Source organism: Pleurodeles waltl, chromosome 7 (assembly GCF_031143425.1).
Source record: "Pleurodeles waltl isolate 20211129_DDA chromosome 7, aPleWal1.hap1.20221129, whole genome shotgun sequence".
Taxonomy (NCBI): Eukaryota; Metazoa; Chordata; class Amphibia; order Caudata; family Salamandridae; genus Pleurodeles; species Pleurodeles waltl.
The window spans coordinates 698956875-699101053 of NC_090446.1; the positions used below are offsets into that span (position 1 = coordinate 698956875).

Consider the following 144179-nt stretch of genomic DNA (forward strand, 5'->3'; position numbering starts at 1 on the left):
GGCGTAGGACCCAATGGACATCGGACAATGGCAGTGGAACAGAGTAAGTCACAGAAACACATTATACCACAGCCATAGGTGTCCTCCTGCACTACACGACACACCACATACACACTATTGGCCATTGCCAGTCTACCATAACATGTACATGCCGAAAACACATATTACCATACATCCATGACACAGCACACACATTATCGACACTACACCCACACATGACAACAACCAACACACCTACACACTCATCTACACACAAATGTCCCAACTACACACATCTTGACAACGACCAGCACACAACAACCACACTCACCTGAATGTCACACACAGCAACACAACCAAATATACACCACAACAGCAGACCGATATATAAGTGGCTGACAATCACATCACCCACTACACCTCCATCCATCTCACCCAGCCAATCCAATCACACACACACACAGACGTATTGACACACATACACAAAAGGCAGCACAAATTTACAGGTACAAGTCATCTTACAATGTGCACACATGGACATAGGTGTTATCATAACATCATTGTGCTTCCAACATTTATTTGGCAATGAATACTGGCACCATAATGACAGTTGTATATATGTGCGATAGGTGTATTTTACCAGTCTCTCTATCCATTTCTAACACAATTGTCTCCCTGACATATGCATGTCACAGTAATTTAAAAAAAGATTACTGTGATATGTATTTGACTGCAGTGACCCCACAACATATACAGCCATTCTGGGTTCCCTACCTTTGAGCCCGGCGATGGGGGTCGGGGGATGTTTTTCCCCAGAACCAGCGGCAGCAGTGACAGAAGGCGTTGTCCAGTCGAAAACAGAAGTTGAATCGTGGAAAAAAGGCAAGTTTTTACCTCATTCTGCTGCCCCCACCCCCAATCCACCAACTCAGATGTGGGAGTCAGACCGTCAAAGTTGGCCTGGCAGTAAGGTATATCTAAATCTGCATGGTGATGATGGTGGCTGGAGTCCTGCTACCACCGGCTACTTTCAGTGGTGCAGTCAAGGCAGATGAGGATTCCTGGCAGAGACGGCGGGACATAGGCAGTGAATAGCCTATGGGACCGCCACCATCTAAATCAGACAGGTGGACCGCCAAGCCAGCAGACAGGTTTTCTGTAGAAAAAGTGGCGGTGGACCTGTTACTGCCAAGATCTAAATCAGGCCCTAAAACGGTTTTATGAATTTTTTTGGAGGGGAAAATACGTATTGCTCTCCCTCGTTGGAGACAGTATACAAATATATTGTTGCCGGCATTCTGCTGAATCCTAGATCAAGTTTTGAATATCCTCATGAAAGCATGAGAGGAAGTAGATCATAAATATTTCAATAGCTGCAGATGTCTACATATTAAAGGCTGGTTTTCATACAGTTGGGTGGATGCTAAATGTAGGAGCCAAAACATGTTTGGAGTCTTATTGAATCCGCATGGACCCAGTGATGCGGTCCTCTTTTCATAATCAAAAGAGCACATACTTTATTAATGATCTGTGGTTCAGACGTTCGCATACATGGCATATCCTAACGTCTCTGGTTCTGCCTTAGTGCCCTCGCACCCTGAGGTCCAAATATGATAGATATATCAGCTTTTATATAGCGTAATTTTGCGACTGGAATTGCTTCCTAGCACTTTTGGTAGTCCGATTACTCTTCACCTTTTTCTGGGGCTTTCATGTTAAGAGATTCTGATCCAGCATATAATGGTACATCTTGTAATATTCCTTAAGTAGCCACTTCTCACTTATTGAGCAATGGGTGTAGGAATTTTATGTCTAGGTTTTGAGACTGACTCATCAGCTTAGGTGTATGAAAGCTATGACAATGCATCCTCATTGCATGGCAAACGGGAGGCGGTGGGAGCAGGGAGTGGTGGTGTGTTTTTGCAACACTATGTTTCATACAATTATCAATCGTTGTTGAAGGTCAAAGCATTATATGTTAACAGTTCAATGAAAAGATTCATTGGTATGTACGTTCAAGGCTATCGCAGTTCCACTGAATCTCTACACACTGAGGGTAAAAAAAAAAAAAACCCGAGTGATAGTATTTATTAAGTACACGAAATCTGAAAATCCCTGAACTAAGTGGGTTTTCTGTTCAAATTCACCAGATTCACTTGTTATAACATCTGACAAAGGAAAGATAGGCATTGCGTCAGTACATTTGTGTGGAAAACGATACATCGATCTCTACTTTTTTTACACAGACATAAATTACTCCAGGTCTCCAATTGTCTACCCTATTTTTTTTATGACAGACTGGGCAAAGAGATGCAGCCCTGGTTGATGACACCACTTTTTTAACTCCAAAAACCACCTGGAAAGAATAAATGGCACGATGGATCAGCGACTTAAGTGCTCTCTGCTGACCTATTTTTGTGACCTGAATGTTACTAGCTTCAATTCAGACGTGCATCTTTCCGTGAATGATAAAATGAATGAGTATTATTTAATTCGGTAATAGTAAAGCTTGTTATTTCTAAACACATGAAACGATAAAATATTGCCTTTTATTGTTATGATGAAATTATGCACACATTCATAACAATGCAATTGTATTCAGTTTCCTAAAAAACACACAGGGGACCATCTCTGGTGGAGACGTAACCTACTGTTCTCAAAAATGTATGCCACTTTCTCATTTTCTGCTGCATTGCTGAGCAACAAAAATGAAGACCACAGAGTCATCTGAAGGAGAAAGTACCGAGATGCAAAAATCATCACAGAACAAATATGAGGTGAAAAATAACTGTTCAGGCAAAGATGGCTGTGTCAACTTTATTAGTTTCGACCATTAATAATGCTAATATGCGAAATAGAAAAATAACAATATGATAGATCTAGTGTTCCTTATGCACACCTCTTAACAATGTTAAATCTTGCTTCACAACAGTTCTTGCCACGTTTAGCCGTCCTACAACCATAGACACATATGCCAATTGATAAATAGCTGTGCAGTACCAAGGTGCTCAAGCGAGCTTTAATATTGAAACCACACTTTTATCAATGTCGAGATTTTAATTCATTAAGCTATTCATCCTTATTTGACAACAACAGATTAATTTACTTCACTCTTGAGATCACTCGTCTTTAAATCCTTATTTGACATCAAAAAATTCATGTAATTCAATCTTGAAATTTCAGTTCAGTCAAAATCAATCTATTATAACAATAGCCATGATTATTTCGTCACTTCAATTTGTTGTATGGGTGAACCATCTGATTTGATTGACTGCCATCCAGGGAGAAAATGTCTGATCCTGCCTCCCCACAAGGTGTTTGTGTTCGACTAAAGGCACACTAAAGTATCTTGTGGGTGGGGGGGATAGGGGTAATGCCGCAGGGGCACAGAACTGAGACGGTAACATTTGTGGGACTACGGGACAGGCACATAAAAGTATGCATCCTGTAGGTCAAAGGCTACCATCCTGTCATCTGGATCCAGGGCAGACAGAACTCCAGTCAAGTGAGCATTTTGAATTTGACCTTCGTTAAGAAGCCATTTAGTGGGCAAAGACCTAAAATAGGGCAATGGCCTCTGTCCTCCTTCGACAAAAGGAAATACCGGGAGCACCAAAACATCCATACTACTGAGGCTGCCACCCTCTCAAAGGCTTGCACCTCTTGCAGAAATATAGATACTTTTCTGAAAGCTGCTCTGATTTTTGAGGAAGGTGTGAGGGGGTGATAAAGAGATATGCCGACATAACTCTGTGGGACGATCTGAAGGACCCTCTGTCAGAGCTGATGTACTGACACCCTGGGAGAGAATGTTGGATCCGGCCTCCCAAAGGATAGTTACTGCTGCTAAGTGAAACCAATGTGGCTTTGGGGCTAATTCTGCAGGGGTGGGAGATTGAGAAGAATGTTGTCCCTGGTCACCTACGTGATGGCTACTTGATCCCAGACCATGAAAGGACTGGGGGGGGAGGGGACTGCTGCAATGGCAGTGGCCTGGCGGGGTCTACGTGCCAATTGTAGGAAGCTAGTTTCTTGCTGTAGACCTCTGGCAGGCCCTTCAGCCCAAAAACATGGTGCATGTCCTTAAGTGTGACGTACCCTTGCATGAGCAGGGGGCCCCAACAACCCTCAAGACTCCATTCTCTGGGCTTTGTAGGAAGGGTTGAAACTGATGAGGAAACTGTCTGTCAGAGGTGGAAAGGCCCAAGGAACACATTGTGAACCTACCTTCCATAAAGTGTCTCAAGGAAGATGAAATAGTTACTTAAAAGCTAGTTATTATAGCTACCTGCTGATTCCTCACCTTTTGAATATCCCAGGTGTCGGACTGAATCCGTAAAACTTTCAATAGCTTTCTGTGGCAGTAGGGGTCACTGGTTCTGTTTTAGCATTCTGGTGACATCACTGGAGCCACAAAGCGTCCACATATGTGCCCTGACATCAGTTTCCATTCATATTCTTTACAGGCTTTTGAGAAAAACAGATAAGAACAACATCCGATGAACCAGGTGCAATACAATTTACAGACTTGTAACCTTATTTACAAGCTGTACATAGCCACCAACCACGAAACGGGGAGAAGGGTGAGTCAGTGAGACATCTGAAGGTAGGTAGCGTAACGACCAGAAAGATTGTTACCAAAGGCAAGTCACTTTTTCTTCGCATGGCTACTTCTATCTGGAGATTTCTCATATTTGAAAAGATTATTCAAGCACTCCCTGGCCAGGAGGTGGGTGCAAAACTTAGAAATCCTGGAGAACTGAACGTGCAAAGTGACCTTCCCTTCTCACTTCTGATGTTTTGTAAAAGTATCAAGGGAAGCCCAAGTTGAAACCTTGAAGATTTCTGCAAACCACCACCCCTCTGCCAGAGCAGAGGTAAAACACTTTTTCCTAGCAGAATGAACCCTGATGCCTTTTTGCTGTTCTTTGTGGGCCAAGCCACTGCACATTTTGATGTACTTAGTGTTCCAACGGAATAACATCTAGCTGTGTACTGCCTTGTCCATCATATTGCCTACATATCTAATTAACAGATGGTTATCAACTCTGAATTCTTTAGTTCTGTCAACATAAAATGTGACTGGTCTTTTAGGGTCCAGTCTGAGGAGCCTCGCCTCCTCTTTTTTGGAATGAGGCAGGGGAAGGAAGGGTAAAATAATTATGAACTTGCCTAGATGAAGAGGTGCAACCATCTTGGACAGGAAAGCTGCTCTGGTTCTGAGAATCAGGTTGTGAAGAAAGAAGTTCACTTACAAGCCTTGCTGTGTACTGGCAATAAGAAATACGGTCTCAAAAGTAACACGTTGCAATGAGCAACTATGCAAAGGCTCAAGCAGAGCACACATTAAAACAATAGAACAAGATTTGGGACCCACTGTGGCATTATGAATGGTGATGGAGGAAAGTTATTCATGAGATCTTTCAGAGACATGAGAACTATGGTGGATTTGAAGAAGGATGATTGATCCAGGAGACCGAGAAAAGCTGAGAAATAGCTTTTAACTTTGCCTACTGCGCACCCTTGCTAAGCAGTAAGAGGGCAAAGCGTAAGGTGTCTAATAATCAGGCCTGAAACGGGTATATCAAATTGTCTACACTCTACTTGATGAACCTACTCCATCTCCCAAAATAAACTATATTAGTGGAATTCCTGCAGACACAGAGAATGACATCCACCACTTCAGGAGGTAAGGAAAAGGAATTTAGGTTACCCCGCTCAATCTCCAGGCATGAAGGTGGAGGCTCTCGAGGATGGGGTGCAGAACCTGCCCCTGCAACTGAGAGAGACAATCTACTCTGTGAGGGAGGCAGAGGATGAGGTGCATCATTCCACACCCTCGAGGCCAGTCCAGAGCTATCATAGTGACTTGGGCCTGGGAGATGCAGATCTTCCTAAAAACCTGATACATCATGGGATTAGGAGGAAACGCGTAGTGAATTAGAAAGTTCCACTCCAAGCGAAATGCACCCACAATGCTTTCCTCCTTTGGATACTGGAGGGTGCATAATTTAAGGCAGTGAACATTGTTGAGTGTGACAAAGATCCACCAGAGGAGTGCCCCATAAGCTAAATATGTGTTGGACCACCTGTGGATGACAATGTCACTTTGTTATCAGCTAGACGGCACAGACAGGACTAGCTGTTCACATATTCAGTACATTGGCCAGGTGGTTGGCTATCAACCAAATCTGATGGTGCTGCACCTAGAACAAGAGTCGCAGAGCTTTCCAGCAGAGAAGGTGCAACCTTACTCTACAGTGTTTGTTTATATACCACCTAGTGGTCATATTGTCTGTCAAGATGTGGACAGACTAGCCACAAGGAGAAAACACAAAGGCCTTGAGCACCAGCCTGATAGCCTATAACACCAGCAGATTGATGTGCAGACGTCTGATCTCAAGTTCTCCAGGTGAGCACCCCAGCCTAGGAAGGAAGCATCCATGATGACTTTTGCCACTAACTGTGGGGGCTGGAGCAGCTTCCCTTGATTCATATTGCCTTCTACCACTCTAAATTTGGCACAATGTCCATGGAGATCGTGATGGATTTCTGCCATGTTGAAGCTTCTGTCCACAGAGACACCACAGGAGGGTATTCAGTTGTAGTATGTGCGAGTGAGCAACAGAATGCAGGAAGCTAGCAGGCATAAGACCATCAGGAGAGGCACTTGCACTCCATTCTAAAAGTTCAGAATCATAGCCTGGTTGTCTTGAATCTTCTGTAGAGGGGAAGGGCTCAACTCAAAAGAGAGATCCATAAGTGTGGACTAGACTTTCTGGGAACTGCCTAAACGTTTTAAGACATGCATTGCGGCAAAGGGACAAAAATGTTTTTGTGAGTTTAGCCACTAAACCCAGAGTTTTGCCTGGACTGGATGACCTTGTTTGCTGCAGCTTGGGCATCTTGTACCACCTATTAGAAATAGGGCTGGAGGTGGTACAGCAAGTTAGATACGTCTAGCTGGGTCATGTCGCAGAATGCAGGTATGCAACATCCCATGAGGCAGGTGGCATTTATGGATTTGAGAACTGCGCTGCCTTTTTTTACTTTCTCAGACGGAATTGTAGGGAAAGGGTTCAGCGAGAGCATGAACTAGTAGGATGCCTGGACTACAAGGCTCTCTTGGGACAGGTGTGCTGGACTGAATTGCCCTGGGTGAGCCTGTATCTTTATGCAATTACTTAGTGCACAGTAGTGAAAGATGTTGGTTTCTCCCACACTGCCAAAATGGCCTCAGTAATGGCTTCATAAAAGGAACTAAGGGAGTCAACAGAATGGGATGTAGTATGACGCATTTGAGTCAAAATGTTTGCCTTGGTTTCCATGGAGGGAAGCTGAAGTTCCAATGTTTATGGCACCTTTTTAATAATGGTGTGATAAGATGTTACCTCAACTGTAAGCAATCCAGGAGGAGAATATAGTTCCCATTCAGACAAGGTGTCTAGCCCACTAGTATCCTTCAGTCCTGCATAGTCTCGATCCAAGGTCGAAGACAGGCAGTCTCCGTATCTAGACAGTTATCTTCGATAGGGTCAGAGTTCCCAAAAAATAATCTTTCCACTATGAGGCGCTGAGCCTCACTACTTGATTGTTGTCAAGGAGGAAACCCTATTAAAGGCAATTGTCAGGTCTCTGGGTTGCAGGAGTCTGCTACAGAGTCTTCTGTGCTGTTTGTGGAGCTGGTGGTGTCATGTGCTGTACCGGAGAAGTCCATGTCAACAGCTCGTCTGGTGGTGAAGAGACCAACAGTATGCTAGGAGCCGGCGGCATTAAGCCTGTGGCATAGACTGGCACCGTAGCTGTCGTCAGGGCCAATGTGGTCTGTGGTAATAACAAGAATGTAGTAAAAGCAGACACAAAGTACGGCGGTAGGATGGGTCCAAACTCATTCCATGGAGCCTGAAGGCACTGCAGGGGGGACAGTGACGGGGGAGACTATGGCTTGTTGTAAAATGCCAACCAATGCATTAAGGAACAGAGCTGGATCAATTCTGGGGTCAGGAACCTGTGGAAAGGCTAACCTGGCTGGGGCCTTGTTGCTGGCACCACAATCGGTCGGACATTTGGGATATTTAAAAGATAAAACCATCCCTCACAATCACCCTTTTCCTTGAGGAATACCTGCACGTCTCCAGAAAAGCGTGTTTCTATCTACATGAGACAACGAAGCACCACATTAGTGCCGACTGCTCAAACGTTCAGTAGTGTCCTGACCAGCACAAATTACCAATTTGGCTGCATCCTGGCCATATTGAATGGTTTGCGCCAAGAAGGTCCTGAACTCTTTAGGGACCACCGGAAAGATCTCACTGGTCATAATACACAAGGTGTATGCATAATGGCATAAAATGCACACTGCATTATCTGCCTTCAGTGCCAAACAGGCCAAAATAGAACATTTGCTTTTTGCAGACCTCAATCCTTTTTTACTTCCTGTTTAGAGTACTGGGGAACGCATTGAGATTCACTTTGCTGGTGGAAGCCTGGACCACTAAACTTGTAGGTTGTTGCATTACAAAATCAGTTGTCGGTCTGTTGAGTATGTTCACCTGCCTGCTCATCAGTGGGCAACAGCAAGGCTTGGCCAAGTATAAGGTAAATGCAAGGGCTCAGATGACGCTGACCCAGGGTGCAAAGCCTCAGAAAATTTACCTGTTTTGACTTCAACAGAAGGCAGCTGTATGTCCATGACAGTAACTGCTTGTCTGATCACTACGGAAAATGAAGCTTTCTCCTCCGTTGGTGAGGGTGGGGGGGGGGGGGGGCGCGAAGGGAAGTATCAAAGGGAACTATCAAGCTCATTGGCCTCCCACAACTTCAACTACATAAACTATCATTGTAATTTGGGGGTAAATTATCCTCATTGTCGTTATCAAGTGGTGGCAAACTATGGTAGAATTTAAGCCTAAAAGATGATAGGGTGTCTGAGGAGGGCTCAGTGGAAAAGGAAGTGTTTTGCCTCAAACAGATCATGTGGGAACTGGGTGCGCTTGAGTGGAGTTAATGCATCACTTCACTTATGGTCAAGACGGATTCTACTCGGGGTCAGACACCAAGGTCAGAAGGGAATCTACCTCTGGCACCAGAAACATGAGTCTTTGAGCCCAAATAGCAGTCAGCACTAGAGTTGGTGCTTAACCAGAAATAAGTTCCAGGGGCTCAGGCCCCCAACATAGATCCTCCGATTGTACCCATACTGGAGGTCATGCGTACCATTGGGGCCCAAAGACGGTTCCTTAAAGGAATCAACTTTCTGCTGTTGCACCGTTGGTCCAAGGAATTCTGGACACTGCAGGATGAGTTGTGGAATCAACTTCTCAATCAAAGATCGAGAGAGGGATCTATTTGTACCTTACCACCCTTCCAGCTTCTTTTTGGACAAAGTGGCAGGATGAGGTAGAGTACTGCTGAGACTTATTATGCTTCTTCGCCTTGGACGACGACCTAGCGGATGACTTGCACCAAGTAGAAGACGGCAGGAAAGCAGCTTTTTGGCATGGTTAGCCCCCACTTTTTGCCAGGTATCTGGTGTGATTTCGACTGAAAGTGCACTGGGTTGCTGCTAATCAGGTCGTCAGTGTCAGAGCTCCATCCCAAAACTACAGTTGCTTCCCCAATTGGTAAACTTTTTAGCACCCTTGGTGTGTCCGTAGTAAATGGTACCCCTGGTACCTAAGGGCCTGGGGTATTAAAGGGGGTCCCCTAAGGGGTGCAGCACGGATTGTGGCAACCTAAGTGACCCCTCACCAAACACGTGACAGGCTGCCATTGTAGGCTGAGTGTCTTGGTGCAGACAAAAGTGAAAAAACACGACATGGCACATGGCCTCTAACACTGCATGCCATATACGTAAGTCATGCCTCTAAGAGGCTTTACAACCCTTAGGTAGGGTGCATTATGATACAAGTGAGGGCATATCTGCATGAGCAGATATGCCCCGGCTGTGACTTTCTCAATTCTCAGACAGAGACCAGGGAAGCCATTTCAAATGCATTTACTGGACATTGGTCAATACAAGTTCCCCAGCTACATGATGGCTTCACTGAAGATAGGGATGTTTGGTATCAAGCATCTCATATTAATGAACCCACACTGATGCCAGTTTTGGATTTACCAATACATGCACCCAGAAGGCGCCTTATAGGTGGCCCCTGAAAACCTACCAACTACTAGTGTGTTGACTAAATATTCATGACCAGTTCAGCCGCTCTAGACAAGGCTCTTGGAGGCTGGAGGCAGAAGCCTGCACTGGGCGGGGGTGTGAAGCTTCAAAGGCCAATCTGCCTTTGTAATGCAACCCAGGTCTCTCCAGATGGCGGAGATGATGAACCCCCCTGTCCTGACCCCACTTCTTGGATGCAAGGCACGCAGGAAAATTTGTTAGATTAGGAAGTATAGGTAGTAAAGTTCTACACTTGAATTAAGTCTTGGTTTTCATAGTAGTCTGTCACTTTGCTTAAACCGTCAATACAAGTTAGTTGTTCTTGTCTTGCTAATATTAAGCAGTGCTTTCAGGTCTAAAAATATTAAGCAGTACTTTCAGGTCTAACGGTTGAGACTTACCCAAGTGAATTCAGATCAGCAGTTCCAGCACTGAAGAGCTAGATCCAACTGCCAGTACTGGCCAGTTTTTAAGAACAAGAAAGTGAATAGAATTCCTCCTACTAATTGAATTAACGCCAAGGAGGTCTTTTATGCCTTCCCAGAATTTCTTTATCAATCTTTAGTATTACTTTGAGGCAGCTTGTATCTGTAGCTCTGGGATCAATTGGGATAGACAATGTCTCTATTGGAAGTGGCTGCCCTTCCTTCAAGAAGGTAAAGGAATGATTTCCACCTCGGGATCTTGTTATGCAAAGCTCTGCATGGTTAAAGTCATCTGTTCTACACGTTGAAACAAAGTGTCTGAAGCAAAAGGGCAAGGCCACTATAATCTATGGTAATCCACAGGCAGGACTGAAGCTGACCCTCGTACACTCAACATCCTTCTGCAAGCTTTTAATTGGCATCACACTTCCTACTACTACTATAGGGATGTGATACCACACTACCATCAGTCCACCCAAGTATCTAGCAGGAATGTGCGGTTGCCAGGGATTGGTATATTTACTTCAAACTCTTGAGGCCCAATAATCAACTGCCAAACTTCCTCATTAGAGCTCCATCACCTCCTTTGAGTAACATTTCAAGCCTGCTAGCATGGACTCAGTCATTAATTAAATCAAAACCAGTTGGAGGCTTTAATTTACTGTCAGATGTCCAGCCTTGCAAATAAATACTTGAAATGCCCTAAAGGTAGGGGATTAAATAGTTGCATCCCACACGTACGTCATGTAATACTGGGCCACAAGGCTTGGTACTATTAAGTGTTGGTGATAAGAAATAATCATACCTTTCTGATGCAAATTCTTATTAAATCTCCACAAAAGGGAACCTAACCCCCAAAGGTTTCATTTGGTTGAAGCCCTTTGGACTCAAGATTGGTTTTGATGCCTTGGGGTGGGAAACCTACCCCTGAAATTTCTTCCTTGCTTGGAGCACTATACTTTTTAAGGAGGGAAGGTGTAGTCAATGAGACACAGACATTATATCCCAGATTCAAACTATACACTCATATTACATGTCATGTGAGTGGCAGGTTTTGATTAGTTATGGTGCACGTGATGCATTGCAGAGTGTACATACAAAAAGAGTGCCTTGAAAATTATGTCGTCAGAAAGATAATAGCCACAGAATTGTTCTGTGTGTCAGTCATCACACAGCTTCATGGAGGACAAGGGAAATTTATTCTTCTGTACGTTTATTACAAAATGTTAGGTAACGCACCTCAAAACACATTGCAGACCGTAATGCGCAAGGCTTGACACCATCCTCACTCTCACTCCACTCCACTCCACTCACCCACCCCACCCCACTCTACTCTTCTTCATGGACCTTCAGAGATCATGCCAGTACAGTGAAGTACAAGCTGGCCAACAAAGTGGCATAACAAGTCCAACTCTGTGTCTCTTTGAAGAGAAAGCAGATATAACAATTAATAAAGTGGCTACTGAAGGTCTCCCATAAAGGTAATGAAAAGATTGAGAACATATGCCCAAAGATTTTTTATTAAAAAAATAAACAAACGCAGTGTTTTAAATAAAATATTTTATTTATTTGCTTTTACCATGAACTTAAAATTATATTTATTAATTTTACACAGCCAGCCGATAGTGCAACATTTTTAGGGTTAACCTCAGAAAGTATGCGAAAAGTACAAACTTTAGTTACTTAACTCACTTGACGCGAAGTGCTCCTCAAACAAACTGCAAATAAATGTAACCACCAGAGCTGAGTGGACCAAAAGAAACAAAACGAGTCTCTATACTTCCTTCCCTGTACCATAATTAAGTTGACATTTTAAGGTGAATGAACATTTTTCAGGTTATCGCATAAATGCAAAGCACTTACCGATCTGACAATTCACCATTATTTATTTGTGCTGCTTTTTTTTTTTTTTTTAAACCAAAGAAATGTAAAATAGTGTGGGTTGCACCGTGCAGTCCAACCACATCAATAAAAAATGATGTGTGGATAAACAGATTGTTGTCTGCAAGCAACTTACTAGTTTATGTTCAATGTTTTGTTTGATTTAAGATGAAGGTCTTAACCAGTACTACATTTAAAATGCTTTAAATGATATATCTAAACAGGGTGCTTTTGTAACAGCAGAGATAAACATAGCACTATCTAACATACTTAGGTTTTGATTTACAAATGGCTAAAGCGCCTACAGGGAATAACTTTGCATCCTCCCCGGCCGTGCTGCTCTGGGAACTATGGTACATTTATGTAGTCTGGGCACAGTACTGTGAACGGGTCGGTAACATTAGAAAACTGAAAAAAATACAGATTTGGTATTATAGACGTGCTCGATAAAAAAAAAAAGATCTTTGTGACACAAAAAGCTTACTGGCAGTTTGTGGGGGGAGGTTCCCACTACTCTTCTAAATGTAACCAATCTACCAAAGCATTACCGATGCAGGTACATAACCTTAATAAAATCTTGATGGATGAAAAATATAGGCCCTTATTATGACAAACTGGTAACACAGGTACACATTTAACAGGACCTTGCACCTCACTCCCCTACCACTTTCATCTACATATTATTGAGATTTACTCCTAAAAGCACAACAGACTGGCTCCGTATCATCACCTCTGAAGTATATAGATGACAAAGAATGACCTGTGCGCCAGCCTCACCTTCCATTCTCAGAGGAAAAGCCTATTTGTTAGTGGGATGATTAAAATGTACAAATAAACAAAGGAAAGCCAGCATTCCTAAAGTAACATTTATTTGTGCAAGAGGTACACGTCCAGAAAGATTCAAAAAGATTTGGTGAGGTTTATATAAGAAAGCAATAGCATTTTAAACCACTGCTCTCTGCATTCCAAGACGGTTTTTTCATGAAAATAAAGTTAGGTAATCACCATAAAACAGACTGGGTTTAAAAATAACACCACAAAATCATGTTTGACTTGATATGTTAACATTTGTTTGTGACTCTAAGGCTGTTACATTATGGGTGCAAGTATGAATGCTCAACAAAACAGTCAAAATTGTTTGCATGTGTAACATAAGTCTTTCTACTTCTGCTATTAATACCCTTTTGCTGTCCCCAAGAAGGATAATAAACTGCATTTTTTTAGAACACTTGTATTACCTAAGGAAGGTTTATAATCATTTAAGGGGTCACTTTTGGTATAATTTTGCAGATCATCAGCCTGCCTCTTATATCAAGTAAAATGAATGGGTGCCACGCCATAAGTCAGGGCAGCCTTCAAGAGCAAGCATTAAGAAATTTAAAAGCGATGTTTCATCAGCACTGAGAAGTCATGGAGCAGATAAAGTGAAAGACACACCAGACAAGACAAAATATTCCGACTAGGGATCTTTTTTAAACTGAAGACTGTGTCTTTTTAGTGAAAACTCGCTAGGAATAATAGAACTACTTTCTGAATTATACAAACGTATCTGTAAAGGAAGGATAAAGTTGGTCTAAGATGGGACATCTACAGGTCAGACCAAAACGACGCATTTCAATCTGTTTGCGCCATGAATGAGATTAACATATGCAGCCCTTTGGTAATTTTGTTTTCGGAAGGGAACAACTCAGGGCTTCAATAACCAAGGGTCTGTTTTTTCCCTAGCTGCATTTCCTTGATTTTATTATTTTTTAGCCATTTATTACTCACCATAGCCATCACAATGGGTGAGGTAGGTCCAGTGATATAACACTTTCACTGGAACAGCTTATCTTATAAATAACCACTCCCTTCATTTTTATTTTTTATTTTTACAAAAAAATACACCACATTTCTCTATTTGAATGTTTTGGCGTGCTTAAAAAGTTTTCAGATATTTACCAGAAGAATCATTCATGTTCTTTAGCAGAAGACAACAGCATGATCAACTGAGGTTTATGGTAAAGTTTCCTCAAATGAGAAAAGCTTTAGCAACATGCACAATTTCACACTTTTCGTTGGGAAAAAATAGCTTCACTGCCACGAAGTTGTGCATGTTTGCTTTAGAACTGAATTTCATCTTACTTGAAATCTTGTTACACAGAGACCATAATAAAAAAAAAAACAGAAAAATAATAATGATGACCTTAATCACATGGTATGCAGCAATAGATGTGATTACCTGATGACACACAGTTAATGTTTCTAATTTTCAAGGAGTCCTACTGAGCCCCAGCACTGCCCCAAACATTTCTAAGGAAACATAAACCATAAAAAGTGACTCTAGTCCTTAATGTGGAAATGCCTGTTCCATTAACAATGAACATCTGGATTGGGAGAAGCGTGGTCACCACTGCAGCTTTCACAAATCATAAGTACAATTTACACTGATGGGCCATGCCAGACGAAAAAGTATTGTGGTTTCCACCTATGATCTCAGCTATTTTCAATGAAAGGGATCAATTTCATGTGGGAAATTCCAGCAGGAGGTCGATGGGGAAGTGGGACTTTGGACTACAAATTTTTGTCCTGGATTTCCCAAAATAAATTTTTTCCCAAAGAATTTTAGAAGGAGCCACCTGACATAGAGCTCATTTAAGCACAGACATAGGCCATCTCAGGGTTTAAACAGCATTTGGGAAGCTTTAGGTTTCAGCTAAGCAATGGCCAAATCATCTCTAAACATATCATGATGGCAAACTATTGGCTAATTATACAACTGTAAAATGCAAACCCAGAACTACGACGGTTTCAAAAGTGCAGATTTAATTGTTTATGTACGTTTTAGGACATTCATTTTAAAAATAAATAAGAATTTTACTCAAAATATGTTAAAGACATATATTTTGGTTTTGCTTTTAATATGTGTCAGAACATTCATGGTGCTCCAAATTCACAACCAAGGGTATTCACGTCAAAAACAGGCAGGTTTTGGAAGAGTGATGCAAAGAGACTCTGCCAATTTCTAAAAAAGGGAGAAACAGGGCACGGAGCACTCTGCACTGTGTTTATAGCAAAACCCTGGTATTCAGTAAAGTCATCGACGATCCACTCCCAAAGTTTAAAACCTCTAGGAGCAATATTTTCAAGAAACAAAATGTTGAGGACATCATTTCAAAAGTTCATATAACGGAAAGTGGGAGGTTGTGCTTATAAATCAGTCACTGGGGCATTTTTGTGCTCCGCCTGTATGATAATAAAAAATAAAAAAACTTAAATGGTGCCTCACAAATTGAGACTCTGGCATAATCTACGATAAAGAGGTGATGATCTTATGGTCATAATATGTATCATAAAAATAAAGGCCTTTTTGAAAAATTTCTATGCTAGAGACATTACATATATACGCTCTTGAAGATAGAAGGATTAAAGGCTGAAGTGGCTTGTTGGTTGGTATTGCAGTTTGTGAACCTAAAAAGTAGAGCCATTTTGCAAATATTTTTTCAATAGAAGATCTCTTACCCATAACGTCATAAATAGGCCACACAATAATATTGAAATCCTAGCTTTCATCGTAGGAAATCAGCTCTAATAAACACATCATCCAAAATGATTCTATTTCACTAATGAAAATTACCATTGATAAACGGATTTCCGCAGCTTACTTTTGTGTGCAATAAAACTTACAGGAGTAAGTAAAAAAGAAAGAACATTTAACCAAGCAATGGTTGTCTCATAAAGAAAACATTCACACAGACAACCAGATGTTCTGCTGGCACGTAGACCTAGTGGGTATTCAGCTCAAGTTATTACTTGTTAGTACTTTACAGGAGCCTGTATTGATGCTGAACTCCACATTCTCTCAATAAATAACTATGAAGTCCTTTCTGGTTGGCGCAGGAGCTTCCAAAACTTTGAAGACCAATGGCACAGTTTAGTGTGATTTCACAGCAGACCATTCAAAAGAAAAAAAGGATCTTTTCAATCAGATTTTTAGTACATATAGGAAGGAGAACAGCATGCTCAGAAGATTCAGGAAAACTTTTAACTGTACCCACATTTTGTTATGTGCCTTCTGAATGGTCGTGGATTTTCTTATGCATTTTGGAATATGTGTGTTGGTGATTCTTAACTACGTTCAGATTGTGTCAATTACACCATAGTGCAGTTTAACAGCACCACTGTGTGTGTTTACATGGCATGCAAATCTAATGTTCGCAAGCTGAGCCGATCTGAGAGGGCTGGAAAATGGAACCCTTTCAGACGCCACTCAATGGAGGCAGCAGACATGCACGTTTGCTCAAACTACTTTCTTTGTGTGCCTTATTCCATTCTCTAGAGGGTTCCGTAGTTTTGATACTACTTCAAACCTCAGATCCTGCACTGAGGCTGGAAGTGAAGAGAGGGCGGCAGGGCAGCTGAGAGTGAGTCACAGTGGGGATGAGTCGCAATGACACTGACCCCCTGCAATGACTCCGAATGAAATAGACTCAACGAAACAATTACGTTGCCTAGTCCAGATCTCAAGCAAAATATATTTGCATTTTCTACAATTTTTTCATTTTTGTAGTAGAACAAAACTGTGGTTTAGTAGCCAGTTTCAGCACGTTTCTCTAAAAATTACAGTACCATATTATTATTGTGTAGCAAAGAAATATTTTTGGTGCTTTATGCCACGTGTCTGCCTGGCAGAATATATATATACTGTACCCAGAATCACCTATTCAGTAACACATTTCAACCTCAAACAATCCATAACATGAATTATAATACCTGCTATTCCTTTTTTCCTAATTCTAGTATTATGTGCCTTCAGTTGCCAACTTACATAAAAAGTGAAGAGTTTAACAAGTTCTTTCATTGATTTAGGAATATTGACATGCCTGGCTTCCTGCAGCCATAATAACTGCTGTTTAAGCATTTTGCATGATTAAAGTGCGATAACAGGAAAATCATTGAGCTGCATCTGTCATTCGTGCGCTCCTCCTTTTTATGGTTTCAAAAACCTTTGTTAAATGTCATCAATGGCGTCCCAAATGTCATCATCCCGTTCCAAGGCAAGAAACAACCTGAAGAAAATTCAGAATTTTTTTCTGGTTAGCAAGTTCTCTTTAAATATCAACAGTTTACAAATAAAATTAAAGGAATTAAAACACAATACGTACATTAAATATTGAAAGGGTTATTAACATTGTTTGGTGGACATCAACAGCTTAAAGAAGTGGATTAAAATAAAAGAAGGAATAAACAGAGCCTCGCAAGGTTGACGCTGAAAAGAGTGCCTGGGGCCAGTGGTCAAGATAACAGACACTTCTGAAATATGTTTGTATGTGCAATTCTTCCTTCTAGGGCGACCCTGCACCACAGTCTGACCAATTTAGGAATAACTGGGCATAAGTTATTTGAAAAGGGGACAGTCATCTGTCTCTTAGACTTTAACTCCTAGTGACACAATATAAAACAAATAGTTATGGCAATCTGCTACTAAATTAGTCTATATCACGAACTAAATACTGTAAACTGAAAACTAGTGTTTCAAGCAAAATAATAGCAAACAATCATTAGAAATATTACTTACCTGTAATTAAAGATTTTCAGGGTTGGCATCATTCATAGATTCACATGCTTGAATTATTACCCATCATGTTTTAGCACAGAGGTAAAAGTATTAACATGTCCTAGGGAAAAGAATCATGGTTTCTTAGTAGTACATTCAAATTATTGGAATCTGACAAATTTCAGCCAGTGAGACTTTTCACACACACCCTACGGGCCGACTCACCTCAGATTTCATAGCACAACAGTAAAGGGTGAGATGAACAAAGTGAGCCTCTGACCGGGGAATCTGAGATATACCAACGCAGGAGAACTGCAGTTACATGTAGGTAACTTACTTCTTTCCAAGCATTGGATGTTTCATAAATCCACGTTTGATTCAGAAAAGGAAGCATTACGTATATCAATGCATTTAAAAGTGAGAAGCAGGCTCACCTGAGATAGAGATTGTACAGTACTCCTTGATCCATCAACAAACCAGCCCCTGGCCCAGGAAGTAAAGTTTGGTGAAGCATGTTTGTTCTTCAATGTGGAGGTTTATCAGACACATAAGAGAACTATGTACAATGTCACTATTAAAGACATACTTCGTCTGGAACAAAGCAGTCACTTTTGCTGCAAGAAGACAGCCTTATTGTGGTGACAGGTGCTAGACAGCAGAAATCCACATCACTGGACAGTTTTGTAATTGGATGACCTCTTCCATTTATCTGAAGAAGGAAAAGAGCTGGTCCGTGGTTCGGATTTCTAGTCACTGTATATGGGAGAATTAACCTTGGCTAGGAGGACCAGGTAGGGTACCATCGGGTAAGACAGTTCAGTTAGTAGGTGCACTCTGTAATGGACAAAACAAATGCAGTAAGCCAGAAGCCAGGCAGTGATTTTGAAGAATTTTAACTTGGCGTGCAAAAGATGACTTTTTTTTTTTTATAGATCAGCCAGGTTTATCATTAGGACGGCAACTACAGCAGCTTTGTGAAATAGTATTGCGATGGTTATCCACAGGCTGTTCAAATCAGAGTACAATGTTCTCTCTTGGGGTAGCCGATGGGGGACTAAGGAAAAGTGCATTCAAAGTTCTTGTGCCAGGAAAAACGCTTCTCCACTGGCACCTGGCTGTCAGTGCCTACTGGCAAAGAACTCGTTTTTCTTGTTCAAATGAGCAGCAACATTATCCAGTTGAGGATGAACCCAGTATCACTTTCTTTGGTCCAGAAGCAGTTCCCGTTCATGCCAGCCTGGTAGACAGTAGTCTAGGACAACTGCATTGTCAGTGCTGAGGACCAGAAAATGTTCTATTGAGAGAGATACCTCATTGATGGTTGCCCAATGCCTGAGTTCTTGTGCCTTCTCATACAGGAAGTGTAACCTTGTCCTTCATTTATTGACATGAAATATGGAAGTTTTGCTGCCTGTCCTTCTCAATACTGCCCTCATACCTTCTGTAGTAAAGCTTGGAGTCTATGTCCTTCTCTGTCCAACAGCCTTTCATGGGTAAGTCCGGCATTTAAGCCCCCAGCGTTCCACCTATGCATCTATTGTTGGGACATTTCAAGGCTTTGGAAATTTTAAAGGGCAGCCCCATTGACGACGTCTAAGACATTTCCCACTAAAGGAGAGACTGCTGGAGGCCACAGATTATTGCATAACATTATTCCATGATCCAAAGGCCTGTTGCCATTGTTGTCCCAGTTCCTGTTGAAATGGATGCATTCAAAGCCAGGAGAAAGAAATCAATGCTATCCAGGAGGAAACAAGGACTAAGAGGGACTTGTAGGTTTGTGCAAACCTACAAAGAGTAGCTTGGTCCATGCAAAAATCTCTTGCCAGAGACAACAGTTTGGACATGTATTCCAGGGACAAAGGTGCCTTGCCCTGAATCACGTCCAATATCATGACTAGGAACTGGATTTTTCTGGCTAGCTACAGATTTGACTTGCACATATTCAGACTGAGTGGTGAAAGAGTGTGAGACTTAAATTTGTAGATAAAACTGCATGTGGCATCCCTTGAGCCTTTAGTAAACTTCCATAGGGAAAAATACGAAGCCCCTACCTCACTCAGGTGAGCTACGACTGGGGCCAGGCGCTTAATGACATTACTTGTGGAAGACTTTAGGCCGAAGTGAAGTGCCTTGAATTGGTAAAGCTGACTGGGAACCCAGACCCTGAGTCACTGTTGGTGCTTGGGATGAATGAGTATGTGGAGTCATGAATTCTCCCTTTTCTAGCACTGCGATGACCACCTGCAAAGTGACAATCACGAAGGATGTCTTGATTTTCAGCTTCCTAAGGTGTACGTGCATATGGTTCTTTGATTCAGTTTAGGGCACCGTCGACAAGCATTCCAAATAGAGTCTTGCTGTCATAGGACACATATGTCAGGATGAAATACTGAGCTCTGCAGCCAAGCACTGCACTTGGTCGGCTCTGTGTCAAAGTTGTCAGAGCCCAGGTTTGAATGGAAATTGCCACAATGTCTTGGACCGAAGATGTTGAGGTTAATGCCAAAGACAATGTCTTGGTAGATTTCAGTGCCGAGCCAGAAGGCAGGGCATCCGAGACTGTTTTACAGAGCCGCTCATGGCCTGGTGGCAGTGGTGGTCCGGCGACCTTGGTAATGGGCCTTGTAGAAGTCTTAGAAGGGGCAGGAGGGAGCAAGATACTCAAGGGTGGCGCCAATGTCACCTCGTGGCTTTTGATGTCCGACTGGACGTCAGAATTGGAGACTTGGATGGGAAAAGCCTCATGTTGTGCGTGCTCCTCCCTGAAGATGTCCAGATTGTCTTCCGGAGTCTGGTGCACTATCTCCAGTCGTCTAGCTCTTTGGTCTCAAAGTCTTTTTTGACCGGAAGAATCTGCAGGTGTTGAAGGAGGATTCTTGATGGTCGGGGGAGAGAAACTGGTAACACACCAGATGTTTGTCAGTCTGTGGGAAATTAAAGTGGCACCAAGGACAGAAGCGAAACGGCATCCGTTCCATTAGCAAAGCATATTGGTTGGTGCCACGTGTTGAAGTAGACCTGAACAGCTAAGGATGCCCTGAAGGGCCTTTGATCCGTACCCCGAAAGATGGAGTGAGATGAGCGTGAGAATGTGAGAAAAAGCGATAGAGAACAAAGCCATAGATGGATAAAAGACGAAAAAAGAATGTTTTGAATCTGGAGCAAGTGGGAGACGGAGCAAAGAGACACACGTCCGAACCCAATTGCGGAGAGTAAAGAATCTAACAAAGGTCTTGATGCCCATGCGCAGTATCACCGAGAAGGAGGAGTCACTCGATCATATGACTCAAAAATGCTTCTTTGAAGAAAAACAACTTGCAACACTCTGAAACAAACACTAGATGGGAGGAGCATGTGAAGCATGTGTATCTACAGCCACACATGCCTGTGAACACTCTTTTCTTCTGTTGCAGCCAATTTTTGGTCATTGGCTACCTTGCCAGTTGTAAGGAAATGCCTTCTTGGCATGGTTACCCCCTAACTTTTTGCCTTTGCTGATGCTAAGTTATGATTTGAAAGTGTGCTGGGACCCTGGTAACCAGGCCCCAGCACCAGTGTTTTTTCTCTAAACTGTACCTTTGTCCCCACAATTTGCACAACCCTGGCACTCTTGTAGCTGGTACCCCTGGTACCAAGGGCCCTGATGCTTGGGAAGGTCTCTAAGGGCTGCAACATGTCTTATGCCACCCTGGGGACCCCTCACTCAGCACATGCACACTGCCTCACAGCTTGTGTGTGCCAGTGGGGAGAAAATGACTAAGTGGACATGGCACTCCCCTCAGAGTGCCATGCCAACCTCACACTGCCTGTGGCATAGGTAAGTCACCCCTCGAGCTGGCCTTACAGCCCTAAGGCATGGTGCACTATACCACAATTGAGGGCATATGGGCTTGATCACTATGCCCCTACAGTGTCTAAGCAAAACCTTAGAAATTGTAAGTGCAGGGTAGCCATAAGAGTATATGTTCTGGGAGTTTATCAAACACAAACTCCACAGTTCCATAATGGCTATACTGAAATCTGTGAAGTTTGGTATCAAACGTCTCAGCACAATAAATGCACACTGATGCCAGTGTGCAATTTATTGTAACATACACCCAGAGGGCATCTTAGAGATGCTCCCTGAATACCAATCCAACTTCTAGTATAGGCTGACCAGTTTCTGCCAGCCTGCCACACACCAGAACTGTTGCTGGACACATGGGGAGAGTGCCTTTGTCACTCTGTGGCCAGGAACAAAGCTTGTACTGGGTGGAGGTGCTTCTCACCTCCCCCTGCAGGAACGGTAACACCTGGCGATGGGCCTCAAAGGCTCACCCCTTTTGTTACAGTGCCCCAGGGCATCCCAGATAGTGGAGATGCCCGCCCCTCCGGCCACTGCCCCCACTTTTGGAGGCAAGGCTCCTAAGGTCTCCTGAGCTGAGGTGACCCCTGCCTGGAAAAATCCTCCATCTTGAGTTTTGAGGATTCCCCCAATAGGATTAGGGATGTGCCCCCTCACCCACAGGGAGGAGGCACAAAGAGGGTGTAGCCACCCTCAAGGACAGTAGCCATTGGCTATTGCCCTCCCAGACCTAAACACACCCCTAAATTCAGTATTTAGGGGCTCCCCAGATCCCAGGAAATCATATTCCTGCAACCTGAAGAAACAAGGACTGCTGACCTACAAGCCTGCAGAGAAGGAGGAAGACGACAACTGCTTTGGCCCCACCCCTACCGGCCTGTCTGCAACTTCGAAAACCTGCTCCAGCAACGCATCCGACAGGGACCAGCGACCTCTGAAGCATTAGAGGACTGCCCTGGACTAAAGGACCAAGAAACTCCTGTGAACAGTGGCCCTGTTCAAAACCAGCTACTTATTTGCAACAAAGAAGCAACTTTCAAAGACTTCAAGTTTCCCGCCGGAAGCGTGAGACTTCCCACTCTGCACCCGACGCCCCCGGCTCGAGATCCAGAGAACAAACACTTCAGGGAGGACTCCCCGGCAACTACGAGCCCAGGGTAACCAGAGCCGACCCCCCCCGAGATCCCACAGCGATGCTTACAGAGAGAATCCAGAGGCGCCCCCCCGCCCCCGACTGCCTGTAACAAGGGACCAGACGCCTGGAACCAACACTGCACCCGCAGCCCCCAGGACCTGAAGGAACCTAACCTCAGCGCAGGAGTGACCCCCAGGCGACCCTCTGCCTTGCCCAGGTGGTGGCTGTCCTGAGAAGCCCTCCCCGTGCCTGCCTGCACTGCTGGAGTGACCCCTGGGTTCCTCCATTGATTCCTACCTGAAACCAGACGCCTGCTTTGCACAGTGCACCCAGCCACCCCTGTGCCGCTGAGGGTGTATTTTGTGTGCCTACTTGTGTCCCCCCCCCAGTGCTCTACAAAAAACCCCAGGTCTGCCCCCCGAGGACGCAGGTACTTACCTGCTGGGAGACTGGAACCGGAGCACCCCTGTTCTCCATAGGTGCCTATGTGTTTTGGGCACCTCTTTGACCTCTGCACCTGACCGCCCGAGCTGCTGGTGTGGTAACTTTGGGGTTGTCTTGAACCCCCAACGGTGGGCTGCCTATGCCCCAGAACTGAGACTTGTAAGTGTTTTACTTACCTCCTAATCTAACCTTTACTTACCTCCCCCCAGGAACTGTTGATTTTTGCAGTGTCCACTTTGAAAATAGCTTCTTGACATTTTTTTTTGTTTTATTTACAAAGACTGTATATGATATTGCTTTTATACATAGTTCCTAAAGTATCTAAGTGAAGTAACTTACAGTTAAAGTGTTTAATGTAAATTTTTAACCTGTGGTTCTTAAAATAAACTAAGAAAATATATTTTTCAATATAAAAACCTATAGGCCTGGAGTAAGTCTTTGAGAGTGTGTTCCTCAATTATTGCCTGTGTGTGTGTATAACAAATGCTTAACACTACTCTCTGATAAGCCGACGGCTCGACCACACTACCACAAAATAGAGCATTAGAATTATCTACTTTTGCGACTATCTTACCTCTAGTGGGAACCCTAGGACTCTGCGCACACTCTTTCTTACTTTGAAATAGTATATATAGAGCCAACTTCCTACACCAGTTCTGGCAAAATATACCAGAAAAGGCCACAGTCCAACATTTACAAACATTTTGGACTTCTACCAAATCCCGTACCTTATCCAATAGGGTTTTTAGAGGATGGTGTAAGCAGCTTTCTCCTTGTAATGCTATACTTGTCTCTGCCTCTAAAGTCTGCGTTCCATGCAGTCCTTTTTCAGTGATTATCCAAAGTGGCTGTGGCCTAGAATAGTCAGTTAGAAAACTCCAATCTTTAATGGAGCAATGAATGCAACACGTCAAGCAAGTACCATTTCTATCAGAAACCAGCAAGCTTGATTACAGAGTCTTGGTAGGAAAGGCACAATCCAAGACTGTGTTTAATATACATCTGGCCACTTTTTGATGTATTGTAATACTGTCATGTATCACTGCAATCCATTGTAGAAGAAACCCAAATCTATATGAAAATGGGTTTTAATGAATCCCGGCCTAGCCTAGATATGGGACATTCAGAAGTGAATAAACTGTAACTACAAATATATCACACCAAAACAGAACTTAAAATCTTTGGAGCAAAGGGCAGATATTCTCTTGCTACTGTCAAAAGAGCCAACCTCTTTGACCTGGACTTAAAGCAAGACAAAAAGTAAAAGAAAAAGTAGGTATCCCCTCTGAGGCATCACTCAAACTTCAGTGCACCTTTGAGGATAAGGTTTGCCATTTCCAACTAACAGGCATGAGTCACTTCTCCCCTCATCACTAAAAAGCAAGGATCTTGGTGGTAAGGACCACAGTAAATATCAGATTGATGTAGTGTACTGCCTTGAATATTTACCTTCCCAAAAGCCTTTCTTGACAGTTCCTTAATGGTGTTATATGCAATGGTCTAGGAATGTCTAGGCTGAGGAGATGAAACCATGTCCAAGCACCACTTTGAGCACTGCACTGGCCCCTAGTGTACAACTGTATGTACTGTTTTTCAGACAACATACATTGTATTCAAAAGCCTAAACCAGTTAAAACGTAGCTTTCTGTCCTCTAAAGTCAATTGGTACATTCCTCTTCAGGTCTCTAGTAGTAAACTTAAGGAGCACTTAATGGCATCTAGATTTAAGAGTTGCTGCTCCTCCTCAGTTCAGGCTCCCATTGATTTTTCAATGCTCTTTAGTGGCAATTATGCAAATCTGTTGGACATTGTGAGTAAAATGGATGGATGTAACACGCATTCATTAGGATATATGACAACTCACAAAACCTCTCAGGGCACATTAGAGCAACCACTATGTCTTGCGGACACAGGCCTACATACACCATATCTTTCAGACTTATACAACATATTTATTTTGTTAGTTTCTTAAAAACCTACTCAGAAGTCTGTACAACAGTGTGCACACAAAGAAAAAATGACTGAACAAACTAACCTAATTTTAACTAATATGCATAACCATAACCAGCTCCATGTAGGTATCTCATAAATCCATATATCTTTCATTAGTGCTACTTGGCAATTCATTGATTGTCATGCATACTGTCCTGCAAAGGTATTCCTTTTCTGAGTTTATGTTTCTTCCTTTTCCTAATATTCTCATGCCTTGTTTAAACATGAAGACATGAAAAGCAGGGGGGGAGTGGTGAGAGACGAAACACTTTCACAAAACCCTTTCATGAAGTGTTTCTTATCATTTTATAGGGGTGTTCTGTGTCCAGGTTATTATTAGGATTGAACTACTACAGGCTGAAGTATACAGTGTTCCTATGATTGTTATTCAGGGAGGCTTACCATCATTTACATTGGAGGATCTAACAGCTTCAAGTAGTACATTCCATTATGTTGGGATGGATATCTTTCATTTGCATTTAATGCGCTTCATTAAGCGCTATAGGAGATTCTGCTTTGGTCCATCTCTGTAGTTTATCTTGCCACCTCTATTTTTTTGGGTTTTTTTTTTTTAGGGGGGGGGGGGCGGCAGAACTGGCTGTACAGGACATAACGATCATGCACTGTAGGAAGCTGGCCTGGTAAGTGGTGGGGACCTTATACCAGGTCCAGGTATCCCCTATTAGTGTAGTGTAGGCAGTGTCTATAAGCCAGGCTCTCTAGAGGCAGCTGCGGATGAACAGCCAAGGCTTATCTAGAAGACATGCAAAGCTCATGCAATACCACTGCATGCACACAGCACTTACACACATGAAGGAAAACAATCAGTGTTACAACAATAAAGGTGCTTTATTTTAGTGACCCAATTACCAAAAAGTACTAGAGAGGCAACCCTCCAATAGGAGGTAAGTAACACACTAGATATGTACACTAGTAATCACAAATAGGCGTACAAAGCAATAGAAAACTGTGCAATAGCAACAGACAATAGTGACCCTAATGGGAGCCCAAACCATATACTAAAAGAAATGGAATGTAAAAACATGACCCTACCTAGATAAGTGGAATTTGTAGATGGGAGTTGGAGGAACAAGGAAACTCCAAAGGTAAGTACCACAGTGCCCCCCAGCGACCAGAAAGAAAGGAGTAAGTTACTGGATTTTCCCCCAAACCACAAAAAGGACTGAAAATGAAGATAATGCAACACCTAGGCAAGACTGCAAGAAACCAGCAGAGGATTCCTGAATAGGAAGACCTGAAAAAGAAGGGGACCAAGTCCAGAAGTTGCAGGAGTGTCCAGTGGTGGCAGGAGCCACTACCCACCCACCTGTGGTTGCAGTAGTTGGTCGACGGTACGTCGAAGACGGTCAGGAATGCAGTCCTGGAGCCGGAGAAGAGTTCCTGCAGGATGCAGTCGACGTCCCACACCAGATGGAAGATCGCAGTCTGTCTGTGGCCTGGAAATGCCACCAACAAGCCTGGAAAAAGGCAAGAGTCGCAGTAGAAGAAAAGTGGAGCTACCAGAAACCAGCATGGTCCAGAAGGACTCACCCCATATGAGGGGGAGTCTCAGGGGAACCTCAGTAAGGCAGAGAGTCCACAGGAGAAAAGGCAGCCCCCACTGGAGACTCACTGGAAGAGGACCCAGGAGTCGCAGAGGAGCCCAAGCAGCACAACTGAAGAAGGGTCCCACACCACAATAGAAGCATGCAGAGTGCTGTGTGTCGCAGGGAAGAGTGCTGGGGACTGGAGCTACACAGAGCCTGAAGATCCCTTGGAGGGGATGCCAACAAGCCTTGGTAGCTTCGAGAGACGCTGTGCATGGCGGTACTGTCTTGAGTGGGAAGGCAAGGGCTTACCTCCACCAAAGTTGGACAGCTGGCTGAGAGGACGAAGGGGACCACTCCAGACCACCACCCGGGATGCAGGATCCATACAGCTCAGGAGGGGAGGAGATCCACGCAGCCGGTCGTCGTTGCAGTTGGTGCCTGCAGATGCAGGGGAGTGATTCCTTCACTCCAAGGGAGATTACTTCTTCCTTCTCATGCAGAATGAACACTTGCTGCCGTTAGAGGATGCAGAGCCGGGGAACTGTTGCAGAAGCTGGAAGGAGCCATGTAAACAATGTTGCAAGGAGAGTCTTCATCGTCTATGCAGATTGTCGGTTCCTGGAGGGTCCATTCGCAGTTCCAGTGGCCAGAAGTTAAAGTAGAGGTTGCAGAGGAGTCCTGCTGGAATCTTGCAAGCTGAAAATGAAGACCCACCCAAGAGGGATACCCTAAATAGCCTTAGAAGGGGGATTGATCACCTAGCCAGGTGACCAGCTATCAGGAGGGGGGCTCTGACGTCACCTGCCTGACCTGGGCACTCAGATGCTCCCCAATGCCTCTGCCCCCTTGGATTTAAGAAGGCAGAATAAAGGGACCATCTGGAGACCCCTGGGGTTGTGATGGACAGGGGAGTGGTCACTTCCCTTCCCATTGTCCAGTTTCGCACCAGAGCAGGGACGGGAGGCCCCTGAACCAATGAAGACTGGCTTATACAAGGAAGGCACCACATGTGCCCTTCAAAGCCTAACAGTGGCTTGGGGAGGCTAACCCTCCAAAGCCATGTAACACCTATTTCCAAGGGGAGAGGGAGTTACCCCCATCTCCCAAAAGGAAATCATTTGTTCTGACTTCCTGGGCTTGATCAGATCAGGGGTGGCAGCAGCTCTGGCTGCCCAGAAAACCCCAGAAAGCTGATAGGAGCTATGCTGGGGGTCCTCTAAGGAGCCCCCAGAGTGCATGGAATCATACTTCGAATACTGGCAACAGTACTGGGGTATGATTCTGACATATTTGATACCAAAGATGCCTAGGTCCGGAGTTACCATTAGGTAGGTGGACATAGGTAGTGATCTATGCCCAAAACACGCGTATAATGGCGTCTCCGCGCTCACAAAGTCAATGAAAATGAGTTGGAGTACCTGTACCTTGCCCTCTGGACCTGGTGCAGTGACCTGTAGTGGAGAGGGTGCATGCACCCTTTCATGCAGACTACAATGGCAGGCCTGCAGATACACTTTGCATGGGCTCTCTCCATGGGAGGCATAATACATGCTGCAGTCCTTGGAGGACCCCTGGAATACCAATGCCCAAGGGTACCATACACTAGGGATTTACATGGGGACACCAATATGGCAAATTTGGGGTGTTTGTGGTCCAAGCAACCAAGTTTAAAGGGAGAGAGCCTAGTAACTGGTGACCTGGTTAGCAGGATCCCATTGAACAGTCTAAATATACTGACAACAGGCAAAACATAGGGGCAACCATGACAGAAAGAGGGTACTTTCATACATTGTCTTTGTCAAAAGCAGTGACAGATCTAGAATCTGGCAGTGGGTTTACTATAGGGTAACAGGGGAAGGTCCCAGCATATGCCTGTCAGTGCTGTAAAGATTGTTGTAATCCGTAATCTGTGACAGGTAGTTTATGAGTTCATGTATGTATATATGTAATTTTTGGATTGCTATGGTTTTAAGCTTTGATGGTTATTTATGACCGAATAAAGCTTGTGTTGAAGAGTGAAGAGTTCATGTCAATATGTTTTACTGAGTGGAGCATTAGTAAAACATATGCCAGAACACAGTTTGCTCTGCAGCATGCCTAGAGCAATTAAGCAGGCACCCTAGATAGGCTGTGTACTCTACTGGGTGCCAGATATGCTTGATGTACTATACAGAACTGGATATTTTTTAATCTAGCATTTCCAGATATTGTTAGAGTGGAATTCTATTGTAGCTTCCACACAATCATTAATAAACCCATGTAAATCATTGTCTTACTTGCCTCTCAATTTGGTCAATATATATCTAGGTTATTAGGTGCCCCATAGTTTAGATTGTTTGTATGTAGTCTTGTGTTTTGGGTTATAGTTCTCTTGTACTCCGATGGCATGCCCGCACTTGAATCAGACCATTGTATATCAACAATTTCCCAGTGTGTACACTATAGCCATTCATCAGTTTTTCAAATGTTTGCAGTCACAAACAAATATTCCACCCTTCTCCCAAACATCTGGTCCTTTGCTGTAAAGTACTTCTGCCCTGTGGAAAGGCCTTTCAACATCATTGCAGCAGCACAGTGTTGCTCACAAGGATGTGTTATGCGCTGTCTGCCAGCAATGGAGAGCACCTCTAAGGATTAAAGGAAGGGAGTTGAACAACTTGTTCTTTTGAACCAGCTTTTTAAACTAACTACAGTCTAGAACTGGTTTCAAGGCTAGCCATTTTTCTGGAATAAATTGACCACCCAGCCATCTAGTGAGTGATTTTAACTGTGCAGCTACGTAATGCAATCCCTTATCTGGAGCCCAGCCCACCCTTTTCAGTTGGTATACTTAAATAACTCAGGTACCAAATAGTGTATGGTTCCCAAGATACTGCTGGGTATTTGTGTCTAGGCCTCAGGGGGTCGAACTTAAAAAATTTACCCTGGATTGCCTCTCCCACATTCCTTGCTGCCCTTTGTCAGCGCTTCAGCAAAGGGTTCCACTGCTAGGGCAAAGATGACTGGGGATAGTGGGCATCACTAATGCATTCATCTATTAATATTTTATTTCTCAGAAACTGACCCAACAACCTGAACTCTAGTCGACAGTTCTGTATATAATAACTGAATCAATCTCATCAAGGAACTGCTTATTCCACATTTATGTAATCTCCGGAAAAGGTATCTCCAGTTCAGTGCTTCAAAGGCCTCCTCCATATTAGTGAAAAAGGGTTTACACTGAGGCCCTCATTTATGGCTTGCTCCCAATAACACAAATTATCCATTCTGCGTAAGCCAATATGAGTGCACTCTATTAATGGAAAAACGCATCTCGTCTTCAGGATGCAGATATCTGGCATTTAGAATTGCTGCAAATTAAAGCATTCAGCAGATTTTTTTCTGTGACCAGCGCTGTATGCAGGCAGCATGATTCACACATGTGGGTCACTGACTCAAAAGTGAATGTGTGCATGGCCATGATAGAATTGCATTGTTCTATTTTTTTGTTAAAAAAGACAAGTACACAAAAGACGGAAGTGTATCTTCACCAGGACACTGACTCTGAAGCTTTGAAGGGTGCCTTTGAAAAAAACGTGATTTATGTGGTTGTGAGCTAGAATCTTGTGAAGGCTGTGATGATGTCAGGGTCCAAATGAAATGTGAAAATGTGTTATCAAGCCGATCCTAGATATCAAACTTTCGACCACAAAAGAATTGCTTCAGAAGTAAGTTTTCTTGGCAGTGAACCAGAAGAAACAAATCATGCACTTTTTATGTACGTAACATTCTGAGCAAGAAATAAAACATGCCTACATACATATAACCATCAACTGTGAAATGGCAGGTAAAATATGCACACCCAAATTTTGCAGGCAGGGTTTCCAGCAACCACAGACGTGAACCTGTAAAGCAACCATCCTTTCAACACACGTGTTTCACTTTTTCCCTTTCTATGCGCATTTTTCACCTTTTCCTTGCAGGTTTGTCTGATTTTCAGTACAGTTCACCACCTTTTCACCAACAGAGTGGCCCGGTTAAAATATGACGGAAGAAGGTGAACGGCAACTGCATTTTTCCATCATATTTTCCCAATAAAAAACGCAACTTTCAAAACTTTAAATTAGGACATGGGTGCGCTCTCAGTCACGTAGAATGGTCCTTGGATATTTAGAGATGCATTCCTACCTGGAATTAATGCGTTTTGATCAATATGCTCTAAATACGTCATGCAGGGGAGTAAACTATTCGCCAGTCTTTTATAATCAGTGTTCAAAGTGGAGACTGAGCAGAATGAAATCATATCAAACATATCGCACTGAGGTTTCAGTAGTGAGACCACCAGGGCTGGGGTTTTTCAAAGAGATAATCAATTTGGAGAGAAGCGATATATTTGTCTCACGGCTCTTATTTCACGCTGGGTTCAAGATAACGCTTTTTATCTCCTCGCTGTTATAGGCTGATCTAACAGCTCTGTGTTCCATGTTTACTCTAGAGAGAGCAACCGAGTCAAGGATGATCAATACAGCTTCACTTGAGCCCTAATGTGAATTTCTATATTAAGTGGAATAATAGTCGAAGAATGTTTGTGTCATATCAGTTTGCCTGTGAGGAATACACTAGTTTCTCTCGGAAAGCGGTGACTGGGGAGGGGCACGTCTTTTCATGTTTGAGTAGCATGGCCAAATGTTTGCCTGTGGTCACATAACTACTCTCTCTAATCTATACAGCACAACCGCTCTAGGAGTGTGACATGCTCGTTCTTGGCCTGTACCAGGTTCTTCAGCTCCCTCATATTGACCAAGGCCAAGTCCCTTCAATTATCACCCAACGTCTTGGGAGGTGGGTTGGACTGTGAACAATCCAGGTGTATGTCCACCTTCCCCCATGTATTTTCCCTCCAAATGAGCCCTCCATGAATTGAAGCTTAACAGAACTAAAGAACCTTTCATACTTCTTAAAATAATATTTTATCTAAAACAAACCCTACACGTTTCCTGTCTAGGGAACAAGGACTCGGGGAGGACTTTTGTTGTTTACAGTGAGAGAAATGTCACCTGCACAACAACAAAACACAGCCTGAAGCCAATGGTCCTGCATCATTCTATGGCAGGGCCCAAAGGTAAGTATGTCTTATGTTTTCATTTGTTTTCCAATAGCGGCCGAATAAAAACACGGAACGTTCGAGAACAACAAAGAGAAAACTTAATTTCGTACTAACCCCAGAGGAAAGAAATTGCAACAAAACAGTCCATATCCAATCAGCCGCCGGCTCACCTTACGACCCGCGCTGTCCCTTTTCTGAAGTCCTCTTTCTTCGCTGCTCGCAGCCGCCAGTTGAGTATTTGGACTCCGGCTCCCGCTGTTGCTTTCTGACTGGTACTGCCCTGCCTGTTAACTTATTTTATTTGTTTCCCCCGACGTTATTTCCTTATAGGTAGCAGCCGCGGGAATACTTTGTCGCTCTTTCGCGGCTGCTCATTATTACTTATTCCTTCAGCGGAGGGACTTGGGACCGGGTCACCTCTCAGTCTTGTTCAGCGGAGCGGAGTACTCGTCAGTTTCGGTGCCCCTGCTGGGTAATATCCGTCAGAAGCAGTGACTCCTGACTGCAGCTGTCACCGCCCAAACTGTCAGAGTGCATGCCCGCCTAATATTAAGGGCAAGTGTCTGCCAAGCCTGTTCTAGGCCTTGTGAGGAGGGAGAAGTGTCCCCTCCTCATGGGCAGTACTGCCAAACACATAAAATCTTGCCCTTTGGTGCTTTCACGGCCACTTGCCTGCCAGATTTCAAGGGGAGGCCTTCTTGGCTACTCCTCTTCACCCCCCTTTTCGGAGAGCCTCACAAAGGGTTCGACAAGGTCAACCGTTCCCACACTACTCGGGACCCCCCACGCAACCCAATCCCCTCTTACCTGGTGGGTGGCCATCAACTGGTGCATACCCCCACACATCAATGACACCTTCATTACTGACCCCATGGAAGTGTACGGGGATTCTTATGAGGTGGAGGACGTCCAGTATTTGGTAGACGTATCCCTCATTAAAGTGGTCACAGACACAATGGCTCCCTAACAGAAGAGACTCATGGATATAGCACAACAGTGCCTAAAACCCCATTGCTCCAAGGGAAGACCTTCTTGGGCCTTTGGCCGAAGAACCTCCAGCAACGGCCTCTGCGCTCCCCTCTGAGAACCCGTGCAAGTGCACGCATGACTGCGGTAGACCTGTATGCTTCTGCCAGACTAAGAAGGAGTTCCTTGGGTCAAACCCCTACATGCCCCCAGACTTGTCTAACCCCTCCGACCCCTACTTGTTTGGATGGGGAAGAGACCTCCTTCCAGCAACCCACCCTCTAGCCTTCAGACCGCTACAGCGGACCCATCAGATGCCCTGTCAGGTCTCCTAGACCCGTAGGCGTTCATATATCCCCGCTCCTCGGAATAGACCCCCAAGTGACAAGGTGGCCAAGTATGTCACCAGTATGCTTCACAAGCCTCTTAACCAGGAGGTAAAGAACCGCCTTTGGGTGGAATGTCCCCACCCCTCTTTGGACAGAAAAGTGGCAGTTAAGCCTGAGATAGATGTGAGCATGGCTATCTTTCAGGCCAAGTACATTAAAGAACCGAAGAAGGCTAGCAACCGCACTTGGCGGTCGTGCCAGGACAAACTCCTGGCCCACTTGTAAAGATCTTTGACATGGCAGAAAAGTCCCTTGTACGCAGTATTCCTATACCCAGGGCCTGTAAATTAAATGCTGCTAGTGGGCCAGCAGCGCAGCTTGTGCCACCCGCCGAAGTAGCCTTTCAAACCTATCTCAGGCCTGCTATTGCAGAGCCTGTGTGCGCTTTTTACTGCCACAGGGACCTGGCATCTAAATTGACTTGCCAGGCCTGGAACTCCCCTTTTACTACAATGTAGTCACCCCTAAGGTAGGCCCAGGCTAGCCCTATGGGCTTTATGTACTACGTCTTTATGTACTACATGTCCCAGTAGTGAGAAACAACCTATTTTGTTTCTCACTACTATGGGTGCTGCCTCTCTCATAGGACTGCATTTGAAATGCCCCAACATATGTGTAAGTGGTATTGTCTGATCTATTAGGTGTAGCGTATACATGTTTTGATGGTTGTAATGGGAGTGAGAAATGCTACTTACTGGTGTAGGTGGATTTTTTATTGCCATAATAGGAATTCCACTTTTAGAAAGTGGGCATTTCTCTGTGCCTATGACTGGTGTTTTGCAGCTTACCTCCAATCCACGTTTGGGTCAGAGTGACAGCTAGACTTCATGCATATCTTTCAGACAGCCTGTAAACTGGATGGAGGTGTCACAAGAGTGCATATGCATATTAAATGGTCTTCCTGGGCTAGACTCCCCACGTCGGGTCCACCCCCTCTTCAGAAGAAAGCAGCGGTCTCGGAAGCCCTGGAAGGCTCCGGTCACCCTCCCAGTGGGAGGCTGCCGATCAGACAGCTGCCGAAAGCCGTAGTCGTTCTGCTGGGACGCGTCGACTGGTTGGGCTTGGAGTGTATGCAAGGAGACTAAGAGAGGTCCTCCACACCAACAAGATCCGTGTGGGTGCCCCCCCCTTTTCCCTTTGTGGCTTTTGTTTGGACGCATTTGTCACACAGTTCGCAGGGCTGAAGGGATCCCTCAATGAAGGCCCCGTCCCTGCAGAGTCTGGTCCGCACACTTTTCTTGTAGTAGGTGCTCTTGGTAGACAGAGAGCTCGTGAGAGGACCAAATTCTTTCTTGTAGAAGCACAGGAGCTCCTGCGCTTCCCGTATGAGTCCGGGGCTTACAAACCCTCAGTTAATATAAGCGCAAGTGCATTCATGATAATGTATTGGCATTTCTAGTAAAGTTTAGACACATTCCTGATGATGTCTTGGTAGTCCTGATAATCTGTTTATGCTGACATATGTCCTGATTGGTGATGTCATGTTTCCCTGCGTATAGTACCAGGCATATTTTCAGGGCCAGCAGTACATGTACTGGGAGGGATATGGTTCATGACCTATGCCACAAAGGAATGTTGTATTTTATGTGCATTCATGATGATGTTTTCTATGACGTGCATTCCTGGCAACAATGATTATCGGACTACTGCTTGTGTTGCAGAATAACCAGTAACCTATATGTTTTATTTGACTACTGCTTGATTTTGCTTATTACTAGTAACTGTGTGATGTTCTGACAACTGCTTGTGTAGAAGGGTATTACTGATACACGTTGTGTTTAGTCTCATGATGTTTTATGCAACACAGTTTATTTTTACATAACTTGTTGTGTTTCACTTGAAGTGTATTTATTGTGTCACATGTGTTGTGCAATCACATTGCCTCTGGGATAAGCCTGACTGCTCGTGCCAAACTACCAAGGGGGTGAAGCAGGGGTTATCTTGGGTGTGTAACTCCCTTGCCCTCACTAGAGTGGGTGGGTTCTACCTGGCTTAGGTACATACCCTAGCCAACCAGAAACCCCATTTCTAACAGTCCGGTACTCTAATTCCCCCAGATGAACTACCCAGCTGGGCTAAACAGGCCATTATATTTCTCTGCAATGCTAACTGCACTATTTCCACAGAAAGGCACAGACCCTGCTGATCAAAATCGATCCGAAGCTCGGAGAATTGGCAACATCAGAGACAGGCCAGGTGGCACAGGGTGGGCTCACTGGTAACCCATTTGTCAAGAAGCTCAAAAAATTTGTGTTGATGTTTAATTCGCTTAAAAAGATCCAGTCCACAATTAAGCGCATCTTCAAAGCACGTGTTTTCAGTGGGGCCGGCCGTGTTAGTGGGCACTCTGCTTCCGTTCCAACTTCTCCATCTCTGGCAGAGACCAGACTTCCCAGCGAGGTCAGTGGCAGGATTCCTCATGCTTCAGGGGTTTCTATCCCACCCAAGGGAGGTCACGCCACAGAGATCACTGCAACGAACCCTGCGGCAGAGGACTCAACTATAATTCCCCACAGTACGTTTCTCTTTACTTTCCTGCAGTCATTGGTGAGGGGAGGTTACAACATTCTGTTGATGGACCAATGCCACATTCTCTGTCTCGTCACCTGCAGATGGCCGTGGACCTGCTCCAAACACTCAGGTTTGTCATTATCCATGCGAAGTCCAGTCTAAAGCCTTCGCGTTCAAACAGCTTTCTGGGCTTCGTGATAGATTTGCTGGCATCCACACTCAGCCTCCCACGAGGAAGATGGTAAATATTTGGTATGAGGTGAGGGGGACGCTGGCGAAACGAGCACCTCCCTCCATCAGATAGCCAGTGTGGTAGGCCTTTTGCCAGCCTCAATTCAGGGCATATTCCCAGGCCCCCTTCACTTTCGGGCCTTGCAACGTCTGATGACATCCCACCTTCGCCGTGGTCTCACATACTCACAACACATTCCCCTGTTGCACGAGGCCAAGGAAGAACTCCAGCGGTGGCTCTCCCATATTGCGACGTGAAATGGCCATGCAATCTTCGGATCAAAACCAGATTTCGAGATTGAGTCTGATGCCAGCGGCTCTGTTTGAGTGGACCGTTATGGAGAGTTCACCACCGGCAGAGGATGGTCTGCCACAGAACAATCCCTGCACACCAACTGTCTAGAGCTCATGGCGGGCTTCTTTGCAGTCAATTGTTGGACCAAGGACTGAATGCAATAGTGTGTCCTGCTGAAGATGGACAATGTGGCAGCAGTGTTTTATCAATCACCTACGGGGTATGCAGTCCAAGGCTCTTTCAGATCTGGCAAAGGAATTTTGGCAGTACTGCCTGGACCACCATGTCTCGGTGATGGCGGAACACCTCCCAGACACCTCCAACCAGGTGGCAGACTCGTAATCTTTCCACCTTTGGGATTCATGCCTGTGGAAGCTTTTTCAGCCAATGTTCCGGGCCCTCGCCTTCCTCTAGGGCCCATTCACGATCGACATGTTTGCGTCCTGCTCGTATAATCCGCTTCCTCAGTTCTTCAGTTGGAGACCAGATCCAGGGGCAGTAGCGACTGATGCCTTTCTCCAAGATTGGGCACCTGAGCAGGGTTTCGCCTTTCCCCCAATTTCCATGGTCATGTGGCTGACAACGCGGGTGCGTCGGCATTTGGTGGTCATCACCCCAGTTTGGAAGTCACAAGTTTGGTTTCCAGTTCTGATTAAACTGTCTTGGGCTCTCCAATCAGCCTACGCAATTATCCTCATCTTCTGAGCAACCCCTTCAGGAACCTGCATCATCTGGTGACAAGCAGCAGCCTCCAGCTCAAGGCATGGAGGATTACAGAGCACGATGGCAAGTCCCTGGGCTATCGAGAGATGCTGTGGACCTCCTCTCTTGCGTCTGGGTGGATGGTACAATCAAGAGGTATTACTCAGCCTGGTCACAATGGATGGGTTGGTGCCTGCAAAGGAGGCTGGGTCCAGTGGGGGTGGACGTTGTCCACATCCTGAATCTTCTAGCCTCTTTCGCAGTGGAAGGCTTGGCTTACAGGTTGATTAATATCTTCAGATCAGTGATCTTAGCAGGTCATGTTGTGATTGCAGACACACCAGTGGGTGAACTCCATTTGGTCATGAAATTGTTCAGAAGTATTTGATTGTCCCTTCCTCAGGAACCCAGGTACTCAGCCTTTTTGGGATGTAAATAAAGTCCTAAATATTTTACCTGCATGGCCATGTAACAAATACCTTTCCCAAAAACAATTGTCGGCCAAGTTGGATATTCTGTTGCATCTGATTTCCCATAGGAGGGTTTCTGATGTCAGCGCCCTAGACATTGCAGGATGTTCTTTTATCCCAAAAGGATGTTCTTTTATCCCGTACAAAATGTCATTACCAGGTGATTTCTTATCCGGCCTTCCAGGAGGTTCACAAACTGTCTCTCGTTTGGTGTATTAAGGCCTACAATGCTATGACAGCAGAATTTTGTCCACAGGCAGACAGACAACAGCTGATTGCTCTAAGGAAAACTTTCTGTACAGTCTCTTCCCTGACCGTCGCACGATGGGTGAGGCGGATCATAACAGAAACGAGGATAGATACCAAGATGTTTGGTGCGCACTCTATTAGAGGAGCTATGGCCTCAAAAGCGTTTGCTTTAGGAGCCCGTTTGGAAGACATTTTGAAAGCAGCTGACTGGTCGTCTGAGTCAACATTCAAGGTTTTATTTCAAACCGGTCTTCTCCATCGCCGCCCTGATTATGAATACGCTTTAAAACAGCATAATTCTCGCCTCCGGGTCCTGCCATAAAATGAAAAAATTCCTAGCTATTGTAATGGAAAGTTTCAATTCTATTAAGGACTCTGAGGCGAGGTTTGGCCCACCCTGGGATGAAGAGTGACCCACCCGGGTAATTGGATCCGCTTATGGGAGCAAGTAAATATTTTTCTTCAAGCTGCCGAAGCACAGCAAACAGTTAAGTACACGACTTACGACTTTAGTCTTCAGAGGTTAGGATGTCGATAGGTCGAAGTTTAGGTTGACCCCAAAAGTGCACCACCAGCAACACTGGCCGAGGTCAATGTTAGCGTCGGGTTTGCAATGGAATCCTACAAGGATTGGGGGTACTTGGAAAACATCTGCTTGCAGGTAATACTCGTGACTTTGGAGAGCAGACCTGGGCGGTTTAGGGGAGCAGAGGGTGCCATAGGTAGGCACCAATCATACACCCTCAGCAGCACAGAGCGGCTGGGTGCAGGGTGCAAACACAAGGCTAGTTGCCCAATGGTTTTCACTAGGAGGAAACAGAGGGTCACAAATGATGCTGAGTGGGGGCTTGGCCAACCAATATGGCAGAGTGGACATAATCCGCGGAGACTCCACTCATTACCTATGCAGAGACCCCATTAAAAATGTCTTCTTGTGGGCCAGGGCCCTGAAGTGAGTACTGGAGGGAACAGAGATTGCGAGGTTCCACAGCAGGTGTGAGCACATAATCACCAAGAATCGGAGCACCCGATAGTGGAGTACAGAGAAGCAACATGGCGGAGGGTGTGGTGTGCTGGGCCTAACTACCCCGGGCGTTGAGCAGCCTGGTGCAACAGAGATGGAACAGATTTGGGGATGGCGACCTGGCTCTGTGGACGGCCGCGGGCTCCGATCAGCGAGTGAGTGCAGCTTGAGTGCAGTGAAGACGAGGCTGTCGCTGGACGCGGTGGCGGAGGCTGAGACCGGCATAGCGCTTGTTGCTGGTGTGGAGCCCGTTGCCCGGAGGGTGACAGGAAGAGAACTGCTGGGAAATAAGGAGAACACACTGACCCGCATGGTAAGAATTGCAACTCACTCCCCATAAATAGTCCCGGGGGATCGGACAGCGACCTAGTACCAAATTGCCAGACGATGACAGCACCCACCAGGCGGAAATTGGCATGGCACGAAGGAACTCTTTGCCAGCCAGAAGGGTTCAGCTCTGCACAGCATAACCACTCACCTGGCTTGTCTAGTTACATTAGTAGAGTGGCAGTGGAACATTGATAAAAGGAATTTGGTTGCTGAAATAATCCCTCTTCTGTGCTCTGGGACCGGTAGACTCTTACAGCCAGTGGTAACCTAAACTCAACAGGGTGTCTATGAAACAAGAAGAGGCAAGCAGGCGTGGGCTGACTGGGCTGCGGGCGAAGGGGCTGTTGCTAATACCTGAAATTGCCAGGATAAGAGAGTGATCGTAAAGCACTCCCTGGCCATCACCCCAAAATGGAGTTACATTTATGTCACACAGGAAGCCGCACTCTAATAGGGTCTCTAACTACTTTGAATGGCCAAGCCCAGACCGGAGGGACCATGACCATCCCAGGTAAAGAACCTGGTGTTGACGAAAGAGGACCTCCTCGCTTCACTACGCAACTTTAAGACTGAACAACGAGAAGACCTTACTGCAGACACCAAGGCCACTCTTGAATCATTCAAATTGGAAATCGACTCCCCTTTGACCTCTCTCCAAACTGATGTAGATTTGGTGGGGAGTCGCACTCTGGAGCTCGAGACGAAGATCCAGGAGATGGAACACCAAATGGCCCCTATAGGAGGTGGTATCACCCAGCTACAAACACAACTCCATCTGACGCTCCTCACATATGAGGACTTAGAACACCGCTCACGTACAGACAACATTAGGTTGAAGGGACTAAGCGTTTATAAAAGTTCTCTTCTCCAATATCCCAGGCAACGATCACCCGGAGGTCTGACTGCAACTGTGTGCATGGGGTGGGAGTCTGCACCGCTGATGAGGGGAAGAGACCCAGAGACGTCCTGGCAAAAGTGAGCTCCTTTAAGATGAAGGAGCTGATCCTTCAGAAGGCAAGGAAGCAAGACACCATCTCCCCCCAGGGCACAGAATGCTCTTTCTACCAAGACGTAGCTCCAGCAACATTAGCCCGCAGATTACAATTTCACCCAATTACAGATGCTTTGAGGGTTAGAAGTGTCAGGTACAGATGGACCTATCCTGTTGGCATAGCCTTTGAGCTCAACAACAAACAACACTACTTCACGGGCCTCGAGGAGGCATCTATACTACTGGGATTACAGGAGGAGGGCCCAAACATTGTTACTGAGAACACTGACTTGCCACAAAGGAAGATGGAGGCCTTGGCCTCCACAGAAACCTGGAAACACCAGAAAAAGGGGAAAGAAATCACAAGAAATAGAGGGCCACAGCCAGTGTAACGACTATGAGCCAAGCACAGGAGGCATATCTACCTCCTTAACTGTGCCTCTGAGAGCCTCTGATCTACCCCACCACTGCACTGGGGGCCCCAGGGGAGATCCACTGGCGAACAGTGACAGAGGACTGGGTGTTCTCACTGGCTTTTGTTACAGACTGGAGCCATGAGTAACATGGCATCAACATATGATGGATGACATTCACAACATGTCAATGTGCAGTCTCGGCGAGGAATCAGGGTGGGTGTGTTTCCATTGCCTGCCATGATAACCTCAAGAGAGTATGGTTTGAAATGACGTTTTTTTGTTCGTCTATATTTACTGCGCTGTTTTTAAGTTTTCTTTATCTTTGGCAGACTCAAGCATGGATAAGGCTGTGGGACAAATGGTGGGAAATGGGGGGGGGGGCGGAACGGTAGGTGGAGGGGTGGAGGAAACTCATCTTAGGAGAGAACATGGGCATCGGTTTCACCACAAACAATACCCACATGCCTACACAGCTTTATCAACCACAAAACATTGTGGGGTAGCCTTGATGTTTCATACCCAAACCCATTTTCAGCTGCAAGACAAGAAACAGGACAAGGAGAGCAGATATTTAATAGCCAAAGGTTGTATCAGAGGGAAATTGTTCAGTGTAGCTACTTTATATGCCCCCAACAGTGGACAAACTCAATTTCTCCTATTCTTTTTTGTCCATATTGAAGAAGTAAGCAGAGGGTGAAATTTTCCTGTTAGGCGATTTTAACTTAATGTGGGATAGCACTCAGGACACAACCCACTCCCAAAGAGCCCAAATGAGTGCCTTTGCGAAGTCTGTCAAGGCGGCCCTTAACAGGTTGGACCTCTTTGACACATGGAGAACGGTCAACCCCATGGTAAAAGACTATACCTTCTCAAAGTCACATAGGTCGTACTCGAGGATTGACTATATCTTCCTGGCCCAATCCCTAAGACAGGTACTTAAATCAGTGACTGTTCGCCCCATCATCATCTCTGACCATGCCCCGCTGGGGATTGGACTATATTGGTCCAGGACATGTTCCAAGTTTCGCAGATGGTACTTCTCCAACATCTTAACTTTTGACTGCTCATTTTGAGACGAACTTCGGAAGAATATCGGGGACTATTTTCACCACAATAAACCCACCAACACTTTGCACCTCACAACCTGGGATGCATTCAAAGTGGTTATACAGGGCAAATGCATCTCTTTAGCAACCACTCTGTACCAACTAAATACTAAGGAAAGACAAGACTTGGAAAGAACAGACTCAAAGCTTCTTGCAGAAGAAGGTGACTTCTCTGAGACGTAAACTGCAATCCATACATACCAACAGAGCAGAAATCTCACTGTTACGCCTGAAGAAAACTTCTTATGAAAAGGGGAACAGAATAGGACCAATGCTGACACAACAGTTACGCACCAGACAGGTGAGAGAATACAAAGCCCAAATCTGAGACGAGTCAGGCAAACACTACGTGGAGGAAGAAAAGGCCCAAATATTTCAGGATTTCCATACCCGACTATATACATGGGAGCGGCAAGACTCAGACACACAGAAAGCTTACCTAAAGCAAGCAAACTTCCTGCAAGCTTCCCCAGAGGCTAATGAAACTTTAATAGCCCCCTTCACAAGGGAGGAGGTACAGGCAGCTATTGACTTTTCCTCTACACAAATCACCGGGTCCTGATGGGTTTAATAGGCAATTCTATAGAACCTTTAGCTGGACCTAACACCCCACCTCACTGAACTCTTTAATCAGGTAATGACGGGCCATACTATGCCCCTTACTATGGGACGAGCTCTACTTATGCTTATTCCTAGAACTGGAAAGAAACCTATGCATCCTATCAACCTATTGCCCTTCTAAATCTCAACGCGAAATTGTACTCGAAGATTTTGGTCAAAAGATTAGAAGAGGTAATGCCGACTTGATTCACCCCCTATCAATCGGGATTCATTATAGGTCGCCAAACGCATGACAATCTGCCATGAGGAGTCCACCTGATGGAGAAGGTGACTAGGAGAAAGATTTCTGTCATATTGTTGGCACTCGACACTGAAATGTTTTTTTACCACATGGAGTGGTCTTTTTTAACAGCATTCTCACAGTGGTTTGGGTTTAGTGACCAATTTATAGCCATGTTAATGAGCAACTATACATGCCCTTGCTCACGAATTATGGTCAATGGTGTGGCATCTGAATTCTTTGAGCTGACGAGGGGGATGAGGCAGGGTTGCCCACCTGTCCCACCTGCTTTTTGCTTGCACTGTTGAACCCTTGAGTGGTCAGAATTCGGGCTCAACCGAGAATACAGGGTATTCAGTCTGGCCTTGACGAGCATAATATTTCACTATCCTCAGACAATATCTTACTCTTTGTCACCAACCCCCGGAGTTAAACTCTCTGCTATCCAGGAAGAGCTTGCCAAAAATGATTGGGATTTAACATACATCTGAGGAAATCCTATATGCTTAATTTGACGGTTTCCCCAAACGAGATGGAAGAGATAGTCTAGGAAACACCCTTCCTGTGGTGTGAGAAGGAAATTACCTATTAAGGTATAAAAAAATACTCCTAAAGTCATTGAATCTATACATGGCGAACTCCCCCCACCTCCCACTTCTTAGAAGCTTGCAAATGGATTGTAAGCGATGGTCACCCCTTTTCCTTACATGGATGGGACACTTCAATGCCATTAGGATGATGGTGCTTCCCCATAAATTGTATCTGTTCCAAGGTCTAGCCACTGATGTACGTAAAAAAAAAAATTCACGGAAGCCTGTTCAATGATCACAAAGGTCATATGGCAGGGAAGTAAGGCCCGACTATCTCACAAACTACTCACACGACCGAAGGAATTGGGAGGCCTGGCACTCCCAGATCTACTATAGAGCGACCCAACTTCGCATTATCGTCGAGTGGTCCCTCCAGATCGTGGACAAACTGTGGCTTCATATGGATTGCACAGTGGCATGCCGGACAATATGGGATATACTCTGGAAACCTAGCAAGGACCGACCAAGAAACGCTTACCTGAGCACTCTCATGCTCAAAGTTTGAGATACAGCAACAAAAGATTATGGGGTAACAACTATCCCTCCCTATACAACCCCATCCACTACATTTGACAGATGGAGGGAGGGTACTTGGGGATCTCAGATTTGTTTCACGGGAACAATATTTTAACATTTGAGAACTGCTGCAGGGACTTTCATTTGCTCCCCTCAGAACACTTCCACTACATGGGATTAAAGCATTAGGTCTCACACCCACATATGTGCTCGGCGGCTACCAGGGTACTGTTCCCGATTGAACAGTTTGTACGACATGGAGGGTTGATGCAGGGAATTATCTCTACTCTCTATAACCTACTGATGTCCGTACACATAGCATTTACACCCCACATTATGTCACATTCAGTGAGCGGGTCCTGGATTCCACAATAGAGGAGAAGCAGTGGAACATACTCTTTCGAGATATCACCAAATACAACCGCTCCATGGGGGTAGGAGATGCACATTATAAATTACTCTACAACTGGTACCTGTATCCAGAAAAACATGCTGGGGAACTTTTGGCATAATTAGTGGGACTGCCCAACTATTCGCCCCTACTTGGAGGAAATTTTGTCACAAATAAAAGAGATTTTGGGTTATCCCATTCCCAATACTTTGGCACATATCTTGTTAGGTATCCGTGCGCCAGCCCTGAAGCACCAAATGGGGAGATCGCTCCATCATGTGGTTAGCGCTCCCCCAAAAAATCTATGTGGTGCACCAGGATTTGGCAGATCCTCCCCATGGAGTGGTTGGTGGTCATTTTGGCAGAATCAAGAAGGGGGTTTGAGTATAAATGGGATCCCTGGTGCAGTTCCTCTCCAGGTGTCTTCCTCTCATGTCCTGCCACCCGCGACTTGGGGCACTACATTTCTTCCACATAAAGAGGGACTCCTCACCTGGTTAGGAGAGTTCCCTACAGCTGTACCCATCCTTGACGTGAACACATAAGCATTAGCTATCCATGCTGCTATTGTCTCACCTGTAATTTTAGTTTTGTTACACTATTTCGGTGTTATGTTATCATAAATCATCAATATGGTATCTATTTTAGCAATATGCAATATGGCCTGGACAGAGGAAGATTTCCTACCAACTACGCATTGTTTCCAGTGTAAGCCATTTGTTGACTATGATGAATCCATTTGCAGCATACAGTTGGACAAGGCCTATATACAAGATTTCAAATGCTGTTTTTATCTGTACCACTAAAACGTTAAAAAAAAAAAGTAGATGCTGGAGGCTGGGTTTAGGGGGTCGGTTTCAGAAAACCACTGGCTAGACAAGGAGGAGGGCTGCCTGCTGAACGTCGCTGGACCATCTGTCAGATTCTCCAAAGCTTGGGGGCCAAGGATGCAGGGGTACCTTTAGGTGTTGGGAATCTTCGTCGGATCTGGTCGGGTTGGGGGTGGTGCACTTGGGTTTCAGACTGCAAGCGTCATTGTGTTGGCCAGGAGGGGTCAAACCCAGGGTGGACACAAGGTCGGAATCCCCTGAGGACCTGCTCTGGACCGGTGGGCCACCTGGACCAGTCTGTGACAGCCTGCCACTTGACACAGGCCGTGGACGTAGGGTGCAGAGTGGGCAGGGCTCGCGGATCTGTGGCGGTTCGGGAGTCCTTTTTGGAGTTTCATGTAGACAGGGCTGCTGTCCTCAGGAGTACTTGGTCCTCTGCTCAGCAGGCAGTCCTCTGAAGGTTTGTAGCGATCGCTGGTCCTGCAGGATGCGTCACCTTTTTGGTGCAAGTCTTTGAAGCTGCAGACAGACCAGTAGGGCTGGGGCCAAGTCAGTTGGTGTCTGGAGTCTTCTCTGCTGGGGTCAGCTTGGGAGTCCTTCTTCTTGCTTCTTTCTTTTCTTGAGGTCGCTCGGAATCTGGTGACTAAGGTTCAGGGGAGCCCCTAAATACTAAATTTAGGGGTGTTACAGGGGTCAGAGTGCAGTAGCCAATGGCTAGTGTCCCTGAGGGTGGCTAACACTTCCTGTGCCCAGTCCCATTGGGGACGAGGGGACATTCCTAATCCTATTGGTCTATATCCTCCAAAACAATATGGAGGATTCTGCAAGGAGGGTGTTACTTCAGCTCTGGACTCCTTAGGGGTGGTCTCAGCTGAAGTGGTCACTCCTCCTTGTTTTTCCTAATTATTTCTGTCGGACTTGCCACCGAAAGTGGGGCTTGGTCAGGAGGGTGGCATCTCCACCAGCTGGAATGCCCTGGGGCACTTTAACAGGAGGCCTGAGCCCTTTGATGCTCACACCAAGTGTTTCAGGTCCTGTAGGGAGAGGTGTAAAGCACCTCCACCCAGGGTAGGCTTTGTTTCTGGCCTCAGAGAGCACAAAGGCTATCACCCATGGGGTCAGAAACTTGTCCATTAGCGGCAAGCTGGGATAGACTGGTCAGTCCTGCACTAAAGGGTTTGGGTAAGACACAGGGTGCATCTCTAAGAGGCCCCTTGGATGCATTGTACAATACATCCAACACCGTCATCAGTGTGGGTTTATTGTGCTGAGAAGTTTGTGGCACAATACATGCTGCAGCCCTTAGGAACCCTCCCTGGTCAAAGAGCCCTTGGTACCACTGGTACCTTTTACAAGAGACTTAGCTGTGTGCCATGGGTGTGCCAATTGTGGAAACAATGGTACAGTTTGGGGAAAGAACACTGGTGCTGGGACCTGGTTAGCAGGGTCCCAGCAACACTCAGTAAAGTTAGCATCAATTATCAGGCACAAATTGGGGTGTACTGCAAACAAGGGGCCAGTTTCCCACAGTTGTTACCGCTTGGAAGGCAACATTCCATGAATTGTTTAATGCTGCTGCTATTGTGGGAATGTTTACTCCCAAGGTAATGAATGATCTCTCAATTACAGGAACAGAGTCCTCAAAACAGGAATGAGGTTCTTCCACGGTTAGCTTCTCACAGGAAGAAAGAGGACTTCAGAAGAGGGACGACGCAGTCATACTGCGAGCCGGTGGCTGACTTGATATAGACTGTTTGCTTGCAACTTCTTTCCCCTGGGGGGTTATAGGAAATTAAGTTTTCTCTTTGTTGTTCTTGAATGCTCTGTGTTTTTATTTGTCCGCTACTGAAAAATAAACGAAGAAAGAATTTATAATCCTTGCCTCGGAGTCCTTAATAGAATTGAAACTTTCCATTACGATAGCTAGGAAATTTTTCATTCTTGCTCTACACTGGCCCATTCAACAGTTTCATGACTTCACAAGCTCCTACAAATTTAGTGTGATCAAAGCTCAACCATAAGCATGTTCATTTGCCTGGATCACCTCGGTGTTCAGGCCAGAGTTCTGTTCCCAGTCTTAGTTCTTGTGCACCTCAAGTGCATAGCTGAGGCTGGAATACTGATGCATCTAGCTTCACTCTCCAGCCACCATTTTAGCCGTGGCCTTGACTCCAGATGTTGTCTTGAGGGGTTCTGTAATGTTCCTGATTTTTCATTTTTCCTACAGATAGTCTCAACACCTGCACTACATGAGGATTTTTTCTTGGTTAGGGTGCTGTATTTTCCCAGTGCCAGTTGTTTTTAGGAACAGCACCAAGGGGTCTTTTGGGGTACTGGTGTTTTAAGTATGCTCTCAGTTATTCACTCAATCTGATAGCGCACCAGAGTTTGTGGAGAAGATGAAGGTTTTACTACTTTTGGAGTCCCTGTACTCATTACCAAAGTCATCTTCCAGAGGATAAAAGCCAAAGTCTCTTGTGGGATAAGGTAGTCCTTACTTTGCACATGTGACAGACAAGTCCACATGAATTGCATTCGTGGCTACCATACACAGTGCAGTGGACAACTGATATAAAATGCAGGGGGAAGGAGGGTCAGTCATTACAAATACAAAGTGCCATAAAGTGCATAGTTTAAATATGAAGCACTGTTACAGAAGGTACCAGAGTTCAAGGAAGAGGAGAATACAGTGAAAAACAGCGAAATGTTTGAGAGAAAACTAGGGCTGGGGTTCAACAGAGGGTGACACTAAGCAGGAAAAAAGCAGTCTTATCAAAATCAATGAGCAGAAACAAGGGTACATGGGTCGGAGCATACTTACATGGAGATCAAGTAAAATACTTGCATAATATATACACCTACGTATTTGGTTTAAAAAAAAATAAATGGGATTTCGACATTAGGACGCAATTTCCAGGTGGCAAAAAGGAAAAGGTAATTAATTTCAGTCACAGTATGTTTGGTGGAAAAATAATGTTCCCACAGATTTATTACATTAAGAATATTTTTCAGGTGTCAGACTGGTCTGAAAAATATTTTTCCAGGAATAGTTCTCCATCGCCCCCAGGTGGCATCTCACAGTTTTGGCCGCAACTGTCTGTTGCACAGCAAAACCCCAGAATATATAATGTACCAATCTGGTACTATTTCCGAGCTTATTGAAGCACGTCTTTGAAGCGTGCGCAAGAAAAACAGCAAATAACAAGTTTCAAAGAAAACTACATTTTTGGTCCTGAATTCCGGAAACTGCTTTTTAACTGGAGCCTTTTCTTCTGACAGGTATATACTTCCACAGACTTCTCACCTCTTGAATGAGTGCCAAAGAAATACTTTCATGGGAGTTTGGACTGAGTAGTGTTTATAAACCAAGAAGTCATGCAACATAGTGACAAATACTTTGCCAGGGCTATGTACCTCAACTTTGAGGAAGTAATGCTTGGGAAAAGGACATGTCAGCCACATGAACACCCCAGAGGAGAGCCTAGAAAGCAGGCATGGTCATAATGAAGTGGGCTTGAATGCTTTCTGGTGAATATGTATCGGGTAAGGTATAGCAGGTAAGGCATTGCAGATCTTGATACAGAGAATGACAACACAAAATGGTGTCCTTGGGCACTGCTTTGCTGCTATTGACTTTGGTGAAGCACACAAGCGCTTATCATCCACTCTATCCTGTTGGGTGTGGAAGATATAACAGGATGCTGCACCGTGGGGTCCAGGTTATGCATCCGATCCCCACCCCCTGGTTGGATGAGGAGGAAGGAAGAAAGACAGAAGAGGGACAGAACGGTCCATATGAAATTCATATAGCATCTTGACTAAGAAGGCCGAGCAGATGGACCAACTTAACCACATAGAAAAATGTGAGTGATTGACCAACTGAGTGGGTCTTAAGTACTCCAATCACACAAAATGAAGTTATTGACACATATAAATACTTTCTTCAAACGACAAGTCGAAACAGATAAGTATGCATCAGGTGGAATGAGGATGCCATTAAGAAAATAACACAAGATACAAAACACACTGAGAAACAATAATAGTAGTAGAATCCAAAAAAGTAAAGTAAATCTTTCAGAAAACATGCTACTAGATCTGATCTAAACAAGGATGGCTAGTCAGGAAAATGGCAGGCCAGCCAAATAATCCTTAACGTTAGCCACTGCAAGTTCCAGCTCTGCAAGAGACAAATGGAAATGCAGAATATAGGAAACATAGGATTTAAAAGGGCACAAGCTTCAGACTTGCACATTACAAAAATCTTCTCCAGCGATATACATAACTGGATTGTGTAGCAGGTATCCTGGCAGCCAACATGACACTCGCAAATTCATCAGGAAGACACAAAGACTGTAGTTGGCTCTGCTCAATCTCATACCATCCTCTTGCAACAGAACAAATGATGGGCGAATGCTAAGTGCTAAAAAAAAAAACCTGACATATGAGCTCCTCCTTGCAGAGTCAGGTTCGGCTGTGCCTAATCTTCACCCACCTTCTGCCCTTCAACAGAAGCAGAATCAGTGGAAATGTGAACAGCAGGCCATCAGAGTAGATCAGAGGTCTTCAAAGTTTTTGATGCTGGGACCCACACTCAAAAGTTTTTAGCTGTAAGGACACCTTCCTGAAAAAAAAACGTCTAAAGCCTGGTACTCCTCCTCATCAAAAATCATAAATGTCCCCAATCCCCCAGCGAATCATTTTTTTTTACGGTGAAGAAATAATATTAAACAGCGTAACAAACAAAATGTTTCCATTTTGCCGCATAACATTGCCTAGTGTTCGGTTTTCTAGCTTAAGGATATCCATCCATTCCTGTGGTAAACGTAAATATCCAAATTCTATTATTTCAGGAGCCATATAGCTAGGTTGAGTGATTTGGGATTTGGATGTCTTATCTGTCCCTGTTTTGTCTTGTCAGAAGTTTTGGTCTGTTGGGAAGTTTTTGATGAGGAACAACTGAGAGTTCCAAAAATGTTGTGTACCATGGTTGACGTGCCCATGAATGTCAGAGGATTCCCCTCTTTTCCCTGCTGCATCTAATTTTTTTACTTTCCTTATCAGGAGGAGGAGTGTCTCATCTTGGCTGGCTATTAGCCCTTTTACATGCAGTAGATGCAACAATAGAGTATGGAGGAATTTGTGTTTTTGTATATAAAAGGATCTGTGGGTGCAGCCTTGTACTTTTTTTTGTTTTTTTTTTAAATTAACTCTAGGAGTGATAACCCTTGCTCTAAGAGGCTCTTTAAATATTTCTTCTGCATGTCTGAGCATGCCTGGAAGCATTTGAAGGAATTGACTTTCTTTATGTTTTGCACCAAGGGTGTCAAATAAAAAATCTTCCTCGACTGGCTCATTGTACATGTACAGATTATGAAATGCTGCTGCTCTAGATATAACCTGTTAGTATAACGTAGAATCCTCATGGTGAAGGTCTAGCTGGGTAAAGATCTGGATCATATGGTGTAATAGGATCCGGATCGTATTCCTACCATGGGTCCTGTTCGTCTAAGGTATCTCCTATATCTTGAGACCCACCAGGTGGTGAACTAGGTGGTGTGAACTCTGAATGAGGGGGAGATGTTGGTGGAGGAGTATGTTGTGGAGAAGTAGGTAAAGGTGGAGATGTACAAGTATGAAAATAAGCCTTTTCTTTGGTGGTCTTCTTTGGAGGTGTACAGAAATCAAGACTCTCCTGAAAAGTTAATTTCCTCTTTAAAGGTGGCAGAGGTGATGTTATAATCCACCCTGTTCCTTGTTGAATTTAAAGTTGGTGCTGCCTAGTGTCCATAACTTCTAAAATTGGTTCCACCTGTGATGTAGGGATTGTTATAGATTGTCCAGAATCACTGAAATGCTTTTGTGATGTTTTTGGTTCCGAAGGTTTTTTGTAATGGAAAATATTCGGTGCCGAAATATTAGCAGACTGTTGTCTCTTTTACGAAGCCAAAGTGGTCGGCCCTGAAGCACCATATAGTTTTTTTTGTTGGTGCTGGAAAGGAGGTACTGGAGGTCGATGCTGAAGATGTAATTTTGGATTGTTTCAGTGCTGAGCTGGTATGCGAGGCATCAGAATACGTTTCTCAGTTCTGGCCATGGCTGGAAGGAAGTGGCGGACCGGTGACCTCTTTTGTGGTTGTTTTGTCTGATGGAAAGGGGGCTTTTTACTTACATTTTGTGCTGGTTGCAATGGTTGTCTCTCAATGCCCGACTGCACATCAGAGTCTGAATCCTGAATGGAGAAGACACCCTGTGGCTCCAAGGCATTTTGTACGCACTCTGCACCAAAGATGTCCGGTCCAAGATGGCCTTTCAGTTCCCGAAAGAGTCGAGAAATTAGATTCCGAGTATGGAAGAGGAACCGAAAGTTGAATTATTAAAGAATACGTGTTCGGAAACAATACCAACGATGATAGTTAGACGGAAAGAATACCGTTTTAGACTGTTTGGAGACAAAAACTCAGAGCGAGAGGAAAACACATTCAAAGCGGAGAAAAATAATATAACAAAGGACTTGTGCCCATGAGAAGTATTACTGGGAGGAGGAGTCACTCGATCATGTGACTCAAAAACTTTCTTCGAACAAAAACAAGTTGTACTACTCCGAACCCAACACTAGATGGCGAGCTTATGCACAGCATGTGTATCTACAGCTACACATGCCATCGAACATACAATTAAAAGCATGGACTTCACAGTTTTACCACCACTCAAAAGGAATAAATCTTTGTCATCACAAAGCTTCCAGTGATTCGATCAGCACCGGCTCCCAAACATCCTTTACAATTGCAGATTACAGTTTAGATTTGCAGATTAACTGGTAGCGCATATTTGCATTTCTTTCAGGCTAGCATGCACTGTGGCAAGAACGCTTATTTAGATGTCTGCCCCTCCCTCAGATTCACTTAACAGGAGACTCACTGAATGACAATTCAGCTGAAGCTTTCTATACTACCTAAATTAACCGTCCCAGGATGTTTGTCATTTTCCAAAACAAAGACGTTTTAGATTCTAAACAAAAGTGGCTGAGGAATGTGCACCACCTTCCGATGACTTCACTGCCCCCCCGGGGGTCGCGACCCTCAGACTGAAGACCTCTAGAGTAGATGAACCTTAGGTCTTGACCATGGGAACCATTTAGAAGGAAGTGTGTGGCAAAACAAAAACAGAGGAAATTTCCCATATAGTGTCAAGGCCAAGAGATTCACGAATGCACACATCAATCTTCATCACTTTGGGGTACCAATCATGATCCTCCAGTGAGAGGTGACAGTGAGCATCCCTTCTCATGTTGAGAGACTGTGCCATATAAGTAATTCTCAGGAAAATTCCCCATTGAGGCGCCCACTGCTAGATAAATGACCTGGCAAGACAGAGTCCACAAGCCTGCAATTGCCATGCCGGTTGATATAATGGACGATGAGGGTGATTATCAGAATCTGCATGACATTCTCCTAAAATTCAAAGATGGAAGCGATAAACAGCTTCTTGACAAGGTGGATACCGTATTCCCTCCCCAGTCAAGCACATGTAAGTGCAGATCCTGCTCTCACAAGGACCAAAAGACAAGCACCATCATGTTTCTCAGATGAGTTCCCCAGCCCCATGATGTGGCGTCCAGGACACGGTAGCCTCAGTCTTCGGAAGGCTGAACGGATCACCCATTTCTAGGTTTGGGGGGGCAGGGGAGGTTGGAACCAACGCTGTTGCAGTCACCACAGGAAGGTCCGCACCTGTCTCTGGTGTGCAGCACCAACAGGATGCATGAGGCCGTGTGGAAAAGCACATGTAAGACCTGCAGAACCAGGAGAACCAGGAGTGGTGTCCTAGTCAGAATCATCTCCTGAATATCCATGCTCCTGAGGAGACAAATATTTTATGAGAATAGTGTCCAGCATCATCACTCTGAAGGTCAAGCCAAGTCATGAAGAAGAGTGATCATGCAGTGAAGACGCACCTCAACCAGCATTTGGGGCTCCGCTTTCATAAGTAAATTGCCCAAGTTTGGAAATACCTTGATAAAAACATCTCCTTGCTGCACCTAGGAGAGGGTTTTGAAACTGAGATTTTCAGATGAAACTTTTAACCTAGTCGCTGTCAAAATCTGAGGTATTTTCATAGATGAAGCTGGAGAAAGCCAAGGGCTCGCTCAGATGACAAACAGACAGACAGGAATGGACCACAGCACACTGGCAGCCCCTTAATATAGCCAGATATTGGCAGGCAGAGTTGGGGTTAAAGCTACACTTGGCTGGAAAGTTATTACATGGTAAAAGTATTCCAGACCAGCCTGACATCTGAATTTGTGGGAAGATTTATCCCTCTGAAATAGGACTATTTAACAATTTCTTGGACACAAGATAACTTCATATTAAAGAACAAGTTTTTCAAAGTTACTTCTAAAACGTAAGCCTAATTTAGGACTGTCCCATTTCAATGATCAAGCATCTCCTCCTTTAACAATATCTTCTCCCACATTTTTTTAGGTTTACAAAATAGTTATAGTCTTGTTATACAATGTGAGATGTTTTGTTTTAATTTTTAACTGCAGAGGGGCTAAAACTAAAGAGTCTTTAAAAACCGAAAAGGACGATTTTGACTGAGGACATTAACATTTTTAAAAAACAGCGAGAATGCTATGTTTTGGTTGAATGGCAATTGAAATGTTAAACAATATGCACCGTAGACTCCATGTTGATCAGATTCAGATTTGAAATGTTCAACCATCTTGGCTTTTTAGGTATTATTATCCAGGTTTGTAATTCTTGCAGCTTTACTTTTCTCATTATAAACACAGGACCAAGTGACAATTAAAAGAGCTTTTAAATAAAAATTTAGGACTGGCAAACCCTTTCACACCTGAGGTAGAACAGTATCAGGGTTCTGTGAAAATACTGTGCTTGAGGGAATTCTTACCAGATTAATCTGACCTTTGCTTTATATATAGAAGAAAAAGGAATTGGTAGTACTCACTGATTAAAGCATCCTAATCCTGGATCGTTGAAATGAGAGTATGGATTGACTCTAGACAAGGAGCTCATGCAGATCCAGCAGAAGTATTGTGTGCACCCAGTGCAGGTCATCTTGTTGCAGCCATCGACTTTCTGACAACCGAAAAATACAGTAAATACGAGAAACTTGTTAAAAACCGAGTAACATTTTGGGATTCACAAAACACTTTTAACCCTTCCTAGATGAATGTGTGCTTTATCTCAGATAGTACTGATGGAAAGCATGAGTAAACCCACAAGTAAAAAGAAACTGATACCTTTCACATCATGGGAAGTGTTAAAGAGAGACGGAAGGAATAGTACAGCACAATGTAACACGTCAGTGGTTAAGAGAACACTTCTGAAATGTATGTGCAACAGCAAAATATTAAGCATGCAGTGAATGCTAAACATTTAGTTTCTTTATTATTTTACCACTTAGTCCCACAATAGATCTCACCTGGATGTGTGTGCCGCAGCGTGGGCAGGCCTTAGAGTTCATCTCCAGCCAATCTTTACTTTCCATTTCCTCTACAGCTTTCTGGATCACCCTCTTGCCATAACGTTTCTCCAGAAATCTTTTCATTGTCTCATCAGCTTCTAGGTACTCGTTGCGCAACGCTATTAGTTTTTCTTATAAACAAATACACAGAAAATTGATTAAATGCTAGAGTATAAAGAGATCAAACTTCAAGCACATCCTGCACACTGCTCAGTCAGTTCCTAAACTGAGGGCAGGGACATATATTTTTAAAAGAGAACACTCACACCTTTACATCTGTTCAGTTTGCCTACTTAACGTTCTTATTAACGTAAGCAAGTAATGGCAAAAATCACCATGTTTGGCTATTTCTTATAAATGAAAGAATTGGTTCACTATTTGAAGAGTTTGTGCGTGTGACTAAAGGGCTGGTTGAATGCCCAACTGCATGAATGACTGAATGTGAGAGTACACTGATTAAGGCAGACAGGTTTTGCCAATCTTAAAGGCAGAGGCCTTGGACAGAAATAGTGCCAATGTTACAAAATATACCAATATAAAGCCAATTCAAGCATTACACACGGGAATTCAAACACTACACTTGCACCGAGAATGAGAAAAGTATAGAAAACATTACCACTGTTACGTCTGTTCAAGCATTAAACCAAGCATGGGCATCAGTGTGCCACAAGTGCCTACAATATACCAAGAATTACCGCATTTATCAAGATTCAGATTAATGCATGTTCAAATATCGAGCTAATATGTCTTCTGTGCTGGTCCAGATCTACACTAATCACTTACTAACTTTGCCTGCAAGACATAGCATGCACCAGCCACAAATGAAAACTCGGAATTCAAGGTACTGGGCTCATCAGAATTTACAGGCCACTCACAGAGACGGCCCAAGTGCTCAGGAATCAGGAAAGGACGAGGAAAGCTAGCCCAAGCCATTGCAACCATACTTAAAGTAACAGGAGGTAGTTTGATTTTTAAAAAGTCCCTACGTAGCCCTAAGCCATTCTTTGATGAAAAAGACAAACAAAGGCCCCTCTCTCCCAGGATATATGTTAGTTTCAGTGTTTGCAAGACTGCGCCAATTAACATTTCCACCAAGACATTTCTAGTCAAAGTTAGGGGAGTATAAAGTTCCTGGTTGGCTGGCCCTTTAACCATAAAATTCAGATAAAATCAGATAGTGGGCAATATCTCTGCATTGTTAAGTGACAGCAGTGTGAGACTAAGTGACCAGGAATCAGGACGTTGCTCCTTGAAGTAGTAGGGAGATAGTTTGGTTCTTCCCTATAAAATTTCAACAGAGCCACATAGCTAAAGTTCTTGGATGCTCAAAGTGGGCAAGTTTGCTTTTTTGCCAGGGTAGATGTGACCTGCAGTGTTCAGCAGACTCAATCAACACAATTTGCTACCCTGCGGCTGAGATTCAGGCAGGCTAAATCAGAAGTTGTCTAGAATAGGAAACCTGTTTAGTTAGTATTGTCTAGATCAAAGGTTTCTTGCTACAAGTAAGAGTAGAGTTTAAGGAGGCAGGGTGGAGAGTGGTAAGGGACTAGCAGAGGAGATCACAATGAAGGTTGACCTGTGGAGACATTTATAAAAGCTGTTTTACGCAAGGCTCACTGGTCAGAGAAGAGATAGACTAAGACTTAACAGAACAAGACGTTATAAATCTATACCATGCTTGTGTGATGCGAAATAATGGAAGCAGGGTAAGCCGTCTTTCACCACATTGTCTCTTGTATGCCCTAAAATTATATTACAGCTACTACTTGTTTGAGTGGAAATTGCCAGGGAGGGAAATACTAAAAGGACAGGAGGATGCATCCTCGTTGAAACTGCAAAGAACAACGGTCTCTGAGATCTAAGAAAAGTACCTAGCTAGCTTGCAAGTGCTTTCACCCTAGTTTGTGCAGACTGGCAGTCTGTTTAGGATGGCTCACCCAGCTGGGTGCTTTTTAACTCCCCGACGAGTCTTCTGGCTACCTTCTGGAGCATGAGAGGCCATTGGGTTGCGAACTCCTGCTGCTGAAACGTTTGTCCCCCTTTGGCCTAGTTAAAGTAGGTAAAAACTGAGGCTTTTCACTCACATGGTCATCTTGATTGCTTTACTACTTCTTTCCCCACTCATAAAGTGTATTTGTACAGGGATAGGGAGTACCTCTGCCTTTTAAAAAAAACAAAGCAAAAAAAAACAAAAAAAAAACTGCAAGGCTTCCATTACTCTTCATTTGTATGTGTATATATATATATATATATATATATATATATATATATATATATATATATATATGGATATTGTCACTTACCCAGTGTACATCTGTTCGTGGCATTAGTCGCTGCAGATTCACATGCTGTGCACATCCCGCCATCTAGTGTTGGGCTCGGAGTGTTACAAGTTGTTTTTCTTCGAAGAACTCTTTTCGAGTCACAAGATCGAGGGACTCCTCCCATTTCGGCTCCATTGCGCATGGGCATCGACTCCATCTTAGATTGTTTTCCCCGCAGAGGGTGAGGTAGGAGTTGTGTATGCTAGTAATAGTGCCCATGCAATGGAGTGAATACGTATGTAAATAATGTAGTTTAAAGTAATATATTTACAAATTTACAAAATGTTCAAGATCAACTTCTAAACGGCAACAGGCTCCCGGGTGGGCGCATGTGAATCTGCAGCGACTAATGCCACGAACAGATTTACACTGGGTAAGTGACATTTTCCGTTCGATGGCATGTGTAGCTGCAGATACACATGCTGTGCATAGACTAGTAAGCAGTTATCTCCCCAAAAGTGTTGGTTCAGCCTTTAGGAGTTGAAGTTGTTTGAAACAATGTTTGTAGTACTGCTTGACCTACTGTGGCTTGTTGTGCCGTTAACACATCTACACAGTAGTGTTTGGTAAATGTATGAGGCGTAGACCATGTAGCTGCCTTACATATTTCGGTCATTGGAATATTTCCTAGAAAGGCCATGGTAGCGCCTTTCTTTCTAGTTGAGTGTGCCCTTGGTGTAATAGGCAGTTCTCTTTTTGCTTTAAGATAACAGGTTTGAATGCACTTAACTATCCATCTAGCAATGCCTTGTTTAGAAATTGGATTTCCTGTATGAGGTTTTTGGAAAGCAATAAACAATTGTTTTGTTTTTCGAATTAGTTTTGTTCTGTCAATGTAGTACATTAACGCTCTTTTGATGTCTAATGTATGTAGTGCTCTTTCAGCTACAGAATCTGGTTGTGGAAAGAACACTGGTAGTTCTACTGTTTGGTTCAAGTGGAACGGTGATATGACTTTTGGTAAGAATTCAGGATTTGTTCGTAAGACTACTTTATGCCTGTGTATCTGAATAAATGGTTCTTGTATGGTAAATGCTTGTATCTCACTTACTCTTCTTACAGATGTGATAGCAATTAGGAATGCAACCTTCCATGTTAAGTATTGCATTTCACATGAGTGCATAGGTTCGAAGGGTGGACCCAAGAGGCGAGTTAAGACAATGTTGAGGTTCCACGAAGGAACTGGTGGTGTTCTTGGTGGTATAATTCTCTTTAGGCCTTCCATAAATGCTTTAATGACTGGTATCCTAAATAATGAAGTTGAGTGTGTAATTTGCAGATAAGCTGAAATTGCGGTAAGATGTATTTTAATGGATGAAAAAGCTAGCTTTGACTTTTGTAAATGTAGTAAGTAGCTTACAATGTCTTTAGCAGATGCGTGTAATGGCTGGATTTGATTATTGTGGCAATAATAAACAAATCTTTTCCACTTATTTGCATAGCAATGTCTAGTGGTTGGTTTCCTAGCTTGTTTTATGACCTCCATACATTCCTGTGTAAGGTCTAAGTGTCTGAATTCTACGATTTCAGGAGCCAAATTGCTAGATTCAGCAATGCTGGATTTGGCTGTCTGATCTGTTGTTTGTGTTGAGTTAACAGATCTGGTTTGTTTGGTAGTTTGACATGAGGCACTACTGAGAGGTCTAGTAGTGTTGTGTACCAAGGTTGTCTTGCCCAAGTTGGTGCTATTAGTATGAGTTTGAGTTTGTTTTGACTCAATTTGTTTACTAGATATGGAAGGAGTGGGAGAGGGGGAAAAGCATATGCAAATATCCCTGACCAACTCATCCATAACGCATTACCTTGAGACTGATCTTGTGGGTATCTGGATGCGAAGTTTTGGCATTTTGCGTTTTCTTTTGTTGCAAATAGGTCTATTTGTGGTGTTCCCCATCTTTGGAAGTAAGTGTTTAGTATTTCGGGGTGAATCTCCCATTCGTGGATCTGTTGATGATCCCGAGAAAGATTGTTTGCTAACTGATTCTGAATCCCTGGAATAAACTGTGCTATTAGGCGAATGTGGTTGTGAATCGCCCAATACCATATTTTCTGTGCTAGAAGACACAACTGAGTTGAGTGTGTTCCTCCTTGTTTGTTTAGATAATACATCGTTGTCATGTTGTCTGTTTTGACAAGGATGTGTTTTTGTCTTATTATGGGTTGAAATGCTTTTAGCGCTAGAAATACTGCCAGTAGTTCTAAATGATTTATGTGAAGTTGTCTTTGCTGAGTGTCCCATTGTCCCTGGATGCTGTGTTGATTGAGATGAGCTCCCCATCCTATCATGGAGGCATCTGTAGTTATTACGTATTGAGGCACTGGGTCTTAGAAAGGCCGCCCTTGGTTTAAATTTTTGTTGTTCCACCATAGAAGCGAGGTGTATGTTTGACAGTCTATCAACACTAGATCTAGAAGTTGACCCTGTGCCTGTGACCATTGTGATGCTAGGCACTGTTGTAAGGGCCGCATGTGCAATCTGGCGTTTGGGACAATGGCTATGCATGAGGACATCATGCCTAGTAGTTTCATTACCATCTTGACCTGTATTTTTTGTTCTGGATACATGACCTGTATTACCTAGTGAAAGGCTTGTATTCTTTGTGGACTTGGAGTGGCAACCCCTTTTGTTGTGTCGATTGTCGCCCCTAAGTATTGCTGTGTTTGGCACGGCTGAATGTGCGACTTTGTGTAGTTGATTGAAAACCCTAGATTGTGGAGTGTGTTGATAACATACTTTGTGTGTTGTGAACACCTTTTTTGCGTGTTGGTTTTGATTAGCCAATCGTCGAGGTATGGGAACACGTGTATTTGCTGTCTTCTGATATGCGCAGCTACCACTGCCAGGCATTTTGTAAAAACTCTTTGCACAGTTGTTATCCCAAATGGCAACACCTTGAATTGGTAATGTACCCCTTGGAATACAAACCTTAGGTACTTTCTGTGTGAAGGATGTATTGGTATATTAAAGTATGCATCCTTTAGGTCCAGTGTTGTCATGTAGTCTTGCTGTTTGAGCAATGGGATTACGTCCTGTAATGCCACCATGTGAAAGTGATCTGATTTGATTTGATGTAGGTGTTTAACATTCTGAGATCTAATATAGGTCTTAGAGTTTTGTCCTTTTTGGGTATGAGAAAGTACAGGGAGTAAACTCCTGTTTCTTTCTGATGAACTGGTACTACTTCTATTGCTTCTTTTTGTAACAATGCTTGTACTTCCAGTTGTAGAAGGTCTATGTGTTGTTTTGACATATTGTGTGTTTTCGGTGGGACATTTGGAGGGAAATTGAGAAATTGTATGCAATAACCATGCTGGATAATTGCTAATACCCAAGTATCTGTTGTTATTTCTTCCCATTGTTTGTAGAACTTGGTTAGTCTCCCCCCCACAGGTGTTATGTGTTGGGGATTTGTGACGTGTAAGTCACTGTTTGTTTTGTGGAGTTTTGGGACTTTGGAACTTTCCTCTACTTTTTTGGAACTGTCCCCCTCTATATTGTCCTCGAAAACTTCCTCGTAGATATTGGCCCTGGTAAGTGGGCCTTGTTTGTGAGGTTGTGGGTTCTGTGCTTTGCCCTCAAAACCCCCCTCGAAACTGTGTTTTCCGAAATGTGCCTCTTCTCTGTGGGGAGTAGAGTGCGCCCATGGCTTTGGCTGTATCAGTGTCTTTCTTAAGTTTTTCGATAGCAGTGTCCATCTTCGGCCCAAACAACTGCTGTCCGTTAAATGGCATATTCAGCACAGCTTGCTGTATTTCTGGTTTAAATCCTGATGTGCGCAGCCATGCACGTCTCCTTATTGTCACTGCAGTGTTGACAGTTCTAGCAGCTGTGTCTCCTGCATCCATTGCTGACCGTATCTGATTATTGGAGATACTCTGTCCTTCTTCTACTACTTGCTGTGCTCTCTTCTGGAACTTCTTGGGCAAATGTTCTATAAAGTGTTGCATTTCGTCCCAATGAGCCCTATCGTATCTGGCCAACAAAGCCTATGAGTTTGCAATACGCCACTGGTTTGCTGCCTGTGCCGCCACCCTTTTCCCTGCTGCGTTGAATTTTCTTTATCTGAAGGTGGTGCATCTCCTGAAGTATGTGAGTTCGCTCTCTTGCGAGCTGCCTCTACTACAACTGAGTCCAGTGTTAGCTGTTGTGTGATGTACACGGGTCTGTTGGTGGCGGTTTATATTTTTTCTCCACTCTTGGAGTAATGGCCCTTCCTTTTACAGGCTCCTCAAACACTTGTTTGGAGTGTTTTAGCATTCCAGGTAGCATGGGGAGGACTCTGGTACTGGCTGTGTGTGGACGACAGTGTATTAAATAGAAAGTCGTCTTCAATGGGTTCTGCATGCAGGCTGACATTATGAAATGCTGCTGCCCTCGACACCACCTGTGCGTAGGCTGTACTATCTTCTGGTGGCGACGGTCTAGCTGGATAACAGTCAGGACTATTATCTGACACTGGCGCATCATAAAGATCCCACGCGTCAGGGTCATCTTGACTCATCCCTGTATGAGTCGGGGATTGCATCATAGGTGGAGCGGCTACCGGTGATGGTTGCGGCGAGCGTTGTGGAGACGGTGGCGGGCTTACTTGTTTAGCCACCTTTGCCTGTGGCTGCTTGTCTTTCTCGTGGAAGGCAAGTTTGCGTTTCATCCTAATAGGAGGGAGAGTGCTGATCTTCCCGTTTCTTTTTGGATGTGGAGCCTTCTGTGGGTGTAGTCTGGCTCCACTGTCTCCAATTCCTGTACAAACCTATGTATTTTCATTTGTGTGGACAGTCCTTGTTCCTCTGTGTAGGAACTTGATTTCGGTTCCGAGGCCGGATGTTTCTGTATCGAAACCTTTTCGGCTACTTTTTTCGGTTCAGACGAAACCTTTTTTATTTTCGGCGTCGTTGTCTCTCGGTGCAGACTTATTTCGAAACCCGGAGCGAAAAGGAACACGTCCGAACCCGATGGCAGAAAAAAAACAATCTAAGATGGAGTCGATGCCCATGCGCAATGGAGCCGAAATGGGAGGAGTCCCTCGATCTCGTGACTCGAAAAGACTTCTTCGAAGAAAAACAACTTGTAACTCCGAGCCCAACACTAGATGGACGGATGTGCACAGGATGTGTATCTGCAGCTACACATGCCATCGAAAATATATCCGTCCCCCACTCCTTTCTGGCTATGTTGGTGCCCTATAGCGATCTATATGTTTTAGACCCTCCAACCCATCTCCCAATTAGACTACCTATATCTGTAATAATGTAGACCATACAGGTGGGGCTACAGCTCTTTCCCGCTCCTACCACTTCTCCTGCCACACTCAAATATCTTTAGAGTGGTTTACCCAAACTTTGCAGTTAGCATGGGATATGAACTGAAAACAAAATAGAAATCATGAGCCATAACAAGGAAGGCACATAAGGAGTAAATTATAATCACCAGCTAATTACAATTGTAATAGGTGTGCATGTTTCTCACTTCCTCATTCACATGGGTGACAGAGCAGATGAGTGAGCTGTCTGCCATTACTCTTACCCTCACCTTCACTGGTCAGGATTGATGACATTGTTGAGGCTAGCTGCAGGGTACCATCCTGTGCTTTGCCCTCACTCTCCCTGGTTAGGACTACTGAGAGCAGAACCTCAATGTCTAAACATGTAGCATGAAGCACTGCCATAAAGATGGACTGCCTGCCTGTAGTCACTATCCTTGGGATTAAAGTGACATATAGAATGACCAGTCTAGCAATGTTCTTCTCAGTGGCTGTGGTCCCACAGACTTACTATGTCACTTGTGGCATCTACAGTAACCAAGCGTAATGCTGTAACCCAACATGTGAATGAAAAATTCAACAGGCACTGGATGAGTAGAGCAGAGTTTCCATGCTGCACATTGGGCTTCAAGATAGAACTGCGGGTGCCCTGGGCTTTTTTGGCATTGCGCTGCTGTGTCAGTGTCTGCTGATTCATTTTCTTTCAGAACACCAAAATAGAGATATGGCGGCACAATGATTAACTCTATAGTCTACACCCTCTGCAGCAGCACTGCACAGCATGTTTGGATTATGTGCTTTTAAATACCATTCTAAGACAGTATTTAGTTTCTTATATGGTTTCATATTGCTACTGATTACAAGACTGAAGATCCCCTGTAAGGGGGCTTGTTTATAGCCTTCTACGTTTAAATCCTCCAATTCAAGATCACTTGCCATGGAAAATTACCTTCCTGATTGTGATGGTATCAGTAAGGAAGAGCATGGAGCTGAAAGCTCCACTCTTTCCTTAACATAATTGTATCTGAACAAGGAAAACTAGTCTCATGTTTTTCAGATGAATAAACTGCACAAAACCTGGAGGTTACATTTCACAGGGAAAGAATGATTACTTGTTTTTAATCTATTCACCTTTTCTATCACCTATCACAATTTTGAAGGTATCAAATAGTATCTGACCACATCAATCAAAGCAGCAAATACCACGATTGCCTGGCAGATTGCCTTGTATATGCAGAAAGCTTGTCACGAAAAAGAAGTTGAACAATATCCAATATTTTATTCTCATTCTACCAGACCTAATGCTGAATTGGTTTCTTTTCAAAGGCATGTACTAATTGCAAAAATAGTAGGGCAGCCGCTTGGTCTATCCTCATGCTTTTTGCAAGCAAAACTCATGAGACAAATATTCTTACAAAGATGAAGATTGCAGCCAGCGTATTCTCCACAACCTTTTTGCTAATTAGTTTGAAACAGGCTGTGTAAGTCATTGGAGTATTACTACCAACCTCAGGTAATAATCAAAATCCATGTTAGGGTGAACCACTAAAGTCATTATTTAAACCTGAGCCCAACCACTGGTAGCTATTGCACAGAGCAGACAGGCTTAACTTAGTAGCAAAGTATAATGTATTTACACAAATGCAAAACAGTAATAAAGTCAAAACACAACATCAGAAAAATTCCAAAGCAATTTAGAAAAAGAGTACATTTTTATAAATAAAATTACACCAAAACAACAAATCTAATAAAGAGCCCCAGAGAGATGACATTTTTAAAGCTTTAAATAAAAATAGTGCCCAACAGTGGTAAACGCCAACCACTGTCAACTGGTCACGATATACCAGCACTCAGGCAAGATTGAGGCCGATCACGATAGTGCACAGATTAGATACGGTAACCAGGTTTGACCCGGTCAAAGGACTTACATTTCAGAGAGTCCCAAGGTAAGTCAAACATCTTTAGCAGGGCAAGGTAGCAGGCAGTGGTTGAGGAGAGCTCCAGAGGATCGGATTGCCATCTGATGAGGTCCTGGTGAAGCTGTTGACTTTTGGCAGGAAAGCTCCAAGTGGGAGGAATTCACATTTTACACCCATGGAAGGTCCCTCCTAGGCTGATAGTTTTGGTGTTCCACAAGGCGGGATATCGTCGTTAAGACATCTCACTGAATCGAATTTGCTGCTGCATAAAAACTATGAGTGGGAGAAACCTGAATCTCTAGCTCAGCTGCACGCACCCTGGCCGGATCAGCTTGACAGGATTTCCATGGTCCTATGGAGGTCCTTGAAGACAAAAAGTTTTCAAGTTTCAGGTTTCTCAGGATGTTAGGGGGAGTATGTTTTGACGCAGTTCAGGGTCCCAAGACTCAGGAATAGCTCCTGGGGTTCAAGACTCACTCCCGTAGTAGCCACCTGCAGGGTCTATGTCAGGTCTAGTTGGAACCGTTCAGCTGGGCAGCTACAGGAAAGGTCTCTCATAGCTTGTTGTTTCCCTGTAACTTTCATGTGAAGTTAGGCTTTGGACCCCTGGAGTAGACTTTTTTGTCCTGGGTACAAGAGGGAGGGCAGGTCCAGTCATTCTGAGCTCTTCTCAGGTCCAGCAGGATCAATCTTCTTCCACGCTTACACAGTCCAGTAGTGTTCTGAAAAGGGTAACAGGGACGCCACATTTTTAAGTGGCACCAGCCTGTGGGCAAGGGGTGACTCTTGACCTTTCCTTGACCGACAGGGTAATAGTTCTATGGGTAATCATAGCCATTTTTGCAGACTTCCCTATGTGCCCTGCAGCAATCAATCCCATAGTGCCCCTCTTTGCCTAAATCCAAGATGGTGAGACCCTTCTCCCCTTGTACAGAGCATATGTGCCCACCCCAGAGATGAAGCCAGGGAAAAGAGTAACTCCTCCTCTGTGGTCACTTCAACCCAGTTCTGGGGGTAGCTCCTTCCCTACTGTGACTGAAGCATGGCTAACTGGGGAAACAAACAAAGGGCCTGTACAGGTGTCACCTGACATCTGGGAGCAGTTTTCACATCACATTCAGGGTTTAAGCACTCCGAGAGCTGCAGCTGAAGGCTAATGCAAGTTAGCCTCCAGAGGCTTTTGGCAAGAAAGGTCCCTAATATTTATTTAAAAATCTGACTTTATCACTTAATAAATATTACAAAGAGAACAAATTGTCACGGCACTCGTGTATCGATACTCCGTGTTTAGGTAAATTTTTCCTGGTCCATATTACATATCTGGTGCCAAAGTATTCTGATAAATTTCGCTGACGCACAGGAACTCATGAGTGAGTATAACTCAATTTATTCTTTCAGAAGAGCAGATCATTGTGGAAAACGAAAACGTTCATTGAATCAAAAAATTCATGAATCACCAAAAGCCAAACGCCAACACGTGTTTCGTCCAGTAAGATAATAATCTTAAAGACTTCATCAGGGCTGAAATAAATAAAACAGTAACTATAGCTATAGTATACGCAATCCATATTATGTTTGTTTAACAGAAAAAATAGTATTATTTAACAAAGACGATCTAAGCCCTTCAGCCCGTGACAATTGTGTGATCAAATTAGTACACGGTTGATTATTTGAAAGTGGGAAAAGTGAATAATTACAAATATAACAATAACAAAAACAGAAAAAGGAGGTTACCAAAACCATCCAGACGGAAGATGCTACATTTGTTGGTCTCCTAGTCGGAGTGTTATGGGGACACAAGTGCGCAAGTCCAATAGAAGCTAATTGGCCCATATAATCCATAATGTGACGAGACCACTGTGAGTTAGAAAAAGAAAGTGCAAAAACACCCAGTAGTAGTACTCCAAAAGCCACCATTAATGTGAGAAAAAGCCAAGAGATCCTAGCCCCAGACTTATATGAAATGCAAAAAATCAGCACGCCGTTGTAAATCAGAAAAAGAAAGTGCAAAAACATCAAGTAATAACACTCCAAATCATACTAATGGAGTAAGAAGAAACCAATAGTTAGAAATCCTAGATTTATATAACATTCAACAAATCCATAAGCCTACCTTACTCGAAATGTCTATATAGCCGGAAAGACCAATCCTTATATTGTAGTGAATATCTATAAATAGTGATAATAAGAGACACCCATAAAGTATTCGCTACCTTCAAAACGATAAAGTAAATCCACCCAAGTAAGTGGTCCAATAACATAAAATATTCTCAGACTAACCTCGTTATATCCATATTATATGTCATAAAGTGTGAAGAGGTAATGTGCAGGTATTTCTAAATAGAAAACAAACATGGATGTTTTCAGGGATAAAGTAAGAACAACATCATGTATCAAAAGCGAACATTAAGCCCCTCAATTGGAAATCCCTATTTGAGAGTTGTCAAATAGAATCATATTGTAAGCTCAGTAACTCACCTACCAAATAGAAATATCCGTTAGATGCAGGCCGTGTTCATATCATAGCACGGAGCTGCCGAGTATCAACCGGTAAATTTTAATGCCGAAACAGCTTACGGCCGCCATATTTAAAACGTCGTCCCGACGTATTGAAAAGGAAATAGAAAATGGACCGAGTCTGCTCTCGCGGGCGCCATCTTAGAGTGATAGGATGGTGCTCGTAACAAACGAAATTGTCAAAACGGGTGAGATTAAGCTCCCGGAAGCACAGATTGAAGGTAGCTTTCTTCACTAAAACAAGTCCCACGCTATGATAGGGCAGGCATATCTAAGTCCAGCATCAAAAAAGTATTAAAGCAGAAAAACATTTAAACATATAAAAAGTGTAGATATATGAAACAAACAGTGAAAAGGTAGTTACACCGAAAATTGGACAACAACAATTATTTATAAGAAAAAAACAGCGTATAGACTAGCTGTAACAAATTAAGGCCAATAGCTAAAATAGAACATGGCACAAATATGTACAGCACAACAGTCCGAATAGTTTGCAGACAACGTAAATAACACAAGGAAAAAGAGATTAGTTGACAATGAATTCAAATGTTCAGATAAACTATGAGGATTGAAATAAGAGCAGACATACATGGTATAAAAAAGAGACAGAGTCTCATGTAGACAAAGATAACTCTTGAGTACCTACTCATTGTATACGTTAGAAATTAATATTAGTATCACAGCATAGAGATGTATATGAACTATGAACATGACATGAACATCAATATTTCCTTAATTACAACATAGACAAGTATATCCACATCGGTTGACAATCTTATACAGATGGTAATACACAGAAACTCAGTGCCTCCATAGGTGTTCTATTTATCACCCAGAAAATATTCCATCTCGAAATTAGTATTGAGGCCCTCCTCCACAGCTCTAAGTTTCAAGATCCAATAGCATTCTTTTTTCCTGAGGGTTAACTCTCGGTTACCCCCTCTGGGGTCCCTACCTACATGGTCAAATCCAAAAAATTCGAAACTACAGGTGCGATCTTGTTTTGGACATTGCCTCATGTGGCTCACTATGGGGTATCTAATATCCTCCTGTCTTAGTGCTCTAAAGTGTTCACTGGCCCTCACCTTTAATGGCCTAATAGTACTGCCCACATAGTATAGGCCGCATTTACAAGTGATCATATAGATAACATAATTACTATCACATGTAATGTTTTGGTTAATGTTGAAATGTGCTCCGGTGGAACTCTTAAAAGTGGAGATTCCTGACTTGGCCCATCTACACATGCCACAGTGTACACATTTGAAGAAACCCTTGCTATGTCTGGTAAGCCAGTTCTCCTGGGTCAGTTTAGTGCGATAACTGGGGCATAGCATGTTTTTAAGGGTTAAGCCCCTTCTAAAGGTAAGTACTGGTGTGTCCGGGATCAACTTTTTGAGAGTAGAGTCTGACGTTAATACATGCCAGTGTCTCTTCATGCATTTCTGCAACAAAATAGCTGTTTTGGTGTAATTAGCTATGCAGCGAATGCCGCTGTCTTTTGGCCTAGATCTCTGACTGAGTGTGTCTGATCTTTTCACATGCATGATCCTTTTACGTGCTTTGTTAATTACATGAGAGGGATACCCCCGTGAACTGAATCTACTACTCATGTCCTCAATACATTTCACAAAATCATCCTGTAGACTGCAGTTTCTCCTAGCTCGTACCATTTCCCCATATGGTATAGAATCAATTTGATGTTTAGGATGAGCACTCTGTGCATACAGTATAGAATTGCATGAAGTACTTTTCCTGTACAAGCGACTCTCTACTCTATTATCCTGAATGAAAAGCTCCACATCAAGAAAGGCAATGTTAGTAGTACTGTACTCAGAGGTGAACTTGATGTTGAAGTTATTATCATTCAAGTGAGCGATGAATTCATCCAGTTTTTGTAAGTCACCCGTCCAAATCATTAGGCAGTCATCTATGTAACGGCCCCAGAAGAGTATGTCTGAAACCCACATGCCACCCTCCTTGCTCCAAATCTTGTTTTGCTCAAAGTAACCCATAAAGAGGTTGGCATAGGATGGCGAGAATTTAGACCCCATTGCCACGCCCTGTTTTTGACGGTACCATTCATTCTTAAATAGGAAAACATTGTTGTTTAGAATCAAGTCTACCATTTCTAGTACCATGTTAGTGTGATCATATAGGTTCGCTGGTTTCCTATGGAGAAAGTACTGCAAAGCGTCTTTTCCCTGTTCATGACTAATACTGGTATATAGGAACGTAACATCTAATGTTACTAGGATCATCCCTGGTTCCCAAGTAATATCAGTCAATATACTTAGTATATGTTTGGTGTCTTTTATATAGGAAGGTAAATTTCCCACGAAGGGCTGTAAGAATATGTCTACAAACTCCGAGAGTCTCTCTGTAGGGCCATCAATGCCTGAGACAATTGGTCTGCCCGGTGGGGTTGTGGGGTTTTTGTGTATTTTTGGTAGTACATAGATACATGGATTCCTAGGTCTCCAAATACGTAAATACATATATTCATCTTCTTTAAGGAGTGAACGGTCTAAGCATTCCTGTAAAAACCTGTTGATCTTATTAGCAAGTGCAGGAATGGGATCTACAGGGACCTTCTCGTAACAGGTGACATCTCCAAGCTGTCTGTAAATTTCACGATCATAGTCTGTCGCATTTATAATTACAATATTGCCGCCCTTATCCGCCTCCCTAACGACAATGTCCGTCCTCGAGCGTAGTTCCCTTAAATTAGTCTTCTCCTCATGACTTAGATTCTGGTGCCACATGTGTTGTTGGGTCTTTTTGGTTAATTCTAATCTGTTAAAGTCGCGCCAGACTAGTTTGAAAAAAGTGTCTATGCAGTTACCACTCATCAGAGTTGGTGTCCACTTTGATTTAGTCTTCAAACCACTATAGAATGTATCTGCTGGGATGTCAAGATCCTGTAGAACATGTGAGATAGTGGTAGGATCTTGCTCATAGTCCGTAATGGACAGTAAGGTGACCATGTCTTGAATATCTTTGATGGACAATGATTGACTATCATTATGTCTATCTGAGAGGATGCTATCATCTCTATTATCAGTGCTATTGGCAAAATATTTCTTGAGTTTTAAGCGTCTAGTGAACTTAAAAAAGTCAATTTTGGTTCTCTGAAAGTCCCCAAATTCTCCAGGACAAAACCCAAGACCTCTACTGAGTAAGGTCAAGTCATGAGTAGTGAGTTCCAAATCCGAAAGATTAATCACATTAATGGAACTTTTACTGGGTAAATCTATTTTTCCTTGTTCCATGATCTGGTTACCATTCCTTTCTTTACCTCTGTGTTTACCTCCCCTCCTACTGCGTCTTGTTTTCCTGGGTCTATTTTGCGTCGACTTGTCGCCCATTGCCCTTGTCTTATTCTTTGAACTTCTGCCAAAAAAGAAGGGGCACCTTGTTGTATTGTGACGTCCTGTCTAGAGATGTTTGAGACCGCACTTATATCACTGTTACTAGTGGAAACACTAGTTAGTGAGGATGAGGAACCCATATCCTGACTCTGTGTATGCTCCACCCTTTTGATCAGATGGTCATATTTACGCGAGAATATTACAAAGAGTCCAAGAATTATACTTCTGTTTTCTAGATCAAGATAGAATTCTTACATTTACTATTGAATCCTTGTTTTCCTATGGACAGCCAGCCTTGCTACAGTGAAAATAGCGTTGGGGCCTAGTCAATATTAGGACATGTATAACACTACATTTATAAATGTCCTACTTTTAAATACCACAAACCCTGCTTAAGAGGCAGCTAGGTCTACTTAGGGGTAACATACTAATATTTAAAAGGAAGGTTTAGACCTCTCAAAACGGTTTATTTTGATAGACTGAATTGCAGTTTAAAAGATGATTTTGTTACACTGGTAAGCCTGAAGCCATGTTTTATTAAATCTCTATAGTGGATGGCATAAAGGGTGCTATAGTTCACTTGGAATATTTAACTTACTGGCTCTGGGTACATTTTATACCATATACTAGGGAGTTCTAGGTAAGGTACATATGTCAGTTAGAGGTACAGCAATTTCATCATATTTAAGGAGGAACGCAGGTGTTTTACCAATAGTTAGCAAGGGTAAAGTGTACACATTTTTAAAGTCAGCAAAAACAGATGGGGCAAAACACACAATAAGATGGCCAGCTCCTACAGGCTGTCAGCCACCCTATCAAAACATCCTCAAGCCCAAGAATCTGCTTCTTAATGCCTTGGGAAGAATGAAGTTAGGAACATTTACCTTCATGATGATTCCAGTATTCTGAGTTTTTAAAATTCCTTCTTCACTACACACATACTATTGCCTTTTTAAATACATGCTGTGCTCCTGCCTTACAAGGCAGAAAAATGTGCAGGTACTGTGCTATTGTGGGTGGTGGCACAGGGTTGGGACATAACCCAGATGTGTGCAGCTGGGACACTTGTACTAGACATTGTTCTCTGGTACTGCTTGCTGTGCAGGCATCTGCAACCAATTTGTAAGGAGAAATAACCAGAACTAGATTACTGCAAACACCATGAAGGTAATTCTTTCTAAATCCATACTTTCCGGAATTGTGATCAGTGTGTCTGATGGCAATGGGGTGAGGTCTTGGCATTCTTCACAGGTGAATTGACTCATCAGCTACATACTCCTGGAAAAGATGAATCCCGAGGAGCCAGTGTGATCTGAAAACGGGAAGAACTGCTTTAAAGATTGTCTTCAGTGTGAGACATTAAGTTCATAGAGCTACATATATTCAAATGCTTTAATAAAGAGAGATACAATCAGAACACTGAGTTTTCATCTCGGGTGCAGAGTAGGCCTTTAAGTAAGCCCTTGCTGACAGTTTGAAAAACAGCATATTCATCCAGGCAACAGTTTGTGTGGCTCGCTCAATAGCAGATGCACACTGTGTCGTAAGAACCAAGCACAAAACCCCTTTCAATTTGTCATACGAGCATTGTCAGGCTCCGTCCTGAAATTATCCAAACCTTTATGTGTTCCTTGGAGCAACCCAAATGTCTGAACTGTAGAAATGTAGGGTCCATGCCCAGAGTTTGAGAGTGGCCGGGCTGTGGTGAAGGTTCTTGCTTGGGTTCCTGCTCAGATGTCTGTTGGATGCTGGTAGGCAGAAGTGACGGCACACACACAGACAAGTGGAGCAGTTTGGGATACCCAGTCTATCAAGCACAGTTTAGTGCTGCTAGAAGCATGAAACTCCAGGAGTCACCACACTAACCAGTGCGGCAGAGGAAATGGTGGCAGAGTATAGAAACAGAGAGTGCTTCCCCAATGATATGGATGTTGGAAACCTGGAGGTACAGCAGGAGATATGGCATTGTTTTTTGTCATAAAGAGATGGATCCTAAGAGAGTCGGCCATCGCTTGGTTTAGTATCCAGAAGTTTGATTCAGACCTTACTCTGCGGAGGTCAACTGCCTTGTTTTCGAATCTTAGCATGTGTTTTGCAGTTATTTATTCTTCAGTCTGATAGAAAACATCTATATGCCCTGCACGTCTTCGGACAATGAGAAAGAATGGGATCTGCCCTGTGTGAGAAGACTCAACATTGTCATCATGTTGTCCGTCACCACTATTATCGTTTCTCTCTCAATATGAGTCCTGAGCTTGAGGAAATGTATGTATAATAATTTTTGGTGGTTCCGCCACAGGCCTTTGCTCAATAAAGGACCCAGAAGGCACCACGGGCTTCTAGTGATGCACTGTTACCAAGGGCATTTCAGCTCTGACATGCGGTCAGCAGCTCTACCGGCGCAGGGCTGCTTTCCTGTGGTCTGTTGCCTGAACAACATCATGCCAGTGTCCGGAATCTGCGCTCACTATCTTTGCAGTTTGCCCTTTGGATGAAAATGTGTAATCAGCACATTGGAGCATAATGATACATATTAGTCTCGGAAGCACCATCAGTATCTGGCTATTATTATCCTGAACTGACTTAGGAAGGCAGATCTCTCTAGCACAGCCTTGACCATGTTAAGCTGGCTAGATTCTGCAGCACTCTTTATGCAGCAGTGTGGCTAAAAACACTAAGGATCAGCATAGGACAAATAACTTAGTAAAGCTGACATGACACCCAGTTCAATCTCTTGAAACAAGTTAGTGGATGCCAGGGCAGCTTCCACAACCAAAACCTTCATTTAAGTTTTCACTAGCCAATCCTCAGAGGAGGAGAAAACATGAACCCTGCCTGCAGATGCATAGCAACTGGCACTAGCAACTTTGTGATGACTCCAGGTGCCAAGTAAAGACTACAACCAGAAACTTGGTGAAGACTGTGTGCAGAACACTGACCAAGCCTTGAACTGCTACTAGTGTACTGGGCCCATGGTGAACCAGAGCAATCAGACATTTCCTGTGGAGTTGGATGTTGAAGTAAGCATTTGAAAAGGCTCAAAATGCCATCCAGTCTTCTTCCAGTAGGTAATGAATGACGTCTGCAACAGTTAGCAGCTTGAAGGACTGCTTTCACATGAACTTGCTGATAAAATGCAGGTCCATGATAGAGTGTGACTAGTATTGGGTTTTCTCAAAAAGGAAGTAAAAGGGTTTGGGTTCTACTCATGAAGACACCAGGACAATCACCCACTTTACAGAGCAAGGTATTCCCTTTACCCTTCTGGCACTTGGAGCAGGACCTAACTCCTCTCTTCCTAGAAGGGACAGATTGTGGCTTCTCCAAGTTAGTAATATTAAAGAAAATGTTCAATACACTCCTGAATATTTCACAGTAAACTACTCTGTTTTCTCGCGTTTCACTGATTGTGGAGTGCTACACTGGGATTTTCAAATCTATAGACAGGATTTGAAAAAATAACCCCATGCCAGCTATGCAGAATGGACTCAGTTTGCAATGCAAAAGATCACTATATTAATAGTTTGTCAAGGTTAAATGGCAAAACATCAAACATAAGCTAAAATGTATATTCATGCAATCACTGTCTGACATTATATACATAAATGTGAAAAAAAACTGATTCACCAAAACATAACAAAAGATTGCTTGAAAAACCCAGCAGTGTGTTACAGAAAAATCTTCCAATAAACATAATCCATAATTTGTAATGACATCCAAAGCATATCGGGACCAGGTATCTCTTCTTCAGAGGTGGTTCCAAGTAAGGTTATAAAACACAGAAAAAACTGGAAACAAGGAGGAATGTTAATCGCAATGTCCAACACCTACCAAACCATGTGACAGCATGCCAGACTAGTGTCTTTCTAGATAAGAACACTTTGCCTGTGTCCCATCTCACTATGAACTAGTTGACAATCCAACAGCCGACGAGCACCCAACGTGAGAAAAATAAGAAATGAGCATGGTACTGAAAAAACGTGTTCATGACTGAAAGAACGTGGCCCCTATTTATAAACATTGGTTAAAGTAAACTAACATGCCGCTGTAATCTAAATAAATGTCAAAGGTGGTAAGGCTTACTAGCTCGCTCAGTCTGCGACAACCAAGTAGCAAGGAAAACAGGTGATTATCCAAGTGCTTTAGTGCTGACAGAGTGAACAACTGTAATAAACGAAAAAAAGACTTTCATTACTCTTTACAAGCAAAAGTTAACGTGGCGTATGTGTGTGTTCACAGTTGTGAAATAATACCTGGAAGTCCGAAATTCGTCCACGTTCCACTAGCTCGACAAAATTATCAGCGACCCGCAGTGTAGGTGACCAAATGGGGTTGCTAGACAAGACTGTCAACGACATACCCAAATAAACACTTTATTCTGATGTCTAATCTACTTACTTAAAAAGCACCAAATCAACTGAGAGTGTGAGCTTACCGGAGCCTCCGTCACCAAGGATGTGTCTTGCCATTCACACAGTAACTCAAAAAAGCAGCATCGATTGACAATACTCCAAACCACTACTCTGATAGAAGAAGCCCGGCTGTTGAACCAGATTGGTCTAAAGAGGGTAAATACAAACAACGGACATGCCATACTTACACTGCTGCGCTAACAACTAGACTGCTCAGTCTAGTAAGGAACTGGGCGTAAAGAACACCTCGAAGAAACCGCCCCTGTGATGCTTCACCACGCTACTCACATACAGTAAGGTTCGACTGGTGAACCTGGCGAACAATTCACTTACCTTCTGCAATGCATTATCTGGTAGAGACTCTCTCTAGCTGCAGATTTCTTACCTTTGAATTCCCTGGCATCAGCTTAGAATCTGGAATTTTTTGCTGAGCAGTACCCTGCATGCGCTATTGGGCATCGTCGTTCGAATCCGCATGCGTCGTTTGGCTCCACGTGGTGTCGTTGGAGCGGTCTGTGATGTCAAGTTTGCCTATAAAAGCACCACCCCGGCGTGCACACATCAGTTCTTTTACCCACTAACTTCCACGCCAGAAGTGCAGAGTCATGGATAGACCTAACAGTTCGTCTGTGCAAAACTAGGGCCCTAAAAGAGATAAACCCTAACCCTACTAGATATATCCGCGGAGGGGGGGAGGCATAGGTGGCTGTAAGGAATCTGCAGCTAGGTAGAGTCTCTACCAGATAATGCGTTAATGAAGGTAAGTAACTTGTTCATCTGATGGAGACTTCTAGCTGCAGATTCCTTACCTTTGAATATATACCCAAGCCATAATCTCCTGGCAGTGGCTGCAGATACCTCCACTTACACGAAATATTTCTGTAGGACTGAACAGGCAAAACGTCAGTCTCCCCATACCCAATTGGTCAGGCAGTAATGTTTTGCAGTCATGTGCAAAGATGCCCATGTTTCTGCCTGACAAATATCCTGGACTGCAACGTCCCGAGCTGGCGCAGTGGTAGCAGCCTTGCCCTTAGTAGAATGAGCCCTCAGGAGACTGCTTTTTAGACAATGCGTAGCAGATCTTGATGCAGAGAACAACCTGGCGCAAAATAGTCCGCTTCTGCACTGCCCGACCCTTCTTTGGTCCCACATACCCAACAAAGATTTGATCATCCACCCAGAACTCTTTTGTGTGGTCATGGTAGAAAGACAATGCTCTTTTTGGTTCCAGTCGGTGGAGTCGCTCCTCTTCCTTAGAGGGATGCAGAAGAGCAAAGAAGGTGGGCTGGGTGATATTCTGACCCAGATGGATGGGGTTGCCACCTTCGGGAGGAAAGAGGTGTAAGAACCACCTTGTCTGGGAATATGGTGAGCTACAGAGGCTTGGATGAAAGAGCTTGCATCCCACGCACCCTCCAAGCAGATGGTATTTTCCACTAAGGAGGCTGTTTTGATTGTGAGCAGCCGGAGGGGCAGTTGTGTAAGGGCTCAAAAGGAGCACAAATTAGAAATGTGAGGATCAGGTTTCAATCCCACTGGGGCATAACAAAGGGCGTAGGAGGAAACATATGTACTAGCCTTCTGAGGAACCTATGTATAATGGCAGATTTGAAAAGTGAAGGCTGATCAGGTAGCAGAAGAAATGCAGAAAAGGCAGAAAGATAGCCCTTGAGATTACCCAAGGCATAACCTTATTGGGGAAGGAATAGAATAAAGAGAAGGATATCATAAAGAGAAGCAGAAAGAGGATCAATAGACCTTTCTGTACAATAGTATACAAAGCGTTTCCAACGGCAGGCGTATACCATTTTAGTGGAGGGATGCCTGGCTGCCAATATAACTTTATGGACTTCGGGAGAAAGGTCAAAAGCCATCAACTGTCGCCGCTAAATCTCCATGCATGTAGACACAGAGTTCACAGGTTCTGGTGGAGAACCTTCCCCTGCTGCTGCGACAGAAGATTCTCCCGAACCTGACGGGAGGATTGATGCTCATTATCAGAAGCTCGGGATACAAATCTCTCCTTGCCCAATCAGAAGCTACTAGGATTACTTGGGCCCGGTCGTTCTTGATAACTCTGGGCAGAAATTGTATGGGTGGAAAGGAGTACAGGAGGACTGAATTCCACTAGCAACGAAAAGCATTGCAGAGCGACTGCCGCCTTTGAAACTCCAATGCGCAATACTGCTGACTCTGCGGAGGCGAACAACCACTGCTGAAAGAGTCCTTGCACCACCTCCGGGTGGAGATACCATTCAGGATCCGCTAGGCAGTGATGGCCGAGTTCATCTGCCCTGGCATTCAAGAACCTGCCAGGTGTTGAACCACCAGGGTTGTGCCCTGTTGTTCCAGCCATGTCGAGAGATGCAGGGCCTCTTGCCAAAGGGTCCACAATCCCACACCGCCCTGCTTGTTGCAGTACCTGTAGGAAAGTGCCACTATTGGCATGGTTACCTCCCCCACTTTTGTCTGATATTGATGCCAACTTTGATCGAAAGTGTGCTGGGATCCTGCTAACCAGACCCCCACCAAAATCTGTACCTTTGTTTTCACAATTGGCACACCCATGGCACACAGTTAAGTCCCTTGTAAAAGGTACCCATGGTACCAAGGGCTTGTGGCCGGGGAAGGTTCCCAAGGACTGCAGCATGTATTATGCCGCCCTGGAGGACCCCTCACCAAGCACATGCACACTGCCTTTGCAGCTTGTGTGTGCTGGTGGGGAGAAATACGCAAGGTTGACATAGCACCCCTCTCAGGGTGTCATGCTCACAAACCACTGCCTGTGGCATAGTTAAGTGACCCCTCTAGCAGGTCTTACAGCCCTAAGGCAGGGTGCACTATAAAACAGGTGAGGGCACAGCAGCATGAGGAATATGCCCCTACACTGTCTAAGCCCATTCTTAGACATTGTAAGTGCAGTGGAGCCATATTAAATATATGGTCTAGGAGTTTTGTCATGAACTCCACAGCTCCAGAATGGCTTTACTGAATACTGGGAAACTTCTCAGCACAATAAACCCACACTGATGCCAGTGTGGGATTTATGGAAAAATGCACCCAGAGGGCATCTTCGAAATGCCCGCTATATGCTAACCACACTGCCAGTGCAGGACTGAAAAGTCTGCGCCAGCCTGCCACTTTCAAACAAGTTTCTGATCACATAGGATGAGAACCATTGTGCTCTCTGTGCTCAGAAAAAAAGAAAGTCCTGGGTGGAGGTGCTTCACACCTCCCCACTTCAGGAACTTTAACACCCGGCAGTGAGCCTCAAAGGCTCAAGCCTCGGGTTACAGTGCCCCAGGGGACTCCAGCTAGTGGAGTTGCTCGCCCCCCGGACAAAGCCCGGACAAAGCCCAACTTGTGGCGGCGAGATCAACAGGAAAATTAGGGAAAACAGGGAGGAGTGACCACCCCAGCTAGGACCACCCCTAAGGTGTTCAGAGCTGAGGTGTCCCCCCTCCCTGCAGACTCCTTCATCTTGGTTTGGAGGACAGGGACCAATAGGGTTAGGTTTGTGTTCCCCTCCCCAAAGGGAGTGGGCACAAGAAGAGTGTAGCCAGTCTCAGGGACAGTAGCCGTTGGCTACTGCCCTCTGACCCCCGTAACGCCCCTCAATCCAGGATTTAAGGGCCTCTCTGAACCCAGCTCACGAGATTCCTGGCGACCTAACAAGAAAGAAAAAAGACTGATAGGTTGAACCCCTAGCAGAGAAGAAAGAAGACGCAAACTGACTTGGCCCCAGTCCTACTGGCATGTCTCCTGCTTCAAAGAACCTGCAACAAGAAAGTGATGCATCCATTGAGGCCAGCAAACTCTGCCATGCTCCAGTGGACTGCCCTGCCCCCTAAGGACCAATAACTTCTGAGGACAGTGGCTCTGTCAGCAAAGAAACTACACCAAGGGACTCCAGAACCTCCCAGGATCTGTGAGTCCTGACCATGCTGCACCCGATGACTTGGGCCAGTGACCAGGTGGCCCAACCAGCTAGAGAGAGTCCCCATGCGACTGTGAGCAAGTACCCACCCTGGGTTGACCTCACCACGACAAGTCCTGCAGAGGGAATCCCTAGGAACCCCCTGACCGCAAAAGCTAAGGATGAAGATATCTGGCGTCTAAAAGACCACTGCACCTGCAGCCCCCAGGCCATGGAGAACCCGACCTTCGATGCAGCTACGTTCAGCAGGTGGCTCTCCTCCCTGTCCAGCCTGTGGTTTGTCCAAGTCGATCCCCTGGACATACCCTGCATCCTTTGAGTGACCCTCGGGTCCCCTCATAGACCAGCATTGGAAACCCGACGCCATGTTTGCACCCTGCACCGACACCCCATTTCCACTGAGGGTGTATGTTTGGTGCCTACATGTCGCGCCCCCCAGTGCTCCTCTAAACGCCCTAGGTCTGCCGTCTGAAGTTGCAGGTACTTACCTGCAGGCACGCCTGATTCAGAGTGCCCTCAGTCTCCATAGGAGCCCATGTTAAATTTGCCTCAACTTTGACCTGTGCACCCGGCAGGCCCCATGTTGCTGGTGGTGGGTGCCAAGGAGGACTCAACCCAGGAGGGGGGGTGGGGTGTCACAGGGGACCCTCAGCGTCACAGAGAGTCCACAGGAGCAGAGGCAGCACCCACAGGAGTCACACAGGACAGGGACACAGAAGTCACAGAAGAAGCCCATGCAGCACTACAAAAGAGGATCCCACGCCGCAGGAAAACCACGCAGGAGGCTGTGCTTTGCAGGATGGAGTGCTGGGGGATGAAGCTACACGTTGCATGAAGATCCCTTGGAGGTCATGCACACAAGCCTTGACAGCTGCAAGAGAAGCAGTGCTTGGGGGTACTGTCCTGCGTGGGAAGGCATAGGCTTACCATCACTAAAGTTGGACAGCTGGCAGATAGGACCAAGAGGACTACTCCGGACCACCACCTGTGATGCATGATCCATGCAGCTCAAGATGAGGGGAGATCCACGCAGCCGTCGTCACTTGTTGTAGGTGCCTGCGGTTGCAGGGGAGTGACTCCTTCACTCCAAGGGAGATTCCTTCTTCTTCTTGAGCAGGCTGAAGAGTTGCAGTCTTCGGAGGATGCACTGCCGGGGAAATGATGCACAGCGGGCAGGAGACGTGGAAACAAAGTTGCAGTAGAGTATTTTTTGTTCTAGCAGTGTCTGTCGGTTCCTGCAGGGTCCAGTCACGGTTCCAGTGGACAAAAGTCCTGCTGGAATCTTGCAATCCGACTCTGAGGACCCATCCAAGAGAGAGACCCTAAATAGCCCTAAAAGGGGGACTGGTCACCTAACCAGGTAAGCACCTATCAGCAGAGGCTCTGATATTACCTGTCTGGCCACTCAGATGCTCTCTGAGTTCCCTGTCAACCTTGGAAACAAGATGGCAGAACCCAGGGACCCTCTGAAGGAGCTCTGGGCACCCCCCCCCCCTCAACCCCCCCCAGGGGTGGTGACGGACGGGGGAGTGGTCACTTCCCTTTCCATTGTCCAGTTTCACGCCAGAGCAGGGGCTGGGGGTCCCTGAACCGGTGTGGACTGGTTTATTCACATAAGGCACCAAATGTAATTTTGATATAGTATATACAGAGCCAGCTTCCTACAGTACCACATTGCAGTGGTGCTGTCCATGAACACCTGCACTATCTTCCCTTTCACAATAGGAAGAAATACTTTCAATGCCAGTCGGATTGCCCGGAGCTCCAATAAGTTGATATGGAGTCCTGATTCTGCCAGAGACCAGAGGCCCCTGATCTCCGCCTCTCCCAGATGGACTCCCCCATCCCAGAAGTGACTCATCTGTCACTACTGTGATATCTGGTTGGGGAAGGGGAGGAGTGTGCCTCTGACCCAATCACAGCTCACTAACCACCTCCGAGATCTTAACTGTGTCGGTAAGATTGATGCTGCGCCCACTGGAACTTCAGATCCCACTGCAGAGCCCTCATATGCCCTTCGTCATGTTTGACTTAATCAATCAATCAATTTTTGGAAAGTGCGACTACTCACCCGTGAGGGACTCAAGGCGGTGGGGGGAGGGGAGGGGCCTCATCCGAAGAGCCACGTTTTTCCTGAAGATGGTGAGCGATGGGCTTTTTCTGAGGTGCAGGAGGGAGGTTCATCCTTCGGCAGTGGTTTTGCAGATGCGAGGATTGGTGGCCAGGGCTATCTGGGTGGAGCAGAGGGACCTGGCGGAGGTGTGTAAGGAGACGTGATGGTTCAGGTAGGCTGGTCCTGCATTGTGTATGCATTGTACATGTGGGTGAGTAGCTTTGCTTGAAGGTGATTTGTTTCTAGAGGAGGGTCCTTTCCCTATCGTAACTGCAGGCTTTCACAGTTCAGCACCAACAGCTGACTCTCCTCAACTCGGTAAAGTCAGGGACTTTTTTCCAGCACAAAAACCGTAGCAGCACTCAGATGCGTAGTCACAAATGATCTACAAGAAGACAGGATGTGTAACGAGGGAAAAAAAAAATAAGAATCTTTTGTCTGCCTCCAGAGCCACGTTAATTTTTCAGCCTACTTATAACTTCAAGGGTTCCTGGGACATTTTGAACAGAGCAAATATTCTCAAAATCTGCTCATCCCTCCCAGGCCTCCAAAAAATAAACACCTCAGGCCTGGATAGAGTATCCTTCCTAGCCCCCGGACTGAGAAAAATCAGGTAACCCTCTGAAATACGTCTTAGCGACACAAAATTAAAGAAGGATATCCTGAGTCATAGAACATTGCTGCAGGAATAGGGAATTCAAGTGAGCACACCAGTAACAGAAAAGTACCCTCACTTCCTAGCACACCATCTAAAGAACAGTTCAGAAACTGCAAAAACTCATTCCCTTCTGGTAGGTGCAAAAGGGCTCTCAAGTAATGAATCAAACATAAAACAAAACTTCAAAGTAACTATTCCCACTAGATCTGAAATTAATTCTTCAGCCCGAACATCCCATGGGAGCACATGTTCAAGTTGGTCAGCAACAGCCCTTCAGGGTTGCTCCTAGCACTATACCGCCAAAGCGGAACAGAGCCTTGGGCTATAAAAAATAAGCTCCCCTTAATTTCAAAGTTAAAACAAAGTGGACTGGGCTATAAAGGCAAGCTCTCCTTAATCTCATGGAACATCGCAGGCATAAATAAAATTGACCTGGATCCAATGCTCGAAATTTACCTACGCGTGCCTGACATAATATGCCTTCAAGAGACTTGGAGCCTTCGTGAAGTTCCCATTCAAGGCTATGTACAATTCTACAAACCCACCAAAAACATTAGAGGTAAAGGCAGGTCAAAGGGTGGCTTGAGTACGTATGTGACCCTTAATAAAAATATAATTGCAGTGGACTTGGAGTTGGACTCACCACACATACAAGCAACAGGCATAAAAAAATGGTAAATAGAGGCGCACAAAACCTACGTGCTGATAGTAAATATTTATCTGAACCCCAAGGAAGCTCACAGACTTAAGTCCACCGAAGCAATAGAGCAATCTCTGCATGAACTCCACAGTCATTACTCAATTGCACAGTGGATAGTGACTGGAGACTTCTATTTAAATTTGACCAAATGCCCAGGAAGTGACACAGACGCACGCACCCAGGACTCTGCCTAGCACATACTGGAGCAAGTACAGAAATACGCAAAATCCAATAGAACCAACCACCAATTATTGACATCTTTGGAAGCAATGGGCCTCAGGGCTCTGAATGGAAGGTTCATTAAATATCATCCAATGGCAGCGACAGGCAGAACTAAAGCAGCACAGCCAATTACTGACTATGTTTTTCTTTCTCTACATCTATTCCACAAGGTCACAACTTTTGAAGTAGAAGAACAGAGCGAAAGAGACCATCTTCCCCTTAAGGTGGAGCTAACAAATGAAAATGAGGAGGATACTGAAAGGCACAACACAGGGTTCCAAGAACCGGGAACTGCATGGCACCGAATAAGATAGACAGAAGCCTCTCAAGCAAAATACGCAAACGAGAAAAGCCTCATTCCCTTAGGAAGCTGTGAATCTCAAAACAAGGTGGCCGACTGGGGAAAACTTCTGACAGGATTAAAGAATGCTTTAGGAACAAACAAATGTCAACGACTTCTTCATCAAAACCCCGCACACAACAAACAGCTTTCTGAAACTGCAAAAGCGCGCTCTAAAAGCCGCCAAATCTTCACAACATAGGCACGCATTAGGCACTTCCGCTTTGAATTTCACAACAACTGGTAAGGAATACAAGAAATCCATCTGGAAAGCAAAGAGCACAATGAACGAACAACAATGGATTGAATATTCCATCTAACCTCCTGCGGGCAATACAGTTACTATATTCAGAAACCTGGGCAAAGGTCAGCCTGGGTACAAACAAAGGCCTATCCACAACAATTCCTACACGATGAGGTCTTAAACAGGACTGTGTTCTTGCCCCAACACTATTCAACATGTTTATTTCAGACCTAGGCCCGGCACTGGATGAAGTACACTCCCACCCCCCAAGCTGGGACAGCACCTGATGACGTCCTTACTGTGCGTAGATGACATTTTGATTATGAATCTAACACCAATAGGTCTGCAAAACCTGCTCAACACTTTAACATCATGTTGCATAACAAACCAGATGACAGGCAATCTAGAAAAAAGAAAATAGTCATCTTTGGGAAGAGCAAAAGAAAAGGAAGGAAAATGGCGCCTGGGCAGCAGGGAGGTAGAAGAAGCACCAGCTATAAATATCTGGGGGTTTGGTAACAGGAGAGGCATTCGTCCAGGCTGAATTTAAATGCCTGAAACCGCATCTGGCCTCACTGATTGAATCTTTAAAAAAACTACACAGTAAAATGTTTGATGCCAACCTGGAAATAACAGAAATCAAATCAAAACTGATTCCAACACTCTCCAACCGATCATTGGCCTTTCTAGGGCAGTGGTATTACTTCTTTAAAAATACCCAGAGCAAAGCTTATCACTTAGTATTTAAACTGCCTCAGCATACTTCACCTGCGCAAATCCAACTAGAATTTCGGCTTCTCGATCAAGAACTGCTCCATCAGCATTATTTCATATCCTCTTGTTTTGATAACTTAGGGCCAGATGCAGCAAACAATTTTGCACTCGCAAATGGTGCAAATTTCGAAATTCCATTGTTAGCAAATGCAAAATAGCCCTTCAGGATTTATGAAAGGCATTCACAGTGCAATTTAAGGATCGCTACAATAGTGATTCCCTAAATAGGTAACTGCAATTAGGAAATACTTATTTGAGACTACCAATGCACATGTATCATGCATTTCCTAAATGTGAAGTGGGCATTTGGGAAATGCAATAATCACAAATTCGAATTTGGTGGTAAAAATACGTTTTTAAAAGTGCCATGTAGCGCACACATGCCCATAGGGCATGTGTGCACTTTACATGTGCACAATTTCATTGAGGGAGTGGGGGGAATGCATCAAAAGGGGCTTTAGGCCCCCAGCACCCTTGGATTTGCATTACCTAAGTTGTGAATTCCTAACAGGAATTCGCAAATTAGGAAATGCAAAACCATTCTCACCTATGGCCTGTCCCATAGGGATGAATGGAGTCCCATCCCCATTTGCAATTGCTAATTTTAAGAAATCGCTATTAGGGATTCGCTATTTTCTTACATCCAATTTTGCATTTCTCAAATAGCGATTTCTTAAAATTCGCTATTTAAGAAATGCAAAACGGGTCTTTGATATATCTGGCCCTTAAGTGCTTAAACGCAGATGTATAAGCACCTTAGATATTTTAAATATTTTTTTTTTTTAGTATTGATATATTGCTAGTTTTTATATATATATTTCTTTTGTTTTTTCTTTTGTTTTACCACATCATGTACGGTTTTAAGTAACTACATTGTGATTAATAAATTCAATTCAATTTTTTTCATCATGTCGTCGAGTAAATCTCTTGGGTAACCTCCTGCCAGATATAGATTTGTACTCCTCCAGAGGTGTAGTGCGAATTGCTCCATCAGATGTTATCTTCCTTATTCTCAGAAACTGAGAGTAAGGCAGAAGGTGTATGAGAGAAGAGGGGGTGGGGACTTTGGAACAGCAGTGTACTGTTGTGGTCTGTGGGCTTTTTAAAAAGTCATACCAGCCTTACCACCTTTGATATTTCCTTAGCTTACGGCGGCATGTTAGTTTACTTTAACCAACGTTTATAAATAGGGGGCACGTTCTTTCGATCATTAATGTTTTTTCAGTTCCATGCTCATTTCTTATTTTTCTAATGTTGGGTGCTCACCGTCAGTTGGATTGTCAACTAGTTCATAGTGTGATGGGACACAGGCAAAGTGTTCATAACTAGAAAGACACTGGTCTGGCACGCTGTCACATGGTTTCCTCCTTGTTTCCTGTTTTTTCCTTTGTCTTATTACCTTAATTAGAACCACCCCTGAAGAAAGGAGACCTGGTCCCGAAATGCATTGGGTGTCGTTACAAATCATGGATCATGTTCATTGGAAGAATTTTCTGTCACACACATCGCTGGATTCAAGCAATCTTTTGTTATGTTTTGATTAATCTGTTTTTGTACATTTATGTGTATAATTTCGTACAGTGATTGCATGAACACATAATTTATCTTGTATTATGTTTTATGTTTTGCCTTTAATCTTGATAAAATATTAATATACTGACCTTTTGAAGTGCACACTGGGTCCAAACCATGAAGGTTCTTTCTTATCCAAGTTGGTGACATGATGTTAAGAATATTTCACTCATTTGTCTGAGGGGATCCTGTCCAACAATGAGGTCTTGTAGGCAAGGGATATCCCTTCATGCTTGTCTTGCAGCTGGCAGCACATGATCCCCAGTGAACCCATCACAGCTTCTTCCCGTGGGATTAGTGGTTGTTTAAATCTTGTTTCCTCTAACTCTGGTGTGGTCTGTCGATGGGTTACTTCAGTAGGATACTGCTGTTGAGGGGGCTTGAAGGGCCACGGTTGAAATTGTGGGGGTGCAACCATCTATGGTAGGTTAAATGTGTCCTCGGTCTATGATGCCTGGTCAAGAGGGCAATGGCCATACAAGTGTCTTCTTTAATGGTCTGCAAAGCTTTATATACTCCTTACACATTTGTTGCCAGTCAGGGCAATGCAGAAGTCTTTGATGAAGGTCCTGGCTGAGGCACATGTGGCAGAATTCGAAGCCCCCCACATCCATGTATGTCTTTAAGGCATATCTTGATGCTACTATACTTTCAGTCAACACCGTTCTCAACTCCTCCCATTTATGAACCAGAGAAAATATCTGCCCACCTTTTCCAATTGTTGCCCATCATAACGAGCGAGATGAACTGCTGCACTGGCTACATGAATGGTGAGGGATGTGCTGCAGATATGGCACATGGGCTGACTTAACTAGTTGTTTTACCCAACACCGTGCTCCAAGATTAAGCTTTGTCTCTTTAAACTTTGCTTCCCCCTAAAAGTCACAACTCAAGGCGAAGATTCATGCCAATACAAAGTCAGCTCGCAGTAGGTTTTGGCTCCTTTGATTATAGGAATTCTGGCAATGGTTGTTACGGTCTTTTGCCAATCTGGCTTAGAGTACTACAGGCTATTATCCAATAGTGTGATATATGTCAAAACCTAAAACCTTTGAGGAGGTATTCCGAAGACGTTTCAAAATCTTCAGACAAAGGTGAATGTCAATAGGCCCCCCCCAAATAGGATGGTGGTTAAAAGAAAATTGCAATGACACCAAGAAACCGAGGTCCCTATTTCTCTTTGTCATGGCAGTTGTTACTCATCTAGTCCCTATAGCAAAGAGGAAAAGAGATGCTCAATGATACCATGACATTTTTATTGTTTTGTTACAAAATGCAGTGACATCTGTGTTGATAATACAAGAAATAAAATAAATAATGGTACCTGCTGTTATTTTACATGGTGAAACTCCATGGTAGGTCATTTTACACAATGTACAAAAAGCATAGCGGCAGCTCGAGCAGATTCCCATAGTGCCCCCAGGTTCTTGCATCACTGGGGTCTGACAGCTGGGGCGGGGGCAGTACACCACATCTGCCATAAGGTCCAAACTAGACTGCAGGAGGAGGCGATCATACCGGGAAAACAACTGATCTCCCACCAGCTGCTTCACCTGTAGAGATGAGAGTAAAGCCAATGTACCGCATTGCAGAGTAGGGCAATTACATTCAACCAAATATCTCTCCAAACTCATGAAACCTGAAGGCACTGACCTCCACCCCCTTTAAAGAGACAAGTCATTATTAGTTGGGGAGGCATAAATAAAAATAAAAATCATCATGCAAATTACTAGAAACTTGAAGGTAGGGCTATTAAGCTTATCTTTTTGGCCACAAATGTCTCTAGTCTGGCTCTCTTATTACCACCTTATGGTGAATATTGAAGTCATGTGATACTATGCCACACAACACATTTATAAAGCATGAGTAAGATGGTCTACATAACATACATGGTCTACATAACCACAAACCTCCCACACAGCAATCTTCTTACCTTACCAGTACATTTCAACCTAAGTTCCATAATGAACAAAAAAAGCACTGGAATCTGTCTGCCAATTTCTTTTCCTAATCATATTGTACGAAGAGGTCTTTTGAACTGATGGCTCTACTGTCTTCAGGTAATTATGTTCTTTTAGAGTATGGTGAATTTTGGTGCATGCCACTCATGACAATGCATGGTTTGACATTGCATGCTTATTTGTCCCGTCTGCCTTGTTTAGAAACCTACAGGAGGAATTCCCAAACTGCCAGGGACCTTTGGTTACACTGGTCACAGCCTCAAGGAGATGAAGATCTATTTCAACCGTGTGCAGTCGTGGCTGCTGAAACTGGGGGACCTCTATCTGTTCAAATAGTGACACCCACAGGTTCAATCAGAGGCAAGCATCATTGTTCCTCCCCTGTGTCCACCAGCCCATCATGACCCTCCTAGATATCACCCACAGGTAGGTATGGGGCAGGGGAGATTAACTACACATACTATACAGGTCACACCTTTAAAAAAAGTTTAAAGTTTGTAAACTTTACTAGGTGTACTTTCACTTTGCAAAAGCTCATGGATGGTTGCACCACTTTACCCTCAACCAATGATGGAAATGTATAAAACTAAATGTGTCTCTGTATTTAGGTATGGGTGGGGATTTGGGGCTATAGAGAACATATCCCTTTGAGATGTTGACAAATACATTTTTAAATGGATTGTGGGCTAACCAAACCTTTCTGCCAATGGTTAAAAATGTACAAAGCTCAGTATGTTTTATTTCACATGCAACTCTTACCAAATCCAGGGTAGTACCCCGATTTGGCTGTATATTAGCAATGCCAACGACCCTGGTCTGCATGGATGTCAATGAATATCCAACCATTCCTCTAGCAAGAGATAATGTGTGTTGGTCAATTTTATCACCTGGTGGGTGTGGGTTGGCATCAAGATGCCACATACTAAGTGGGCTCTGTGCGGCCAAATTTATAATCCCCAACATCCAACACATTCTCTATTCCTGACCACAATAAGAAGTACACTGGAACCTGTAGCAGCAATCAGCGGACGTGGTGAGCGCGGCTGTCCTCCCCGGGGCGTGCAAGAATTGCCTTCTGGTGTCTGCGGAGTCCACCTCGTGTCGAGGCAGTGATTTGTCAGTCCCACGGGGGGCAGCTCCCTTGAGGGATCCCTGAAATCCACAGGTGAGCGCCCACCCTCCCGCCTGCTCCTGGCTGTATCTGGGCACCCCATGTAAAAGACAATTGCGAGGCCACGTAAGTCTGTGGCCTAGACGGGAACTGTCTGCGGCCTGCAAGGCAACCCGAAGAAGCAAGCATGGGGGCAGAGCTACATGCAACAGATTGGCGCACAAAGGACACACTGCACTGCCAGCGTAGGAGCACCGGGCTCCTGAGATACGTGTAGGTGCTAGGGGGACCCAGACCCCAGAAGTGCCTGGAACGGCATGATCCTTCCCAGTGAATGCTGTTGGATGGTGGAGAAATTCAGGAACGATACTACGAGGGCCTAGGGCCGGGCAAATAAACTGTGGCTGGTTATCTCTTCCCTCCTACCTTCTATATCAATGTCTCCTTGCTGTAAGAGACTGGCATCAGATCCGTGGCTAGTGGAGTGGTTGGCACGGGAGGGGCCCTGCTACAAACGAAAGAGGGGTCAAATGAAGGAGTGACCATAGCCAGGTTCCTTAAATAGAGATGCTAATCTGCAGACTGCCCGGTCGCATGGCGATCTCGTTTGCAAAAATGCTACTGTGTGCTTCTTCCCAGACTTCACCTTGCAAGTGAAGTGAAAGCATTGAAGCTTTGAGGAAGTTCAAAAAGCATTATGTGCCAAAGAACTTAAGTATATGATGCTATACCCAGTAAAGGTGTGGGTGGTGGCTGATGGTAAATTGTGGCACTTCACCACTCCAGAGGAGGCCGAGGAGTGGACAGAGGGAAGGGGCACAGCTGGTCATCAGTCTGAACAAGAAGCAAGGAGGAAGTGCCAGACCGACTGAGTAGAAGATGAGACTTGTTCGCAAAATGGGACTGAACGAAGATGGAGCTCGGGGATAGGGCCGCAGTTAGGTCTGGTCCTTCAACGACGCCGGTTGACCCATCAGACAATGAAGATGAAGAAGGATTATATGTTTTTCAGTCAGATATTCAGGGATTGAGTGTGCCTACCTGGGGATGGGGCTTCTGGGGGAGAGAAGTTTTTATGGTGTGGTTTTAATGACAGTGGTCGGGAACCCATGAAATGCTGAAGGGGTATGGCAATATATACACATCAGTTTGCACACTGCAGCGGTGCTGGCCAACCCTGGAAAACTGCATGATATTGTTGGGGTGAAAGGTGATCTGCATGTTGGGGGGTGGGCAGTTCTGAGCCTAGTGTACAGGGTAGGGGAGTTCCATTGTTGGGACACCAGACACCAGTTAGTTTTTGTTCTCTCTTTGATTTTCTTTTTTTCCTTCAGCTCAGTGGGCACAGGCACACGACAGGGGCACGCTGGTATGCACTGGAATTGTCACTCTACCACTACACATGCGGACAGCCCTATACACTTAGACATGCTAAATGGCACACCACGTTCAATTAGCACTGAAGGGCCTGGCGTGGAATGAGATTAGCCTGGGCAACAAAATTAAACGTACAGTTGTACTACAACACCTCCAAAGACAGGCCTCAAACATAGTGCTCATACAGGAGACCCACTTGAAAGGCAACAACTATAAGGCCATGGATCAGTCTGGATATACCCTATTAGCATGCAGGTTTTACCACCAGCTCGAGGGGCACAGGTATATTGCCGAGATCCTTAGCGCCCTATATCCTTTGTCGCACAGGTACTGACCCACTGGGGCGCTTTGTAGCACGAACAGGAAATTGGGAGAGGTGATCACTTAATATCTGTTCAGTCTATGTACCGCCTCGGCTCCATGCAGAGACTCTTCTCGCACTTGGGGTTATCCTACTGGAACTGCTCCCTGGGATCTTTATATTGGGTGGGGAGGGGACTTCACTGCAACAACGGACCCAGTGTTAGACAGAGATTCTAAATCCCTGACCGGAGGAGAACCCAGTCCACTACACGCCTTTGTGGAGGCCATGGGATTGGTGGATCTATGACATGAGCATTACCCGAGCTGATGACAATTCACTTATCTCTCCACAGCACATGGTAGTTGCACCAGACTAGATTATGTTTTCACACAACATGCATATGCCAGCCAATTACTTAGTGCAACGCAAGGCTCTGGGCATATCCAACCCCTCCCCAGTGGAGGTACTCCTCTGTAGCTCGACAAGAGACACAACCTTACTTCCTAGGATTGATCCCTGGTACTTGAAGGAGGCAACTTTTAGAGACAAAACACGTGCGCAAGCAGACCAATACTTTCAAGAAAATGAGGGAACAGTCAGGTCAACTGTCTTATGGGAGGCTTTTAAAGATGTCCTGCGCAGCCATACACAGGCAATGATTGGGGGAAAAAGAAGGGGCAAAAGACACAATGCGAAACACTGGAGAGCGAGACTGCCGTCCTGGAAAGTTGAGTGCTGGAGTGGGGAATGGCTGATCCTTACTTACCACATCGGCTCCATCTAAAGCAGCACAAGCTAAGGGAATTGGTGGAGCATAAAGCACATGCGTATACCTTAGCAAAGCAGCACAGATGTACCATGTAGGAAATAAAGGCAGTAAACTGATAGGTTGCCTAGATAGAAGGGATAGGAAGAGGAACTGGCTTTTAGAGATACAGGACGCACAGAAAAAACTCCATATGATAGGGACAGCGAAAGTAGAGGCATTTGCTGCATACTATGAGATCATATGCACGTCCACAATCGTTAGGAACGAAGAAGACTGTGCCGATCTTTTAAAAGATCTCCCCCTTCCGACTCTAACAGATGACGACAGTGATGCATTAGAACAAGAACTAACAGCAGAATAAGTTACACAGGTAACTCGAGCCCTACAATCAGGAAAGGTGGCGGGCCTAATGGCCTACCCGTGGAGCTATGTAAGTGCATGGCAAATAACGTAGTACCCACATGCTGGATATGTTTAAGGAGGCATGTGAGGTGGGCTGTCGGTTGGACGATCAAAGAACCGCTACTATGGTGGTTAGACCAACGGCAGGTAAGCAGCCCACAGCCTGAAGTTCTTACAGAACTATGTTGTTGTTAAATGTGGAGGCAAAGGTCCTGGCCAAGACACTGGCTAACAGACTAGTCAGATATCATCACAGCAATCCATCCAGTGTAGTCTGGCTTTATGTCACATAGGGGTGCCTGATCAAATCTGCAGCAGCTCTATGGAGAACTTCATATGACTCTTTTTGCCATCCTTAAAAAGTTGGGCTTTCCTCGTTTTCGTAAGTGGATCCAGCTCTTATACCAAGATCTGCAGGGACGGGTATGAGTCAATAATACGCTATTGCGACCCTTTGCTCTCCATAAGGGCACCAGGCAAGGCTGCCCACTGCCCCGATGATATATGCATACAAACGTCTTGCAGCCTCGGTTTGCCAGGACCCCCTTATACGGGGCTTCAGTGGAAGAAGGGACTTAGAAGAGAGGATTTCCCTGTATGCTGTTGATATCCTTTTATATCGTACAAAGCCCCACACCAGGATTTTACACATCATCAAACTATATGAAGGATACTCCGGCTACCCAATTAACTGGGACAAAACACAAAATTTCCCCCTATAGTGGAGTATTCCCACACTGACCTCGAGAAGTATAGCCCCAATAGTGCAAAAGGGCTTCCGATACTTAGGCATCTACATTAATGCGGAATCATTCCTGAAGAGAAACCTAAATCCATAGCTGGACTGCCTCTGGAACGATGTTACCCACTGGCAAGCGCTTCTTGTTTCACTGATGAGCAGGGCGACACTTTATAAAATGATGACCCTCCCGAGACTGCTCTATGCTTTACAGAACACCCTATACAAAATCTTCCCTGACTTCTTTAAGAAAGTCAATGGTGAACTTCAGCAACTCCTGTGGAATGTGGGCAGCTCCAGAAAAGCACCCTGCAAGCTTCAGAGAGGGGTATAAGATGGGGCACTGGCGGTCCCAGATGTATGCAAGTAGTACTGGACGGCACAGTTGACAGCGATAAACGACAAGGTGTTCTTAGATAGGACTGAACTAGCATATTGTGTAGACGGGGGGGCCATGGGTGATCGGGGCAGTTCCTCACTGCCATATTGGAAAGGACGCAAGTACCTCCTGCCATTCCATACACAAGCGACGGTGCGGGTATGGCACGTAGCCACTAATTTCCTAATGTGGGACGACGAACTGAGGGATAGGACCGCTTTATGGGACAGAGGCCTCCTGCCAGAAGTTCAGAATCTGATGGGGTTTGCCAAATGGGAACTGATAGGTAAGCAACACCTAGAGGGACATATGGAGAGGCCAGGCATTAATCACAATTGAGACTTTGCAGCCAGAATAGGAGATGTTGGAATCAGAACGTTCTAAATATTTGCAACTGGGGCACGCTCCGAGGCGCTTCATAATGGAGAGGGAGCAGTTCCCAGAATCGGCCCCGTTAGAGGACCGGCTCCTTCTAGATCCCATAATGGAAAAGGCGATCTAGTTAATGTATATAAAAAAAAACAAATGATGAACAGCTTCCCCTGATCCCCTAAGGAGGCTGCGGGAAGCTTGGGAGGGGGACCTGGGACTCCTGGAGGAGGAAGATTAGGTGGAGGCCAAACAAAGCCCAAGGAAATAGCCATGTGGGCTTGGTTCCGATTGATCCAGTTGTGCATCCTTCACAGGTCTACTTTTCCAGATCGCTCCTACATCGCCTTGGGAAGTGCAAAACCACCCTATGTGCCAGGGGTTGTGGTGCGATAGGGTTCTTCAACCACATACTCTGGGCATGCCCAGAAATACAATGCACTGGTGGGGGGTGACTCAGATTATGGCCAAAGTTACGGGACTCATCGTGCAGCTGTCTGCCTGGGGGCACCTCCTATGTATAACTGGCGAGGAGAAGTTATGTAGATAACAAACTGGCTTATGCTGGCCCCTGGGATTGCCAAGAGAAATATAGCTTGGACCCGGGGAGCAAGCAGGTTGCCAAGGATTACAGATTGGGAATCTAATGTTGACTGATGCCAAACAGCTGAAGATGTGGTGTACCAGAGTCGGGGCTGCCCAAAGAAATGGGAAAAAATATGGGAGAACTGGCGCAGATACAGGGAATTGAGGGTGCCACTGGGAAAGGGGTGATGACATCTTACGTGAGGAACTGATGGTACTGTCAAATTTGTGTTATAAGATATTGATAACTAATGTATGCGCAATTCTTCTTACAATGCATCCTAGTGGACACATGTAGTGAAATGTGTGTTTTGACCACTGACTTCGTGATGCACCACTTTGCACTTGGCTTAGCTGCCCACGTCACATTAGTGTTCACCAGTTAGACTCAGTTTAGCCTTAGATTCATTCTGCCTATTGGCTTTATCGTAGCATTAGACACTGCCATGTTAAAGCCTGCCAGTGATTTTCCAGGTTGTCTGTCTGTTTTCGTGCTTTATCTTACCAAGGGCTTTGGTTGATAAGGATGTATCCAGACGGCAGGGAATGGCCTTGCTTTGACTTGACATCTTGGGATTGTGGCCAAACCCCAACGTGTTATTTTCAAAGCATACCTAAACTAGCCAGCATGTTTGAATACTTCTTGTGCAACAGGAGGGCTTTTTTTTCTCCAGAAAGCTCCTTTGGTTTTTTAAGATATAAAACAGACCCAGTGCGACAGTGAGAGATTCAGAGGCCTCAAGCAGGATACAGACGTTGGATGCCCGATATAGATTTCCCGTGAGGGTAGAGATCTCATTCGCAGTCGAACCGGGGTCATCGACTTGCTGGCAGGAGAAAGATGAAGCACCTGACAGGCCCTACGGTGATGCATTTTTATTAATTATTTGCTTTGCATTATAATATAAATACATCTATGTGCTGTGTATATTGCAGTGTAGAATCATTTTGGTATGTTTTCATTTCATTGCTGTGACTATTTTTAAACATGTGCTTTCAACATGCTAATCTCCTTTTAGGAACCCTGCGTAGTGAAATAATAAATGTCTTCTTTGGACTAAGAAGTGCATTCCAGAGATTTTTGTTAGCTCGGTCATTAGTGAAAAGCAAAACATTTTGGCATAGATCGGACTGTCTAAAAGAGAGGTTGGAAGTTGAGAATGCACGATTTAAAATTGTAAATATGTTTTTATTCAGAGAGTTAAAGGAAGCACCGCAAACCATGTTTGAAAATGCATGTGAAATTAAAATGCCTTATGATGTCTTGGCAAATATGTTTTCTTGTTTATCAGGATTTTCTCAATTTTGGGATGGGTGCTTGGATCAAACAAAATTATTGAATGTTTTTACATGTTTAGAAAAGGTGCTTTTTGAATGGAATGATAACCCCTTTTGTTCTTGACAAGAGGGTTTGGATACTTTTGTCTGTTTACAGAAAAATGCCTGAGAGATTTAAACAGTTAAAATATGAAAATAAGGAACTGAGAGAACAACTTGACCAAAAAAACATTATTACATGATAAAGCTGGAATCTACCAAGCTGTCACAGGGAAATCGGACTGTTCATATTCCAGTAATGAGGAGGTTAAAAAAGGTGGGGGCCAGTGTGAGCTGCATGAGCAAAACGTAGTTCGTGCGCAGACAATATTTGGACGAAAAATACAGAGGAGCCCACAGCTTTTGGCAGGAGTTGAAATGCATTCTTTAAAAGAACACACCCAGCAAGAAGTTGGGGATGTTACCGATATATTCACAGAACTTTTGCAGAGTTCGATGTGTACAATTAATTCAAACAAGACACAGGGAGTGTTGCAAAATGTGCAGTTTCTAGGAAATCAGTGGAATCCAGAACATAGAGAGATGTTGTTACAGGTAAAACAAAAGATTTTGGAGTTTGCTAGTCCTCGCACTAAGCAAGAGATACAGAGTTTCATGGGATTGTTTTATTTGTGGAAACAGCATGACCCTCATCGGAGTAAAATCTTAACCCTTTGGTACAAAGTAACCAGAAAAAAAACATGAGTTTGAATGGGGTAAAGAGCAGCAGTATGCTTTTGGTTTGGCTAATGAAATAATTCAACAGGCTTTTAGTCTTATGGCCAGTGCAATAGGGAGACATTGAGTTACATGTAACTGTTCAGGGACAATATGCAAATTGGAGTAGGTGGCAAAAAAACAAGGGAGGACGAAGGTGCCCATAGGATTTTGGACTAGAAAACTACCCGATTCTGGGGAGCGCTATACTCCCTTTGAAAAACAGCTTTTGGCCTGTTTAATGGGCTCTAGTGGATTCTGAGCAAATAAAAGTAGGCCATAATATAATTCTGAGACCTGAATACCAATCATGCAGTGGGTGATGAGTTCAACTAAATCTCACCGTATAGGACATGCACAAGAGGCTAGTATCATACACTGGAAATGATACATACAAGACAGGGCTCGAGTAGGACTGGCAGGCACTGCAGCCCTACATGAACAGGTGTCACAAGTCCCTGTACAGGATGAGGAGCGGGTGAAGGAGGTACCACAGGTAAAAGAGTCCCCAGTGAGATAGGGTGTGCCATATGAATCCTTGTCCCCTGAGGATAGGAAGCATGTTTGGTTCACTAACGGTTCATTCAAATACTTGAGTACCAAAAGACATTGGAAAGCAGTGTCATACAATCCAGTTACTAAAAAGTTGTTGACCACTACAAGAGAAGGAAAAAGTAGCCAATATACAGAGTTGTACGCTGTGTATCAGACTCTAAAGCAAGAGCTGCTTGTGACTGGTCATATTTACACTGATTCTTGGTCCAATGCCAATGGGTTGGCCATTTGGCTTCCCACCTGGCATGCACATAGCTGGTTCATTGACTCAAAGGAGGTGTGGAGCAAAGAGTTGTGGCAGGAAATTTGGGAAATGTTAGAAAAGAGTAAAGTCAGAGATGCTCATTATCCCATTGACTCACTAGAGTGCTGGTTCAATTCCCTTGCAGATGACAAAGCCAAAATTTCAGAGGCAGAAGTGGCAACCCAGAATTCTGACTTGGTGGGGATTGATAAGTGGGCGCAACAGAAATGTGGACACCTGGGAGAAAAAGCCACTTCAGGTGGGCAGAGATTAGACGGATGCACATTCCCCTAGATTTGAAAAAAACTGTGATTTCGCAATGTCCTATATGTCAGCACACACAACAGAGATCTGTCCCACAAACAGTCAAAGGTCAACTGAGGAGCAGAAAGTTACCTGGACAGATAGAATTCAAAACTAATCTGTTAAATAGTGGAGAATCGGATGTATTCATACAGATTGGAGACATAATTACCCAACTTGTTATAAGTTCAGTGTATGGAGGACTGGTGAGGAAGGGGACTGCCCCAGCCCTTCTGCCAGTGCAAGGGAAGGGACGTTGTGGTTCAGTGCTAAGGAGTGGATGGAATCCCCAAATGGCCCTCCGGAACATGCAGAAATTATAGCAAAGGGCCCCAATAATGCCCTGCTGATTATAAAACAAGAAAAGGAAAAATTGGAGCACATTTTAGATGACAAACGTTACTTGCAAGAAAAATCATATTTGTTTCTTTTACAGATCATACTACGACTTGCCACTGTGTGGTCTCCCTTCGGGCGTTTGCATGTGGGGTGAGGGGATGGACAGCATCCCCAACTTGAACCTGATTGATCAACCATTGTGCAATGCTCCTGCTGCTTTTAAAGTACAAAACCTATGGATCCATTTAGCACTAATTTGCAAATCAAAGTTCTGCATGGGAACAATGCAGAGTACCATGGATGTTCTATCAAACTGTTTGAGTACATTTCCACTGGAACTAACCCATGGCTTGTTATCGTCTGATGACTGCTGCCAGTCTTGTTAAGCAAAGTTGCCAGTTGTATGGGAACACTTATATTCTAGCAAACATTACAGGCGGACCGTGTACCTTTACATGATTAGGACTCATGATGTTTCCATCTAATTCTATACCAGATCAAAAGGACGGAATGTAGTGAAATGTGTGTTTTGACCACAGACTTTGTGTTGCACCACTTTGCGCTTGGCTTAGCTGCCTACTGTCACATTAGTGTTCACCAGTTACAGACCCAGTTTAGCCTTAGATTCATTCTGCCCATTGACTTTATCGTAGCATTAGACACTGCTATGTTAAGAGCTGCCAGTGATTTTCCAGGTTGCCTGTCTGTTTTCGTGCTTTTTCTCACCAAGGGCTTTGGTTGATAAGGATGTACTCAGATGGCAGGGAATGGCCTTGCTTTGACTGGACATCGTGGGATTGTGGCCAAACCCCAACGTGTTATTTTCAAAGCATACCTAAACTAGCCATCATGTTTGAATACTTCTTGAACAACAGGAGGGTTTTTTCCAGAAAGCTCATTTGGTTTTTTAAGATATAAAACAGACCCAGTGCGACAGTGGGAGATTCAAAGGCCTCAATCAGGATTCAGATGTTGGATGCCTGATATAGATTTCCTGTGAGGGTAGGAATCTCTTTCTCTTTCGCAGACGAATGGGGTCATCGGCTTGATGGCAGGAGATAGACTAAGCACCTGACAGGCCCTACGGTGATGCATTTTTATTAATTATTTGCTTTGCATTATAATATACATATATTTGCTGTGTATATTGCAGTGTAGAATCATTTTGGTATGTTTTCATTTCATTGCTGTGACTATTTTTAAACGTGTGGTTTCAACATGCTAATCTCCTTTCAGGAACCTTGTGCAGTGAAATAATAAATGTCTTCTTTGGACTAAGAAGTGCGTTCCAGGGATTTTTGTCAGCTCGGACATTAGTGAAAAGCAAAATAACACACCACTTGTATTGAAACTGGTTCTTGCATAATGTCTATTCTATACATGCTAGCTCATTTAGGCTTAATGTACTCTGAGCAACTGTTTAATAAAAAAGAATTTCCAAAACAAAATGTTATCACCTAGAAGGAAACTGAGAGTATCCTGCAGTTATCTAAATACTCAATAAAGTAGAATCTCCCATTCAGTACTACTGCGAGTACGGAGGAGTATCTGAGATGGAGTTTTTATCCCCTTAAGCATGTAGTACTTATTATGTATATTCAACATTGTTCAGTCTCCACAAGGATCCACAAAGCCTTATCATGAAATACTCCAATGTTGTCTTGCATCAACATGCAGACAACACACAACTGTATATCAAAACATCTATGATTGGGAGCATAGCAATCTTTAGAAAAAGCCTGTGCTAACCCTAAGCCAGGATGACTGACAGCTTCTTCATACTCAGCCCAAATAATAGGGAATTACTACTCCTGTCGACATCTACCAAATGAAACTTCTACCTACCCATCTGAAACACACTTCATCTAAAAGAATTCTCACCTTCAAACTTATTGTGTGCCAACTCCCCTTGGTGCAAAAATTGACACGGGTCTCTCATTCATCCCACACACAATAAAGCCGACAAATGGCTACCTTCCATCTCCATCCACTGAGCAAAATGAAATACTCATTCAAAGAGAGCATTTGAGAACAGCAGTTCCCAAATTTTGGACTTTAGCAATGGTATTCTGGATGAAATCCCCATTACATCATCCTTTAAGCCTTGCTGCAAGCTGTCCTACACTCAGTCGCCAGGCTCATATAGAGCACAAATAAATTCAACATTCTAAAAGAGATACATTGGCTCCCAATTCCAACAAGAATGCTATTCAAATTATACTGCACGGGGAATAAGGCCGTCCACGAGAACAATATACCCTGCTCTGAGGAAAGATTGTCCCTGCCGGAGATTCAGAAACACTGAGAAGTGAAGACTCATTTCTATTGGAACTTCTGAAGTTCACAGCCTTTTATGTCACCAAACAATCTTTCTCCACAGTTGCCACACCAGCATGGAACTCTAGTCCAACTGTAACAAGAAAACCTTGAAAGCCCATTTATTCAAACAACTCCTCCTGTAGCATTTCCTCCAATAAAACTTGGTCATCTTGAAGACACAGACCAAGCACTTGTATTTTCAGGCTTTTTCTTGCTTATTAATTACGAATGTCACTGGTTCCTTGATGCTGTCTATTTAAAGTGCATTAACACTACCATGGGCCATGGAGCACTATATAAGTACTATTTAAATTAATGAAAATGTGTTAGAGAAATTGATGCAACTGTCCAAAATCCCCTTCAGGGTAGAAGCACTTAAGCAACACGGCAACAGCAAAACAGGTAGACGACTCCACTGTAGGCCACTAAATCTAAATCAAACAGCACAGGTACACAAGTGTAGCAGAATACAGCCACAGGGACAAAATCTCCTTTGCTGATTTCAGGAGGCCCCTCCACACAGGAGAAGCTAATGTTACTCAACAGTAACTAATAACCTTGACGCCAATTCACCCAAACCATTCAAATTACTTATCTTTGCATCAAGTCTCCTGCAATTCACTCTACAGGTTTTTGATGCTAAGAAAGTGAGGATCAATTTGGTCCACAAGGGCCACCTTCTTCATAAATCACAAATATTTCACATTCAGTGTTCTTCCTCTGGAAAACTTGCCAACTGTGAAGACCTTTGCTTAATTTTCTAAAGAGCCAAAGCTACACACAAAAATAGGGTTCTCATGACTTACCAAGGTTTAGAATAAGCCACTTTCACTTTGGAAAAAAGGTGTCCCCTTTTTATATGGCAAGATCATGTTAACTGAAGGTTTTGCACTCAGAGAACCTCTTCCATGATTTTGAATACTTTTCTTTTGTAAAGCAAAATTCACGCTCAGGTAAACCACAGTAGAATATGGTACATACACGTAGAGTAATCTTACCTGGAAATCTTTTGTACAAAGTCTGGTCCATCTGTAAAGACTGTGTCCTCAAATATAGGAGCACCCCATCGCCTGTAAAAAGCTGTATCCTCCATCACTGTCTGTCACAAAGTCAAGGCACTGACTTTACTTAAGAACTGTCTTTACTTAAACAAAAGGCCATAGCTGGTATGGTATAGAAAGACAAATACTATGCTTTTTCAAACATTCACAGAACTAAAAAGGACAACAAATTGAGAAAGAGCCAGCCAGATTAGACATACATGCGCAGCCTGTGTAAAATTGAGCCTATGGATCTTCAATGTCTACTGCCAAGGACATATAAGTGATTTCACACTTCTCAAAACCAAGTTCATTGCCCCTAGAAATAATCCTCTAAAATTACACTGCAGCTTAACAGGCGGGAGGACACTTGTGAAAAAGTGACCATGGATTGTGGAAACAAACAACTGCCAAAAGTGCAATAGAAGTGTCATCTGTAAGCCACAATAACAACCAGAAGTCTGCCTTTCGAAAAACAAGATTTACCCATTATTTTGGAACAGACAAATAACTCCAGTCACAGCTTATCTCTTTATGCTATTTTTCAGATACTGGAAACTCATGGAGAAGCAAGTGTGGCCAGAGCCCCATATTTATGAAGACGAAAGCCAAAAGACTGTGAGAGAGTCACATGCAAGACAGCTCCGAAAGAAAAAGCAAAAATAGTATTGAATGGAACTTCATAAATACTGAAGAAATGACTATCATCTTTCTGGATGTACACCTAGAAAGAGTGCCAATTCCTCCTGTATTTTAATCTTGCTTTGCTTTCTCTTTAGAACCTGCATGACCATCCAGGCGATTAGATGTAGATAGATGTAAACAGGATTCCTTCTGAGATGTGCACTAATAATTGGCATGCGTTTTTAAAACATTTGTGCGCCTCATTTTATGTCCAATAAGTGAAACCTGAAATGACAAGCTTGTTTTCTCATTTAAACCTAAGGTCTTTTCTGCGTTTCTGAGCAACGGAAATGTAAAAATTGTATTCCTGGGTCAGTGGCACACATTCAATCTCCCTGATATAACTGCAGAAATACCTGATGTAGTGCCAACATCCTCAAATACTACTTCATTTAGTCATTGATAGCTACGAGGTTTAATATGAGTCCAAACTACTTTCTTTGTACTTAGAATCTAATAACTCAAGTAAAGGCATTTGTTCTTATCAATTTTGGCATTCATTCTATTGCTTACTCTTAATGCAACAGCAGAACACCCAGAGATAGGTTCTGAATATTATAGGTTTTGGACCTTGTTGGAGGTGTGAAAGGAGCAATGTTTGAGCCTCAATATGTAGCCATTCCAGACAATAAAAAGCACCCATTTTTAGTTACTCATCGGGCTGTTTTGAAATGGTTCTCTCTACAGGTGCATGTGAAATTGAGGGTAGAGTTGCCTTCCTACCCATATCAAATGCTGTCAATATTGGTGTTGCGAGCTTTAATGATTTTGAGGATGCTGTTGCAAGGCCACTTCTGCTATTGTTGGGGGTAGTAGCAGTTTTGCGACCTGTAGTGTAGATTGAATATTCTCTTTCCCTCCATGCATATGTCCTTTAGCATGTCCATTTCAGCTTTTCTGCCAAACCTTTGAGGAACAACCTTGTAGCTCTCTAATGGATAGTCAAGAACGACAGCCTTATGATGAAAAACTTGAAGTTGCAGCCAACACACTGATTGGGTGGTTTCAAACCTATATGCCCCAATTGGTAATTTATATTAAGTCATGTTTATTTTTCATTGTGATGGTCATCTGCAAATCCTGATAATCCAGAATCTTTAAGTAAATGGTCCCAAAGAGCTATCAAGATTGATGCCTGTGATGGAGTGCCTCATGTTTTGCATATTTTACAATCAACTGCAGTATATCTTTTTTTTGTCCAGGTAAAGGAAGAGGCCAAATGGGACACCTTTTCTTTACAGATAACAGCATTACAGAATTCACATGTGGGTCAGGATTCAAAAAGGGTGGGTCTTGCTCTGGTGCGCTGCAGAATTAAAACTATTTGCTTTGTTGCTCATTGTGTCTGGAAAATGTCTATAGTCGTCGCAAGTAAACTGTGGGTGAATGAAGCCAGATTTTTTGCTGGATATCAATGTTCCAGTCAAATTATCGAACACTAAGCTTCAGGCATCTCTAGGGAGATGTGGTGGCTTCACTTGCCAAGACCTTCGAAAGTTCATAACAACATGCAGATGTTTTTCTTCTAAGTATGGAGATGGAAATAAAAATATGTAGTCTCTCAAAGATAATTCATAAGTGGTGACATCCCTTGGAGAATGACGACCCCTAGAAGGGGTGTATGTTCTTCTACTGGGAGTTTAAGGTGAAACAAGAACAGGTTTTATTTAGATGGAAACTGTGTAAGTAGCTGTGTCACGTTGGGCATATTGATCAAAATGTGAGCAGGAGAAGGAATGCTCTTCCTCTTATGAGGGTTTTTCAAGACAACTGTTCATGAGAATAGTGTTCTGACAGAATTCTCTTCAGAGGAACCAAGAAGCCATGCCTTTTCTCCGATGGGCATATCCGCAAGGGGTTTGACCAGTTCAATATTTAAGTTCCTGATGATCAATGGGTTGCATAGGTATATCATGACATTATGCATCTCACACCTTATCTCAAAGCATTTTGGTATGGTCCACAAGAGGTCTTTTGCAAACAGAGAGATAACTGCTTTCTCTAAGTGTGTCCTAAAAATAGCAGACTGAGCTTTGGGACTCGATATTCAGAATTCTATTTTTTTATTTTGAAAGTTAAAGTGAGGAAGATAGCATGGTCATGGCAGGCATCCAAAGACAAGTATACACAGTTTTTATAAGTCAGGAAATTACATAAGTATCTATTCTTTTTTCTAATCTAAGTGAAATCCCAGGAGTCAAGTGAAATAAATGCCAGGAGGCTGCTGCTTCCTATTTTACATAAATTGGTGATATAATGTAATAAAGTGAAAGGATACTTAAGAACAAACTTCTATTAAAAAGCCAGTGATTCTGTTTTCAAAGAAAAGGTATGAATGCAGAGCTTCCTAGAGTGTCAGAAATCAACAATAGGGTGCATATCCTTACTGTGATTGCTGTTGAACAATCAAATAGCCGCAAAACTGAATGCAAACACTAAACAAAAACCCGAACATGGTACTAATGTAATTAATTTTGCTGTTACCTGAGCAGGCGAAGCAACTGAAGAACACTTGGGTTCAGGACAGTTGAGAGCATGCACCTGGCCATCCTTGATCTGTATTTCGAAGTAGCCAGTCAGGCAGGTATTGCAGTAGACATGCTGGCATTCCTTGAAGCATGTACACTCGCTGCCTAGCTTCTCGCAGAAACAGATGTTGCACGTGTATGGTTTGCTGTCAAAGCACTTCTTCTGCTGAACTTGGTCAAAATCCAAGACATCCCTGATAAGACCAGTAAAAGAGTCCACATCTTGGATCGCTCGTGAATCAAGGACCTCACTGCTCTTAGTCAGCTCTTCCTTACTGGAATCCTGCTCTGTTTTCGTGGGGAACAAATATTTTTGACTGAACGTTCCCTTCGTGCATATTGTCAACTCATATGGAGAAGTGATGTTTAGGAATGCCAGAGTTTCTTCTTTTAGAAATTGCATCCAGGCAAACAAAATAACATCTCCTTGGTTCTCCTCCCATAAAGTGTCCAATTGGCAGCATAGGGAAGACAGCTAAAACAGAAAAGAGTCAGCATTAGGGATACAATATTGTCTTTCATAGAGTATTAAGCATAAAATCCACCTGGAATTTCATTACAAGCTACGGTGGCTGCTGTATGCACTGTCTTGGCAAAAATGATCAACAATGTGAAATAAAGATTCCCAACTCCTTCATAGTTGTTATTATATCATAAAATAAAATATGACTACCTATCATATGCCGTGAGCCCTACTTTTTCTTATGTATCTAGATATCTCTCCATTGCTAGCACCACCCTACATTTCTACTTGGGTTCTTTTCCTGCCAATAAGCTGTCAGAGTGATGTAGCCTGTAATACACATGCAGCACTTGTGAATGGTGCAAAATTGTGGGCAAAAGAGTACAAGGTCTCATGAAATACTACAAATTTTCCCATATGGTCCGCAATGTGGCTGTTCTCTGCTTCGTCTAGTGAACGGCTAATTAGGCTTTCATGTGCAACGTAAACTCAGAATCACAGCAGACAACAGTTTCATTACGCAAAGAGTAAAGATATGAATTTGTGATCCAAATTCCATAACAAAAGCTACATTATCAAGCTATGCAAGACAAAGTTGGGCTCTACTAATCTGGGCCTCATTTAATGATGTGCACAGAGATAAAATCATGAATGTTTATTAGTATTGCATTAGTAAGGTTATTGTAGAGATGTGTGTGCAACCTATACATCTTATCTGGCACGATCAGACTCAGACTTTCATTCACTGGAATTTAACGAAATGCAGTGAGTAACCGTAACATATTATTGAAGTGCTTGTACACCCACGGTGCCACTGCTACGTCTTCAGTGTTATTCCATTTCTAGTCTCAATGATCAATAAACTAATTTGCCCATGGTAGACCACTGACACAGTATATTTTTGTGCTCTGTTCTCTAGGCCAGAGATATTACCAAACATGAAAAGGTGACAAAGTAATCTTATATGTTTTCCAGTCTCTCTCGACAAACTAGCATGTTTTAAAGTAGCCCCTGAATTCCCTGACGCAGTAAGTAACCTATTAAGTAACTAGAAAAAAAAATCAGGAGGACTGACGAAAAATCAGCATAATCTAAATTCTGATTTCACTATCACTCTTATGTAAAGTGCTAAAACTATTAACAGTCAATACCTCACAGAATCCAGCGTCTTGGCCCCAAACAGCTGAAACTAACTGTTTAAAGTAATTGAGTTCAACTAATTTAAATCCATGAAAACCTTTACTTAGCCATCAGTGTGTGTCCATATGGAGAATGTTAATTTCTTCTGTAAAAAAAGTGAAACAAATCTAGCTGGACAGGATATTGGAAGGTGTGCCCCAAGCCTTTCCTTCTACTATTATTTTCAGTTAATACGATTTTACAGCCTGCACTCTTGGAAATACAGCTTCTATCTGAAGATACTTTTAATAAGTTGTGTATTTAGCGGGTGTTTATGTTTTCCCACAGACCACCACCAACTCAAGCTTGCTTGCCTTGACTCTTTTAATTACTATCTCCACAAACTGTTCTTATGCCATAATCATTCAGTACAAGACCTGAAGTTCACGATGCTCACACCACTTCCCGAAATCCTCTGTCAGAGATGTCCAATGTGCAACTTTCGTTTCCTTACAAACTCTGAGCGAACCATGACAGCTCAATTTTAAACGTTTGCTAAATATACAAATATGTTTGCCCCGTACCTAGTAGGTTTTGTCTGACTGCAAGATGTTTTATGAGGAACCTGGTACTATCAGCTGACGCAGGACTTTACTCTGTAATTAGAGTTTGGAGCACTCATATAGCTCCAGCTCAAGGCCTGGGAACATCTATTGTAGTCTCCTTTTTTCACCTTAGAAAGTCCGAGAAGTTAAGCATAATTAATAGTACTCGGACTACTTCCATGGAATCCATTTTGGTCTTTGACAATGGCCTGCTATACGTTCACTTGCAATTCCTTCAAAATGCAGCAGTTCACTGATTATGTGTCATGATCGTCTGATGAGCAGCCAGCAATTTAATCTTTACATTGAATGACAGTAAAGATTCCCATGCAGTACACTTTGTACGAGTACTGTACCGTGTACTGTACCTTTCTTTTTGCAAATGTAGACTGAGTGATAGCAACCTTTTGTCTGAATGCTACAATCTTGTTTGTGTTTGCTGTGGAATTTAGATTTTGTAAAACCTTTTAGGGCTCAGAAAGTTACGTTTAGAAACTTTCCCTCAAAACCTCTTCAATGGGAGATTAAGAACCACGGACACCTGAAACCATCAAAACCAGTTTTTTGTTTTTTTTTTACTACTTTGCTTAGGAACGTTGTCCATCCAAAACCCTAGGCTTCTCTGAGGTCCCTGATCTTTCACAACACTGTAAACCTCACAGGTGCTAGTTGTCCCAACACTTATTCCTTATGTACATACTTAGATTTTCCAGCACAACAAATACAAGCAGGCTGAAATCGACCCTAATAATTTACATTTGCTAAATGGGAAGGTGGCTCTTAAGTATCTGTTGTTTTCTGAACGGCAAAATATGATTTGCTTTAGACTTAAGGCTCCGTGTAGCATTCAAAGACACTGTTTAGTAGTTAATCTGGAGAATGAACTGATCTGAGATTACATCGTTTCAACTCTGTTTTAAAAGATAACACCATCTAATGAAGAGATCATAACTACAAAGTTTAATTTTTTTCTGTCAAACCATCATGGAGTTGCCAGGAGTTATGACATGATGTCTTAAGCTGAAAATATACTTAGGACAAACCTGAACTGTAGAGAGCCACTTGCAGCTGAGTGTAAATACTGGAGCAGAGTTTGAGGGGTAATCAGGCGGAAGTTCAAAGTTCAACAAGATCGGAGGCAAAAAGCAAACTGTGTCTTCAAAGCTGTCATTTCCATTATTTGCAGCAGCATTGCCTAAAATATAAGAAGCAGTTTAAACATTAATCAGAAAATAATCAGTGAACGTCCATTTCTAGTTTGGGTTGCTGGAGAGCATGTAAGTTAGAGTGCTTTCTTCGCTGATGCCTAGAAACTTTCTGTTGAGCCACTTTCTATTTTTAACTGTGGATGAACTCTGTTTTCTTAACATGGTTTAAATCTAGAACAAAAGGCACAAGTTCGCCTACAACCTGAAGGTCAGCAAGCGGGTAACATCACAATCGTAGTATTACCTAACGCTCCCACTGACACCCTCCGCACTCTCCAGCCCTAACTTACAGTTCAGTTTCACGTTGATCAATCCTGAGGTAGTCTTACAAAAAAAGTAATTATTATTACTCCCCAACAACTTTACTTTTCTGGAAGTCTTTATTAATGGCCTTAAAAAAGAGAACTTATAGCATGATGTATAATTCCTTAGAGACTCTTCTAGTCATCTGTTATATTAAAACTGTTGTGGGACAGTTAATGTTATGCTGTGCAATGCAATATCTGCAGTCCAGCATAGATATCAAATTACTCATTTATTTTTACACTAGAACAGTGCCAAATTATTTGTTGAGCAGACTTGGCTTTAAGAGGACCGTGTACATTTCCTGTATGCAATGGACCCAGAAGATTTTCAAATGAACTGCAGTGATTTGGTTGGGCATGTGGTTTGAGGTGTATCAGTGGTAGCTAGTGATCAGATTGCTTTGCTGGTTCGAATTGAATTAGATAAAGAGTTTGTGCCACTATTTTGCAATATCAAGCATGCACAACTGAATTGTCGTTTGCTGTACTTTCACACTCCAGACAGCAGTGTTCGGACTGCATTATCTGAGAGTAGCAATTAGGTATTTCACCCCAGGGAATGAAATGTGATGTTACTAAGGGGTTTTAATTAATGGGTAGAAAAACGAACAGGCTCCACGTAAACTTTAAAAAATACTTGTCTTTGCTAAATATGAAACTACTGAATACAAAGCCTACACATGTAGCCGGTCAACTCTTGGACACAATTTTGGCCTCCCCTAATTTGGTCTTACTAGGTACTCTGATCTATTTTATTTCGTTTGGCCTTCTGGGCAACTGGACATGGTTACTTGAACAATCACTGTGTCTTTGCTTGCCCTCTGACATTATTATCTACTGTTTGTGATGGCATTAAAAAAGCAATGGGGTCGAGAGTGCAATAAACCATAGCATGCTGAGGCAGGAGTTCATAAAATAACTGCGACAATGCGCGTTGACTGGCATATTCTATACTGATTTGATTCTACTGGCGGTAATTTTATATGTAAACATTTTAAGATATTTTGAAAGTGTATATACATTTATTGCTATGTTACAGTCTGTGCTCACAACACCGTGGGTGTACCATGCCCCTCGGTTTAAAAAAAAAAAAAAAAAAAAAACTCTTTAATTTATGATTAATTTGCTCCTTGATCGGAGGCTAGGAGACTTGCTTAAGCCTGTTATTACTTCTTTGATATTCAAGAGAATCTTGTGATGGAGAAAGAAAAATTAATCATCTTAGTTCTTCATCATGTGTATTTTTTTTAATTTTATGAAACACCCTACTGACTGAAGTGCAGGATAAAGTTAAATTATCGTCCTGGCAGAAGGATGGTGATTGGACAGTAGTAGTCTGCATGCGCTCAAGTCCTAACAGGCTGCAGCAAGTGCAGGGTGATGCAGCTTAACCCACTGACGTCTCGGCTCACAGGACTCACTGGACAGATGTATAAGAATAGAAGGAGCTACTAAGGAACTACAGACCAGATGTACAAAAATTTGAAACTGCGGTTTCCATATTACTATACTTACCGAACTGCAATTAGGAAATTGCAATTCCTAATTCAAGATGCTTTAGAACGTTTAAATAGTGATCCCTAGTGAATCGCAAATGAAGGCTAATGAGGTAAGTCGAGGTTTGCCACCCAAAAGGAATGATAACTGTTACAAGGATAGTGGCCTGCGGGGGCAGCAGACCACCATGTCTGTGATTGTCTTGAAATAAAATGAAGCCTGTTTTCCTTAAAGAGAAATCGGATGCTTCTAAAAAAATAAAAAAAATAAAAAAACGTTTTTTGCAGTCATAAACGGTTGCTACCTCCAAAAAACAGTTGTACGTCTTTCCCTTCATGCTCTGCCTATATTTCTCATTTGCCAAGGCTGCAACCCAGGAGTCAAAGATCAAAGAGCAAGGCAATGCAGAGGGCGGAGTGGGCTGATCAACCCAGGCCCAGTAGCTGCTTTAGGTTCCATTGATATAGCTGGCTCATTTAAAAAAAGCATTTCCTGAGAGTGTCTCAAAGTAACATGAGAAGAAGGCATATAGGGTCCTGAGGCTTCCGCAATAGAATGGCACACCAGAGTTCGACTATCCCTTTTGTTGATTCTATACACATAGCAGTTAATGTCTTATTATTTCTTAATTGTGCTACATATGGCGTAATTTTGGTGTGCAATATAACTTCATCTAATATTGACAACGACTTTGTACACTGCAAACAGATGTCTATTTGAGTAAGAAGACACTGAGAAGAAGGGTTTTGTTGTCTGCCCAAGTCTCTGTACTCGTAACACCAATGAAATGTGATATCAAAATATTGCGTTTTTCATACTGGCCTGCACATATATTGAGTTGCACTATATCATCAACGTAAGTGGAAGTTAAATTAAAATAGTAAATATATATTTTCCCATGTATGATTATCTTGATGACATAGTGGTAGTCTCTATTTTGGAGTTCACATAGATGTAGGTTGATATTTCTGTCCTAACCAAACCTCTTGCATACAACCCAATTAAATAATTTATATCGAGTACATATAACACACTGATATAACCTATTTAAAGAACACTGGGCAAATGTAAACAGTTAGACTCACCTTTTACACATATTCTAAAGTTTTCAGGTAATTCCAGACAAACTCGTATCTCCCCACCTTGTGCAGACTCGGCTCTCTTGAACTCATCTTCACCATAAATGCTGGCCAATGCCAGCAGTTCATCTTCCTGGGCTTCCTGGTCTTCTGTAGACATTGATGCACCTGTAAAAGAAAATCAATATTTTTTGTTATAGTTTACAGCAAAATGCAGCCCTTGCCGCAAGTCTAAACAGTAAAGCGAGTGCTACTGCAACCGCGTTATTATCTGGGAGCTGTAAATAACAGCAGCCTTGACTGGATGTGGTTAACCACCAGTGTCAAAGTACTGTATGACGGATCTCCTCTCTTAAAGAGAGTGCAATATGGAGGCCAGAAGGGTATTTCACTTACCCACCTCCAGGACCGGCGCGCTACTAATTCAGGATGTCTCGCCACTTAGGTATTTACCTTTCCTCCTAAATATCTGGTTGCAACATATGATCATTGCACATATGCAACATTTTGATCATCCATTACAGATGTTCCTACACATAATTGTTTTGATGAGACCCCTTTACCTGGTTGAAGGTCAAAATGATCTTCACTACAAAATAAAAAACAAAGTATAATTGATACACTGGAACAGGACATATTGTACAACATTGTTTGGTGTAAGTTAACACAGTTGTAAGGAAATGCCTCCTTGGCATGGTTACCCCCTAACTGTTTGCCTTTGCTGATGCTAAGTTTTGATTGAAAGTGTGCTGGGACCCTGCTAGCCAGGCCTCAGCACCAGTGTTCTTTCCCTAAACTGTACCTTTGCTTCCACAATTGGCACAGCCCTGGCACTGATAAGTCCCTTGTAACTGGTATCCATGGTACCAAGGGCCCTGATGCCAGGGAAGGTCTCTAAGGGCTGCAGCATGTCTTATGCCACCCTGGGGACCCCTCACTCAGCACATGCACACTGCCTAACAGCTTGTGTGTGCTGGTGGGGAGAAAATGACTAAGTCGACATGGCACTCCCCTCAGAGTGCCATGCCAACCTCACGCTGCCTGTGGCATAGGTAAGTCACCCCTCTAGCAGGCCTTACAGCCCTAAGGCAGGGTGCACTATACCACAGGTGAGGGCATATGTGCATGAGCACTATGCCCCTACAGTGTCTAAGCAAAACCTTAGACGCTGTAATGGCAGGGTAGCCATAAGAGTATATGGTCTGGGAGTTTGTCAAACACAAACTCCACAGTTCCATAATGGCTACACTGAAATCTGGGAAGTTTGGTATCAAACTTCTCAGCACAATACATGCACACTGATGCCAGTGTGGAATTTATTGTAACATGTACCCAGAGGGCATCTTAGAGATGCCCCTGAATACCAATCCGACTTCTAGTGTGGGGCTGACCAGTTTCTGCCAGCCTGACACAACCAGACGAGTTGCTGGCCAGATGGGGAGAGTGCCTGTGGCCAGGAACAAAGCCTGTACTGGTTGGAGGTGCTTCACACCTCCCCCTGCAGGAACTGTAACACCTGGTGGTGACCCTCAAAGGCTGACCCCCTTTGTTACAGTGCCACAGGGCATCCCAGCTAGTGGAGATGCCCGCCTCCCGCCACTGTCCCCACTTTTGGCAGCAAGGCTGGAGGAGATAATTAGGAAAACAAGGAGGAGGAGTCACCCACCAGTCAGGACAGCCCCTAAGGTGCCCTAAGCTGAGGTGACCCCTGCCTTTAGAAATACTCCATCTTAGGTTTGGAAGATTCCCCCAATAGGATTAGGGATGTTCCCCCCCCCCCCACCGAGAGGAGGTACTAAGAGGGTGTAGCCACCCTCCAGGACAGAAGCCACTGGCTACTGCCCTCCCAGACCTAAACCACCATCAGATTCCTGCAACCTGAACCAAAGAAGAAGGACTGCTGACCTACAAGCCTGCAGAGACGACAGACGACAACAACTGCTTTGGCCCCAGCCCTACCGGCCGGTCTCCTGAGTCGAAAACCTGCAACCAGCGACGCATCCAACAGGGACCAGCAACCTCTGAAGCCTCAGAGGACTGCCCTGACCCCCAGGACCAAGAAACTCCCGTGAGCAGCGGCTCTGCTCAACAACCTGCAACAAATTTGCAACTTTTCAACAACTTTAAAGACTTCACGTTTCCCGCCGGAAGCGTGAGACTTCCCACTCTGCACCCGACGCCCCCGGCTCGAGATCCAGAGAACAAACACCACAGGGAGGACTCCCTGGCAACTGCGACTCCGTGAGTAGCCCAAGATGACCCCCCTGAGCCCTCACAGCGACGCCTGCAGAGAGAATCCGGAGGCTCCCCCTGACCGCGACTGCCTGTAACAAGGGACGTGACACCTGGAACCAGCACTGCACCCGCAGCCCCCAGAACCTGAAGGAACTGAACCTTGGTGCAGGAGTGACCCCCAGGCGACCCTCTGCCTAGCCCAGGTGGTGGCTGTCCCAAGAAGCCCCCCCCCTGTGCCTGCCTGCACCGCTAGAGTGACCCCCCAGGTCCCTCCATTGTTTCCTATCTGAATCCCGACGCCTGCTTTGCACACTGCACCCGGCCGCCCCTGTGCTGCTGAGGGTGTCTTTTGTGTGCCTACTTGCGCCCCCCCCAGTGCTCTACAAAGCCCCACTGGTCTGCCCCCTGAGGATGCGGGTACTTACCTGCTGGCAGACTGGAACTGGAGCACCCCTGTTCTCCATAGGCGCCTATGTGTTTTGGGCACCTCTTTGACCTCTGCACCTGACCGGCCCTGAGCTGCTGGTGTGGTAACTTTGGGGTTGCCTTGAACCCACAACGGTGGGCTGCCTATGCCCAGGAACTGAGACTTGTAAGTGTCTTACTTACCTCACAAACTAACCTTTACTTACCTCCCCAAGGAACTGTTGATTTTTGCACTGTGTCCTCTTTTAAAATAGCTTGTTGCCATTTTAACAGACTGTATATGATATTGCTTTTATTCGAAGTTCCTAACTTACCTGTGTGAAGTACCTTGCATTTTATGTGTTTACTTCAAATCTTGAACCTGTGGTTCTTAAAATAAACTAAGAAAATATATTTTTCTATATAAAAACCTATTGGCCTGGAATTGTTTCTGAGTGTGTGTTCCTCATTTATTGCCTATGTGTGTACAACAAATGCTTAACACTACCATCTGATAAGCCTACTGCTCGACCACACTACCACAAAATAGAGCATTAGAATTATCTAATTTTGCCACTACCTTACCTCAACGTCCTCCAAAAAAGTAATTCACAATTCTGGCACTTCTGGTTCTTCCTACTGGTTTGATGTGGTTGTCTCACTGTGGACACGTGGCACACAAGTACTCTGTGTTTTTTAGGAGAACGGTATTTACTTCAAGACATTTGTTTAATATAAAAGACTCAGTTTACTGTCACATGAGGGTGAGGTACTGTCCTGTCCTTTCAGTGGATGTTATCATAAATTCCTTTTAAGTATACTGCCTATAGCACTCCATATGGAACAAAGAGGAAAACAAGTTTACAAAAGAAATCATTAGAGGCTGCTTAAGATTAGAGAATGCATTGAAACTTCCACGGCCCCTGTATATTACTAGTGAGACAGCCCAGCTCAATGTTCCCTGATTGTTAGAGGAACCAGACAGCATATCATTTTAGTAAGAGATATCTGAAGCTTTCACTTCTTAATAACATGGTGAATGCTAGATGAGCCACAGGTAGTTTTAAACCCTCGGTTACAAGATACTTGTCTGTAGCCCAAAATGGGGTCTTACAGTGGTATCTTAACCACATCTAGCACTTAGCATTGTTTTGTTCTGACACATCTACGCCTGGGTACAGCCCATGTATTAGTGGCTTTCCCCCAAAGATGAAGCAATGGCCAGACGTGGCAGAAAATGGTCATGTGATTAACAGGTCATCTCCAGGCACAATTACTTTCTTTTATTTTGTAGACTCTATAACGATATTAGGAACGTTTACCTAAAACCACATTTTTTGCAAAGAAACATTACAGAAACAGAATTATAATAAAGCTTATTCGTACATATGTTCTCTGGAGGACTCCAATATGTGTTTGAGCTGTCACTTTGCTATCCATATTAGGAAACCCTGAATTAATTGTATCAAGCTCTTCCTTATATATCATATGAGACTACTCGATGGCCCAAACATAGAACTATTCATAACCAGGAGTTATATTGTTTCATTTTATCATAGTGCACCCTAGCTAGATGTTTTTGGAATACAGAGGTAAGTTTGTCATGCATCTATTTCACCCAATTCTTTTCCAAACTACTTGATTAGGCCAGTCCTGCACCATAGGTGCACTAACTTACATATTATGCCCAATGGGACTCGTTTTAATATTTACAATCATAGGAGTACTTTATAATGAATTTGTTGAAATAACACTATTATTGCAAACATTGCATCGCCATCATTATGCACTTTCTTTTTTTTATGAATTTACGTCAAGACAAATTGTATAACTTATATTGCTCTTAGTTTTTACTGTCACTGAATCAACGCGATTGAGAAAAAAATTATACTAACGGTAATGGTTCTATTACAGAGGAGCATTTCCCCATGTTCTGATCTTCTAAAATCTATCTCGGAAATTGCAAATTGGCAGAAAAACAGTACACATATGAATATGTGGCACATCCATGTAATGTTTATGTTGATCGAATGATTTCGAAGATGTTAATTTGCGCCTTGTACACGATCACTAAGACAGCTCTTGCTTTAAGTAACATGTCAGGCTCAAACGCACGTAACATCTGTGATGCGCCTACTCGCTCCTTGCAGACATTGCTTCCAAATGCCATAACTCTCCTACCTGCTGCACCTTTGCCTGCTGTACCCACTGTGCTCTACTCAGCAAACGTACCTACTGTTTGCATTTACAGTTTAAATGTTACTTGTAGTTCTCTCTTTCTATCATGCATTAAATCTGACATACTACAATGTGCACAATGTTGACTACTACCAATGACATGGTGTAAATGCATGATCCACTATAAATATGATAGTATATCAACAAATGAAACCCTAATCCCACAAACTGATGCCAATGTAATATATATTTTTAAAGCACAATGACATCACAAAGAAGGGGGCGTGCTAGTGACGAATGGCATACATCTGAGTCCCAAAGCTCCAGAGCGCCAAGCCCCATCCAACCCCCACCCTGACCTAGATTTTTAAAAAGTAAGACTGGGTGCTGACACCAAACACCCCTAGGAGCACGCAGTGACCACCGTAGTGGCTATATTTTCAGCTGGTGGACCCGGAATCCATGGCCACCCAAAATGGTGCCTGCCATGCAGTGCCCCCCCTGAACCAGTGGTGAGCTGCTCATCCGGACTGCTGCTTGTCGCAAAGTGCTGAGAGCATGGCCACTACAGGCAGAGAGCCCAGGGAGGCCGCTATGAAACGGTAGAGCAGCAGTACTCCTGCAGCAGCACCTGAGAGCGCCGACCAATCATAGGCCTTGAAACCACACCTGCTGTGTCGGGCCACAACGAGATAGGTGGCGGTGGCCTGGCAGGGAGGAGGCTTGTTGCTTCAATGATTGGAGACCAGTTGGGGGTCAGGCTTGCTTTGCTCTGCCTGATGCGATGTGGGGGACTGCAGAGCTGGAGAGCAGGAGCCCTGAAGGTGTAGAGTGGATGGGGGCTCCCGCTGGCCTGTGTCCTCCCTCACCCCGGGCTACTAATGAGAGGTGGCCTACTTATGGACCATTTGGGAAGAGCGGTGAGGAGAAGGTGGGAGAGGCACACTAAGTGGTTGAACTGCGTGAAACAGACGAGCCTGCAAGCTGTAATTGCCAATAGGGGAACCAAAAGATCTCACTCCTGCTGCTCCCCTGCGCAAATGAGCCAATTCGACTACAGCAAGGGGAACAGCAGGAAGAGTGGCATTGGAAGAAGCCCTTGACAGGGGGCACTACCCTGGACGGGGCACAACTGACTAGCAGTGAGCCCATGGGCCACGATCGGCGGTAGGGTGCTCGCCGTGAGGGATCATGTCGAGACCCAAGGCCTGGGCCCATGCGGCGGCTGCTGGGTCTTTAACCATGGCAGTCTTTGTCTACTCTTGTCACTACTGCGGCAGGGAGCATCATTTCTGAGTGTGCTTCTCTACTCGTGCCGGCAGGGAGGCCCCAGTGGCCGTGACACGGAAAACGTTGCTGAGGCCGTGGGGTGGCTTTCTCTCCGGCAGGCTGCTGTCTCCTACAGTGGCATTTAATGACCCAGTCAGAGCCTATACTTGCTCCAGCCCTTTCAGAGAAAGGCGGGACGTAGCGGACACTGTCCCGTGAATGAACCAAGAGGTATCCCAGAACCAGTCAGAGCCTATACTTGCTCCAGCCCTTTCAGAGAAAGGCGGGACATAGCGGACACTGTCCCGTGAATGAACCAAGAGGTATCCCAGAACCAGCAGTCACAACTCATTCCAGCATTGTAACTACTGACCACCCCCCTCTTAATTATTGACGGCTGAGTGTAACCTCTTATCCTTGACTCCGGTTCGCAGAAGACGTCCTCCTCCTGAAACTGCCCACTTGCCCACCGAAACCCATTATTAAGTCTGTAATCAGCAACACCCACTGGGGGATTGCTGCCTCTACACCTGTACTACACAGTTGATCAACATGGGCAAGAGCACACAGAAACTGGAGACTGACCCAGGGGATTGGCCAGGTCTGGGCCCAGACAAGCTCAGAGATACGACCCGTCTTGATACTAGGAATTCATCCTCAACTCCTATGCTACAAGATATATTGCAAGCAATTGCAGCATCGTGGGAGGCTTTAGAAATGAAAATAGATACACTGGGCACTGACCTAGGCCTACTGCAGGAAAACAGGTTGCTTGCCGAGCAGGTCACGACTGTCGAGAGCGAGCTCTTGGATGCAACCCCCGCCATAGCAGCAGCTGATGGTCGCTGTGACCTCCATGGAATCTGAAAGTACTGGAGAACAGAGCAGAGGATGCAGAAAATAGGGTGCGCCGTAATGACATTAGAGCTTGGCATGACGTATTCCATGCAGTTCCGCGCACATGGGGATGCCTGAGGGCGTCCAATTCTCTCATTCTTACAAGACCAAATGGCAAGCATTGATGGGAAGGAAATTTGCAGAGAGCCAATGGACCCACTTATGGCAAGATCTACACAAAACCTCACATGGTGTTTCAGGCAAAAAGTCCTATTACAAACTTTTGTATGATTAGTATATACAACCAGAAAAACTGCATTAAGTCTATCCCACAATGAGTCATCTGTGTTAGATAGATTGTGTTAAGGTGGGGTATAAGATTCTCATATGGTGGGTGGGCCCAAAGATATTAATCTTTTAGTCGGACAACCTTAATTCGCACAGGGGCATGGCATTCTGATTTTGTTCAGAGGCCGGTGTCACCGCACCAGGTGCCAAGCTCTGGGCGAGGGCTGCATTTTGACACTTCTTGCAGGGTTAAAGGCACAGATTCCAGAGTCCCTTTGTGCCAGCAGCTAATAATGAAAATGTCAATTTAACCCTGGTGATTTATGCATCTGTTGAGAGATGGAGTTATGCCTGTTATGACTCATCTAAAAGTAGTGCAGAGGGATAATGTTCCTACAGCAAAACACAATATGTATCATGCAAATCTAAAAAAAATTTTTTAAGTAGATAGTTCAGTGAGTTATTGTTCTGGCCCCGAGATACTTTTGTTGATTTCTGTTCATAAAATACAATCGTAATAAAGCACAGTGAGCTATGAACAGGACCACTGGAATTACGTGATTGTGCAGCCACAACGTTTTTCGCATAACTGTGGATTTGCCACATATACCATCATCTGCTGTAGAACCAGCAGATTTTAACAAAAAAAAAAAGGATTTGGTTTCTAGCACAAACAGTGACGTATTGCTGCACAGCGGAAGATCCTTTGCAAACGTTGACTGGTCAGTTTTGTATCGCTAATTACTATACTTTGGTATATTAAACCATTATTAATGAGGTACAATCTATGCCCAGAAAGCTTTAACAAATGTAAGAATCAGAAAATAATGAAGTAATATTATCACAAAATATACTGCATTATGCAGTATCATTTGTCTTATCTTCCCACACAATTTAGCCAATCCTGCCACATGATTTGGCCTTCTTCTGTCACCTAATTCCAGTGCCCCTGGCTATGAACAAGAATCAAAAAGCAGCATGGAACCTGCAAGGCATCGGTTTCCAATCCTATTGTTTTTCCCTAAATGTTCATTATTGTAAGGTTGCTAAATAGGGTTTCTTTGGATAATAATAAATACTTGTTAGAAAAAACAACCCCAACCACTATGTTATGTTTTAAATCCTGCATTTGTATTTCACCAGACTAAGCACTCTTTTCATATAATGCCTGCCAGTATAGATGACGTGTGGCTCCTACATGTTGTAGTCCTCATTGTATTAAGCAGGGCGACTGGAATTATGCTGCAAGGGAGGGCCAAAATATGCAACAGGATTGAGCAAATCATTCAAGAAGAAATTCAAACTATGCTGTGTAATGCGGCACATTTTCTAATAGTATTACTTAAATATTTTGTCGTTTTAAAAATGGTATTGGTTGCATCTCATTAGTACCAGTTTAACACCCAAGTATAGCAACAAGCAAAAGAAAGGTGACCAGTCCCTCTTTGCAAAGGGCTTACTACAGCACAGAAACATGTATCAATGTGTTTCTAGTAACTTTCGAACCATTTAATGTAAACTCTGCACATTATGCAGCAGAAGATGGATTATGTGGTAAATCTATAACCATGCAAAAATCGTCACAGTTGCACAATTGCATAATTCCACTGGCCATGGTCTTAAGTATCATTTCCTGTACACTGATATACACACTTACACACCATTGTCTCTGAATTATAAGTGTTTGCTATAACTCACTCTGGCACCTTACTCTACTCTGCATACTAAGGATGAGTAGTGCTGTAAAAGGAATTACATGCACACAAGAGCGGGTCTATTTAGGGATGAGAGACAGCATCATGGACATCAATTCACCAAAATGCAAGTGGTAGCAGAAGTGACATCATGTGTCCTTGGACATCCACTTTCACTCACACACACATACTTATACATATGCATAAATTCACAATTACACACACTCTCTCTCATAAACACACTCACCTGCAATCATGCACACAACATACATTTAAAAGCATTTTTACTTACCTCAGCTGCCAAGGAAGGGCATATTCCTAGCTAATTTCACTTCATTTTTGTTACGCTAATGGTGAATAATTAAATTATTATTCACTATTAGTGTAATACAAATTGACAGAAAACAAAGAATGGAGTACCAACTGCCATCCTGGATGAGCTGTAACTTTGTTCCTGGCAGTGAATTTGCCGCTTCTGAAACCAGGGGTCACAAAGGAAGTGCCAGGGGCCACAAGGGGCAAGCCAGAGGTTGCAGCTGTGACCCCTGGGGACCACTCAATGACGTCCATGGACAGCTTTGTGGTATTGATTCATTGGAGAAGGAGGTCTAGGGGCAGGGGAGCACGACAAATATTCTCACACCATCTGGCATGAGCACTAAAGCCAGCCCTATCAGGGATGTAGCTACCACTCTGGCAGCATTTGCATTGCCCAGACCCGGAGTTAAAAGCACATCAGCTGATTGTGGAATGGACTGGTAGGAAGGCGCTATGAACTGAAGAATTTAATTTAATTTTAATCTGTGTTTTAGTAAATTTTTATTTCAACATTTCCAGTTAATGCATAATGAAGGGCACAAGTAGACGTGCCTGCATATCAAGACCGAAGTGCTCTAATCCCATAATCTTCTAGTGTCACATTGTAACCTGCCAGACTAATGCTCCGGGCTAGAACCTTGGATAGATTTCTACCTCATTTGTTGAACAATAACATAGTGATTTTCTGTCCATATGTATATGTCTTTTTTGTAGTGGGACCCTAGCCAAACTGCGGTGGAGCACGTACATGGTCGAAAACAAATCTGGACACCTGTGTCAAATCTCTGAGGGATATATCTACTAACATTTCAAGCAACCAACAGAGCAAGTGAAGATGCTGTGATACGTTGCATGAAAGGGAAAGAGCAGAGTAGCACTGTATTTTCAAAGATATATTGCATTCGAAATGGGATTGAAAGGTCTGATATGAAAGATACAAAGTGAACCCTCACATTATCTCTGTTCTTCCCTATTCAACCACTTAATCACTCAGATCCTTTTTCTCTCTCCGTTCCCTCCTCTCTCCTACCTTCCCATTCATCTCTGCCTCACAAACTTCCCTACATGCTTTCTATCAGTTCCTTATACATTCCATATTATATGTCCCCTCTACCTTTTATTCTCCTTTCAACCTTCTCTCAGTCACCCTCAGCATCTTTCTGTATCTGTTTTGCTCCTTTCACAATCTGCTCTTTCCCTCAGTTTGCAGACCCTCGCCTGCTTTCTTCTTCTCTCACTGTTCATTCTCACTGTTCAAAGCTTCTGTCTCTTCCTTTAAGTATATAACCCTCTCCTCCTTTCTCAACATAATTTTTCTCTCTTTTTTCACACACTCTAGTTAGTAGTGTTGCTGCCTATGAACTCTAAGCCTACGATCAGTAAGAGTGCTACCTCTGGCATTATCATTCATGGTACCGGAGTAGAACTGTGAAAACTGCACCCTATGTTGGCTGCTTGGAGTGTATATGTTTGCTTGTTTTTTCCATCTTTAATCTGTCCAGTTATGTGTGAATGCGTTAAAACAAACGTGTAAACGTGTGAACGTGTTCAAACAAATTAAACATAAAACAACGTTGGCTTCTTCTGTGAGCAGTGTATTTTATAATCGTGCAACATCCTGATATGTGTCCATAAAAATGACCTTTTGTCCTGAATTTTTACAATCACTGTCCTGAATTTGCCTTCTTATCAGGTGGTAACGCTAGGTCTGGGTACACCTATCTGCATGTCACTGCATCCGCTGACCAGATCAGGCCCTTTAGTGTCAACCATAGAGCATTAAACGTGCAAATGGACGAGAAAAACTCGGTTCCTCTCTTCTTGACAGAGGTACCTTTGGCATAGGATATACCTGTTGCGCGTCCCGACTGCCGTCTGTTGACGGGTTCCACTATTCACTGGAATACTTTTGCCTCAGCGATCGATATCAGACCTGAGAAAGCTGGAACATTCATCCCCGTGACCCATGTAAACGGGCCGGGTGTTGATGATCAGACTACCGCCTTCGAGAGCCATCCGGCCCGTACATTGCGTCACGACTCAGGAGTGCGTCGCTTCCTGTTGCTGCTTCCAGCTCAACTTTACGACCATCATAGGTGTGCTAAGTAGATTTGCTAGAGCCACCCGGCCTGTACATAGCGTCACGGTTCCCGAGTTTGTCTCCACCAGTAGCCTAGCTCCCTGTGCCACTCCAGTTGCATATCCGACAGCGTTAAAGCTCTTGAGCGCTGTGCTGTCACGAGGACGGTGCTTGTGACGTCCCCACCCCCTTTTTAGTTTATATCGTTAGTTGTAAGTGGGTGGCCTACCTTTTTATCATTCACCGTTTCCGGGGATGGGACTGATCTTGCCTTTCAAAATGAAGTGTTTGGTGGGTCTCTGGATTAATCCGTCAGCACCAGTTTATCGACTGGGCGAGATAGCTCCCTCAACACCTGCCGCAGCTGCGGCTTTTATGTCGGAGATTCTCGTAGCTCTTTCAGGAGATAGCGGACGCCACTGTGCATTAGTTCTCAGGGTCCTGAAACAGCCCATTGAAATACACTAGAATGAAAAAATTCCCAGTGTCAATTCTATTAAGGACACGGAGCCGATAATTATGCATGCATATCTTTCTTTGCTTTATTAAACCAGCAGCCTCCATATAAAGTCTAAACAAACAGATTTAACTACATTTCCCAAAATAGATTTAACTACATTTCCCATGAATCTCCATAACAACCATTGTCTAATCATGTAACAGTCCATTGTACATAAATTGTGACCAGAATCTTAAAGCCATAGACCGGGATATTTCACAAAAATAGAAGGACTACAATTTTACTTCAACAGAAGGCACAGAATTACAGCACTCAGCACTGTATCGCAGAAGTGGCGCTAAAAACAAATACAGTTGTTTAAAGCCAGTTTTATGCATTTCATTTAAATTGCTTTCTGATAAAACCTGCTAACTATCTCTGCCTTGGGAAACAAAAAAGGCACCTCCCACCGTTTTCAGGCAATCCTCTCTAAAAACTGGGACATGAGCTAAATTTCACAAAATCTGCCGGGACAGTTGGTAAAAAACCAGGACTGCTAGCAAATCCGGGATGCCTGGTCATCCTCATATAAATGTATGACATCCCTTCCTGTTCTTCTTCACTGTAGGAAGATAACCTTGAACGCCTGGTCTACTCAAATTTCTGAGAATTACCTATGGAATAGAAAGGTGACCCACATTATCAATTTCTTTACATTGACTTCTCCCACCAGCAGATTTCCGCTTTATGAATATATCCATTATCATTATACCCAGACAATTATGAACATTAGATCAAGATAAATGTTTTTCTTTTCAAAACCTTAAGCCGTTTATCAAAATTACCTACTGTTATTAAGTATCGTAGGGAGGGCAAGGAGATCACACCCTGATGTCTCTGGGTGGGAGTATCCTCTGCTCTGTGTCCTTAATAGATTTGAAACTTTCCTTCTTGCTAGCTGGATATTTTTCATTCTATGTCAGGACCAGAGGCAAGGATTATGCATGTTTAAAGTTTACTTACCACTACCACCGAAGCTGCGGTACCCAAGATAGGTTTGAAGTAAAACTTCTTAGAAGTTGATTCGGATGACCAGTCTGCAGCATTCATAATGTCTTCTAGTCTACCACCTACTTGGATGGCCTTAGGCGCCATGCCCTTCTCGTGGAGTGGGCCCCTAACCTTTGTATGCCAATACCGCCTTCCTTCATGATGCACTTTACCCACATGGCAATGGGTGGAGAGGAATCCGCTTTGAAAGGTTACATTTTGCAGTCAAATGTTGCTTCTGGCCTGCCGGTCTAATTTTGGTTGTCAAATCCTCATATGCATTAATGCAGCTTACCACACACAGTTTAGGATTATCACTAAAAGGATAGGATAGCAACCTGGTATATTTGTCTTTGTCCTTCTACAGATGATAAATGTAACACTGTCCAGTGTGAAAACCATAGCTGATTTCCAGTGCTCTCACATCCAAAACTCTCTTGCATGATATCAGGCGTAACAAAGTAAGCACTTTCGCAGAAAGCTCCTTTATCAAAAGGTATTGGTTATCTCGCCTTCTCATGAGCAGCTTTAGGATTACATCAACGTCCCATTGGCCGGAATATCTGGGTTCCAGTGGTTTTGTGAGTTTAATCCATTTCATCATTTTACATACCCAGGAATTCTCTCCAACCAGGCTGACTGCCATTTTTGCCATAAAAATTAGGATATCAGTAATTTCCTAACCCATGGGATACATGTGTCTCTTCAAACAGCAACAATACCAATGTCTCCAAGCCGATCAATGCTTCTTGATGGTGCCTGTAGCCCATGCTTGTTGGATGAAGTTTGCAGGGTCTTCTGAAAGGTGATTGTGTTTCTGGCTCTTCCAGAAATCCTCCATGTCCTTGCAGGACCAGCCGATGATAACAACCCTGGGGACCCTGGAGGACTGAAGCGAAGAAGGGCAGCTCTAGCAAGATATCCCATGATAGTTACATCAGTATCGGAAACCATGCTTTTGAAAAAAGACATGTATCTCCTTTGCGGGTTTCAGCCCACCCATAGACTTCCAGTTTGCTGGCTCCATTGTTGCTACATTATTCATTCACCCCATTTGTCCATGGCATGCATGGGTCATGCCTCTTCCTGTGTTTAGCCCTCCCAGAGAGCTTGGACCAATTACTCTACTTTTTAATTTGTTCAAGAGTGCTTTTCACAGGTGTTCTGTTTTTTTTTACACTGTTCTTAGTGGAAACTGCTCTTTTGACTAATAATAAACCAACCTACAACACGTAAGATTTTGTGCCAAAAATATGTGTACGGGCGTGCTTCTGTTAAATGTAACTTCTCCATTTTGCAAACATCCATACCTGTCATATGTGCTTGTCCATAGGGTAGGCACCTTTCATTGGCTGCCATTTATCTCTGTGTGGGAAACGTGACAGTTGAATAGCATTCCTGGACTCTTGCATTATTTTTAAATTGACCATCTGATTCCATGGTCATACCTTTAAAGAGTAAGCGTTTTAGCCTTTTTGTGCATTTCTTAGTCATACACAAAAAATTAAAAACAATGCTCAATTATTCTATATTAAAATAAAACTTTCTTAAACAATGGGTTTTATTTTCATATTTAGACCTGTCTTACAGTAAGGTCTGCATGTTAAACCTGGCTCATACACTTTTGCCAGCAAATCAAATAAGCAATAACGTGTAAACCATGGATAATCAATAATGGCCCGAGGGTCTCATGCAGCCCCTCTGACGTTTACATGCAGCCCTTCGAGAAACAGGAGCACTGGGCAGCTGTTTGCTCGACTCTGCACTAACAATAAAAATATAAAATGCACGCACAATCACTTATTTCAAGCTCAACTGGTCTTAAAGAAAGGAAGTAACTAGGGACTCCTGCACTTAACTTTAGAAACCCCTTCATTTTTAAAGAGATCTTGCAACACAAGTGTAAAACTAAGACAGCCTCTTCAAAATTAAAAATGTGTATTTAGTTAACATGCAGAACCATTTTGCTTAGTACAATTTATTTTATCTGTGTTTTGAGATGTATCCATTTAAAAGTGATAGTTTTCAAACATAAATTTGGGAACATAAATTTGGAAACATTAATTATTTCCTTTACCCTGAGAACACTACCAATAGTAAATTAAAGAGACAGGTCATTTGGTATGTGCGCTTTATGGGTGGCCTGGGTTCTTATCATACATGAACAACATTACACTTTAATAAATCAAACATAGAAGCAGGTTTTGTGCAGCGCACACCACGAATCATGTATTTCGAGGTCATCTTAAATGTGATAATGCAGAAAAAGGATGGAAAGTGAGACTAAACAATTGCCTAGGATCACACAATTTGGAAAAGTGGGTAAGCCGGGATTAGTTCCAGGTTTTCTGGTTTCCCATTGTTTATTTCAGCCACTAGATGTATATAATTTGCTTCTCCTACACCTACCTTGCCACCAATCCCCCCAGCCACCCCACCGACTGCCACTGCCCTGGCATCAGTGCGGCCCCCAGGCACGTCACAGACCAAACCTTTTGGCCCCAGAGAAAATGTTTGCGAGTACCCATGGTGTAAACGAATAAACTGACCAATAAACACACAGCTCACAGCTACCAATCAATGGCACTTTTCTTCTGCAATCAAGAGCTGCCTTGGGTCTGTGTTCCAGGAAGTAGTTTACCACAGATGTTTCTGTTTTGAAGGTGTCTTGTGACTTAAGTGCGTTTCTGAGGCTTCATTTTTATTCTATGGAGCTAATGACCTGAGCAGATCAGAAAGCAGCCATTATCTGCAAGAGAGAAGGCTAAGGAGTAGGGACACAAAATCACTGCCAGGGTTTGGAGATTGAAAACGGGATCAAGATGAGCAGTTTACCCCTGCAAACCATAAAGAAATGGGACCCCCTTACTTCACTATGGACCTCTGCCCATATTATCATTAAAGGTGGGTGCAGCATGCATTCCTCTACTTCAGTGCCCACACAATGAACCCAACCTGGCAACTTCAGAAACTTTAAAGGACTGTGTTAAGAGAAACATCATTTTCAGAAGACATTCTGAAGACTTTAATGTTTTTGGAAGAAATTAGCACATTCTGTTAAAATGAAAACTGCTTGTGGATATGCAGAAGTGTAGTACTTGAGAATTAGGCTTAGTACCGCCATTTCACACAATTATTTTTCTGAGATCAATTCTCAGTACTGCATATTTTTATGTAATTTCTCCACATAATCACATCTGCCGTAGCCAGAGAGCTCAGCAATGCTAGGTGCTGTGTGTGATCTCTGATTTGTAAAATAATGCATGTAAATTACGCTGCACATTGCTACTGACAAATGGGGACAGGGCACTGCCCGCCACATTGATTGTTTCCTTTCAGGACTCTTGGTGACTTCTTTCTGGGCTTGCACATTTAGTTCACCATCCCTGGAATAAATACACTCACACGCACATCACACAAGCATGTGTAAACGCGTACAAAAAACATGCACAGGGAGCACAATGACACCTAGTTGTGCACTAGCATTGCTATGCCACATAACATAAATGTGTGTGTAAACACACACAAAGGGACATGCATAACACACAGCTACAGGCACCCCCTCAAAAGTAATAACACACACATTTGAACACAGGGACACATGACACTTCCGCAACCTCACAAATATGAGCCTAAAAAACATTCACATTGACAGTGACAAAAGTTCACAGCTCGGCCATTGCTGAGACCGATTGGCTTTGCCAATATGTTTTGGGGCAGTTAATTAAACCTGTTACAGCATTCTCATGCTTTTTCTGATCCAAATAAACTTTAGGAAGAACTAGTTCACTCAGTTTACAATTTATATAGTTCTGGAATGTGTAAGGCGCCTAATATAAATTCATTTTTTTTAGGTGTATATCATTAGGTTAAAATGGCGATGTAGGTTTATTTTAACAACGTGAATTATCCATTTAAAACCTTACCCAGTTGTGCCAGGAGACAAGCCCCAATAAACAGCTGACCACCAATATCTCATGCAACCCTATTTTAATTTTTTTGAATTTGGTTCCAGTTCGCTTGTTGCTTAAGATGAGATACTACACTCCTGCTACTGCAACAACTTTTAATTCCAGAATGCCAGACACTGTGCAGCCCCTTCCATCCCAGCTCTTCTTTTGGAACGTGACAGGACTTTGTTCCAATGTTTTCCACACCTGGGTGGGCTTTATGTCTTAACTTTCAGTTTCTTTGGTTACTGGAGACATGGGCTGTGGAACCTATCCATATTAATGGGTTTAAGACTTTCCACCTAGCTGCTACTCCATCTCAGGCTGGCAGGACAAAGGGGTCTATCTACCTATGTTTCCAACCAGTTGCCCTACTGTATTACTAGTGTTGGTTCTTCTTTAGTTTTTTTAATTATTGTGTGCTTGCTTACTCTCAACTTAAATCTTATTGTGGTGAATGTTTATAACATCCCCCCCATGATATCAACTCCGTTCTGTCCCAGTTTGAAAAGGAGCTGCACAAAATGTGTTGCTGTGAAGGGAAGTAATTTATTTTGGTCTATGGTGGTGATTTTCATATTCACTTGTGCCCTTTCCCCCCTAAGGGTATTTGCAGGATAGGTAATTCTTTTAATGATGAGCAAACCCATTTTCCTCATAATGGTTATTGTACGCTCTTGAATGATGTAATGGTAAAATTCAACCTTGGCTTCGCAGATGAGCTATGTTCCCCCGGAGTTCCTCTTACATCAACTTACATCGGGGTGGGCACAATTCAGTTATTAATTTAATTTTATGTTCTGACAATCACAAGCTGGTTTTAGCTGACTTCACTACTCATCAGACATATGAGAGCAATCACTTCCCCCAATCAATTTAGCTTAGGGTGGAACTTAGCCATAGAAACATCCTAGTGGAATATATCTTTTTGAAAACATTGCATTTACAGTGTGTACCAGTATTTCTTTGGGTTGGTATGAGATGGGTTCTGGTGCTTTCCTTGAAAATTTGGTTTCCTCTCAGTGGGACGCTTTCTATATTTGTTTGGATATTACATCCACTGATGTCGACACTAAGTCAGTCTTTCTGTCTATTGCAAGAGCTGTTAAAACTACCCTAACTAAATCAATCAACCAACTCAAGCCTCAGGGACCCGGCTGGTTTGACAGTAATTGTTCAAGAGCTCACAGCACCTTTTACCAGCTCTCCACAACTCACCCCGTTGCCTCCAGGAAGTGAGATGCTGTAGATAGGTTTATAACCTGGTACTGAAAACCAGGAAGATAGAATTGAAAACCTTGGCCTGGGTTTTATTGATTGAAGCCAGTGTTTCTAAGGACACTTGTGCTTTCTGGCAGCTCATCAACAGTCCACTTTTAAGGGATGACTCACCCCCAGCCTTGAATCGGCAATTATCAAGTTTGAGTGGGTTACCCATTTCTGCAAGCTGTACTCTAATCCTCTCCAACCGTGTCAAGACTCCAATAACATTACGCTAGATACTATGGTGGTCATTACAACCCTGGCGGACGGTGTTAAAGCTGCGGTAATACCGCAAACAGGCCGGCGGACAAAAAAAGGGAATTACGACCCTGGCGGAAACCGCCAACTAAGACAGACACTTTAACACACCGCCCGCCACGGTGGTACAGACAAACAGCGCGGCAGTCACCGCCAACAGACAGGCGGAAGACAATGTACCGCCCACACTATCACAACACACCAATCCGCCACCTTTTCCGGGGCGGATTCACCGTGGATAAAAACACGGCGGAAACAGCTTTTGCTATGGGAAAACACTCACCACAACACATCCCACGAGGAACGAGGACACCATGGATCCGGAACTACAAATACTCCCTGCCCTTGCATTCCTGCTCATCTACGACCAACAGCGACGTAGGCGCAGAACATACCGGTGAGTACAACACCTACGACACGGGGGAGAGGGGAGGCAAAAGTTACGGGGACACCCACCAAACACCCCCACCCCCACCCTCGCATATTACAACATACACACCAATGCATTCACAAAAATCACAGTAACAACCCACAATCCCCCCGGAAGAATGCAAAGACAAAGCGAATAGCGGTCAAACTTTGTATTGTGCCAATATACTACTCATTAAAAAATATACGGATATATATATCACGAAATCTGTCAAAAATAAATGTACAATACAAGAAGTAGTGCAGATATGTACACAACAATGTCCGTGCACCAACAGTCCAAAAATGCATGGGTGACGCCCACAATAGATACTTGACCAAAATCCGAGAGAACACTGCCGGGGCATCAGATAGAAACACTACAGGCACCTCAGGGGGAAGGGAAGGGGGGCCACCTCAGCCAGATGAATGCGAAGCCACATCCACGACGGGGCTCCATGCCCGTTGATGTATCCTGGGGAGTGCAAAGCCACAGTCTCTCAAGTCACTTCAGTGGGTGGGTTGCCCACTGTGCCATCCTGGGGAGTGCAAAGCCACAGTCTCTCAAGTCTCTACAGTGGGTGGCTTGCCCACTGTTACATCCTGGGGAGTGCTAAGCCACAGTCTCTCAAGTCTCTACAGTGGGTGGGTTGCCCACTGTTACATCCTAGGGAGTGCAAAGCCACAGTCTCTCAACTCTCTACAGTGGGTGGGTTGCCCACTGTGCCATCCTGGGGAGTGCAAAGACACATCTTCGCAAGTAGATGCAGTTCTCTACTGGTACTGGGTGGGACTGGTGCCCAGACTGGATGAGTCTCCCCGTGAAAGTACATGTCCTGTCACAGTCCCAGCTGCACATGGGAGAATGATGCCTGATGTGCCGGACTATTCATACCCACACGGTCTTTGCCCTGTTCAGCGGTGCTTTGCCATGGCAGTCTTTGCCCTGTTCAGCGGTCTTCACCATGGCAGTCTTGGCCTTGTTCAGCGGTGCTTTGCCATGGCGGTCTTTGCCCTGTTCAGTGGTCTTCACCATGGCGGTCTTTGCCCTGTTCAGCGGTCTTCACCATGGCAGTCTTGGCCTTGTTCAGCGGTGCTTTGCCATGGCTGGCTATGGACTGTTCAGCGGTGCTTTGCCATGGCAGTCTTTGCCCTGTTCAGCGGTCTTCACCATGGCGGTCTTGGCCTTGTTCAGCAGTGCTTTGCCATGGCTGGCTATGGACTGTTCAGCAGTGCTTTGCCATGGCAGTCTTTGCCCTGTTCAGCGGTCTTCACCATGGCGGTCTTGGCCTTGTTCAGCGGTGCTTTGCCATGGCTGGCTATGGACTGTTCAGCGGTCTTCACCATGGCAGTCTTGGCCTTGTTCAGCAGTGCTTTGCCATGGCGGTCTTTGCCCTGTTCAGCGGTCTTCACCATGACGGTCTTGGCCTTGTTCAGCGGTGCTTTGCCATGGCTGGCTATGGACTGTTCAGCGGTCTTCACCATGGCAGTCTTGGCCTTGTTCAGCGGTGCTTTGCCATGGCGGTCTTTGCCCTGTTCAGCGGTCTTCACCATGGCGGTCTTGGCCTTGTTCAGCGGTGCTTTGCCATGGCTGGCTATGGACTATCCAGCGGTGCTTTGCCATGGCAGTCTTTGCCCTGTTCAGCGGTCTTCACCATGGCGGTCTTGGCCTTGTTCAGCGGTGCTTTGCCATGGCGGTTCTGGTACGGATATTGGTGTGTGGCATTACGATCTTCACAATGGACATTGGTGTGTGGCATTACGATCTCCACAATGGACATTGGTGTGTGGCATGACGATCTCCACACTGGACATTGGTGTGTGGCATGACGATCTCCACAATGGACATTGGTGTGTGGCATGACGATCTCCACAATGGACATTGGTGTGTGGCATGACGAACTCCACACTGGACGTTGGTGTGTGGCATGACGAACTCCACACTGGACGTTGGTGTGTGGCATGACGAACTCCAAACTGGACGTTGGTGTGTGGCTTGACGTTCCATCATTGCCCAGCGGGGCTGTGGGATTCTGGACCCTCAAGGGCTGTGACTCCGGCGGTGGCGGTGGTCTCCTGACCAGTAACGATACTTGGGCCCTCCTGGGCTATGACTCTGGCGGTGGTCTCCTGACCAGTTACGATACTTGAGCCCTCCTGGGCTGTGACTCCGGCGGTGGCGGTGGTCTCCTGACCAGTAACGATACTTGGGCCCTCCTGGGCTATGACTCTGGCGGTGGTCTCCTGACCAGTTACGATACTTGATCCCTCCTGGGCTGTGACTCCGGTGGTGGCGGTGGTCTCCTGACCAGTAACGATACTTGGGCCCTCCTGGGCTATGACTCTGGCGGTGGCGGTGGTCTCCTGACCAGTAACGATACTTGGGCCCTCCTGGGCTATGACTCTGGCGGTGGTCTCCTGACCAGTAACGATACTTGAGCCCTCCTGGGCTGTGACTCCGGCGGTGGCGGTGGTCTCCTGACCAGTAACGATACTTGGGCCCTCCTGGGCTACGACTCTGGCGGTGGTCTCCTGACCAGTTACGATACTTGAGCCCTCCTGGGCTGTGACTCCGGCGGTGGCGGTGGTCTCCTGACCAGTAACGATACTTGGGCCCTCCTAGGCTATGACTCTGGCGGTGGTCTCCTGACCAGTAACGATACTTGGGCCCTCCTGGGCTATGACTCTGGCGGTGGTCTCCTGACCAGTAACGATACTTGGGCCCTCCTGGGCTATGACTCTGGCAGTGGTCTCCTGACCAGTTACGATACTTGAGCCCTCCTGGGCTGTGACTCTGGCGGTGGTCTCTGGACCAGTGACGACGGTGCTGGCGGTTGTGTCTGGACCGCCGGAAATGATGGCGCACTTCTCCGCCGTGACACTCACAACAGGTTGGGGAGACTTCCTCGGGACCTTCCCCACCTTCTTTGGAATTACAGATGACTCACCAATCGCCTTGGATCCCATTTCACTGTTTGTCCCACCAGGAGTCTTGACACGGTCCCATCGTCCACTCTCCAATTTCGGAGCCTTTACAGGGGGTGGGCTGACAGTGCCTGGGCTCCGGGTCCTACTGCCTGCCCTGGTGGACGGGGCACTCCAAAAACCTGGTACACGCACCACTGGTACTGGAGGCTTTTTGGCTGAGGCGCTACGACGGGACTGATGAATTGGAGGGGGGGGGGCAAAAAGGTAAATTTGACATAGGGACAGTTTCTGACGTACACTGGGATGGGTAGCTGGAGGGGCTCTGGGAGTGGAGGAAGAGGAGGTGGTTGTAGGAGGTGTCACTTTAGGTGTTTTGGGTGCAGGTGCAGGTACTGGAGGCTGTCGTGAGGAGGATGGATGTTGGGTGAGTGATTGCCGGCGTTTGTGTACTTTGGGAGGGGGCGTCACAGACACACTGGGAGAGGACACAGGGGACGTGTATATGGCAGTGGAGGTGGTGAGTGCAGGTGAGCGGCTTGTGGTGCCTGGTGTCCTGCTGCGAGTCCTAGTGCCTGTAGATGTGGTGCATGCAGGTGTGTGTGTAGACGACACTGGGAGGGAGGAGGGAGAAGAGGAGGAGGGGGACACAGTGGAGACAGTGGATGTTGCTGTGTCTGTATGGGTCTGATGCTTGTGTGAGTGCCTGTGGTGTGTGTGGTGCCTATGTTTGCTTGAGCTACTTGTGTGTGTTGACTTGTGTGCATGCTGGTCTGTAGGTGTGCTTGGGATGGGCTGGGGTACAGGGGATTGGGTCTGGGTGGAGGAAGTTGGAGGGGGGAGGCTGGACACAGGGACAATGGCTGCCATCAGTGCTGAGGCCAGAGATTGCAAGGTTCGCTGAAGGACAGCCTGACCAGAATGAATGCCTTCCAGGAATGCATTACCGTGTTTCAACTCTCGTTCTACACCCTGGATGGCATTCACAATGGTAGACTGCCCAACAGTGAGTGACCTGAGGAGGTCAATGGCCTCCTCACTGAGGCAGGGCCTGAGGTGCCTGGGGCGAAGGTGATGCCCACCCTCCTGGGTGAGCGGGCACGGGGCGAACGCTGAGGGGCTGCTGGGAGGGCGGTGCTGGTAGGGGAGGTGGCGGCTGTACCTGTAGAAGTGGGGCGCACAGATGGTGCCGCCACCACAGGGGAGCTCCCATCGGCGGACGAGTCTGTGTCGCTGTTTGGTGATCCTGTGGCCGACGTGAAGCTCCCCTCGCCCTCCGTCCCACTGGTGAATTCAGAGTCTGTGGTGTGGCCCTCCATGGCCATGTGGGATGCAGCTCCCTCGTGCTCCGGTGCCACTGTACCTCCGCCTGTTGATGCTGATGTACAGAAGACAGGGAGAGCAGAAAAAGGGTGGAGACAGAAGAAAGAGAGTTTTAGTGCATGGCATACCGCTACCGTTGGCGGACAAGACAAACGCAGCAGCCCCCTGCATTACGCCGTTCTCCTGCCCTCTGCACATGCAATTTCTGGGATATGGCCTACAAGGCAATGGTAGAAATCTGCCCACATGGATGGCAAAGGGGCAACTATACATCAATTTGCCTTTTTTTTGAGCTGGGGTAGAGTGCCACATGGCCTACATAACGGAGGGGCCTTGCCTACCTAACTCGCCCTGGCCTAGGGACACCCACAGCCCACCACCCCCACCCAGACAGCTCCACTGCACGCAAAGTCCATAGGATGAGGTTGTACTCACCACCTTGTGTCTGCTGTGATGTCCTTAAGCGCCCATCCAACTCCGGGTAGGCCACTGCCAGGATCCGGAACATCAGGGGGGTCATGGTGCGACGGGCACCCCTCCCACGTTGGGAGGCCTTCCCCAGCTGAGCCTCCGCCGTCTTCTTGCTGCAGCGGCGAATGTCCTCCCATCTCTTCCGGCAGTGGGTGCCCCGTCTGTGGTGGGCCCCCAGGGTCCGGACTTCCTTGGCGATGGCACGCCAAATGTCCCTCTTCTGGTGGGCGCTGACCTACATGACATGCACAAGGAAAGAGGAACAGTCATTACCTACAGCACCGTCGTTGTAATTGGCCCCCTCCCAACTCTATCCCTGTGGCCCATTCATCCCCATGCATGACTGTTCTATGTACTCTGCCCCCTTCCGTCATCCACCCAGCCCTGTCCACCCAGCCCTGTCCACCCAGGCCTAGCCCATACAAAGTGCTCCCTGTGTACTAACCTGTTGGTCTGGAGGACCGTAGAGTAGCGTATACTGGGGGAGGACCCCATCCACAAGTTTCTCCAACTCCTGTGCAGTGAAGGCAGGGGCCCTTTCCCCAGACGCAGCAGCCATCGTCACTTCCAGACCGAGGTCACAGCAGCACTAGCAGTGTAGGTCCTCTCCTGTCGAAGGTCAGGTATCTAGTGATTGAAGAGATAGAAAATGGTGGTGACGTCCGCGGCGGTGACGTCCGCGGCGGTGCGCATCATCACCGCCAGCGCACCTGTTCATTGGCTCCTGGGACCCATAGGGTCCAATGCTAACCAATGCAGCATTGCACCGCGCTCTACGACCGCCTACCGCGACGGTGTCCAACGCCAGCGCAGTTACCCCACAATTCCATTGTCCCAGTTTAGAGGTCAGGCAGCCGCCATTTCAGGGGCCCACATGGCTTCAATTACTACTGCGTCACACATACCGAGGCCTACACTCAAAACCTTTCCCGGATGGGTTAATTGTCTGGTGTAGTCTTGTGTGTGACTGTGGGTACATACCTGGAGGAATGCTGACAGTTTTTTCGCTGTTGCCCTTCTTAGGCACCGTCAGATGGGACATATTGGAAGATGGCGGAATCCGCCGGTGTACCGACCGCTGGTGGACCTGTTGACAATGAAGGAGCGACATGTCATCGGGACCTATCGGTTTGACCGTGCCACAATCCGGGAACTATGTACCCAGTTGGAGCCAGACCTGATGTCACCAATCCGCCATCCGACTGGAATCCCCCCTGACGTGCAGGTGCTGTCAGTGCTCCATTTCTTTGCAAGTGGGTCTTTTCAGACAACAGTGGCCATGGCATCAGGGATGTCCCAGCCTATGTTTTCCAACGTGTTGTCCAGAGTGTTGTCTGCCCTGCTGAAACACGTAAGGAGATACATCATTTTCCCTGAGGTGGCGGATTTGCCTACAGTGAAAGGTGACTTCTATGCCATTGGACATATCCCCAACGTCATAGGTGCCATTGATGGGACCCATGTAGCTCTGGTCCCCCCCCGCAGGAATGAACAGGTGTACAGGAACAGGAAGAGTTATCATTCGATGAATGTCCAGATGGTCTGTTTGGCAGACCAGTACATCTCGCAGGTAAATGCAATGTTCCCTGGCTCAGTGCATGACGCCTACATCCTGCGGAATAGCAGCATCCCTGATATGATGGGTGAACTCCAGAGGCACTGTATATGGCTATTGGGGGACTCTGGTTACCCCAACCTGTCCTGGCTACTGACCCCAGTGAGGAATCCCAGGACCAGGGCAGAGGAACGGTACAATGAGGCCCATGGGCAGACTAGGAGGATGATCGAACGTACCTTCGGCCTCCTGAAGGCCAGGTTCAGGTGCCTCCATATAACAGGTGGGTCCCTATTCTACTCACCGAAGAAGGTGTGCGACATCATCATCGCCTGCTCCATGCTCCATAACTTGGCATTGCGACGCCAGGTGTTGTTGCAGCGGGTGAGCCTGTGGAGCCTGTTGACAGTGATGAGGAGGAAGCTGATGAAGATGAAAATGACAACAGGGAGTCAGTCATACAGCAATATTTTCAATGAGACACAGGTGAGTACAATTTCATGTTTCACATTATATTACATTTCACACGTCTACCTCTATCCTCTACCTACATTTCACTCCCTATTTGGTAACTGAGTTGTCCACTTCCATTTCAGTTTCAGTAATGTGGTAACCTACGTGTCGACAGCTTGCACCCTTGAAAGGCTTGTGATGTGTGACATTGGTATGTTGACCTTCCAATGGGTAACCTTTTTTAACACTGTAATTGACAATACAAAGTTCACAATCATTGACTGACTCCAATATTATTGAGGTTTCAAGGGTGTTTATTGAAGTGCATACAAATATAGGGGGGTTGTGAAATGGGGAGAGGTCATGGTGGAAGAATGTCCATGGCAGAGTCCTGTCTATTAGTCTCACAGGTATCTTGCACATCTGGCCATTGGAAGTGGAGCTGGGGCAGTTCCAATCTGGACAGGGTAACAAAGTGGGACAGTGGGGGGACAATCAGGGTGGTCTTATTTCCTGGCGGGGGTCTTGCCATCTTGCTCTGTCCTGTTCCTGGATCTCAGGGCCCGCTTTTGTGGTGGTTGTCCGTCTGCAGGGGGTGGGGTGCTGGTGCGGTGGTCCTGTGGCGGGGCATCCTGTCCACTAGCGCCGGCGGAGGTGGTGGGTATTTCATCATCCTGCCTAGTGTCAGGGGCCCCTTGGAGTGCCACGGTGTCCCTCAAGGTCTTTTGAATGTCCGTCAGCACCCCTACGATGGTGCCCAGGGCGGAGGCGATGGTCCTGAGCTCCTCCCTGAACCCCAAATACTGCTCCTCCTGCAGACGCAGGGTCTCCTGCAACTTGTCCAGGACCGTTGCCATCGTCTCCTGGGAGTGGTGGTATGCTCCCATGATGGAGGATAGGGCCTCGTGGAGAGTGGGTTCCCTTGGCCTGTCCTCCCTCTGTCGCACAGCAGCCCTCCCAGTTCCCCGGTGTTCCTGTGCCTCCGTCCCCTGGACCGTGTGCCCACTACCACTGCCCCCAGGTCCCTGTTGTTGTTGGGGTGGTGGGTTAACCTGGGTGCCCTGTAGTGGTGGACACACCGCTGATTGACCTGTCCTGGGTAGGGAGGTATGGGCCCGCTGGGTGGGTGCTGTGCTGGGGTTACCAGAGGGTGGAAGCTTGGTGTTGGGCTGTAGCTGGGCAAGGGGAACCGACTGTCCTGAGGCCCACGATGGTCCGGGCTGGTCATCAAGATCCAGTAGGGCAGAGCTGCTGTCATCACTGTGTGCCTCTTCTGGGGGTGGAGTGGTGTTGTCTGGACCCTCTGGTGTGGTGACGTTCCTTCGGGTTCCTGCGGGGGTATAAGTACATGATTATTGCATATGTGTGTTTCATGGTGTGCAATGGTTGGGTGTGCGTGAACCCCAGTGCAGGCATTCCTGTGTGGGGGCTTGTGTGGTGATGGTTGGGGGGTATTGTGGGTCTGTGCAGTGGGCATGCTTTAGTGATGGGTGTCCATGCTTAGTTGTGTCATGCAGGTCTTGGGGTTGGGATGGGTGGTTGGTGTTATGGGTAGATTAGTGAGGAGTTAGGGTGATAGGGGAGGGTGTGAGGGTGGGGCTGTGTGATAGCATGCAGGTAGGGTGGGGGATATGATAGTGAAGATTTGACTTACCAGTGTCCGTTCCTCCAAGGACTCCTGCGAGGCCCTCAGGATGCAAGATGGACAATACTTGCTCCTCCCATGTTGTTAGTTGTGGGGAGGAGGTGGGGGTCTGCCGCCAGTCCGCTGTACTGCGATGTGGTGCCTGGATACTGTGGAACGCACCTTCCCCCGTAGGTCGTTCCACCTCTTCCTGATGTCCTCCCTATTTCTTGGGTGCTGTCCCACACCGTTGACCCTGTCGACCATTCTTTGCCATAGCTCCATCTTCCTGGCTATGGATGTGTACTGTACCTGTGAGCCAAATAGCTGTGGCTCTACTCTGATGATTTCCTCCACCATGACCCTGAGCTCCTCCTCGGAGAAGCGGGGGTGTCTTTGGTGTGACATGGGGTGTTGTGTGTGATGTGTGGGGTGGTGTATGTGTTGATGAGTGTGGTGAGTGTAGTGGTATGTGGTGTTTTGTGCGTGGATGTTGTGTGGGTGATGGTGTAGTGTGCCTCTGTGTGATGGTGTTATCTATTCTGTGCTGTCTCTCTCTGGCCTTCGTCTCTAATTTGTGGTCGTAGGGGTTTGTGGGTGATGTGGGTGTGTGTTTTATATGGTGTGTGGGAGTGGTGTGTGTATGTGTATCAGGTGTGTGTATTTGGAATTGTCCAATGTGGCGGTGTTTTGGAGATGTGTGTGTATTTTGAGCGCGGCGGTGTGTACCGCCAATGGAATACCGCGGTTGAAAGACCGCCGCGTGGATTCGTGGGTCGTAATAGCATTTGTGTGTTTCTCTTGGCGTGGAGGATTTGTTTCCGCATATTTATCGCTGACCTTTGGTGTGGCGGACTTGTGTGGGTGTCTGAATTTCGGCGGATTCCGTGATGTGTGTCATAATAGCTGTGGCGGTCTCCCGCCGCGGCGGCGGTGTATTGGTGGTCTTCTGCACGGCGGTAAGCGGCTTTTACCGCCAATGTTGTAATGACCCCCTATGTCCCATGACTTTTCTAGTTTGAGTTTTTCTTTCGAAGATGTCAGTGAGGCCCTGGCAGGTGGTAGGGGTGAAAAGGCCCCTGGTCCAGATGGTATCCTCATTGATTTGCCTAAGGCAAACATCCCTTCATAGGGTCCCATCGTAACACGGATCCTAGAGGGGGTTGTTGTCACTCCGGAATCCTTAGTACCTGGTCGGAGTCCATGGTAGACCCGGCATCCTTGACGTGGTCTCCCCTAACATTTTGCCTCTGCTTTCCAAGTTGTTGACTGTGTGCTGGGCTCTGTTTTTGCTGTTTTTGTTACTCTGGGCACTTTACCACTGCTAACCAGTGCTAAAGTGCAAGTGCTCCCTATGTGAAATTGTATGTGTAATTGACTTTTCCCTGATTGGCATATTTAATTTACTAGTAAGCCCCTAGTAAAGTGCACTACAGGTGCCTAGGGCCTGTAAATCAAATCCTACTAGTGGGCCCGCAGCACTGATTGTGCCACCCACATGAGTAGCTCTGTAAACATGGCTCAGACCTGCCACTGCAGAGTCTATGTGTGGAGTTTTATCATGCCAATTCAACCTGGCAAGTGTACCCACTTGCCACAGGTAAACTTTCCCTTTTTATACATGTAAGGCATCCCTGAGGTAGGCCCTAGGTAGCCCCATGGATTGGGTGCAGTGTATGTTAAAGGTGGGACATGTACGGATGTGTTTTACATGTCCTAATAGTGAAATACTGCAAATTTGTTTTTCACTGTTGCAAGGCCTATCTCTCTCATAGGTTAACATGGGGGCTGCCTTTAAGTAATCTTAAAGTGCAGTTTCCTTTTGAGAGCAGATAGGAATTTGGAGTTTGGGGTCTCTGAACTCACAATTTTAAAATACATCTGTTAGTGAAGTTGTTTTTTTAGGTTTTTAGTTTGAAAATGCCACTTTTAGAAAGTAGGCATTTTCTTGCTTAAACCATTATGTGACTCTGCCTGTTTGTGGATTCCTTGTCTGGGTCAAACTGACAGTTGGGCTGTTTGTGAATCTCCTCTAGACAGTGACACAAAGAGAGCTGGAGTTTAGCCTGCATATCCTGATGAGCCATCTGGGCTAGAGTGGAGGGAGGTGTGGTCACTTACACCTGAATGGGCTGTGCCTGCCCTCCCACAATGCAGTCTCCAACCCCCTGGTGTGTCTGGGGCCTGCCTGGGCAAGGCAGGATCTTGTAAACAACAGACTTTTCTTTGCAGCTGGGCAACTTCAAAGGTAGAAAGGGGTATACGTATTGGATCCCAAACCCCAGACTTTTAGATCAATTCTGGATTCAAGAGGAACCTCTGCCAAGAGCTAAGGAGACGTGCTGTTCCTGCCTGTGACTGTGCTTTGTTGGGCTATCCTGCAATTGCTGCTTTTGCCTGTGAAAGGGGACAAAAACTGGACTTTGTTGTGCATTCCTGCTTGAGAAGAATCTCCAAGGGCTTGGACTGAACTTGCCTCCTTTTTTGAAGTCTCAGGGCCATCAAAGACTTCTTCTTCCAGCACCTGGACTCTCTGCTGAGACTCCTGCCCTACCAAGTGGTGCCCTATCCAGTCCCTGGGCCCTTGAGAGGTGAAGTTGGCAGAAAAAGGACTGAAATCCACGCACAGAACACCATACAGGGAAATGTTCAACACACCTCCTGCAATGCTGCTGAAAAACGATGCGCCACCCGCTTCGCGGCAAAGATCGACACTTCACCTGCATCACGGCTGGGAGATCGACGCATCGCTTCTGAAGAAACAGTGCAACACCTGCTTGCGGCTGCTGATAACAATACAAACCCCACAGAGCGTGGCTTTCTAACACTGTGTGACCGAATTTCTCACGCATCATCGCTGGGCTTCAAAATCATCATAAATCTGCACGGTTCCGAGGTGCCCTGTCTGGAAATTTACGCATCGCTCTCTTGTGAGGGAGAAGAGCGACACATCACCGACCCGATCGGAGAAGAAAACGATGCCTGGCCTCACTTGCTAGCCAGGAATCGATGCATCGCTGACTTTTCCGACGTACGCTCGCCTGTGCGGCTTTATTTTTTATGCAAACCAGGTACTTTATGTGAAATCAACTTTTCCATTGTTTTCTACGGAGTAGGACTCTTATTCTTTTTGAAAATTCAGATCTTGACTTGTGTATGTTGGTTTTTTGTTGTTTTGGTCTTGTTTGATTTAGATAAATATCATCTATTTTTCTAAACTGGTGTAGTGTCCTTTTTGTGGTGTTTTCACTGTATTACTGTGTGTGTTGGTACAAAATCTTTACACATTGCCTTTGATATAAGCCTGACTGCTTGTGCCAAGCTACCAAGGGGGCTAGCAGGGGTATCTTGAGTGTGTATCTCCATTGTCCTGACTAGAGTGAGGGCCCCTGCTTGGACAGAGTGCAAACTAACTGCCACCCAGAGACCCCATTTCTAACAGTAATCAAACAGATCTTTAAAAAAGGCCATTGTGTTGACCCTGCATGTTACTGCCCAATACCACTCCTTAATTCTATGATTAATGTGGCAGGGAGAATCCTAATGAATCACCTGGAGGAATAGCTCGAGCCCAACTCTGTATTATCCGACCTCCAATATGGGTTCTGTAAAGGCTTGGGAACAGTAGAGCAGGGCCTTAACCTTCATTTACTCGTTGCCAAATATACTTCTATGAAGAAGGGTTGTCTGTTCTTAGCTTTTGTGGACCTATTGAGTCCATTCAGTGGTGTGCAGGACAGCAGTTTATGGGTTATTCTGCCTGATTTAGGGCTAGATCTGGCCATTATAGCCTTTCTTAGGGGCCTGTATTCTGTAGGGAAAGCAAGAGTACGCTATGGTTTGAAGGGCGAATGCACTAGAACTTTTGATCCTGGTAGAGGGGTCAGACAGGGTTGTGTACTCACGCCCCTGTTATTCACCTTGCATATCAATAACGTAAGGCTGTTTTTTGTAATATTTGTAGTGACCCCACCATTAGATTGGGCATAGACAGGTACCCTGCTTACTCTATGCTGATGACGATGTCCTGAAGTTGCATACCCCGAGGGGATTGCAGTGGTTATTTAACTTTTTTCAGGATTTAAAACCTTGGTCTGTCTGTTAACATTGGGAAGCCCTTTGTAATGAAGATTGGGAGCCAACTTCAAAAATGTCACAATTTTAGAATTAACAGCATTAAGCTAGCTACTGTACCAACCTTTTGTTATCTTGGCATTTTATTTGATGACCGTGGTCTATGGTCCCCAACAGTCAACAACAGACTGCAGTATTTTAATAAATCCATGTCAGCACTTCTTAAATTTGCCACAACAAATGTTAACTATCTATAAATCAAAATGTGTTTCTGTAGTCCTTTATGGGACTGGCATTTGGGGCTTAAAAGTGCTAGTTCGCTTCAGCATCTTGAGAACACATTTTTAAAGAATCTTTTAGCTGTCCCCAGTAGCTACTGCACCTTTGTTTGCTGTGCAGAGTTAGGGGCTTTTATGGCATACATTTTGGACCAGCAATTTTACCATTTTAAATCGTGCAATTTTAAGTAACTGTTTAAATTTACCTGATTGTGGTTATTTTCTGTGGTTTAAATTTATTAAACAGTTATGCGCAAACTTGGGTCACCCAGAATATTTTGACACGCCGAGCGCTCTATTTAAAGTGAGCAGAAGTTACCTAAAAAGTTCAACCCAAATGTTCTTTAGGGAAATGACCAAACCTAGTGTCATAAGGAACCAACTGATGTTAGTTACTGATATGACTCAGCCTTATCTCACCGCCGTCCATAATCGATGAGACCCTCCTGAAACACTTTAGGCTGGATATTTTCCATTGATGAATTCCTTTTCCAGCCACTAATGATTGGTCACCGGCCATGATTAATTGTCCTTGTTACGGTTTCTCAACTCACGTACCATCCCAAGCACCAGCCTAGACAGGGACAGAACATACAATGCATGACGTAGAAACGCTTAAATGCGAAGAAGCGCTTCAGAAGAACAAGGAGCCCTGCTCTGGTGACCCAATCCAAGAGGAAAGCCACCAGCACTGCAGCATGAAGCGAATCGAACTCTAATGGCAGCACAGCATCTCCTGGCCCAGCCTCGGTTGCGGACAATGTCCGTGCCCCACAAGCAGCACCATCCCAACCACACATAGCAGTCGAGTCGCCTTCTCTACACAAGGTAATAGCAAGAGACAAGCATCAACCCAAAATGTACAGCAAACTCTTCTTTCTGAAGGACTAAGCAGTGGCTATTTTCAAATCAAACTCCAACATCCTGGGACTTCCGTTCCCCTTGGAGCCACCTGTCATTAACCAAGCAGCCTCATATGGTCTCTCACATGTTGTCCCTTACCGGTCAGTCCCACAACTTGAATGTAACCCTTTAATTAAAGAAGTCATGGAGCACCATGACACGCCAGCCTAGATCAAAGCCAATAATAAGAAGGGTGCAACACTTTTTAACCAAGCCCTTCTGAACCAGCGAAAACGATCTCCAAGCCCCATGAAATCCTGTTAACAGAGCTCACAGTGCAGGACAGCCCAATCTGAACACATTTTTACTGCATAAGTGCACTCAAGCGCAGCCCTAGGTGCAGAAATGACCAAAGGTCCATCAAAATCATTCGACAGCAAGGATGTCAGTGACTTTTTTCTTCTAACAGAAGTAATGGAAGTTAAGGACAGCAAAACCACTGAGCATCCTTCCTCCACACAATTCAATCTTGCGCCAGCGGTCCTGGGATCAACCTCCTGCAATGAAACAGGCTCCCAGCCAAACTACGCACTGTAGCAGTTACCAACAAAGACGTTTTCAAGAAACATATTTTTTTCACCCAAGCCATCAGTGCCATTCCAGAGAGCCCAATCAAAGTGGACACTCTGGAAGCAACACCCTCACGAAGCCCGTCTTCACTTTCCTCAGCAGGTGTGGGAATATGATAGCTATGTTTGGCATAGAACGGGAGAATCATTCAATATCTACCCAAGCAGTGGTTTATGAACCCGCCCTTGCAAGCACAACCAGCAACTTAAACAACTCTGCCAATGAGGTGATAATTTTCTTAAGAACACTGCAGCTACCGTTGGAAGCCCTAAACTTCCAGTCCACCAAAACAGACATTCAGATTGAGCTACTGAACACTCTGGCTGTCTTTACCTCCAGGATCGACACAAAGATAGTCAACCTTAACAGCCTCATAAGTAAAGCACAGAAAGCAGCGAGTGCCATGTCACCAGCAGCCTACTGCGCCTGCTCTGCAATCCTAGACAAACTGGAGTCACTTACCAAAATCTTGGGCAACAGTCTCATTGATATCGAGTAGGCCTCAAAGAATGCAAACTAGGCAAACAACTAGACAAAACTCACCTCTGAGGGCCTCACTCAGCCCGCTCTGCAGTCAGCATATGATAAAAAAGGAGCGTGTGCCTAGCATCCTCTAGCAACAGATACCCTAAGCCTTGCCACCGGCTACGGAGACTGTAGACCCCGCAACAGCAACCAATGATTTTTCAGTCAACTCACCACCCACAGAAAGCCCAATTTTCAAACCTAACTAACCTCCTCCTCCTCTGGCACGAGCCAGGAAATGCAACTGGCCCCTGACCCATTACCAGAAGGCCTGTGGAAGAAGAATCGTCGTAAAGCTCGAAAACACTGGGAAAAAATGAGCATAAGGTAAAGCATCTATTCCTATTTCAGCAACCAAAGCAGCAACGCAAACCTCCATAGCAGATACTCACTTGACGAACAACAAACAAACTCCAGCAGCGCCCAGGTCGATCGGGCCGAACACATGGGACTCCAACCTGTGAACCCAGGCACTACGACTACTGAAGCAATCACTTTGTCTGGTGAGGAGGTAACGGATGCCTGCAGCCAACATTGCCAGGAGGCAATCAAGTCATATAATTAAGACCTCGAAACACCCCCAACAGCAGCACCCAAAAACAGAAGAACTGAAAGACCCCTCAGGGCAAGCCATCAAGCAGCTTCAGGTGCCAAAGACTGCCCCTGCAACAGGTTGTATTGCGACATGTTAGAAGTATCCATCCAGCAACACCCAAGCTGCAGGCCAGGGGTCAATGGCGTGAGCCAACAAGTCCACCTTGGGTGTACAAAACTCAGGTCAAGACAACACCGGGTCCCAAGTCAACACCAAATTAGCAATAATCACCATTGTCAAGGTTCAGTGAGCAATCAGACACTAGGGAACAGCTGCTGAGAAGCCCTGTGCTATTGGATTCAGGTCCACCAGCATTGAGTCCCTGTTCCCCATGCAACATGTAGCCAGCTAGTCCTAATGTACCCTAAGTATTAAACAAGAGGTCATTTTGATATTCTCAACTGAGGGAACATCCTTTCACTATTAAGCAAAATTCTAAAAATCAAGAACCTAACCACGGCTGATATCGCTTCAGTTGAATTTTGGGGTGTAGGACCTGGACACATAAACAAAACTAGCCAGGTCACCTGGTGATCACCAGCAGTTGCAAACCAGGTATTAGGGGTCTACGCGACCCTCAAAAACTGGGGGTTATTGGTGTCATCTGAAGTAGAATCTGCCTACTCCCACGTTTTGATAACACACAAGTCGAAACGGTCCTGAGGTCTGCACAGAGCAAATCTCCCACTCCCCTCCTCTGATGCTCCTCTGCAGCACGCGCCCACTGGAGCACCTATGCAGGACAGTGATTGGAGCTGGGTCCCAGGAGCCTTAAGTCATTCAAAAGGGCAAGCATAAATAAGCTCAACAACATCGGCATTCAGTGACCAGACTAGCAAGGTTTGAATCTGCTCATGCAACATCAACGGCTTTTCTGACAAACTGCCGAACAACAAGACGTTGAAATACTTGTTCTCTTTTGAGATTATTATGCTGTAAGAGATTTGGGCTGAAAAAGTGCCAACGATCCCAGACTACATCAACTATACTACACCTGCTACAAAAGAAGCCATTTACGACTGCTTACGCAATGGCCCCTAGCTATTTACATCATGACGGCTCTAAAATGAAACCAGACTGCATCCGATAACATTGAGCGGCTTCCAAACTGTTTTAACCACTCTCAAACAGGGCTCCCAGTCATTTAAC

The 144179-nt window shown here is 44.6% G+C and overlaps 1 protein-coding gene across 1 annotated transcript; it reads right to left on the bottom strand.

Annotated features, from left to right (window-relative positions):
• Nucleotides 1–12114: 12114 nt before the first annotated feature.
• Nucleotides 12115–120346, bottom strand: LOC138304555 (E3 ubiquitin-protein ligase RNF14-like). Its single transcript, XM_069244708.1, has 8 exons — nt 120139–120346; nt 109069–109230; nt 106017–106168; nt 102743–103261; nt 86069–86297; nt 54336–54508; nt 53859–53989; nt 12115–17498 (listed from the first exon to the last, which is right to left on the bottom strand). The coding sequence occupies exons 2-8, from the start codon at nt 109220–109222 to the stop codon at nt 17441–17443; spliced, it is 1416 nt and encodes a 471-aa protein (XP_069100809.1). The 5' UTR covers nt 109223–109230; nt 120139–120346; the 3' UTR covers nt 12115–17440.
• Between the last annotated feature and the right edge of the window lie 23833 nt (nt 120347–144179).

What these genes read in the sequence shown, in the direction of transcription:
- LOC138304555 (XM_069244708.1), bottom strand. Translation starts at nt 109,222, where the DNA reads ATGTCTACAGAAGACCAGGAAGCCCAGGAAGATGAACTGCTGGCATTG. An exon ending in ACCATGTAAAATAACAGCAG is followed by an intron (nt 54,509 to 86,068) that starts GTACCATTATTT and finishes TTTGTTTATAAG; the next exon opens with AAAAACTAATAGCGTTGCGC. An exon ending in GCTGCGGCACACACATCCAG is followed by an intron (nt 53,990 to 54,335) that starts GTGAGATCTATT and finishes TTCGGTTGTCAG; the next exon opens with AAAGTCGATGGCTGCAACAA.